The sequence below is a fragment of the Mustela lutreola genome, chromosome 3, assembly GCF_030435805.1.
Source record: "Mustela lutreola isolate mMusLut2 chromosome 3, mMusLut2.pri, whole genome shotgun sequence".
NCBI classification, from domain to species: domain Eukaryota; kingdom Metazoa; phylum Chordata; class Mammalia; order Carnivora; family Mustelidae; genus Mustela; species Mustela lutreola.
In genome coordinates this window covers 129,025,038-129,146,933 of record NC_081292.1, presented here as the reverse complement: position 1 = coordinate 129,146,933, position 121,896 = coordinate 129,025,038, and the positions used below count along the sequence as shown (strand labels likewise).

General features: G+C 36.5%; 1 protein-coding gene and 1 non-coding gene across 5 annotated transcripts; one reads left to right on the top strand and one right to left on the bottom strand.

Annotated features, from left to right (window-relative positions):
* Positions 1–278: 278 nt before the first annotated feature.
* Positions 279–113,972, bottom strand: EPC2 (enhancer of polycomb homolog 2). Of its 4 annotated transcripts, none has more exons than XM_059166808.1 (14): positions 113,546–113,972; positions 68,486–68,645; positions 36,480–36,625; positions 30,366–30,572; positions 24,516–24,664; positions 23,435–23,567; positions 21,079–21,270; positions 17,694–17,783; positions 16,015–16,160; positions 15,565–15,908; positions 6,643–6,779; positions 4,671–4,830; positions 3,400–3,733; positions 279–2,189 (listed from the first exon to the last, which is right to left on the bottom strand). In XM_059166808.1, the coding sequence occupies exons 1-14, from the start codon at positions 113,696–113,698 to the stop codon at positions 2,117–2,119; spliced, it is 2,424 nt and encodes an 807-aa protein (XP_059022791.1). In that variant the 5' UTR covers positions 113,699–113,972; the 3' UTR covers positions 279–2,116. The 4 variants fall into 4 exon arrangements, with proteins under 4 accessions (XP_059022791.1, XP_059022794.1, XP_059022792.1 ...); XM_059166811.1 differs by lacking the exon at positions 113,546–113,972 and adding an exon at positions 52,979–53,116 and having other exon boundaries at positions 68,486–68,622; XM_059166809.1 differs by lacking the exon at positions 21,079–21,270.
* Positions 88,003–88,109, top strand: LOC131828306 (U6 spliceosomal RNA). The gene has a single exon (XR_009352331.1). It is a non-coding gene; the product is annotated as a U6 spliceosomal RNA (small nuclear RNA).
* Positions 113,973–121,896: the final 7,924 nt, after the last annotated feature.

The following is a 121,896-nucleotide window of genomic DNA, read 5'->3' as shown; positions in this document are numbered from 1 at the left end:
TTTTTCTATTTTACTTCAAAAGGAACAAATAAATTGGTCACCAGTCTTTGATAAGTTCTGGATTTGCCACATTTCCAGAAACTGTACAAATGGATAGTTCTTTTGCTTTACTTCAATTATTTATAACATGTATATCACATAAGGCAAATTCACTTCATGCTTTACTTAGTAAAATGGAAAAAAAAGCTTTCTCCAAAATTGGCACTAAAGTTGTTAAGTTCTTAATAGCAAGGAGATACATCCAACTAAAAGCAGAATGAACACAGTCATAATACAAATCAAATCAAAATTATTTCCTTTATAGCATCAGCAATGAGTAACTCCAGAGGTAGTATGGCAGAAACGAGCATGGATCCTATCAGGTCACAACCAATGAAGAAATTAAATTTATTTTTTTCTGTGGTTTTGACCATAAATTGCTTTACACATTTAGGACCTGAATAAAAACCACTCTCAGCAGAAATCTTGGCCCATTAATTCAACTGACATATCAATTTACAACTTTCAGGACTGCAGATATAAAAAATGTAAAGTATAAAATTATGTAAGTTTGAAATGGTTTTAATCATATTCATTAAAAATATTTACATTTCCCAGTACTTACTTGACAAAACCCCCTTGCAATATAATTCTACTCTAAACTTTTATTTATAAAATGAGGCTCATTTATGAGAGTTCAATGAATGTTATACTGCAAATTGCTTACATTCCGTAAAATATTTTAAGAACTTTTCATATCAAAGGTAGTTTATATTGGATTATCTGAAACCCAATAGTGCCCACAGATGAGCTTCTTATAATTCTTTTCATTAATGCTTGGAAAGCACTGTGAAAATGAAAAGTGCTGTTAAGTGCTATCATCTCCCTTAAGTTTTCACTTATATTGTGTGCACATTGTGAAATAAACACATATGCAGCATGTCCATGTTTTGATATGTATTTTTATTTCCCTGCAGTTTTCACTTATCAAGAACAAGTAACAGGGAAAGTTGTCTGAACTAGTGCATAAACAAACATTCTGAAACACCACTACACGTATCTAATTTACAAGAACCGTATAAAAAAAGTCACTAAAACACTACACTATGAAGGTGTCCAACGCTTACAGTCAGACTTTTTCCAACCCGTTACTTGCCTTGTAGCCACAGGAAAACTCTCCAAAATTGAAAAGACAATCTTGCCACAACCCTCCCCCCCTCCCAACACCTGGGATGGCTCGATATCTAGACTTCCAATAATTATTGCAATGATATGATGCAATACATACCTGGTAAAATATCCTTTATGTGGTGTGTTACAGTTTTTAAGCCAGTTAAAATACGCAGTCTTCAGATAAAATGTAATCCTTGAAAAATTTTCTTATCTGCACAGTTTAAATGTGCTAGATGCATAATTTTTCCTAGTCCATTTTTCCTGTGTAATTATTTTTTATAAACTGGTATTATAAATAGAAATATACATTCAAAATATATGGAAAAGTGAGTTACTACATTAAATTTGCATGTATCGATCCATCCCTTTCCCCTGCACAGTAATAGAAAATACTATTTTGCCTTGAACTTCATATTTGACAGTGAAATGCCACTAGTATTTACCAAAAAGTCCATCTAGTCAAATTGTGAAACAAAATGAACCAAGTGAAAACTTTACAGTTCCTTTAGAAAAAAATTACAAGAATTTCATTTCCTAGCTATGAATCTTTAACTTTTTAGACACAAAGTTGGATTTATTTTTACAAGATACAAAATGTAAACATGGCAAAATAAATAGTTAAAACAAGTGATGCAGGATCCCATTTCATGCTCATGATCCCATTAAAGAATTATTTTTTAAAATCCATTCAGTTGCAAATTCAAGTGCAAAAGCATGATGATGAATATCTACTATTCAAGTAACAGAAATAATATTGATGATACAAATAAACTATTTTACAAGGTAGTGATTTTCCCAATTTTACAAAATATACATCATATATCGATTTAATATCCGATATACTGTAGTCCATTTAGGTCCATTGTTACACTCTGTGATCCACAGAGTGTGTCGCCTTTTGCATTCAGCTGGAATATGAATGACTGCACACCATCAGCACAGGTCAAAAGCCACATGTTTTAGGTTATGTCACTTCCATAGCTACTGTTGTCTCTGCTATTCCATTTAAGCCCAATCTCTCAGGTTCATGGTTCTCTCTAAAAAAAGGCCAAGAGTAAAATAAACATTAGTGCTCTCTAGAATACATTAGCAGTATTTACAGACACTTTTTATGTAACTACAACTAAACACATACTTCACAAGAGTATTTCCCATTTTTATCATTTCTATACAGGAATGAGGGCAAGTTTTTTTTCAGCTAAGAAATCCTATTAATTTGTAATTACTTGGTTTTAACTGTTTACTTAGGAAACACAGTAATTTAACATAGTATTTTAGTTGAAGCCAATGACAAACTACTCATGAAATGTAACACAGGACCATCCAAGTTTTTTACAATAGATGAAGCATATAATGCTCAAAAAGAATAATCATTAGAAGCACAGTATTACTTACTTTACATTATACTTTAATTTTATAGGTTTAAGGTCATGTAGTTATTAATTCATGCACCTCAACTGTTTCGATGCACTGCTCTCATGTATTAGTATCAGAGAGAAATATAAAAACATACCCTGAAATATATTATCACAGATTTAGCTAATCTCAGAATATTCTCAATTTTTTTTTTTTTTTTTAAGATTTTATCTATTTATTTGTCATAGAGAGAGAAGCGAGAGCAAGCACAGGCAGACAGAGTGGCAGGCAGAGGCAGAGGGAGAAGCAGGCTCCCCGCCACGCAAGGAGCCCAGTGTGGGACTGGATCCCAGAACGCTGGGGTCATGACCTGAGCCGAAGGCAGCCGCTTAACCAACTGAGCCACCCAGGCATCCCGAATATTCTCAATTTTATTACAGAGAGAAAATAACTTACTTTCCCTTTATGTGTAATACTGAAGGGAACACAAATCTTGATTTGAAAATAAAAGCTCTTACATGGAAGTAATAACACCTCCTCTAACCTTCCCAACTGTCTATGCTACCAAAAAGTAACAGAAGACTGAAGCTTCTAAAATATTTTTTGATGTATTTCTTGGGGGTTTATTGTTTTTAATTTGATGTGTTTTTCCCCCTTGTTTTTAATACTTTTATATGACTGTCATTTAAGCATCTTCCTAGTGACCTCAAACAAAAGAATCTAAGTCAAAGAACTCAACACTAAGCTGATCTCAGTATCTGTTTAAAAAGCAAGTCAATCAATAAACAACTATTGCTTAGGCAGTTAAAAAAAAAAAAAAAAGTCTTTTTCTTCCTACAGGATAGCCAGCAGAGGATAGATAGTACTGGAAACACACACAAACACACACACCTTGCTATGCTGCTAATGGCACTGCTAGGAGTAACCTTTGGCACTCTGTCCATACTGGCAGCAACTGTGGCAAGTTTTAAGGCTGTTGGCGATGGTGCTGAAGTCCGTGTATTGATATGCACATTGACTGGAGAAACAACACTGACATTATTGAGGTGCACTGCATTTGTCAGGCAGGAATTGTTCATGGGAAGTGTTTGAGGACTGCTTGTGCACAATGCTGGGATTAAGTGGTTTGTAGTGGTGTGGCCAACTGTCCTTACAAGCTGTACAGCGGAAATCCCTGGGCTGGATGATAAAGCCATATTGGTGGAGTATAATGTTTTAGAGGTTCCTGAAGGAGGAAAAGAAAATCATTCAATTTGTATCATGAGACATTAAACTCTCAAAAAATCAGGAGTTTAATAAAAAATACAAACATCATATTAATTAAATACCATATTAATTTTCCACATAATAACCTCTTCAAAGCGAGCTCCCAATCACAACATATTTACCTGTTACAACCCCAAAGGCAGATCTTTCTACTGGCCTGCATAAAAGGGTTTTACAAAGTATTCTGTTGCATCCCTATTTGGAAAGTAGGAAACACTGGGCCAGAGAAGTCCTCTCTGGAGGTTGAAAGCATGTGGAAATGATAGTTTTGAACTGCATCAGAATTTACACATGCAAGAAGAAATCAGTAAGAAAGGGGCAATCAGGATCATGGGTATATCTAAAAGCAAGTGGAAAAGCCTAGGGTCTGAGTGGTAGTTGAAAGCTGATAAGAACAGCAAGTCTTTGAGGACTCAAGGGGTAGTAAGAAGCAGACAAGGATCCAGGGTATTACTGTATTTCAAGAAGAGGAGACAGAGAAAGCAGTTTGATGGGCTGGTAGGATAGTAAACCAATTTTCAAGTTTACTGAGAAATCAACGTGGATTATATTTTGCCTTTTTTCACTGCATCGATTAATTCCATGGTGATGGTCAGCAATTAGCTCAATATGTTTCCTTGCATATGAAGGAACTGATAGTACATGGATAAAACTAGGGAGGGTGGAAAAGTTATACAGAAGTTATCTAGTGGATGCAGGAGGAAACAGGGAGCAGGTGCTATGTCAATTCTAGAAAACATTCAGCTATTCCACCACACATATCCAAAGAAATTCTGAAGAGTCCTGACTGACTTCTTGTACAATGCTTTCACTTTGCATTTAAATAATAACCATATTTCAAATCAGTGAGTTACAACTTTGACCTAATAAGTCACTACATGAAACCAGAGGCTTACCTGAAGGTTGGACAACACCGTTTATGTTGTTGTGGCCAGTGTTCTGCTCCTTGGCTACCTCACCACGACTTGGAACAGGTGCACTGACCACTGCGGATGCAGCAAAGTGGGCGCTGGCTGAGTCAAGTGTTTTAGACATACAGTCAGAGGTGCTTGAGCCCTGTAAGAGCAACAAAATTACACTTTCAATTTTTCAGATGTGATTAAGAAATGGGCGAATCAAAAGACAGCTGCCTTTTTCATCTTGAACAGTGAGAAGTGTTTAGATTAAGAGATCTAGGACTCCACAGACTATTTTTGGCATATGAAGCAGGGAAATGACTAAAAACTGAGAAGCAACTATTCTGGAGACAGAACTAGGGAATTAAAAACCTCAAACCTTTAATACTCTATTAATTTTTCCAGTGTTAACAAATTCCTTTAAAAATACTCGATAGGGGCACCTGGGTGGCTCAGTGGGTTAAGCCTCTGCCTTTGGCTCGGGTCATGATTTGGGGTCCTGGGATCGAGCCCCGCATCGGGCTCTCTGCTCAGCAGGGAGCCTGCTTCCTCCTCTCTCTCTGCCTGCCTCTCTGCCGACTTGTGATCTCTGTCAAATAAATAAAAATCTAAAAAAAAAAAAAAAAATTAAAGATATTAAAAAAATTAAAAAAAATACTCGATAATCTAGATACTATGGACAAAAGGAAATCATAGGAACTTTTATCACTTTTATCACAATGTAAAAACATGTCTGGTCTAACCCTGCAGGAGGTTAGTTACCCAAGAGAAAAGCAAACAAAGTTTAATGGCTATTACTCTTGTTTCTGTATGAAACTGGTTGGCTGTTAGTAACAGTCAACAGCTCTAGAATGGTGGCCAGTCCCAAATCCAACTGGATGCTAGAAGAATGCTGAGGGGTCCTGATGTCACTGATATTTTCATGTTGTTGGATTCAGGATTTGCAAGGTTAGCATATCTAGTGATCCCGAGGCTGAACTGAACTTCCATCAGCAGATGCTGACCTGAGAGCTCACAGAATACAACGAAGACTAAGCTCATCTCAGTTATTCCTTCAGAATTACTTGTGGAATTATGAAGCAACAGAATTAAGACCTAAAATGCTAGATGTCTTTCTTTCAGATGGCTCAAATTTGAAACAACTTTTCAATTACAGCTTTATTTTTAGTGGCTTAAACAACAGAATCTTATTCTCATACAGTTCTGGAGGCCACGAATTCAAAATAAGTCTTACAGAGCTTTTTTCAAGGTGCTTGCAGGGCGAGTTTCTTCTGGCAATTACAATTTCATAAGTTATTTTTATTCTTATCTCTAGCGTATTCATTTAATCATGCCTACGGAAAACAACTTCACCTGACGGCAATTTTTTTCTTCAGGGGAATGTGGTTCAAAGAGACAAGGGGCTATGTTGTTTAGATTTACTGTATAATTCAAGAGAATTATCTCTCAGCACATTGGGCACATCCAAATGGCACTTAAACACACAGTTTAGGAAAGGGGTAGAAAAGTTATATTCTTGGGGAAAAAAGAAATAGGGCGCTTAGGTGGCTCAGTTGGGTTAAGTGTCTGCTTTCGGCTCAGGTCGTGAACCTAGGGTCCTGGGATCAAGTCCTGCATTGTGCTCCTTGCTCAGCAGGGGGTCTGCTTTTCCCTCTCCCTCTGCCCCTCCACCAAATTCATGCTCTCTAATATATAAAAAAAGAAAAAAGAAAAAAAAAGTTTTGGGGGCTGTAGGGGTGGTGATGATAGTTCTAACGGTATATAATTTCTTCTACAAATTCTCAATAACGCTTTAAAACAAAGTAGCTTCTTTCCTGAATTACAAATACCATATTTGATTGAAGTACTTCCCTCATTAAATAGAAAACTATCAAGATTATCCTCTGTGAACTGACTAAAATTGAACAAAATTATGTAATTATGAAAGGGGAGGAAAAAAAAAAATACAACCATGACTGAAAGACAAGTTTACCTGTGCTTTTGGATGTGTCTGTTGTGAGGAATGCTGAGATTGCTGTTTCTGCTGAAGCTGAGCAAGCTGCTGCCTTTGCATTTGAACTAATTGCTGTTGATGTGTCTGAAACTGCTCTTCTGTGATACCCCCTGTTACTGGTAAAGGACATTCATTTCAGAAATAAGTATGTTTTAAAGTACTTTCTTAACAACACAAGCAGAATACAATATAAAATGATTGTGCAAGATGAAAAGCAACTGTAAATCATACATCTGCAAAAACCCAATAAAAAGCAAAACTGGTTTATGCTTACATCCACAATCTTCTAATGTCACATGCTAAAAAAGTTCCTATATGTATTTACTGTGTAACATAGTTCTAACATGAAGATTCTAACCATTTATTCAGACTTCGTGTCTTTGAGATCACGCTTAGTTCACTATATCTTGGTAACTATATAATGAGAAAAACTTTCATTTATTAATGCAAACAATTATAATGACTAAGTGATGGCCTTAGTAAGAAAGCAGGACCATCTGCAAGACTGTAAACAATCCTTATTGCTGGTTTCCATTTAGGGCATTTTCTCTGATTACAAATCAGAGTAGAGGACAAAGATGTTCACCTAGTATAATCATTCGTTTTAAGCCAATATAGATCTTTTGCTAAAGTAAGTCTTAAGTTAAACCTAAAATATAAAAATAAAAATCTTAAGATAAACCCAAATATAAATATGGGCTAGAAATCAGAGAATTATTCAGAAAATTAAAGGTAGAATGCATCCTCCGATATAATGTCATACAGTGTTAATGAAAGTTAGATTTCAAGTAAAAATAAGACATCTAAGGGGTGCCTGGGTAGCTCAGTGTGTTAAAGCCTCTGCCTTCGGCTCAGGTCATGATCCCAGGGTCCTGGGATCGATCCCCACATCAGGATCTCTGCTCAGCGGGGAGCCCGTCCCCCCCCTCCCCCGTCTCTGCCTGCCTCTCTGCCTATTTGCGATCTCCGTCTGTCAAATAAATAAATAAAATCTTAAAAAAAAAAAAAAGACATCTAAAACTTTCATTTAAGATTAGCTAAGAAAAAGTTGTAACAGGCAACATTTTTCTACATTTTCATTCACTGGTTTTCAAGTAGATCACTGATGAACTGAGTTGAGGACCCAAAGCTATTTCCAGAGAAGTTAGTACATTATCAAAACCAAGAAATTCTAAGTCCCATCAGAATACATCTACTACTAGATAATTTTCCTCTATTTTTCATTGCTTTCTTTCCTCTCTCCCAACTATTTCTTTGAATCAGCAAGTATTTACTATCCATGATGATGCAGACTGCTACATTAAGAGTTAAGTGAATATAGGGCAAAATAAACTATAAATGTTCTGGTGATAAAGTCCTGTGGTGGTGTTGGAAAGAAAAAATACATCAAAAATACCAACTAATGAGTCAACCTTTAAATGCAATTGAGCAATCAAATCAACAGGACCTAAAGGGGTTTAGCTAGAAGACTACACCCTCAACCGAAGTTACTTAACTACCCCCCTACCCCCAAGTTTTCCATTTGGTACAATTACAAATGAGAAACTTTAAAAAATGTGATGGTATAATATATGTTATGAATAATAGTCTATTTTCTATGAAATGGGAGTTAGGTCCCAGAGATGGACAAAGCATTAGACAGGATTTCATTTCTGTTCTGCAATATTATCATTAAAATTTGTATTGGACTATGAAGGAAAAATAGTTCTTAGATAGCAATTTTATTTTTAGGAGATTAAAAGACCTGGGGCTGTGAAAGTGCTCACTCCAAAATTTTAATATTACCTGTGTTTTTGAAGTACACATTAGTTATCTTACTGAATTACCAACAAAATCAAATGTTTTCTTTGTCTGCACATGTTAAATTCACTGCAAGTGTTCTATTTTTAAATGAAAAAAGTATTTTTAATTCTAAATTTACAATCTTCAAAATCAAATGAAAATGTGAAGTATTCATGAATTTCCAGCTGTTTGAAAACCTTGGGAAAGAGATGAAAAATAGTTTATTAGATAAAAGGCAGAAAGGAAAAATCTTAAGTTAAACCCAAATAAATCTGTTTAAGTCTTAGGTGTACAGTGTGCCAATTCAAATGAAATGGACTTGGAATCTGGTGTTAGCACCGTCTACTCCCTCAGCATTATGTTCACCTAGAGCTGAGTTTTTTTGTTGTGGTGAAAGATGGGAGGTTACAGTGATAATGTGAGGAACAAACCAAATTAAGTGAATATACGTTTAAGGCTATTTCAAAACACAGAGAGAGAACACTGAGAATCTTCTTCTTCAAAATCTTTTAATTCAGAAAATCATGACACAGAAATCTCACTAATTCAGAGTAACTATGAACCTAAACTAGTACAAAGAACAAAAAGCACTTTTTAGTTAAAAAATATATATATATTACTTGGTAGTCTATGACTAGCAAAGTACTGCCAACTATAGGTGCCTGTGCCAGTAGTCTATGACTAGCAAAGTACTGCCAACTATAGGTGTTCTACTTGGTTTTTATGAATGGATGATCATTTACATATATATTAAAAAGGCTGTCTCTTTTGGGGAAGAGAGGATATGTCTACTTATTGCCCTTTTCTGTTGAGACCATAAATCTGCTCAGGAACCCCATCCTTTTCCTCATAGAAAACTCATTAAAATTTCAAAAAGACTCAATTCAAATTATTCAAATTCATGATCAGTGTTTCCTAACCTTTATAAACCTAGGCTAACTCTAATGCCAAAAATTTCATCCCTGATCCCATTACTGGTTGAGAATCACTGATATAAACTCAATTTAATTCTAAGATTATACTTGAAAAAAATGACATTTTTTTTTCTCCTTAAGCTTAGCATGTTACATTCATTTTTTACATCTAATTCTTTACTATCAAGTTTTGGGCTTGAAAACAAGCTGATGTTCCTCATTCAGAATCTTCTGGAACATTGTTCAGTATTATTTCAACTCTTTAGACAAAAAGAGCAATTAATAACTGTGGCACAGAATTAGAACACATACAAAAAATCCTTTCATTTTGTTAGGGTGGATGGAAAGTGGTAAGAAATATACGATTTTAATGGCACAGGCACCATACTGAATTTTCATTGTTACGGCTGCCTTAATGGTAGGTAGACTTGGTGGGTGGTTTGACTGAAAGCACCATCTCTACTGATTATTCTTCCTTTCATAAATTACTCAGATACTTTCACAAGAAATTTATTTTGTACACTGACTTGCAGTCATCAAAAGGCGAACATTAAAACATGCTGGGAAAGGTCGCAGTTACAGTGTGAAGAAATCTGTTTAGCGATGAGATAGACAATAAGGGAGACTAGCCTTGGGCGGGGGGAGGGGGTTATAGCGGAAAAAACAGAACTGGGAATGAAGAACAACAAAAAACCTATTTGCTTCTATTGCTTAGGGCCAAGCCAAGTTCTTTCCACTAATTGCTCGTAAATTACTAGATTAAAACTGAAATTTATGCTGGTCATAAATCTAAGCTACTCCATCCCTACAAGTCCTGCCAGTTTAAAAGTAACCACAAATCTGTTTTGTGAAGGGAGCAGTATTTCATTAATCTAGAAAGATGGGAAGTGTCCTTTTATTGGAGTAGGAAGTTTTCCAAATCTCTATGGTTAATACATGCTGAAAGATAGTTATACATATTATATAACTTTCCTCCTTATATATGCAAATATATCATTCTATACACATCAGTGGTGTACTTGCATTTCTAAATATTTTGTGTATATAACCAATAGTCTGTTTTTCACTAAAGCCCCTAAGCTTTCTGTTTTTTTTTTTTTTTTTTTTAAATTTTTGGTATCTGGCTCATTACTCATCTTAGATTTATCATTTGCTTTGCTCACTAGATGAATCTATGTATTTTTTCTTAGAATATCTGTCACCATCCTTGGAATGTTGATTTTGTTTTCAAAAGTCCTAGGCATTCTCATTTCATCTTTCACTTTTCAGGTATGTGGTTTCTGTATGGTGATCTGCTAGGCTGACCCCTTATTAGCTTTCCCTCCAATATTCTGACAGTGATCCATCAAAAATATACTCAAGGTATCTCCACTATATTTTACACTGGTTTAATAATTCTAAAGTCCAAGATCACTGTTTCTTAAACTTGGGCCCACAGAAGTATTCTTATGTGAGAAGTCTTCCTGAGTATTTGCTAGCAGAAGAAAAATCTAAAGGAAACACATTCTGGATCTTCTGGATGATCATCTCACAACAGAACATGAACATATGATTTTTGTGTTTGTGTGCCTTTTAAAAATTATTTTTAATGCAGTGTTTCTCTAAGTGGGCTAATAAAGTGTGTATTCTTGGGAAGATGCGGATTTTTTTAAACACTAGCCTAGATCATGTTTTCATAGTTTAATGAAGAACATCTAATATGGCAGTAAAGGTTATCTAAAAGTCAAAATGAATATACTATTATGCAGTATTTCTTCATCTACAGGGTAGGTCTTTGTTACAAAAGTCTTAATATATGCTTTATTGAAGCAATGTTGACTATATGTACTTTTGTTTTAAAAGAGAGATCTGGGGCTGACGGGGGTGAGGAAGAGAGACCTATTTTAAACCTTGTAGTTCTAGCGAAAGTGAAAGTTCACATAAACCATCAGAGCTACTGTGAGGATAAATCTTTCAATCCTTCAAAGTTGACATTATTTGTCTAGGACTACACACATCTTTATAATGTAACTCTCACAGTTAAAGGCAAACTAATGAACAGACTGCAAAACTGTGAGGGTACAATGAAGGAAGATGGGAGGTACGGTCAGGGGTGAGGGGATGAAGAATGAGGAACAAATCAAATGTAAGAATAAAGAAAATAAAGACCCATTTAAGGGGCATCTGATTGGCTCAGTTGGTAGAGTGTGTGATTCCTGATCTGAGGGTTATAGGTTTGAGTCCCACATTGGGTGTAGAGATTGCTTAAAAAATAAAATAAAATCTTTAAAGACCCATTTTAACTTCTGATACCCAACCTAAATAGTTACAACTGAAATTTTAGTATTATTTCCTTGAGCAGTGTAACTAAAATCTTTTAATTCCTGAAATCTGAACCTATTTCTCATGCCTTTGGAAGCAACCATAAGTTAAAAACGAAACCTTGTGAAGTACCTTGGCTAGTTGTGAAAATGTAGTTTTACCTATTCAAAGACTTTTACACTTGCAAACATTTCGTAACAATTTAAGAATGAAAAAGAACCGGACAAAAATTTTAAAATCAAGAATTTCTCCTGGAAAACTGTCCATAGTACTGATGTTCTTACAAATTGGTAATGTTAAAATATTTGCAGCTGGTCAAAAGGGTACTAATATCTATTCAATATATGAAGACAAATGGGAGGGAAAAAATGCTCACTGCATCCATGTGTTAGTCAAAACCAAGGTTAAATGTAAGTTAATCCAGCTCTTCAAGTCTGAAACAATAAAGATTCTTTCATTCATTCAAAAGTAGTCTCTACACCCAACATTGGGCTTGAACTCACAACCCTGAGATCAAGAGTCACATTTTATACCAACTGAAACTGCCAGGTGCCCCAGGCAAAACTACTTTAAGATATGCAGTCCATTTTCTTAGTTTTGGATTTAAGAACAATCTCTCAAATGAATAGTTAAATACTGCAGTTTCAAATGACTAAAAACTTTATCATCTATTATATAAAGAATGTAATACTTGCCATGTGCTGTAAGCTCCTTTAAAGGATTATTGTCTTGTAAAACTACAACTCTCAAACACTTAACATAGTGCTTTGTATATTAATAATTTCAAATAATTATGTGTGAAATTAGTTTTCCTTGGTTACTCACTTGCCATGTTCAGCACAATCTATCTTTCCTTTCTGTCCTGCTATTGAGAAGACTTTTTCAGCTAAGAAAACAGATCTTTATTAATAGTAAGACATTTGTCTTTGCTTTAAAATGGAGTCTTCAGTTTTAGTTCTTTTAATACCTAGGACATACATTTCAATTTGTTTTAAGTCCTTTATGATATCACAAATAACAAATAACAATCAGAATATATTTAGGAAATATTAACTGGGTTATTAACTGGGTTATTAACAAAATAAAATTCTTTGCCACTAACCTTCAAGTTTTTTTAAGAACTAAAAAACCTGTGATATAAATATTACTGATAAGGGTATGAGATTTCTATTTCTTTTTTTTTTTTTTTTTTTCAAAGATTTTATTTATTTATTTGAGAGACAGTGAGAGAGAGCATGAGCGAGGAGAAGGTCAGAGAGAAGCAGACTCCCCATGGAGCTGGGAGCCCGATGTGGGACGCGATCCCGGGACTCCAGGATCATGACCTGAGCCGAAGGCAGTCGTCCAACCAACTGAGCCACCCAGGCGTCCCGAGATTTCTATTTCTGATTAAACACTTTATTTGTTGCGATTTCCCACCTGTGAAACAGAAAATTCAGTTCTTGTAATCTGTCTAGCTCAGTGATACACTCTGTAAGGTAAATATATGGTCCTGTGTTAGTCTTTTTACTCTTAAAGACCAACACTCTCTCATGACCAAGTCCACCAAGAATATGCAGAGGGCAACAGTATTAATAAAGGCCTAAAGATGAAAAGAATTAAAAGAAATAAAAAACAGACGAGTGTTCAATTCTTTCGTCTATGTCCATCAAACATAAAATTACCAACTTTCTAAAAACTCCTACATCCTTCTCTTTAAGTTGATGAAGGAATTCTATCAGTATTTACTGAACTGTAGTGGAATCCACTTAAATCACCTAACCAGAACTGAAAGGACTATGTAATGAACAGAACTGGTACAAATGGGTACTTAAAACTGTTATGGCTTCTCAATTGTTTAGAAAATGCTGTGCCATCATGCATTTATGTACCTGTGTCTAGTGTTTCAAAACAAATGCATATATATATATAAACTTGTGGCCTCAATAACTACTAGAGGATCACAGCTAAGAAGGAAAACTTCAAACAAACTTCCTTTACTCTAGCAACAGAACTAAATATATACCTGAAAATTTCTATTTAAAAACTAATTCTAGGGGTGCCTGAGTGGCTCAGTAGGTTAGGCGACCTTCGGCTCAGGTCATGATCCCGGAGTCCTGGGATTGAGTACTACATTGGGCTCCTCGTTCAGCAGGGAGCCTGCTTCCCTCTTTGCCTGCACTCCCACATTGTGCTCTCTGTCAAATAAGTAAATAAAATCTTTAAAACAAAACAAAGCAAAAAAACAGACACTGATTCTAATGCAGCTTAGTTTTTGCATAAGTCTTGAAATTTGTCAAGAAGGAAATGGTACTGTGTTGAGAATACTAAAAAATTAAGACAGAAAATATTATACAGACCAAAAAGACTATTTTTTTTTAATGGTAGGGGAAAGGCAAAAATTAAAAAAATTTACTATGAAGTTAACATCACATATTTGTCACTTAAGTTACCTGAAAGGTGCATGCGTACCTAAGGTACTTTTAATGCTTATATTATGCTGATGTATTATGACAGTGTCATAAAATTCTAGAGCCAATTATTATGGAATTATTTAAGTTTCAGTAAGTTATATTCTGAATCTATACAGATAGAGTAATGATGATACAATAACATACACAACCTATACATATTTTCTGAGGAAGAGTCAAGTCAAATCCTTCTGGAGTTTACTGGGAATGTACAATAGAAAGCTGCAAATATCTGGTCATACTCATGTTGAGATGAAAAGTAAAATCGTTTTTTGGTATGGTACACACTGTTAGAGAAGAAACTCAATCTACTATCAAATCTAATTATAAATGCCTGTATTGAGATATTTTTAAACTCCCTTTTTGGCAAAAATTATTTTGAGTAATTTTTGGTACAGGAATTCTGGTTCAGTTAAATAATTTGAACACTGTCATGGGGCTGGCAGAAAAAAATAATCTGACCTAATATTCGTCAACTTCCTATTACCTTTAGATTTCTAAGAAGCTTACCACCACAAATCATATTTGGTATTTATCTATTTCAGCTTCAAAACCTCATTAAACTTCACAGATCAATGAAACTTTATATAACGGGATACCATTTTCCTTGCCTAAGTTTGCTTAGAGAAAAGTAACTAATTTGGAGGAACAACATGTAAACCTCTAATCACTCAACAAATTCAATTTTCTATTATAATCTTTAAACAGATAAATGTCTAGGTCAAGTTTAAAAATAAGCAGTCCAGTAACAGAAAAAGACTGAACATGACTGAGACCAAATTTAAAAACTAAAACGCGGGTGCCTGGGTGGCTCAGTGGGTTAAGGCCTCTGCCTTCAGTTCAGGTCATGATCCCAGGGTCATGGAATCAAGCCCCACGTCAGGCTCTCTGCTCAGTGGGGAGCCTGCTTCCTCCTCTCTCTCTCTGCCTGCCTCTGCCTACTTGTGATTTCTCTCTGATCAGAGGTAAGCTATCAAATAAAATTATAACTATTCATGGGGAGCTTCTTAAAAAAATCATTTTTCAGAAACAAAGAATTCAGTGGTACTCCTAGGAGCAATGCCTACATTTGAGCAAAGCTAGTATACAAAAAAGGGAAACTTTCTTTAACAAGTGCACACTATGGCTACGAAAATCTGGCAGCAGCTTATAACCCTTTTGCCTATAGGGAACTTCTATGCATTCTGCCTACACATTTACCATACCAGGCACACATGCTCAAAATATAAGTCAGGGTTTTACGACATTGTTTAAAATGTGAAGCACAGTAATAGAGTTTAGCTTCTTAGGCTGGGAAAAAAAACTGTAGTAGGTTAAGATAAAAAATTCCTTTCTTCAGTGGGATTATGAAAATAAACCTTCAAAATTTATCCTGAGCACTTGGCACTTTAGTGGATAATGAAAATTAAGGAGAAAAAAAGAGCAGGATATATTTTAACAAAATGAGAGCTTACCTGATATGCCATTCTTGCTGGTGTTCAATAAAGCTACAGATGCTGCAGAAACTCTTTTATTGTTCACAGTCTGCCCTGATTTTCTTGAGGTACATTCTTCACTATCACTGTCCTGTAAATTTAGTAGCCTTGGCTGGAAACACTGTAGTCGACATGATCTGATATTGCTTAGTATTTCAGAAAGGGACAGTCTATTTTCACAATGTTTACTGGAAGCATTGGTCCGAGTGAGATTAGAAGAAAAGTCTATAGTTTGGGAAGAGCTTGAAAAACCATTCAGCATTTCAGGGTCTATCTGTTTCAGGACTGGGTCATGTTCTGTGGATATTCGGTCCATAATGACCCTGAAAAACAATATAAAACCAAATATTATCTGGAAGAATTTAACATTTTCTCTGTATCTTCCCTTCCAGCTTACAAAAAAAAACCAGGCCAAAACAAATAGTTTACCTTCCACCTCTGCCAATTCGCCTCCTTGCAAATCCTATACATCTTCTTGGGACTGTGAGTGTTGTAAGGCAATGCCTGTATCTCAACTTATCCAAATCTGCCAATTCTGAATTTTCAAATGAGTGGTTAGCTTGGTCTAAACGAGGCTGAAAAGGAAAAAAAAATTAAAACTCACGAAGTAACTCTGAAATGAAGAGAAGTCAAATCATGCTAAAAATAAAGTACAGCATTAGCAGATCAATTAAAATTTAGTTATGAAACTGTAAAATTAGGGTTTAAGTGACATTAACAAGATAAAATTTTATAAAACTGAATGAAAAGTTCACTCACCAAAATCACTCAAAATGAATTTAATATTTTAGGGTAGAATATTTTTTAGAAGAAATATGTCTTTAAAGAAAAATATGCATTTAATATCTATGTAGAAAAGTAGAGATATGGGGTGGCTCAGAGGGTTAAGACTCTGCCTTCCACTCAGGTCATGATCTCAGAGTCCCCACAGGGGGCTCTCTGCTCAGCAGGGAGCCTGCCCCCCCCAACCTCTCTCTCTCTGCCTGCCTCTCTGCCTACTTGGGATCTCTGTCCGTCAAATAAATAAAATTAAAAAAAAAAAAAAAAAAAAGTAGAGATAGTAAAGTTTGTAATTCATAGGTTTCCTATTGAGAGAAGTCAGAAGGAAATTTTTTTTTAACCAAAATTGTACTTTAAGCATGTATGGGTCAGGCTGATACTTCTTTATTTTTCTGGGCCTTAACATTTCTCTACCTTTTAATAATAATTTTCTCACTCTCTCATTAGTGTAACTTGCAAATAACTTTCTACCTCTTCTACACTAAACACACATATGCACACACTCTGAAAGACTGGAAGTGTAGATGTTAACATAAATAAACCAAGACAAATGGTCTCTGCAAGTCATATCTGAAAGCTATCTGTGTAACTCTATAATTAGCTATACCTTATCTGAAAACCTGAGCATTTGGGAGTGAGGGTCATTCCTGACATAATGCTGTACCAAAACTTGACTTACTAGCAATTTCTAAGTGTGTCAACATGTTTGAATAGAATTATTATATAAGATATTGCTATGAGGAAAGTCTAAAAATGATTCTTTTATGTTTAATCCTTACTTGGTATATATGCACAAGATGGACTTGCCTAAAATAAATTTTAATAAGCAGCAACAATCAAAATTTGGGGGCATCTGCGTGGCTCAGTTGGTTAAGTGGCCAACTCTTGATTTTGGCTCAGGTCATGATCTTAGGGTCATGGGATCAAGGCCCTCATCGGGCTCCCTGCTGAGTAGCAGGGAGTCTGCTTCAGGATTCTTTCTCCCTTTGCCCCTCCCTGACTGCCCAGAGGGGCACACATACACTTTCTCTTTCCAATAAATAAATAAATCTTTTAAATGAAGCTACAATTAAAGCCTAAAGTAAAACTAAATCTCTAAAATTTGGAATTTTAAATTATTAATTTCCAAGTAAAGAATTCTGATATTTTCAACATCTTCTGAAAGGACTCAGTACCTCTGAGCATCTTTTACTGGTATGTGTATAGGGGACAGTAAAAAAAAAAAATGCTGATGGACTTCCCGTTTTCACATTAAGACTAAAATTACCTTGACAAGAGTTACCTATTAATTCCAGTCCACAAAAACACTATAAAAACAAAGTTCTTACAGCGTAATACTGGCATCCTGCTCGCCTCCTGAAAGCACAGGGACCATCGGGATCATTTTCTTCTTCAGGTTCTGATACAGGGGATGGTACCTAGAAAAAAGAGGCATGATACATTCCATTTAGGAATTCAAAAGCCAACAACAGATCAATCTTTGTAATGGTCTAAAATCAGAATCTGACCACAAACAGTGAATCACTCCTATAGTTTATATAGCAGGCAGTAAATTCTCCCAAATAAAGACTAGCACAGATTTTCTATGGTTAAACATGATTACTTGGGATGGATTAGCTCTTGCAGGAAAGTCAACATGGTATTATGTAATTGCTTCTGAACATGTAAGTACCTAAGAATTAGTAGTTTTAACATATTCCATTTATATTTTGTAAATAATATGCGGCCATACATACTTTATTTTTGACAGTTATGCTTCACCCACAGGTAGATGTATTTTTATGCAGTAACTTTCTCTCTCTGTAATAAAGCCAAAAACTAGGAAGCAAAAAATGGCTTATGAATAGTGCTCCCCTCAAAGACATTAGAGGTCACATATTTTTTCTCAAAGAGAATTCCTTATTTCCCTACTCATTTAAAAAAAAAAATCACTTTTTAAAATAGTTTTTATTTGAATTCCAGTTAGTTAACATAAAGTGTAATATTAGTTTCAAGCACACAGTTTAGTAAAATCACTTTTTAAACATGGCAGATCAGAAGCAGAAAATTAGAAGAGGAAAGGAGACTTCCCTCTTGCAGACTAGCTGCAGAGAGAAGTGATAAGCCCACAACCTGACAGCAAAAGAAAAAATAAAAACTTCCAAAAAGCTATCATATAATTAAAAGGTATTCTGCCTAGAACCTTGTGATCTTAGATTAAATATCCCTATATAATGTGAGTGGACCCCTGGGCAACACTGATCCATTAGAACAAACTCTATAAATGTCATAAAAATGGATTAAATGATATACAAATATACTCTGATACAGCAGAGAAATAATATGGTTTAGATAAACTTCTACCCATGACGGTTAAAATAAAAAAAAAAAGTTTTGGTACTTAAGTTTCAGCAGTCTCGTAATTTCACTTTGGAGTACATCTCTTTTTCTGACAACGCTGGCTCAACCATATTTACTTGCAAATTTTGAACCTCACAAATCCCTCTCTTCCTATTTTGAGAGGAAAAATGTGTCTCCACATTATTTCCAAACTGTGGTAATTACCACTGAGCAGGGTCATCCATGGGAGAAAGGCATTTGTTTGAGGTTCCAATATACCTCCACCAACCCTAAGGGGGAGACATAGAAACAGTAAGCTGGGGCTGATTCTTCTTCCCAGGTTAAAAAGCCCCAAACCTGAAATTTGAAAGGAAATCTTAAATGTGAATTTTATATTTTGATTCCTTTGCATATTGTCTACCTCTTCTAAACTACACACAGGGAAGGGTTACAAAGTCTTAAAATTTTTTTGCATAGAACATACCACCCCTTTGTCCCGACCACCATTCCCCAGGACTGCATTCCAGAATTTGGTCTGAGACATAGGAAAACAGAGTTGATATTCGGAGAATCAGAAGTGTGACTAAGAAAAGATAGGATTTTTAATTCTGCTCTGCTGCAAATCAGTTGGGTAAGTCTTAAGCTAAAATGTTTGTTCTCTTAAGGCTTCCTATTCTTTTCTTCCTTGTTTACTGGGCAAAGAAGAAAACATGATTATTTTAATGATCTTTTTAGAAATAAAATCCTGATTTTATAAAAGCTACATCCTAAAATAGCTGCTCACTGAATGATGTCCAATTATGTAGGTAAATACTTTTTAGTAACAAGAGGATATCATTATAAAATTAATGAGGGTTTTTAAAAAGATCTAGTAAAAGGACAGAGAGGAACCTAAAATTTCAAAATATAATCAAAATTTTGAAATTTTCATGTGGGTCTGATGGCTGGGTCTGATGTGAATAAACACAAGAATTCAGAACAGAAACAAAGGTCCCTTAAATGCATGAGGAATGAACGATTAGCATGTGAGTGTGCCCTACCATTAACGTGATGGACTTATTACAGCTAGAAAGGAAAAGTTTCTAGAGGTCATAATATCACATGTGTCATTCTTAAAGGGCTGGGTGTCTAAAGCAAAACTATGTAAGCTCTTCTGAGTACTACCAATATAAGGCTATTACTGATATATAATAAACCATGTCATATTCTTATTTAAAATTCTTTAATGTCCCAGTATATTTAATGTAGAAGCCATTTGCCACCCGACTACTATTCCAAGCATCATTCTGTTCCAACTCTCTTCTCCTTTGTGTATGCAGCAATGTTTTCACTCATATGCTATTCCCCCTACCTAGAGCCCCTCCCTATTATTTTTCTTTTTTTTTTTTTTTAAGATTTTATTTATTTATTTGACAGAGAGAAATCACAAGTAGATGGAGAGGCAGGCAGAGAGAGAGAGAGAGGGAAGCAGGCTCTCAGCAGAGAGCCCGATGTGGGACTCGATCCCAGGACCCTGAGATCATGACCTGAGCCGAAGGCAGCGGCTTAACCCACTGAGCCACCCAGGCGCCCCTAAAATTAAATGGTTATCACCAAACAAAGCAGCAAAATTTACATTCAAAGTTATAAAATAAAATGCTGGTGGAATATAGTTTTTAAAAAAAGGGAATTATTGGGGCGCCTGGGTGGCTCAGTGGGTTGAAGCCTCTGCCTTCGGCTCGGGTCATGGTCCCAGGGTCCTGGGATCGAGCCCCATGTCGGGCTCTCTGCTCAGCGGGGAGCCTGCTTCCCCTCTCTCGCTCTGCCTGCCTCTCTGCCTATTTATGATCTCTGTCAAATAAATAAATAAAATCTTAAAAAAAAAAAATTTAAAAAATTTAAAAAGGGAATTATTATTGATGAATATTTACAATTAGGTATTAACTATCTTAAAATATTGATAATCCATTTCTAATAGTTTTTTTTTTTTAAGATTTTGTTTATTTTTTTGACAGAGAGAGACACAGTGAGAGAGGGAACACAACAGAGGGAGTGGGACTCAGGGATCATGAACTTGAGCTGAAGTCAGACGCTTAATGACTGAGCCACCCAGGCGCCCCTCTAATAGTCTACTTTAAAATAGGGGGAAAGAATAGTAATGTTCACTTTTACAGAAGATAAAATTGAAAACCACCTAAATGCTCCACAGAGAATAAATTCTACCCAACTGATAGAAAATAATGGAAAGTAAATATCATTTCTGTGGGCACATAAATAATGTGGAAAATGTATATATGCTATATAACATTAGGTGAAGAAAATAAGAATCAAAACTAAGAGGTCAATCATGTTTTAAAATATAGCAATATAAAAGACTAAAAGGAAATGTCTTTAAAATAGTTTTAAAACAAGCACCTGTGGAAATTCATCTTCATCTGAGCTGTGAAAGTCATATTGCTTAATATCACTCTTATTGATCACAGGCAATGTCTCAGGAGTGGGTTGCTGAGATGTTATCAAAGCCTCTGCTTTAGGCTTCTTTGGGTACTTCTTCTTTTGACGAACCACATCAGAAGCCTCTTCTTTCAAAGACAAATGATGAGGGTGCTGTTTACATGACGATTTTTCCCCCAAAAGGAAGAAATGAAAATCATTTTAGCAATCATGAAAAACTATACTGCTCTTTGAAAAACATACATTTTACCCAGGAGGTGATTTTATTTACTGTTTTTAGTATGCAAAAATTACGTGATCATAAATTGAAAAATGTTTTACTTTTTGCAAGTTGTGATTAAAAATCGTAATGGTACTTAATTTTTTATATTGTTATTTATACTTAAACTAAGATGTTAGTGATTTTTAGTAATTGCTTTATTATTATGCAAGCATTTAAAAGTACTTAAATTCAATTTTATTTAAATCCACTGTATTAAAATGAACTTTATTTTTCAAATAACTTGAATTAGATTATAAATTCATTAATTTATTTCTACACTTATTTCCAATCTGCAGCTAGTAATTTTTTTGAGGAAAAATAAGTTTATTAACTAGAAAAAAAAGTTTACGTTTTTAGAATGCATAATTGCTGCCTTCACAGAACAATAATCAAACTGTTCTCAAGTACCCCAGAATTCTGTGACAGCACTTGAGAGGCCATCTGGCAAGAAAATGACTGATGGGGTAGGTTTCTAACCCCCCTTGCTCTCCACTCCTCAGTGGAGAAGTTCTATTTCTATGCATTTTAACATAACAGTATTCCATTTAATAAGTAGGGATTCACTACTTAAAAAGTTTGAAAATGATTATTCTAAGCACCAAAGTACAAGTAATATGAAAGTGAAAAAATATTTAGGAAGTTCTACATTTTCCATGTAGTCCACATTTTTGTTAAAACTACTGCAGGGTCAAAAATGGTATACACAATGAAAGTGCTGCTTAAATAGTAAATTATTTAGTGATATAGCTAAGTCTCATACAATGGATATAGCTATGACATCCAAAAGAAAAGTCCTAACTCTTAGAAACTGCCTATATTTTAAGGTAGGATGTGCGACCAAGCAAATACAGTTATCTCCGATAATGAGGTAGAGCAACAATGGATGCAACCATATCTCTAACACTAGTAAACAGGGGGAGTGTTTATTCTTACAGATAATCTAAAATAGGAATCAATACATAATAAAAGCTGATTCTGTCAGTAATTTCAGGTTGAGATTTCAAATTCTATGCCTATCATATACCTGAAAAAAGCATTAGTTTATATAAAATGGATTAAAAAAAATAACTTAGAAAATTACATTAATTGCACTGGTAAATTTTTGGCTATAGAGGCAAGTGTGATTGAAAAAGAATCAGGTAGGTGGGCTAGATGCCTGTGATGAATAAGAAAGAACTTTGGTGTTTAAATTGACATCAGTTGAATAAAAGGAGGAGTCTTCCTGCTCCACATTCTTCTTTGACCTTTAAGAATGAACCCATGAAAAGTAAGAATTGTGTACATTTTTTAAAAGATGAATTTTCCACAAACACCCTATGTTGCTTTTTAAATCCTGCTACACAGAAAGCTCTATCTAAATACTCAAGTCAATATTTTTTTCTTATTTAAAACTAAACTCCTTAAAGTTTTATTAATTTTTATTATTTCTCAATTGAATAATTAATGTACCACATGAATCCTGAATAAATAAAATTCCTCAAAGTCTGAGAGACTAAAATAATCACGGAGTCTAGATCTTTCTATTAGGAAGAAAACAGGATTTGAATGTTATAGGACTTCTTCAAATCACTCCAACTAGATAGCAGTTGATAAATGCTGGTTCTGGAAGTGATGATGAAAGTAAGAGTAACTTTCAATAGTCTCAATGAAGAAAGCTTTAATCTTAAGATTTTGATGCCTGCCACTCCAACACAGGATTTGTTAAGGCTAGTGATAAAAAGTAGACTTTAATTTACCCATATTCTGTAGGGAAGCAGATGGCATAGTGAAAAGCACACGGTTTTTTTGTTATGAGACCTGGACCTAAACCTTGAATCAGCCCCTTATCAGCTATACGATCTAGAAGTCATACCAGGGTAAAATCTGTGTCAAAGGGCTGCTGTAAGGATTAATGAGTTAATTTGTACGTAAAAATCCGAGAAAGTGCTTGGCAAATACTAAAAACAACACATGTTAATTATGTTTTCCTTAACCAAAGTATTCTAAGACAACTGATGAAACCAGTAATTCTCTGATCAATATTACCATATGGGCTTCTCCCCAGAGGATATTCACCTTAGTTTTACATTCTTGGACTTTGTGATGATTTCCATTATGAAGAGTTGCTGGAGTGGCATATAACTCTTTGTCTGATCTATTGATTTTCACTTCATTAAGGATTTCACCACCATAGTCTCCCAAATGATATCTTGGAAAGGTAACAAAATATAAGAAATGTTTTATAGTTTAAAAATAAAAACAATGATCTTGCAATGAACTGGAACACAACTAATCAAATAGAATTAAATTAATCAGATTATTCTTAAAAGAGAAAACTTACAGGAATAAAGCAGCTCATATTTGGGATTTAGCAAAAACCAACCAACCAAAAAACCTAAGGAATCTCTGAAGGGACACAAAAGACAAATTTCTCACATATTTAATATTTTAAAACACTGGAAAATGATGTTTAGAATGCTTACCTCAGGAATAACATAAAACTGTTAGGTTTGATATAGTTTATTTAACTATATAGGAAAATGACTATCATATTAGAGACACATTTTTTTTTTTTTAAAGATTTATCCATTCTAAAGATAGAGTGCACACAGGAAGGGGGAGCACAGAGGCAAAAGCAGAGAGAGAATCTCCAGCAGACTCCCTGTTGAACATGGAGTCCTCTGCTGAGGGGGGCTTGATCTCAGGATCCTGAGATTATGACCTGAGCTGAAATTAAGAGCTGGATGCCTGAGCCACCCAGGTGCTCCATGGAGAACACACTGTTAAAATGCACTGAAACAAAATAAAATAATCTAAACATTCATTTCCCTCAAATTTTAAAGGAAACTTAAATAAAAAGAATGGTCAAAATGACCCCCAGGTTCTTTTCTAAGTAAAATTCAAGGATTCTGGGAAAAAAAAAATTAAGTGTCTTAGAGGAGCTATATGTATTACACACAAATTTGAAATCCAAACTGATAATCTAGTATTTTTTAAAAAATAGTAACACATGAATTCTTCAAAAAATGTAGAATTTGAGCATCTATTCCAATTGTTTTAAAGCTAGACAAAAAACAAAACAAAACATATGGTTTGGTTATATTTTACCCAACATCTGGCTAAAGCTTTGATTAGTATATAACAGTAGCAATGTTACCTTTTCTCCACAACTTCTAAGGTTAAGTGCAATAGTTCTCGTTTTGTTTTCTCTCTTCTCTTAATCATTTCCAAAATTGTTATGGCTCTACTAAACTCTCGTCTCAACTTCAACATCTTTTCATAAGAGGCTTCATCATTCTTACGATTCTATTGAAAATAAATTTTAGAAGAATAAACAATCCAATTATCCACATTTCCATTTTCATTCAACAAAATCTTATGAGATCCAAATATGTTCCATAAAAGCAAAATGTTAAAAATGTTAAATGTAAAAAATAATCTTAAACAGCAACTACATAAGAGAACCTATCTATTTAACTCTGAAAATAGAAGTATAAGCAAATAGCTCTCAAATATTTAAAAAAAAAAAAGTTGCCCATTGTTGAAAAGACGGAATAACAGAAGGGATCATTCCAATGTAAACAAAATCTTAAGTCTGCCTGAAACAAAACCTAGTGTACCAGAAAATGTAGTCCATTCAAATTGATGCAATATATTTTCTAGTGACAGAGAGAAACAGTTCTGTCAACTCAAGGTTACCTAAAAATAGCCAAAATGGGTCTCTATCCATCTATCCAGTTCTGTAATTGTGGGCTGGAAGGTTCAATATACCACAATATAAACACTTGCCTTGACAAGCAAAACCACTCAGAAACTCAAGATATAAAACTGTAAGTCGGATATAAAGCATCTCAAGGAATGTAATTATTATGTTTCAAAGTAATTAACACCTCTCATTGCAGGGCAAAAACCAAGTGAAAACTCTGAATTTTAGAGTATTGTTAAGAAGTTCCTTCTTCTTAAGAAGATTTAATTAACAACTCAGAGTGAAAGTCCTGCTTAGTAATTAGACAAGGCTCAGTTGTAATTAGCAGCATCTATCTGCCTATGAAAGTTACGGTTAATATATTTTGTTTAATCAAATAACCACAGAATATTTATATTAGGCATGGAACTATTTGCTTAAAAACAGACCTTATTCTATGTATCTTATTATTCTATGTATCCAGACAGACTGCATTTACACAATCTTTCCACCCTTGAGTTAATAACTCAATATGACATTATGACCCAGCAACTGTACTAGGTATTTACCCAAGGGATACAAAAATAGTGATCTGAAGGGGAACATGTACCTCAATGTAAGAGCACTATCCACAATAGCCAAAATATGGAAAAAGCCCACATGTCTGTAGACTGATGAATGAATAATGGATGTGTGTGTGTGCCTATCTCTTTTTCTATATATACATATATAAAATGAAATATTACTCAGCCATAAAAAAGAATGCAATCTTGCCACTTGCAATGGCATGGATGGAAGTAGAGTGTATTATGCTAAGTGAAATTATTCAGTAAGAGAAAGATAAATACCCTATGATTTCACTCATATGTCAAACTAAAGAAACAAAATAGATGAACATGGGGGAAGGGAAGGAAAAATAAAAATAACAGAGAAAGAGTCAAACCATTAGAGACTCTTAACTTCAGAGAACAAACTGAGAGTTCCTGGAGGGAAGGTGGGTGGGATATGGGATAACTGGGTGATGGGGATTAAGAAGAGGACTTGATATAATGACCACTGGGTGTTATATATAAACGATGAATCACTAAATTCTACCCCATATACACACACACACACACACACACACACACACACACACAAGTAAGTAAAATTAGTAGTCATATTTTAAAAAATTTTTGAGACTAGATGAATATACACTGCCCCTTCATCCCTAAGCACTTTATTTTTTTATTTTTTAAAGATTTTATTTATTTATTTGCCAGAGACAGAGGGAGAGAGAGCGAGCACAGGCAGACAAAGAGGCAGGAAGAGGCAGAGGGAGAAGCAGGCTCCCTGCCGAGCAAGGAGCCCGATGTGGGACTCGATCCCAGGACTCTGGGATCATGACCTGAGCCGAAGGCAGCTGCTTAACCAACTGAGCCACCCAGGCGTCCCCCTAAGCACTTTAATATGGACTTTACAGAAACAGTGATACTCTCTTATATAACCAATACTAGTTTCAAAATCAGGAAATTAACATTGACTTTATTCATATTTCACTAATTATCCCACTAATGTCCTTTTTGACAACAAATATAATTCTAAATACATTTTTAATATGTCTACATAATTGTTGCTATGATGGACATTAGCGGGACAATTTTTATTATTAAATTCACTCATAACATCAAATTTTTTCTTGGTCTAGGATCTGATTCAGGATTACAAATGTACTTAGTTGTCATGTCACTTTAATTTCCTATGATTTGGAATAGTTCCTTTGTCTTTCTACAGTGATCATGACCTTGACATTTTTAAAAAAGATTTATTTATTTATGTGGGGGGGAGGAGTCTTAAGCAGACTCCACACTGAGTGCAGAGCCTGACGCAAGGCTCCATCCCACGACCCTAAGATCACAATCTGAGCTGAAGCCTAGAGGTGGCTGCTTAACTGCCCATGCCATCCAGGCATCCCAAGATCTTGACATTTTTAAAAAATAGTAACCACTCATTTTTGTAGGGCTGTTCCTCAATTTGGGTTTCTTTGATGTTTTTTCATAATTTAATTCAGGTTATATTTTCTTAATAGGATTATCACATAAGTGGTATTGTATCCCTCTCCTATGTCAGGAGTTAAATGATACTTATTTGTCTCCTTACTGTTGATGGTAACTTTGTTTACTTAAGATGATGTCTGTCAGCTTTCTTCAAATAACTGTTTTTTCCTTTTTAAATTAAAAGATTATGTACCTTGTTTCTCATCAAATTTCCTCCCAATACTTTATGATTATTATTACTATCATGGTTGCCAAATGGCGATTTTCAAACTTCCTCATTCCACTGACACTCAAAGGTAAAATTCTACTGTTAAGGGAAAGTGTTCCCTTCTATCAATCCATCCATTTACCAATCATCCATCCATCCATTCGTCCATCCGTCCATCCATCTATTTATATCAGTATGGACTCATGGATTACTTATACTCTATGGGTTATTCATTACTGTATTTATACTGACACTTAGAACTGTCCCACATCTGGTTAGTAGAGTTCCCCTTCAAGCTGGCTCTTCAGGCCGTCCAACATTCAGATCGGTCTAACATTCCTTAATTTTCAATCAACAGTCTTACTTTCTGGCATAGCAGAATGCCAGATAAGCTTATCCTTATACTTTCCTAGCCCTCGACCAGGAAACACTATTTTCCTAAGAAAATGGAAATGATCTACATAGTAGGCATGCTCACTGTTACTCAGCATCATTGCTTCTAGACCCTCTCAGCAAACAGAACTTAAGAAATAACACCTGTAATATGTATAGGTACATATACATGCACAGATCCACATCTATTTCTGACTCTTTCTCTATAAAAACAGTGAGTTCATACTGACATTTTCTCCATGCTTTTCAGATGGCCCTAATCCTGTTTTTAAATCCACTCATTTTCTTTATCTGTCGTCACAACAGTCCCTGCTCTGGACCAACTCTTCTCTCCTTGTTCCCAGTTACATATTATAGTTCTGACCTACTGCCAAATCTCTAGGAAGTGGTTCTCAAACTGCTGCACTTTTTCACTTTTAAATTGTTGCACTTTAGAATTAACTACAGATATTTTTATAACCAAGGGTAATTCACAGGAGACTGTCATGCAGCCAGACTGAGAACAACTACTCTTGAGTTTCCTCTCCTATCTATCTTGTTTATTCTGGGCCACACAGAAGGAGGAGAGAAAGTGCAGTTGTTAACAGTTGTATCTATGGGATTAAACATATTAAACACACATGCTGATTCAAGACTTTCCAATCAGTGCTTTCAGACATGCTGGTGCCTTAAGACTTTCTCATTTAAGAATGTCCTTAAGTACTTAAGCACTCGCATATTAAATATTAGTTTAGTGAATTAAAATTAAATTCTAGACTGCCAAGAAAATATTTCAGAAGTCCTTTATTTAAGAACCTTTATATCTAGCTATATACACGTTTTCAATTTTGTGGAAACGAAAGTAGAGAACCATTGTTAGCTGTATTCATTTTTGTATATCCCATTGCCCACCTCTGAATACCTAGGGGTATCTACTATTGACTGCTTTCCCAACGTTCTCATTTTGAAACACATAAATATTTCTAAGCTGTATTAGTGTGCATGAAGGGTCCCACAACTGAAAACAGAGAGGAATAAAAAGACTACCAGAAAAGAAAATGGACCACTCTACAGAGGAAGGTCAAAATAACAGATAAAAGAAAGGGTAGAAATTAGTGTCAGGAAAAAGTGGTAGTAGTTATTCACAATGGTGAAGCACCTAAACATATGAACCCAGTCTAGCAATTCTCAATATACACTAGTTAGAAAACAGTGATTTAATCTATTTAAGAATTAAACGAATTTAAATATTTAGAATATTCTTTACATGTCAATAAATACTGCTAATTTTAAGTACCCACTCATTAAAAGAAGTCCAATGATACTCTTCCTTCAAAACACATTGCTAAAAGTCTATGTTTTACAATACAGCTGAATCAATTACATTGCTTTTAAAGATCCTACTTATTTATCTGAGAGAAAAAGCATGAGCAGGAGTGGTGACAGGGGCAGAGGGAGAAGCAGACTCCCTGCTGAGCAGGGAGATATAGGGGTTGATCCCAAGACCTGAGGATCATGACCTGAGCTGAGGGCAGATGCTTAACCGACTCAGTCATCCAGGTGCCCCAATTACATTTTTTTAAAAAAGCAGATGGTAGTTCAGATTTTTTAATGGTTCAGATAGACCTCTCCTTCCTCATGTTCAATTGTCTATATTTATAAACTTACCTCATGTTAGTCTTTTCTAAGCAAGATGTTAGATCTCCATAAAGTATCTTAGATTTCCTTAGCTAAGAACTGAAATGCCAAATTGAAAACTTAGCCTGGGTTAGGGTATGTCATCTACACTTGGGAAATCCAAGAAAGACTTAACAGAAAGTGGTTGTTAACCAGTAAGAGAATTTCTCCTAAAATACACTATTCCTAGCAGCTGTTACGCTTCACAGCTGTTATATTAACAACTGACAATGACAAGCTTTTAATATTAGGAGAAACTGGAATCCACAGAAAATGCTTTGCCTCCAAATCACAATTACTCATGGCTTTTACATTTATATGTTCCAATTTTTTGTGGGTTAGAGAATGTATTACTATGTATGGTGTTTACTGTTAATTATGAGAAATGGAAGACAGTGAATACCCCCTCTGAAGTTAACAGGTTCCTCTATACCATAACATTCCGTAACATGAGACCTTTTTCTCTCAAAATTCCAGCTCATACTGCTTCTGAAAGGCAGATGGGGACAAGTTCATCAATTTGAAATTTGCCACAATGGACAACTCAGAAAAGAAGAAAAACATTCCACTCTTACTTTTGACTATTGTCAGAACAGGCTTGAAAATGAACTTTCCCTACATCTCATGACCCCATAGTAGGTAGAGGCAGTAAAGTCCATTTTTATTTGCAAGAATTAGAATGTGGTTTCAAAGGAGATATTAAGTTCTTAAGCTATCTAAGAGGGTATGTATAGAATTTACCGAAGAACTCAAATTTCTGAGGTACATAAAGATATATAATTCCTTTTACTACTTCAATTTCAAGTCTGAAACGGTATAAATAGACCTATAAAGGGCATGGGTATTATACCAACAGAAGCTGACCGATGAAGCTACTGAAGAGAGCAGGATTTCTAACGTTAAGTTTAACAATGTTATTAGCTCCCCTGTATGTTCAAGGTATTCAAAATTATTGAAGTTATTAGCAGAAAAAAAACTGGTCTTAAGTACTATTAAGGCACACTCAATTAAATCTAATTTGCACATTACCTTTCGAGTTTGCATTTTCTCTGTTCTCCTCCGAAAGGCAACATAAGGGTCATTGTTGGTAGAGCCGTCTCTTTTCTCTTGTTTTATCTGAGGAATGAGGGATGGCCCCCTGCAGTTTTTACGTTTTCTTACCCAGTAGTCATACACAGCTTTAATAAGGTAATCATCTTCATTTAGCAGCAGTTTTGCTTCCTGAAGTGTTACAAGCTAAATGAAAAATACAAATTGTCGTCATCCATAAGGTTTGAAAAAGAGAAATCAAAGTTAAGCTATATATACCTATAGAAAAAAATGTCATCAGTCTAACAATTATGATCAGACATCATAATGGCAGAAAACACAATTCAATTTTGAAATTTTATGAAGGATTTATTGGTAAAAAGATTTATCTAAAAAACTGTATTTTGCTCTGAGAGATACTAAGTACCAGAACTTATAATATTTAAGAAGTCTAAATGAACAACAGTTGAGAAGATTTATGCCTCAGTTAAGTCTGTTGTTATGTCTGGAATAGTGATCCTAGGATGGTTCCTCTAGGAACTGTCACACTGGTATTTTAGGGATCCACTTCTTTATCAATGCATATATATATAAAGCTGACGTATCTCAAACTAAGGGTTTGGAAAAATTTGCTTGGTCATATCTATTTCCTTACTGCTGGTGAAGATACAATAGATTGATCAGCTTTAGCAGAATGAATTATGGGTTAATCACATCCATCTACAGTGAACTCTAAATAAAGATAATGGGAGCTTTAAGTCTCCAGTTGTAAGACTGGAAAACCTCAGTGAAGGGCATGCCAATCTTTTCACTTTTATCATTTTGGAGATGAAGATTCATTTTTAAAACAAATTGAGGTATCTCCTAAGAAATGTTTTGCTAAAACATTTCCCCTTGGAAATGAAGGGGAAAATTTTCTTTCTGAAACTGTAAGATCAATATAGGAATTGATCTGATGGTTGTTATGAAGTCAACTAAAGATAGCATGACCCAACAAATAAATCTGATTTCTCATACTGGTGTAATTTCACAGAATAAATGCAATGGTCATTGGACTTCCAGTCCTATGATGGTGATTATCAGGGCTAATGAGTTTTTTTTTTTTTTTTTAAAGATTTATTTATTTATTTATTTATTTGGCAGAGATCACAAGTAGGCAGAGAGGCAGGCAGAGAGAGAGAGGAGGAAGCAGGCTCCCTGCCGAGCATAGAGCCCGATGCGGGGCTCTCCATCCCAGGTCCCTGGGATCATGACCTGAGCAGAAGGCAGAGGCTTTAACCCACTGAGCCATCCAGGCGCCCTTAATTAGTTGGTTTCTTATTATAAGTTGACTGCCAAGACAGGCCACAGGAAGAGAATATACTGACAATGACAACTCAAGTATTCTAGTTCATGTAATGATTACATTTAGTGCAATAAAATTTTATGTGCCCACAGTTTGGCTTAATCAATGTCTCAGTGAAGTCATATTAATTTCATCTGAATGGCTGAGTAACTTGGGTCTTTAAAGTGGTGGGCCAGAGCCTGGAACAAGATATCAAACTGAAAGAACTAATACTTCAAACATCAACTTTAAACGGGCACCTTTGTTATCTGAAGTTCTCTGGAATAGTTCAAGGTCTATATGGTGCCAGTGGTAGAGTAAGAACCAAGCTTTCTGGATCTAATAAAATTCAACCTCATGCTTACAGGATCGTAACATTACTGGGAGCTTTTGTGTGCTCTGGGAACCAAGGGAAACAATGCTGTGATATGCTACACATCTTCAACTGTTTGGTCATTCTGCTTCTGATAAAAAAACCTTCACTAATGATATCAAGAACATACTTTAACTTTAGAGTGGGGAGGAGGATAGGTTTCTTCCTATCAAGCCATAGAGCAGTAGTGAGATTCTTACATAATACTATCAGGATAACACTGCTTCCTATTCTCCCTGCAGGAGAAGTAAGGGGATTAAAACTCTGCCTCAGATTTCCTTCTCTGGTGCTTTTTGCTCCTTCTACAAAGGTCCTCTGCCTGGTTGATAAGTACCCTCTTCATATCTTAGATAATAAGAATTCAATACACTGTTTACAATTAAACATCCTGATATTTCTTTCCAATGTTAACCTTATTTTTCAGTTTGTTGATGTTTTTATGTTGCTATACAGTAAATTTTTATTTTACTGAGTAACTGAGTTTTAATCATTCTGTTAAAATTATCTTTAGTTATTCTAAGGCAATTAGTATCACTTGTATCATTATTATCATCATGCTGGTAGCATCAATTTGAGTGAGTAAGAACTAGTTGTAGATTAGATAAAGTAGTCCCAAATTATTAGGACACAATTAAAAATCCACAAAATCAGAATCCTATTATTACTTTTCTATCTTAAGAAAAAAGTTCTGCCATTTAGCACTTTCTCTACTAGAAAGCAGTGAAAACTAGTATTTACTTGACAAAAAGGTCAGTGATAAAACTTATTATTTCCAAGATACCTCTGAGTTATTTGATTTACTTACTTTGGGGGCTTGGAGATGAGATAAAAATTATTCCACTAGCTGGACTTTTCTTCTAGATTGCCACTAGCTTCATGAGGACAAGGATCACTTAGTTTGTTTACATACAGATTCATGGTTCAGCAATTTCAAGAAATATATTTATAACACATAAATGAATAAACTATGTATTAAAAAGCAGTATTTTAAAAATATAGTCAGTAAAGCAATAAACAATAATCAACTACTATCAGTCTATCATTGTGTTACATAGGTTGTGGGGAAATTAGGGGAAAAAATTTCAAGATAAAACTACTACCAACAGAAACTCAGAATATGACAATCAAGGCAAGACAAATACAATTTAAACAATGAGAGAAGAATGTCAGAACTTTAGAATTCAGTATTAGTGCATTAAGATACAGGACAGAACCACAAAATACTCTACCTGGGAGTGCTTGAATTGGTAGCTTAAGAGACAAGTATAATTTCTGAGGACAGATATTGAAGAAAAGAGCTAACAAGAGGTAGAAGAGGAGGAGATGAAGAAAGAAGAAGAAAAGATTCGAGAAATGTGGAGGTCAACAGCATCCACTACTATGGGGATATTTAGTAGGATACAGGCTGAAATGAATGGATGATAATGAGAAGGCCATTGGTGACCTAGGTGCAATCAGTCTACTGAAATATACCGGAGTAGAGAAAAACGTTAAACAGCACATCTAACCTTTTTAAAATGTAACTGACGGGGGGGGGGGGGAGACAAAGGGTGGTAATTTATAGATAAAGATGGGGTCAAATGAAAGGGTTCTCTTGGAAAAAGGGACCCTTGGCATATTTTTGGGCAAAGAGAGAATGAAGAAATGAGAGAAGAGATAATTAAAGATGAAATATGCAAGGAATATACTGGTACATGAGGAAGAGTTAAAATTAAAATTTAGGGACTGAAGGAAAAGAGATAAAAAACACATCATTGCGAATTTTGGGAGTCACTGTAGTTAACTCTCTTAACTACACATGATCCTGTATCATGTAGAAAAAAAAAAAAGAAACATAAACTTGAGAGGTCTGTGGACCACCTAGACGGAGATGCCAACAGGAAGCACAAAAAGAGAAAAATGTCCTGGAGTTTGAGAAGGAGGTCAAGTATAAGGATATACGTATTATTACCCTCACAAAAATCCTTGCTAAGGGGATATTAACCCCAATCACACAGTAAGACGACCAAGGACAGAATTTCAACAAACTCTGATGTTTGCAGATATTAATGAGAGGATTCAGTAAAAGACAATTACGAGGAATGATCACAGAAAATAATTTTAAAAATCAGAAAAGAATAAAGCATATTCAAAACACCAAAGGTGATTAGTTCAAAGAAATGAGGAGAGCTCAATTAAAATAAATGAGTGGGGGGACGCCTGGGTGGCTCAGTGGGTTAAGCCACTGTCTTTAGCTCAGGTCATGATCCCAGGGTCCTGGGATCGAGCCCCAAATCGGGCTCTCTGCTCAGCAGGGAGCCTGCTTCCTCCTCTGTCTCTGCCTGCCTCTCTGCCTGCTTGTCATCTCTCTCTGTCAAATAAATAAATAAAATCTTTAAAATAAATGAATGGGGACTATATAATGACAGCATTTGGCTGTGATCAGTCTGTTTTTATGTCTTCTCTATCAACCTAATAAATACTGCTTTAACCACAAACTTGATTTCTTGCTTTGAGATCTGCTACTATGTCAGTAAAGAAACCCAGGAATCCATAGTTCAGGCACTCAGAATGACAATAGTCTTTGATATCTTTAATCTGTAGTCCTAATAACAGGACCATTATCTTGTCCCTAAAATGAACCTCCACCTTTGTCTACACTGCTGAAAGCAGGTGCTCTCACGCTGAGCCTACCAGGCTTTAGGGTTTAAAGCCTATCACTGAGCGAAGAGAAGTAAAACAGGTATTTTACTGATTATACATAGATCATTAATTGTATTGTTCACAAATGCTTTTTGTTTATCCTGTCCCCACTTAGATAATAAGCTCCCCAAGGGCAGAACTTCTGTCATCTCTCTTGTTCACCCAAGTACTAAATAATTATTTCTTACAGAAATGAAATAAAGCAAATTACAGAACAGAGAGCTGAAGGCTATACTCCCAGTAATTTGAGCAATCATGGAAAATAACAGAAATACCAAAGTAAAGACCAAACTTAGGACTGCTAGAAAAGTTTGCATATTAAGAAGAAAAATGAAATCATACCTAATGCCTGTGATCAAAATCTCAGGAAAACTGCACTAGTAAGAATATTTTTGATACTCAATCTGATAATTAAAACAAATTTGCAATAAAAAAAGACAATCTCTCAAAAACCAAGTTGAATTTTATAAAATTCAGTTTTCAATGTACTTCTTTTGATTGCACATCAAATATTACTTTCCATCCAAATGGGGGGAAAATATTAGTAGAAAGGCTAAATATGCAGCAAAGTCCTCTCACAATAGAAAAGTTTTTAAAAATGTTTTGAATAGCTGGTAATACTTCAAGGATTTAAAGGACTTAACCTGGGAGGTAAAGGAAAATAACGAATTTGTAATGGGTAAACTAGTGAAAAGTGTTTAACAGTCTACTGTAAAACATTTATTTATTTCTGTAACTTACTAATTAATAACAATATATTAATACACCACACAAGTACACCAAGAAGTTATTTTAAAAAGTAGTTTATTTTTTAAATCCAATTACAATATCTATACATGTACAGAACAGTAAATTAGCAAAAGAACATAAAAATCACCAATAATTCTATCACCTAAATAGAATCATTACTGGTATTTTGTTGGGCTTTCTTCATCTTTTATTCAATGCACACATATAAATGTAAATGATTTAAATGAATCTCAGAGATTTGTACTTAAACAATTCTGTATCCTTTTTTTGAACTCTAACATTATATAATGAGCAATTTCCACTGATATTCAAAATGGTTTTTAATGGCTGTGTGATATTCTACCCTACAAACAACTTAAGTTATTGTGAACATCCTTGTTCAAAAATCTTTGACATTTTCACTAATTTTTTTGAGAATGATTCCTAGAGGCAGGATTACTAAACCAAAAAGTACAAACATTTTAAGGTTCCTGACATATATTGTCTAATTGCTTTCCAAAAAGACTACACCATTTTCAGTTCTCTATATCATATTTAGATAGTCCACTAAAGAAAATCATCTCCTTGTGAAAATTTTTTTCTTCACTTAAAAATTATAAATATGTAAGTAAAATTAAAAATACATCTAAAATGATAATAAGTACCTTAATAAATGTGAGCAACTAAGAAGGCTTTGGTATGAGTTGTCTGCCTCAGAGATACAACCAAGCAAATTTAGCCTTTGAAAAGGATCAAGATGTTGTATAGCATTGCAGCTAGTATTATTTTTATATCCAAACAAGAAAAAAGGTCAGAATAGTACTCTTCATACTTCTATTCAAAGAAATTCGGTTAAGTATTCAGTTCAAGGAATATTATATATAGAAATTCTAGGAAAATTCAGTAGGCAGTATAATACAAAACACTCAGGTCTAAAGAAAATGCAAAATAAAGTTGCTAACTGGATTAATTTTAAGACAGGAGACATTTTTACAAGGTACAGTACCTGATTAGAACTGGCTTTTTCAAGTCTGTCAATCATAATTTCAAATTGCAAAGGCTTAATTTCCATCTTTCTGTTAAGTCTATTTAATAAGGTCTCATCTTCTGAATCCATATCATAATCTGGTTGCTCGTTGTCTAGATTAAAGGCTAGAAAAGAAAAGAAAAATTCTTCAAACTGAGGAGAAATTATGGAGTTATATAGTGTTTATATTTGACCACAGAATACTTCCAAATTACAATGCACTGACCAAAGAGTTGCTCATGAGCTGACATCTAAAAACTGGTTCCTGAGTACACGGGAAACTAATGTAACATACATTCTGCACCAGCTATAGTGTAAAATAATAATAATAATAATAAAAATTTTAAATTGGTTTCAGAGACTAAAAGCACAGTGGAAGAAAAAAAATCTTAATTCATATATGACTTGAAGTATAATAGAATAGTAAAAGCAATAACTAAGATTAATTTATTTTAAAAATAAAGGATCACAACAACTTCTAAATGGGAAAAAATATTTGCAAATGACATATCTGATAAAGGGTTAGTATTCAAAAGATATAAATAATTTATACAACTCAACACCAAAAAAACAAATAATCCAACTAAAATGGGGCACCTGGGTGGCTCAATGGGTTAAAGCCTCTGCCTTTGGCTCAGATCATGATCCCAGGGTCCTGGGATGGAGTCCCAAATCAGGCTCTAGGCTCAGCAGGGAGACTGCTTCTCAGTCTTTCTCTGCCTACTTCTCTGCCTACTTGTGATCTCTGTCTCTCAAATAAAAAAATAAAATCTTAAAAAAAAAAAAAACAGGCAGAAGATATGAATAGACATTTTTCAAAAGGCATACAGACAGCAGAAAGACACATGAAAAGATGCTCAACATCACTCATCACCTCGCAAATGCAAGTCAAAACTATAAATATATTACTTCACACCTGTCAGAATGGCTAAAATAAAAAAACTCATCCGTAAGTGTTGGCGAGGAAGTGGAAAAAAAGGAACCATCTTGCACTTGGTGGGAATGCAAACTGCTGCAGCTACTGTGGAGTATGAAGGTTTCTTAAAAAGTTAAAAACAGAACCACCCTATAACCACCCTATACCACCCTATACCACTACTGGGTATCTATCCAAAAAATAAAAAACACTAATTCATAGGGATATATGCACACCTATGTTATTGCAGCATTATTTAAAACAGCCAAACTATGGCAGCAGCCCAAGTATCCATCAATAGATGAATGGATAAAGAAAATATGGTACACATACAATGGAATATTATTCAGTCATAAAAAGAAATCTTGTCATTTGTAATGACATACAGGGAGCTAGAGAGTAAAATGCTAAGTGCAATAAACCAGTCAAAGAAAGACAAATACCATATGACCTTATGCATACATAGAATTTAAGAAAGAAAACAAATGAAAAAAGGAAAAAAGAAAAGAGAAAGACAAACCAGAAACCAGGCTCTTAACTATAGAGAACAGATTACTAGAGGGGCAGTGGGGGAAGGAAGGGAAGAGGTGTAATAGGTGAAGGGGATTAACTGTACACTTACTCTGAGGAAAAGTGAGCAATATACCCAATAGCTGAATCACTGTATTATGCACCTGAAACTAATATAATGCTATATATTAACTAAACTGGAATTAAAACAAAAAACAATTAGAAATACTTTTCACCAATAGAAAAAAATAAAGCATCACAAATTATATGCCCAAACAGTAGCAATTATTTAAAAAAAAAAAAAAAAAAAAAGATGGTATGGATTTGTCAACATGGTAGTTTGGTAACACAGTGAGAAGCTACAGAAGAAAATGAAGAATCTAGAAATAAGGGCACCTGGCTGGTTCAGACAGAAAAGTAGGAGACTCTTGATCTTGGGGTCATGAGTTCCAGCCCCATGCTCATGTAGAGATTACTCAAACCAAATCTTTAAAAAAAAAAAAAAAAAGAGAGAGAAAAGAAAAGAAACGAAAGAAAGAAAGAAAAAAAGAAAAAAGAGTCTAGAAATAAACTCAAGTACAAAGAATGGAATGGCATTTCAAAACACTGAGGATAAAGTAGATAATTAAAAAAGGATCCTACTTATTAGTTATCTTTAAAAAACTTAACCTGGAGGGGCGCCTGGGTGGCTCAGTGGGTTAAGCTGCTGCCTTCGGCTCAGGTCATGATCTCAGGGTCCTGGGATCGAGTCCCACGTCGGGCTCTCTGCTCAGCAGGGAGCTTGCTTCCCTTCCTCTCTCTCTGCCTGCCTCTCTGTCTATTTGTGATCTCTCTCTATCAAATAAATAAATAAAATCTTTAAAAAAAAAAAAAATAAAAAAAAATAAAAAACTTAACCTGGAATTCTACCTTATTCCTAATACCAATAAATGATATATTTAACAAAATTTCATAATAAAAAATAAAACAAAAAAATGCTAGAAGAAAATGCAAGGGGAAAATGTATGGGAGGGTACAAGCTCAGAAGCCATAAAAGTGATTAAATACATGGAAACACAAAAATAAGATATATTTCACTTATCAAAAGACTAAAATCTAAAACTTGGTGATATACTATTTTGGAGTGAATGGGGGACTGAAGAGGAAATTAAAGCTGTTTTTTTGTTCAATTAAAAACACAAACTCTTGGACTTGTCAATTCTATTTCTAGGAATTTATTCTCTACACACACATAGAGAAAAAGATAAAATATACAAGAGTGTAAGATGTGATACTGTAAGAAGTAAAAAATATAAAACAAGCAATGTATGTGGGAACAGAAAAACATATGATGATTTGTACATACATGCAGTAGATGGAAGCCCTAAAAATGAATGACAACAATGTATGTATACTAATATGGAAAGAAACCAATCTTAACAGGCAAGAAAAGCTAAGGTATAGAATAGTGTACATGTGCATTTACACATATTTTAAAATATAGAGTATGTACATATACACAGATACATATTCTTATAAATGCACAGTGTTTTTTTTAAGGATTTATAAATTTACTTGAGAGAGAGAACAAGCATGAATGGCAGAGGCAGAGAGGAAGAGAGAATCTCAGGAGATTCCATGCCGAGTGCAGAGTTTGAAGCAGTGCTTGATCTCACAATCCTGGAGGTCAGAACCCCAGCGGGAAGCAAGAATCTGATGCTCAACCAACTGGACAACCCATATGTGCCCAGAATATATTTGTTTAAAAAATATTATTTATTTATTGACAGACAGAGAGAGAAAGCACAAGCAGGGGAGAGGGGCAAAGGGAGAAAGAGAAGCAGGCTCCCCACAGAGCAGGGAGCCTGATGTGCAGCTTGATCCCAGGACCCTGTGATTACAACCTGAGCCGAAGGCAGATGCTTAACCAACTTAGCCACACAGGTGCTCCAGAATATGTTTTTTATATAGTAAACAAAGATATGTTTTTAAAAGGGTAAGGAGAACACACACATACACACATATGCTCTCTTATAATCACAGAGTATTTTTGGAAGGATACACAAGCAAGTGGTAATAGCTTTCCACTTCTGGGAGGGAGACTGTATAGGTTGAGAAGTGAGTGTAACCTGCTGTTTGAATATACAAGGCATTTACAAGGTGACTGGTTATAGCTTACAGAGGTGGTCTAAAATTAGCTGATAAAGCACATACTACTTCTCGCTAAAGGTACCTTTCAAAGTCCCTTATATTACCTTTTACTTGGATATATTCATATTCAAGTATCCAACAGGCATAGCTATGCAGTGGAATGAAAATATAAAGAACCCCAAAGAAGAAATAATGCAAGAAAACTTCCCAGAGCCAAAAAATGACAAGTTTTCAGATTAAAAGGGTTTACTGCTTATGGCAGCGTTATCAACAAAAGCCAAACTATGGAAAGAGCCCAAATGCCCACTGACTGATGAATGGATAAAGATGATGTATACGTAACACATACATGTGTGTATATATATACACACATATATGTGCACAATGAAATACTACTCAGCCATCAAAAAGAATATCTTGCCATTTGTAATGACATGGGAAGAGCTAGAGTGTATTACACCAAGCAAAATAAGTCAATCAGAAAAAGAAAAATACCATATGATTTCACTCATGTGGAATCTAAAAAACAAAACTGATGAACATATGGGAGAGTGAAAAAAAGAGAGAGAGAGAGAGAAACATCATGAGAGCCTCATAACTATAAGAACAAACTGAAGGAGCACCTGGGTGGCTCAGTTGTTTAAGTGACTGCCTTTGATCCCAGAGTCCTGGGACTGAGTCCTGCATGGGGCTCTCTGCTCAGTGGTGAGTCTGCTTCCCTCTGACCAAGCCCCCTTGCTTTCTCTCTCTCATAAACAGAATCTTTAAAAAAAAAAAAAAAAAAAAGGAACAAATTGAGGGCTGATGGAGGGAGGTGAGTGGAGGATGGGATAGATGGGTGATGGGTATTAAGGAGGGCACTTATTACGATAAACACTGGGTATTATATGTAAACGATGAACCAAATTTTCTACTCCTGAAACCAATACTAAACTGTAGGTCAACTAACTAGAATATAAGCTTAAAAAAAAGGGTGGTGGTGGTGGGGGGCGCCTGGATGGCTCAGCGGGTTAAACCTCTGCCTTTTGTTCCAATCATGATCTCAGGGTTCTGGGATGGAGCCCCATGTCGGGCTCGCTGCTCAACGTGGAGCCTGCTTCCCCCTCTCTTTCTGCCTGCCTCTCTACCTGATTGTGATCTCTCTCTGTCAAAAAATAGAAATCTAAAAAGAAAAATTGGTTTACCGATCATGGTTCAAAATGAGTGGTATGCAATTAAATGTGGGCTAGTTACTGCCCACTACTTATTATGAATATGAGTATTATTACTACATAATATTATGCCTATTATATACTATGTGTTAAGGGGAAATATAGGATCCCCACATTTCCACTCAAATCTTCAGTAAGGAAAATCAGCTTCTCTCCATCCCTTCACTCTCCTCAGCTAAGAAAGGAGTGACTTAAACTGAATGGTGAACTTTGGATGCATAGTATCTTACGGTTTTTCCTTTTTTTGAAGATGTGCATTCTAATCAGCCCTCTACTACATGGTAAGCATGGAGGCTGATTCTGCCCTTGTTTGGGGAGAACTGCTTTGTCCCAAACCAGTGCCCAGCCAGTGGTGGGGTAAGCTTGCCTAATTCAGGAGTTAAGTATGAGAAACTCCACTGGGGTCATATATCTGTGTCTTGTCTTCCCACAAAACTGAATTTTTATGTGTCTATGTCTGTTTCTCAATTAGTTCCAAAACAGAAAAGAAAAAAGGATGTTACGTTTTGCTCTCCTAAGCAAAATTTGCAGGCTACAGTCAACATTGTAGGCCATACTCAATAATTTATTTTACAAGTGGTTACGCTTTTTTTGACTTCAGAACAATCTACCTTCTATACTTTAGTCTCCATCATATGGTACCTAAGATTATACATACTCTATGCTCAGAATTTATTCTACTCACCCTATTCTCACTGGTTATTTACATAAGTAGTATGCACTAGCACATGTGGCGTAAGCCCTCTCTAACACAATGAATGTAAGCCAAATGAAAGGGTTTTAAATTCCAGGCTTTGTAAAAACAAAGTAAAACAAACATGGATCATTTCCCTACCTTAATTCTGTGAATTCAGAACTCTTCATATAAACCTATCATTAATATTATAGATGTTAATCAGTGTATCTACCTGTGAACCCTCTTATACCATGTTTGATACCATGTAATATTCCATTCCACAGGCAACCATAACATAGATGAGTAACTAACCCTTGAACACCTAACCATAGGTGATCAGTGACCTATGAAATAGAATAGGGTTTAAAGCATACCTGGGTCAGATTCTCTCTAACTGAAGTGTGAACATGAAGACTGCTTCTGGTTAAATAGGGCAGAATGAACACATAAATATGTGTCTTGAAATTCCAAAATAAAAGCAGAGTAATTTTTTTTTTTTTTCAAATGGCATTTACAGAGGTGATGAGAATGAGCAGGTAACAATTATCAAATTTTCAGACTTAAAAAGTACAAGTTTAGCAGACAGGAGAACACTGACACATAAAACAGTCTAGCTGGGGAAGGGCAGGGGTGGGGAAGGGAGGTGGAGGGAACACAGCTAGTAGCAGGAAAACTCCCCCTATCCATCTAAAGACTTATGGAGAGCTGAAATCAACCATTACTCTCCCAAAGAGCAGGTCGGACCCTTCTGAAAATAGGAAGATCAGTTAAAAATCTTTATATGGGTAATTAGATCTTTTCCTCATCCAGTGTAGCTAAGTAGCTACTTTTCCTCCCAAATGGCAGAGACTAATGGCTTAATCTGCAAAGGCTGATTCAGAGAGTCTGTGGATTCTGGAGCATCAGGCATATTGAGGGAAAGTACAAGGCTCCATACCAAAGAAGAAATATTAAGCAAAAGTCTACATGTTGAATAGTAAATTCTCCTAGCACTCCTATTCACTGCTATCTCACCCTGCCATCCCTACCCCCCAACTCAGCTATAAAAACAAAAACAGTGTTAGCCACCCAAGAAAAAGCCTTAAGAATTCTTTTATGGAAAAGCTGATTACTCCCCTAAAAAACAGCATCCGATAAATGATCTCACTCAAATATAAATGGACAGTCAAGTAATGCAGAAATTTGAGCAGGAAAATTAAAAAAAAAAAAAAAGGAACCCAGGAAACAAAGACAATGCAAGAGAAAGAAGAAGAAAAAAAGAATCCTCACAGAGATATTATGGCATCCATGAAACAAGAACAGAAACAGGATACTATATAAAAGCAACACTTAGAGAACACAAAATTTAAAGCTATAATAGCAAAAAAAATAAATAACATCAGATTTCTCAACACTGGATGTTAGAAGACCACACCAGTGTTCAAAATTCCTAAGGTTGATCGTTTCCAACCCAATCTAAAACCCTCTCTACCCAGCCAAACTATCAATCAAGTATGAGGCTACAATAAACATATCAGACATGCAAGAACCCCCCCAAAATGCACCTTTCCACACATCCTGTCTTAGAAAGCCACTGGAAGGTGTACTCCATTAGGATGGAGTAAATCTAAAAGTAAAGTATGAAATCCAGGAAAGAGGGAAGTGAACCTGAGAGAAGCAAAGAAATTGCCAAGACGACGGATGATAGATAACCATGTGGCAAGCCTGAGAGCAATCAGTCCAGAATAAAACAGCAAAATTAAAAATTTTTAAATTTTTAATTAAAATTAGACATTTTAATTTTTAAAATTCCTGGAAAAATGTCTAGGTTCCTGGAAAAAATGTCCATGGAAGGAATAAAACTGACAGATTATTCAACTGTTTGAACATTTTAAGAGTCACACTTCCATAAGAGAATGTGCATTGAATTAATGAAAGGCACAAAGAAAAAAAAAAAAAAGGAACAAAGATAACTTGTCTCCTTTGAAAATAAAAACCTGACCAAGAAAGGAAATGTAATCATTAAGTACTTGTTTCAGCTGTTAATATTTGCAGAATAATACTGTATATACTGAATACTGATTTAACAATGTAACTGCAGCCAAAAAATGGGACAGGGAAAGTGTGATAAGTACAGAAGTGAGAGAATTTTAAATAGAAGAGAGAATGTACTAAAAAAACTTTTAAAGATAGTTACATAAGCCCACTATTTAGAAATATAAAGGTAAAATACCAAAAGAAACAAGTAAAGGATCAGAATGGAGAAAAGACTGCCCTTATAAGGGGAAAAAATTTTCAACTAATTCTAATGATATGTGTATTAATCTGACAAAAGTATGTGATTAAAAAAACTTAAAAACCCAAGCCCCCCAAAACCAAACAAACACAGTAAAGTGTTACGGATGGGAGTAAAGAGGTGAAAAGGTACCATTTACAATATGGGCCACAGAAGACCAAAGCTGTGAGGAAAAAGGAATGGGAAGAAAATGAGTAAAAGAACTCTAGTTCTAGTTTACAAGCATTAAGAATCCTTACTCTAATTCCCCCTTTTTTGCTTCAGTTGTATGAATAATCATAACCAACCTTATAGTCAAAAGTGCCTATATAATACACTTTAACCCTTTGTAAAAAAATGTTTCCATGAGGGTTAATACACAGTTTATTTCAAGGTTTTAAGTTTTAAGCAGAACTTTAGTTTTCCTTTGTGTACAGCCCTAAACATTTCCAGTTAGTTTTCAGTAGTTTAACAAAACCCTAATTCAGCTGTTGCTTTTAAGTACTGTGAATTACAATTACACATAACAATGATTACCACTGACAGAATTCCTATTACCTCTAAATGAAGGCTTCCAATAGATTTTCTCTAATGTTCACAAAGCTGGGAAAGGTATGGTATTTGTATCTTCACTGCAAAATGAAATTAAGATTTCAGAGGTGTTTTAATTAGTTTGTACCTTGCCACACAGAATTTGAACCAAAGTGTGTTGAATTCATGTGCATGCTGTTTCCCCTTTACTACAATCTGCCTAAAAGGAGTGCATTTATATATTCTCCTAATCCGTGGGTTGTTCTTATGTTTTGTTGTATAGAAATCTTAAATTTTAGGGGCGCCTGGGTGGCTCAGTGAGTTGAGCATCTGCCTTTGGCTCAGGTGGTGATCCTGGGGTCCTAGGATTGAGCCCCATGTCTCTGGGCTCCCCGCTAAGCGGGGAGCCTACTTCTCCCTTGCTCCCTCCCCCCATCTCAAATAAACAAAAAACAAAAAAAGAAATTTAAAATTTTAATACACTACAATTTATCCATTTCCTTTTATGGTTTCTGTGTTTTGTGTTAAGAATCCTGTATCTTTAGGTCATAAAGTTATCCTCACTTTTTTCCCCCCCTAAAAATGCTAACATTTTGTTTTCCATATTTATTCCTTATTTCTATTTTTTTATATGGATAACCATTGTCCCAGCACTACTTATCAAATATTTTCATCCTTTATCCACTGATTTGTAATGCCTCTTAGATCATAAATCAAATTTCCATATATGTGTGGGTGGGTATGTTTCTTAACCTTTTTACCTTCCATGGGTCTAGTTATTAGTCATTGAGTAAAAGATTAATATTCCAAATAACTACATTTTTTTTTTTTTTAAAGATTTTATTTATTTATCAGAGAGAGAGAGGGGGAGAGAGTGAGCACAGGCAGACAGAATGGCAGGCAGAGGCAGAGGGAGAAGCAGGCTCCCCGCTGAGCAAGGAGCCCGATGTGGGACTCGATCCCAGGACGCTGGGATCATGACCTGAGCCGAAGGCAGCTGCTTAACCAACTGAGCCACCCAGGCGTCCCCAAATAACTACATTTTAAGAAAGCATTAACTATCAGGAGTAAGGAAAGAATCAAATTGGGACAGGGGAAGCAGATGTGGGATAGTAGCAACTAAACTTCTTTGAAAATCGTTTTATAGATAAGACTTTTAGAACCGATTTTACATTGTATGAAACAAAATAAAATCTTGGAACAAAATCCTTAAGAATAAAATTAAATGGAACAAATAAAGCCAACTGTTGTTTGGGTTCTATTACAAGTATCTTTAAATAAAGTAAAGTTACATTTCTAGTGGGAAATAACCCTTAAGACCAAAAGCAAAAATGAAGCAACCAACAAACCAAAAAACTTCAAACTATTTTCGATAATTATATTGTTGGTGTACACACTGGCATTACTATTCTGAGACTACTGTGGTGTAAAGTGGGCTAAGACACGGTAATTATGCAGACATCCTTAGATGTGAAAGAAAGCTGTTTAAGTGTGTAAAATTAAAGTGTGTAAGACTATGCCTGTAGTCTTGAATTAAAAGAAATACTAGTATAAACTCATAATGTATTTTATGTTTCAAATTTAAAATACCTATTTCCTTGTGAGGATCACTGAAATGTTTGAAAGGACAATGGCCAACCCGGCCAACCCAGTAGCAATGAGCACCCCTAGGGCCTAGATTTCCCACTAAAAAGAACACAGTCTTTCTGGAGATAGGGATTCTTCCAGATCTGAGCCAGGAAATACAAAGGTGAGCCTATCACATCTTAGTTTTCTTTCCTTCTGGTACGGTACAGCCATGTCTAAAGGATTTAAAAAGCTAACCTGAATGTTTTTTCTACTGGCCAAAATTGATGAATATGAGTATCAATAAAGATAATGCAATGAGTTAAATCATAATAAAAATATATTTAAGTCCATGATACATGATGATTCTAAAAAAATAAATATCCTCACTGTCACTTCTGGAATAAACCAAGCTGCATCAGGAAGTAAGATTTTTTAGTTCTCTCACTCCTTTCGTCTTTTTCTGAGGATCTAGAGACTCTCCCACCCCAGCTCCCAGCACATGCATAGAGTTGTCCATGCAGTGGAGGCACATAAACTGGAGGCTCAGTGATGGATTAAGGGTGGTGAGTGGTGCCCCGTAAGTCCCTGGACTTTGGTGTGAAGTGACTCCTTCCCAGGGTGGGGCAAGGAGATGGCAATACAGAAGGAACAATGTGGGGAGGAGACCTGAAATGTGATTTTTTCTTCATTGTTTTAGCCTCTCGGTGACAAGCAAAGGCTGGCCACTGGTGTGACTCAGGCCTTTCCTCATACCTTCAAGTGATATGGACAAGTTGTTCTGCTGTGGAAGCCCACGCCAGGCCAGGGAATTGCTTCATTCCAGAATATTTATGAGCACAGGGCCTATGCCAGAGACTTTTCCTTAAGTGACTCCGACTGTGAGGGAGATGCTCATTTTGGTGCCTCTGCAGACCACGTAGAATATAATCTATTTTTGTTTTTCTTTTTTTTCCCCCAAATCATATGATTTTATTTATGTGAAAGGTTCAAAAAAGACAGAGAGAAAGACCAGTGTTTGGATAGGGCTGGGGGTGGGAAAAGAAAGTGACCGTAAATGGGCATGAGGTTTCCTTTTAGGGTGATGGAAATTAAATTACAACAGGAGGCAGGAGTGAAGGGGAACCCAGGAAATCAGGATGTGATGAGTCAGGTTAGCAAGAGGGTAAAGAACTTTGGTCTGGGTTCTAAGGGAGAGGATGAAGAGAGGATACAGTTTTCAGTTTGACCAAACACAGTAGAATATAGCATCATCAGAAAAGTTCTCACAAGTGAGTGTGCTCTGCTCTTTCTACACTAAACCTAGACACTCGGTTTCACTGCATTTATATGCTTTGTCATTTTGTGAGCTCAAATCAATTCACAAAAGACCTGTGCCCACTTAAAAGGGGAGCATCTATTAGAGATCTGGGCCAGTGAGTTTTTGTGTTTATGTTTCTTTTTTTTTCTTTTAATACCTTTGTCAGGATATCATCTATATATCATAAAATTCACATCTTTAAGTGACAGTTCAACATATTTATAAAGGATTTAGTATATTATATCACCATCATATATCAGCCTGATTGTAATGTCTCTCGCTCTGTGATGTTGTCACCCACTAATGATCATTGCCTTGATCCATCAATTCCTTGGGAGCTGGAAAATGGTGATATGCTATCATTCCTTCTTGTTTTACATTAGCTGGAATACTTCCACAAAGAGAAACATCCCCTCTTCAACTACTTAAGAGATCCTGAGACACGGTTCATAGAAAAAGGTGAGATAAATGCCCAAGTCTCAATTATATTAAGAAAATGTTGTGGGGTTGTTTTTTTTTGTTAAAAGATTTTATTTATTTGTCAGAGAGATAGAATACAGGCAGCCAGAGTGGCAGGCAAGGCAGAGGGAGAAGCAGGCTCCCTGCAGATCAAGAAGCCCCATATGGGACTCGATCCCAGGACGCTGGGATCATTACCTGAGCCAAAGGCAGCCGCTTAACCGACTGGGCAACCCAGGCATCCCAAGAAAATGCTATTTTTAAGGAGTGGTAGGAGAAAGATGTTGTGCTGCTTATGTTTAGAAATTCCCAGATGAGGGGTGCCTGGGTGGTTCAGGTGATTAAGCAACTGCCTTCAGATGAGGTCATGATCCCAGGGTTCTTCTCCCTCTCCCTCTGCTGCACCCCCTGCTTGTGCTCTGTGTCAAATAAGTACATAAAATCTTAAAAAAAAAAAAAAAGAAAAAAGAAAAGTAAAACTTGAAGACTTCAAGGTCATTTAAAAAAAATTCCCAGATGACATGACATTGCATTAGCTATATAAAATCATGGGGTGGGGGGAAATGGTATAGAGGAACAACATTACAATGTAGACTGATGAGTTCATGGCAGTTCATTGTACTACTCTTTTCTACTTTTGAGTATGCTGAAAACTTCTTCATAATAAAAGCTTTTTAAAAGATAAGTATCTAAAATATATAAACAATCTCTAAAAAATTCAGTAAATGACCCAGAGAAAAATGGACCCAAAGACACGAAGAGGTAATTCATGTACTAAAGGCTTAACATCACTGTAACTGGGGAAAGGTAAATTTAAATCAATAAATACCATTTCATATCCAACAGATTGCGAGAAATCAGAGTTTAGCAATAATAAGTGTTGGTAAAAATATGAAAAAACAAGAATTCATGTATTACTGATGAAAATATAAAATAGTATAACCAGTTTGGAGGGCAATTCTGCAATTGCTAACAAAGTCACACATGCACATTCTTTAAGACCCAGAAATTCCACTTTGTAGGTCTATAACCACAGATGTACCATAAATATGGACAAGACATGTGTAAGGCCATTCATTGCTGTATTTCTTAAGAGCAAAAAAAATTAGAAAAAAACTAAATGTCTACCAACAGAACAGATAAACTGATATATTGACACAAAATTATATTTATAAAATGAAAACTTATGGTGACATGAAACATTCATAAGTAACTTTATTCAAAATAGCCAAAAACTGGAAACAACCCAAATGACATTGAATAGAAGGGTTACACAAACTGTGGAACATCCACACCATGGAATTACAATTAGCAAAAAAGAGGATCAAACTAATGAGACATGCAACAACTTGGGATAAATCTCAAGGAAATTATGCTGAGTGAAAAAAAGTTAAGTAGTATAGATTCCATTTATATAATGTTCTTGAAATGAAAAAATTATAGAGACGGAAAACAGATTACTGGTAGTAAAGCAAGGCCAAGAAACGTACCTATTTCATGAGATTCTTGGTTAGGACTAGATGAAGTAATTTGTGCATATCATAGAGCCCAGTACAAAAGAATAGTGTTCCATAGTGGTAGGCTGCTATTATTACTCAATTCCACTCCATCTGTAGATAGATCAAGACTATCCAATAATCTAGCAAAATGGAATTAAAGTACAACTTTATGGGTAGGTCTTTTTAGTGCCCTTAATAATCAGGATAAACAGAAATCATGGGTTTTAAATACTTTAAAGAAGTCTCAACTACGAATAACTGAAAACTGTAATAGTCTATTGCTAAAAAGTACTTTTTTCCATTTCTCTGAAGGCTAAGCCTCCCGTTTAATAGTCACTACTTCTATTTCTCTGGGTTATTTTGTTATGACTACAATTTGTAACCAATGTGCTTTTGATTTATAAAACTTAAAGTCACAAATGCTTTGACAGAATCTGAAGAAACTTTTCAAATTAACTCATAATTTAATCATGTAACCAGTCATGATTACACTTGGGACTTTTAAAATTCTGTGAATACAACACATGCGAAATTCTAACTTAAAGCAAAGAAGAAATAATAAATTACCCAGGGGTGGGGGCTACTTAAATGACTGACAGTGATGTCACAAATGATTTCTTCTCCTATCAATTTAACCTTTGTGGGGGTGGGGGGTGGGGTGGTTTTACGCAAGTTACCAGTAGATTATAATTAGTACTTTAGTTAAGGCAGTCTAAATCAAGGAATGGCAACTATGACCTATGACTTATATCTGGCCAGCAGCTTGTTTTTGTTAAGGTTGTGAATGTGTGAAAAGATTCTCACCTTTCTGGGTGGGGAGGGGGCTTGTGGGCAGCAAATCAAAGTTTACTGAGCGATAGGAAAGTTTACTGAATGGAATACGAAGCTCCCAAACAGGGAGGGGACCCAAGAGGGTTATTCAATTCTTACATTTTTATAAAGAAATTAAAAAAAAATTTTAAAGAGAAGAAGGAAGAAGTAAAATACATGGTAGAGACATATGTGACACCCAAACCCCAAAAACATTTACTTACTATCCAGCCCTTTAAAAAACAAAAAACAAAAAACAACAACAAAAAAAACTTGCTTATCAAGGTCTAGATTAGTAAAGAAAAATGTATTGTTTCTGAAACACTGGAGTATACACATAACATAACATACACATAAAATACACATAACACAAAGATAAGCAAAGATTTATTAGGGAAGTAGTTTTCAAAATTTTACTCTTTCAAGTAGTTTCTTCTCTCCTGGGTATCTCTCGGGCTTATCACCCATTAACAAAGAGAACAATCAATATGATAAGTTACCAGGAGAAACGCTCTGAAATGGTCTTAGGAATGTGAACAGCAAAAAAAGCTGTCATTTAAAAAATGAAATCATCCTTAAGGATGTCTGAGTCCTGAAAAGTTGAGGTTTGAATTTGGCCAGAAACTTCTTCCTGGGGCTGTGAAGTCACCTGCTCCTTTTTATGAACTTAGGAAAGTCAGCAAGAGCTATTCACTAATATTCAGAATAGGCCACTATAATTTGATTTATTAACATCATGAAAAGTATAGGCATTTCTGTTAAAACACGTAATTCCTTTAAAAATCCCTTATATGTAAAATTATACACTAAAAATGACAGGCTTCCAAAAAATCTATGTAACTTAATCAGAGACCATACAGACTGTAATACAGACTGTAACTGTTCCATTAGACAGTATACATAACATTCAGAGTGGCTGGCTACTATCTCTAAGGGATACTAAAAATGTATAAAAGTAACAAAATGGAATTGCCGGCTCATGGGTGTTGAGAAAACACAGATTGTAATGGACTTCTGTACTGGGGATACAGAAGGAAATGCAACCTGCGACTAGCTAAGAGCTATGCAAGGCTGGGATGTACCTCTCTTGGAAAAATGAAGCCTAGGTAGAGGCACTCATTTTTAATTTTCTTAATATGGAGTTGCATGCATGTGAAATGTGAAGCTAAAGCCTTTGTGCCTCCCTATTAAAGGTTTTTAAAATTCTTTTCTCACTATCCCAGTCCTCTTTGGCAAGAAAAAATTAAAAAAGAATTAAATTAAAAAAGACTTAAATTAAAAAAGAATCCGGACAACTTCCATGTAGTACTGACCTCATTCCAGGCAAGAGCAATCATTGCCGAGCTAACTGGTATTAGAGAAACATGCGCAGCATAAGAGACTGTACATTACTGGGGACAGAAGAAATAATTTTATCTAGATTACCTGTCCTGATTTTTCTTGTAAGATTCTGATACAGATTCTCCATGCCATAGCTCTTTTTGTAAATAAATTTTATGAATCTTACCAATCAATAAATGAAGAGAGAAATGTACATGAAAGCCTTCCACAAGCACTCATCTACATAATTTAGATATCTGTGTTACTATTCATGTCCAATTTGCACCCAAAGGGGATTTTTTTTTTGAGGTGAGGGTTGTAAAACAAAGTTTGAATTTATTTTTTAATATGGTAAAAATACACATAACATAAATGTACATTATATTGGCTCAACAAAGCCATCTGGATTAAAGGAACATGGTATCCTACCATATTTGGGAATGTTTGTTAAGAAAATATCACTAATACAAAAAGTTTGCCAAGGAAGTTCTACACATAGGTCACCTACGTATGTATCCTCACTTTTAAAACTTTTAGAGGGACAGGATAGCAATTTACAAGCAGTGGGGCTTTGCATTTCTTCTTTCTACCCGGCATACAGTAATGAGCATCTTTTAAAACAACGGGCAAACTAAGGTTATCTGGGCAGTCTACATTTAGTAATGAAATGGTGTGCACCAAGACCCAAGTGCTCATCACCAGCACATAACACCGAGCAATGGCATAACCCTCACTTGCACTGTCACTGAACCATAACCTAACGTTGCTTATCTTCTGGAGAGTAATCAAAGAAAATAAATTCAAGAGACTATAAATATTAAAGGCAGTGAGGATGGAGGCAATATTTACTACTATTCTTTCAGAGTCCTTTCCTTACAAGCTGATTTTTCTCTGAATTGAATATGCATTTTTGAGGGTCAATAATCTCCTAGGTACTAACAACAGAAAAGAAGAATATGGATGCCCAGATTAAGTGCTTCATGAGTCTTATTTTTTTTTAATCTGTGTGAAACCTGTCAAGTCATAAACTAGAATAAACAGAGATATGCTGGGAGATCCGGACTCCAATTACCTTTACCCAAGTTATATAGTAGTTATTATTTTCTAGTAAACAGAGAAGTATAAGTCTTAAAAATTAACAGTTCCTAGGGGGTAGTCCACAGACCAGAACCCAGCTGTTCAATTAATCACATAATTCCTTTTCTTCATTTTGGTGGAAAAACACCAGCTGTGGGGGAAAATTATATAACTAAATATGGCTACTCAAGCAATATTTTAATAAAGGAAACATCTCACCGTTATAAAGTAAAATCTGGATAGTTTTCATCTTTAGAAAGTTTTTTCTTATTCGTGAAATCTATTTTGAATTTTCTCCCTCTTTCAACTCTTCCTTTCTCCTCTTCCCTGTCACCATTCTCTCTTTCTAATACATTACTGCTGGAGCCATATTAAAAAACAATACAAAACAAAAAAGTAAGTTGAAGATCAGACATAGCAGTTATTTACATGTTAATATAAATTTTTTTAAAAAGTTTCATAATTTAAAGCTGAAAACACCTTATCTTACAGATCAGAACACTGTGAGAGGTTAAGAACCTTGCTGAGTTGAGCACAGATTTCAGGGTTTTGATACATAGAGCTCAAAATTTACCCCACTACACCACACAGACACTCTTAAGCCCTTTTAATACTAACAGCAGTAATGAAAAAAAAAAATCAAAAGACTGTTTTCCACTTTGGACTTATATGTTTAAGTTTATAAATTACATTTAATGAGCAAAGGCAATGCACACACACACAAAAAAACCCAAGATATTGTGAACCAAACGTTTTAGGAACTCAAAGATTTCTAAAAAAAAAAACAAAGTTAAAAATTAAAAAGAACTCTAATAGTGTTTTTAACTTAAAGGTATTTCAAGATGAGAACATTTCCAACATTTACCTATGAACTATCAATGGTAATTTTTTTTCTTAATGTAAGCAGCAGCAAACATCATCTGTATAAACGAAGATCTTAGTATCATGAACTTTAAGTTTCCTAACTGTTTAACTTCTGGAAACTATTTGCCAATATCCAATTCCTTTAATTTAATAAGACTGAGGGAAAAAGTAAAAGGATCTTCTTTCAAAGTGTTAACAACAGGATTTTCTAAGAACGCCATTTACTTACAAACTCACTGGTGTTATCTCTTCTTCCAACTCTGCATTTTCTTTCTTGTGCAACTTTCCAAAATTATGTTTATTAATCCAATGAATCCAAAAACAACCAATATTGACTGTACCTCAAATACACATGTATGGAATAGATACTATTAGAATAGATATCAATATAATACATATCTTCTAAATAATAATAGATATGAATGCCATACGGCATACATAAAGTAGATGTGAGGGCATCCCAGACAGAGAGAGGAGCAAGAGTATAGACACGAAGAGTGTTTAACTCTAAGAAATATAAATTATCAATAATGAGTCTGGATAGACTTTAACTAGCAGTAAGGATTCAGAACTATAAATCCCTGGAAGTTGTATGCACATATATAAAGTGTGTATTATTATTATTATTATTTTAAAACAGACTCAAATAGTTTTACAAGTCTTACATCAGCAGTGCTATTGTGTATCTAAGGGACCTAGTATACATTAAAGTGGACTCTGACTAGTAGACCTATGAACTAGGAAGTAATTCAAATAAAACATCTTCCTAGAAACCCATATATACTTCCTAATCCTAAGGAAGTCCACGGATCTGTCAAGGGCTCAGAAGTCTCCTTTACATAAATATCATCAAAGCGTTTAAACCAGTGTTTCTCAAACTTTTGCATACACCAGAATCTTCTGGATGGCTTCTTAAAACACAGAATACTAAGCCTGACCACCAGTTTTTGACCCAACAGATCTAGAGAAGGGCTTGCTAATTTGCATTTTTAACAAGTTCAATGATGAACACTATTTTGAAAACCTCTAATCTAAACCTAAATCTTTGCTCTTAAATATCATAAACTTTACTTATGCCTAACTTGAAATATGCTAAGTTTTTCCAATTTATAAATTTTTAGGGTCCTCAGGCTTCAAAAAAATTTCCAAGGGAGCCGAAGACCACTTCATCATCTAAAGCATCTCTGCCTCTGCTTGGAGCTCTCCAAGGTTCTGAGAGCCTCCAAGCCTAGCAGTTCTCAAATGTACACCTAGAGATCACAGATGCAGATATAACTAGGACTCTCTTTTTTCTTATTTTTACTTTTTAAAGATTTTATTTATTTATTTATTTGACACAGAGAGAAAGAGATCATAAGTAGGCAGAGAGGCAGAGAGAGAGGAGGAAGCAGGCTCCCCACTGAGCAGGGAGCCCGATGTGGGGCTCAATCCCAGGACCCTGAGATAATGACCTGAGCCAAAGGCAGAGGCTTAACCCACTGAGCCACCCAGGCGTCCATCCCTTCCTCTCTTTTAAAGATTTGTTTTACATAGAGAGAGAGAAGAGAGCACGTGCACAAGATGGGGGGGGGGGGGAGACAGACAAAATGAGAAGAAGAGAAAGAGAAGCAGACTTCCTGCTAAGCACAGAGCCCAATGCAGTGGCTCAAACTTAGGACCTGGAGATCATGACCTGAGCTGAAATCAAGAGTCGGAAACCCAACAGACTGAGCCACCCAGGTACTCTGGGTGGACTCTTGCCTTCCATATGCCAAGATTTCCTATAATTATAAAGCTTGGCCAGACCTTACTTATATCCCCTACCCAATATACAAAAAAAAGTGAAGTGCAGAAGAGTCCAGGACCACTTCTACAAAATCACATACTGATCCAAGTCTCTCTACTAAAACAAACAAACAAAGAAAAAACAAAACCCTCCAGGTTTATACTGTAATAAGGATTATTAAACAAAACAAAACAAAACAAAAAAGGATTATTTTTAGTCTTTTGGCTAACTAGCCAACTAACTACATCCCTCTTCCACTTGGAAGAATTCACATTTTATGTAAATGACAAGTATTACTGGCCAAAATTAGTAGCAAAGATGACAACTATGGGAACCTCAAAAACATGAGAATGGGTAAGTGGATTCTTTGAATTCTTCAGGGAAAGATTTGTATCATTAGGGAGGGGCTATCGCCTAACAATATTAGACAGGACCTAAAGGATGTAACAGTGATGTTTAAAAAAAAAAAAATCAAGTGGGGCGCCTGGGTGGCTCAGTGGGTTGAGCCGCTGCCTTCGGCTCAGGTCATGATCTCAGGGTCCTGGGATCGAGTCCCGCATCGGGCTCTCTGCTCAGCGGGAAGCCTGCTTCCCCCTCTCTCTCTCTGCCTGCCTCTCCATCTACTTGTAATTTCTCTCTGTCAAATAAATATATAAAATCTTTAAAAAAAAAAATCAAGTGTATAAAGATAATCATCCTTTTATTCAACCTCTAATTATGTTTTTTCTTAGTCTTCTCTCTTCTCCTCCAATGGACTCTTTTTCTCCCTTGTTTTCTTTTTTTTTTTTTTTAAAGAATTTATTTATTTATTTGACAGAGAGAGATCACAAGTAGGCAGAGAGGCAGGCAGAGAGAGAGAGGAGGAAGCAGGCTCCCCGCTGAGCAGAGAGATTGATGTGGTACTCGATCCCAGGATCCTGGGATCATGACCTGAGCCGAAGACAGACGGGTTTACCCACTGAGCCACCCAGGCGCCCTCTCCCTTGTTTTCTAACAGTAACTGGGCAAAGGATGGTAACAATTCAGGAGATAAAAATGTTAATGGCTCCTAAATGAGTAAAAAAATGACTTAACCTCATTCATAATAAGAATTCCAATTTAAAAACTATACTAAGAGAAATTAAAGTCTGGGTTTTGCTAAATAATGATGTGCCAATATTGGTTTCTTAGGTTTGACACAGTGAAGTGTAATGTAATTATTAGAGAAAACTGAAACCTGACAAGAGGTATAAAGGAATACTCCACTATCTTTCCAACTTTTCTATAAATCTAAAATTTTTCCAAAATGAAAGTTTTATTTAAAAAGAATAATATGATGAGGTCCATTATCTCTCACCTACCAGACTGGAAAAATTTAAAAATTCAGAAGTAGTTTTTCATCAGGCTGTGAGGAACTAAGCATTATCATACATTGTTAGTGTAAGTGCAAAATGGTGCAGCTCCTATAGACAGCATTTTGGCAATTTCTGTAAGAAACACAGTTTTACCTTTATGAAATTCTGTATATTCACAGTTATTCACTTAAACCCTATCTGTAATAAGAAAGGACTGGAAACAATCCAAGTTCCCTTCTACAGGAAACTGGTTAACAATCTGGCACATCCAAACACGAAGGACTAATATGTACCAGTAAAAAAGAAATGAGAACACATTTTACATGCTAATACAGAATAATTTCCAGACTATACTCCTACCCCCCCCAAATGGCAAAGTGCCAGAAAGTACATATAGTATACTAACTTCTGTATAAAGGGGGCGTATAAAAAATATAAATTCCTATGTGTCTGAATTCGCACAACAAAACCCTAAAAGAACACATACCCTAATAAAGGTTTCTTTAAGAAGAGGGTGACTGAAGGCTTATTTTTCATATACTTTTTTATTCTGAAATCATCTGAATGCATTACCTACTAGAAATAAAATTATATTAATTTGTAAAAAGAATTTTGTGTCTTAAAAAAATTCTGGGTCAGTGATCTTTATATACTACCTGAGATTCTTCTCTATTGTCTGTTTAGACTGCATATCTTTCTCATTTACTTTTAATTAATCATTCAATAAATACAGAATGAGGGCAAAAGTCTCACTTAGACATCTGGGTACAGGCAGTATTTGAGTTTAACCAGTACAGACTAATTCTACAATTTCATATTACATGTACAAAAATATGTTATTAGTATCTCATAGTATAAAATAATTAATAAGTAAGTCACAAAATGGGATGGCTGGGTGGCTCAGTTGGTTAAGCATCTGATTTGGACTCAGGTCATGATCTCAGGGTCCTGAGATCAAGCCCTGCATCAGGCTCCCTGCAGGGAGTTTGCTTGCCCCTCTCCCTCTGGACCTCCCCTGACCCCTGCTCATGTGCATGTTCTCCTTCTCAAATAAATAAATAAATAAATAAAATCTTTGAAAAGACTATATCTCCACAGCCCACTAAATAGTCAGAAGCACGAGAAATTAAATAGCAGTATTTTTACAATAATTCGTTTTAATATTAGCAAAGCACTAAATGCACTAGGAAATAAATTCAGTACAGTTATCAGAAAGTTCTGAAATAGGGATTTTACTAGTTCTAAAAAATTCCAAACATATAAAACATAAATTGGAGGGCAACAAATAATTTCCTTTACTAGAAAGACTCTTTCCTGAAGACTTCACCAAATGTTCTTTTCAAAAACCAACCCTACTAGAGATAGATTTCACTTAAAAACATACACTTCAGATTTCAAAACATATTAAAAACTATAATAATCTAATGTATGCTTACAGGCATAAAGATAGATATACAGACCAAAGGGAGCAGAGAGACATAAAATAAACCCTATGTAGATGATCAAAAAGGGTGCCATGAGAAAGGATAGTCTCTTCAACAAATAGTGCTGGGAAAACGAGAAATTCATATGCAAAAAAAAAATTAAGATGAAACATTTTCTTACATTATATACAAATATTAACTAAAAATGAATTAAAGATCTAAACATAAGACCTGTTACCTATAAAACTACTAGAAAAAAACAATAGGAAAGCCTTCATGATGCTAGGTTTAGCTACGATTTCTTGCAGATGATACCAAAAGCAGGGGCAACAAAAGCAAAAATAGATAAATGGGACTGCATCAAACTTAAAAACTTCTGTACAGCAAAAGAAACAATCAACAGTGAAAATGCAACCAATGGAATGGGAGAAAATACTTGTAAACCATATATCTGATAAGGAGTTAAAACCCAGAATACATCAAGAACTCCTAAACTCAAGAACAAAAACCCAATTAAAAAAAAAATTGCAAAGGACCTGAAGAGACCTTTTTCTGAAGAAGATATATAAATAGCCAACATGCATATGAAAAGATGTTCAACATCACTAGTCACCAAAGAATTACAAATCAAAACCACAATGAGATACCACCTCACCATGGCCGCTCAACTGCCCACCCCCATCACACTTATTGGTGTGAATGTGGAAAAACTAGAACCTTATACATTGCTGGTAAGATAACAAAACAGTGCAGCTGCTGTGTAAAATGGGGGGGGGGGGGTGTCTTCAAAAATTAAAAATACAACTACTAAGCGATCCAGCAATCACTCTTCCAGGTATATAGCCAAAAAAGGGGAAAACAGCATCTCAAAGTGGTATGTGAAGACCCATGTTCACTGCAATATTATTTACAACAGCCAAGAGGCAGAAGCAACCTAAATGTCCATCAACAGATGAATGGATAAGCAAAGGGTGATACATACATACAATGGAATGTTACTCAGTTTTAAAAAAGAATGAAATCTTGTCATATGATGCAACACTGATGAACCCGAAGGACATTAAGTCAGGTGAAATAAGCCAGTCACAAAAAGACAAATGCACACAAGTCCACTTAGATGAGGTTACTAAAGTAGTCAAAGTCACAGAAACAAAAATAGTGTTGCTAGGGGTTGAGAGGAGGGTGTATCAGGGAGTTGTTCAATGGGTATACTCTCAGTAAGGCAAAATGAAAAGCTTCTAGAGATTTGTTGTACAACGATGTGCATAGAGTTAACAATATTGCCATACAGACTTACAAATTAAGAGAAAATATTTGTTATTTTTTTTTATCACAATAAAAGAACAACAATAACAACACCCCATTTTAATTTGAATTGAACCATAAGAAAACAGGTAAACCCAAACTGAGAAACATTCTACAAAATAACCGGCCTGTATTCAAAAATGTCAGTGGTATGAGCACAAAAAGCCTTAGAAATAGCTTGAAGAAACAGGACAACTGAATGCAGTGCACCATCTGAAGTAAATTAAGTTTTATGTAAAAAACCACTAGCTTTTGAAAAAATTAATAAACTACTTCTCTTTATAAAGCCTAAAATCCTTTCTCCTTGAAGTGCAAATTATATTTTACTAATGAATTTACTAATTTCCTAATATTTAAAAACATAAATTAGTATTTTTCTAATAACAAAGCCACAAATAATCTGGGTCTAAAACTCCTTGCTAATCAAAGTGTAAACAGGGGTGCTTGGGTGGCTCAGCTGGGTAAGAGGTTAAGCATCTGCCTTCGGTTCGGGTCACAAAATGGGGTTTCTGGGATCCTCCATGGGGAGACTGCTTTCCCTCTCCCTCTGTCTCCTCCCCCTTGCTCATGCTCTGTTTGTCCTGCTCTCTCAAATAAATAAAATCTTAAAAAAATATAAAATGTAAACAAAAAACTTCAGTACTGGCTTGCTTCCTTAAGGGTTCCTGCTGACTACTGAAGAACACAAAACAAATTTCTTGTAATATTAAACAGCTTTGAAAATTACTGAAGCTAGATAATGACTTGGAAAAATGCTTATTAATAGTAAGTAAAAAAGCAAAGCCACAAACACATACATATATACAGATACACACATAATAAAACACAAATTTGGAAAAAAGGGAAGAAGAATTTGTCTCCGTTGCTTATATCTGCAACATGGGATTCTTTGTCTTCTTTTTTTTAAAAATGATCTCCACACTCATCATGGGGCTCAAAGTCACTTACCCCGAGATCAAGAGTCACACGCTCTATTGACTGAGCCAGCCAGGTATCCTGGGATTATTATTCTTTTCTGCAATTAACATTTTATTTTTTATTATAGAAAGTAAACCTCAACTTACCAAACCCTCATTCTATTTCCTTAGTTTCTATCAGAGAAACAAAGGAGATTCTTCCTAAAAAAAAAAAAAAAAGAAAGAAAAGAAAAGAAAAGAAAGAAAAAGAAAGATTTATTTCAAGAGAGGGGTGGGTGCCTTGGTGGCTCAGTAGGTTCAGCATCTATCTGCCTTTGGCTAGAGTCATGAACTTGGGGTCCTAGAATCAAGCCCTGTGTGAGGCTCCCTGCTTAGTGGGGAGTCTGCTTCTCCTTCACCCTCTGTCCCTCTCTCCGCTCATGCTCTCTCTCACTCACACTCTCTCTCAAATAAATAAAATCTTAAAGGAAAAAAAAAAAATTCTTTCAGACAGAGGATGCAAGCATGAGCGGGGGTAGGGCAGAGGGCAAAGAAGAGAATCCCAAGCAGACTCCCTGCTGAGTGGTGAGGCCAAATGTGCGGCTTAATCCCATGACCTGAACCTAAACCAAGAATGGATGCTTAACCTACTAGTCACCCAGGTGCCCCAAAAAGAGATTCTTAAGCCAGGGATGAGAAGCAAGTACTTTTAAACAAGGTCCAATTTAGGGTGAAAAGGGAGGCTTTATTTAACCTCCATGAAGGAGGGGGGGATGGGATTCTTATATTCCTACAACTCTAATTATTTTATTAACTAGTGAAGAATGTGGGAAAAAATTATTTTAACCACTAAAATATTATCTTGGATTATTTAAAAAGTAACATCACCATGGAGGCTGTTTTTATTCTTTCATCTTTTATGTTACTTCTATTTTCCATTTTAGCCTCTTCTGAACAACCCATTGAACAACTCCCTGAAAAGGAGAAGTAGTACTTCTCTACTGAGAAGTACTAGTAACTCCAATTTTTTTTTTAAACAGATAGGGAAAAAAAAAAGCCTGCATGACCCAGGTCCTATGAAGTTTAATTCATTCCACCTAAAGCAAACTTCATTGTTTGCCCACTATAGTGTTTAGTTGGAGATTAAAATCAGGAACTGCCACATAGCCCTTTCCCAACTTGGACCTCCCTCCATGAAAATTGCAGGACTGTCTTCAGAGCTCCTCACTACCCAAAGCAAAACTGTAAAATGTGCTTTTATTATTTGTTTATAATACTCTCACGGTTCCCTTTTCTTCAAGCTTTTCTGTCTTCCTGGCATCTCCTTCATCCCCATTCTCAGTGTTCTTCCATTCATCAATCAACCCTGCCAGGCCAAACCAGAGAAGTGTCATACAGGTGTTTGCATTTGCCCTTTCACATTCAGGATTTCCTTTTCTATCAGCAGACAACCTAGCTTCTATCCTGCAATTTAACCACCATACACACACACAAAACAAATGAAAAAAGTAATCCTTTACTCCCACTGTTTATTCTATCATCAACCATATTTGAATTGATATATTTGTTTAATATGTATCAGTATTTGCATTTTAGAATGATGAGCCATGGCTGAAAAACAGTGTACCTGAGTTAACCAGGTATACTCTAGAGCCAGAGGGCCTGGCTCAAATTCTGACTCTTTTACTTGCTAGCTGCACTACTTTGAGCTCTTTATGCAGTATTTCTTTAAAAGGGGGGTAAAAACACTAGCTGCGTTATAAGGTTCCTTTAAGGCATAACTGACTTAATATATGTAAAACACTAACAGGACCTGGGCATGGCAATCAGTAAATGCTATTTTACTATGCCCTTTAACCATAACTGTGGAAAGAAAGGTTTAGTCTTCTATTAAAATCATCAGGAAAAAAGCACATTAAGAAAATATTCTTACAGTTAGGCAGCCCATTAAGTTGTATTATGAGGGTAAGATGGGGAGAAAATTTATTTTATTTTATTTTTTCAAAGATTTTACTTATTTATTTGACAGAGAGAGACACATAGAGAGAGGGAACACAGCAGAGTGAGTGGCAGAGGGAGAAGCAAGCTCCCCACAGAGCAGGGAGCCCAATGCAGGGCTAGATCCTAGTACCCTGGGATCATGACCTGAGCCAAAGGCAGATGCTTAACGACTGAGCCATCCAGGGCCCCAGAAATTTAGTCTTTTATGGTAGATAGGGAGACCAAAAAAAAAAAAAAAAAGCTAAAGGTGCCATCACTCAGGGCAGTGTGGTGTCACTGAAGAATCTTCCATGGAGATGCTAGTTGCTAGGTGAATATTCTGAAAGCCTATTTCTGGTAACTCCTATTAACAAAATCAGGTGTGCTGGGTTACATCACAGTATCTTCTTTGTGTGGCCCTGCAGGAGAGTTCTAAACACTTCAGTGCTGGGAAACATGCACTGAAATATGCAACTTAAAACCAATCTTCACTTTTTTGCTTTTCTCTATTAATTACATCATGCCAAAAATATGCACTATTATGCCTCAGACTTACCTCTTACTGTAGTGTTTGTTTTCTCCTGAATTTCTTTAGCTATGGTCTTTAATTTGTGATGCTGTATTTTACTCAGTGACCCCAATTTTTAAATTTTTTAATAGTGTGCATAAATAAATGCATAAAGACCCCAAAGGGACTCTCTTTGTACTATTGATTTCTTTTTCACCTCCTTAGCCAGACCATGAAATGATTATTTTGCTTTCTCCCAAAACACCTGGCATTACTTTAATACTTTCTGAATTTTAGGTTTCCTCCTTTCTGTATTAGTAGCCACCCAGGTACTGCTCTACCATTTTAGCCTTTACACCCACATTCACAGATTTACCTGAGAATAGGAGGCTCAGGATAATCCTGAGAACAGAGATCCTTAGAGCCAGTTGATATGAATGTGGGTTGCCCTTAGGGTCTATCTAGCCTGGCTCACTATCCCTGTTACCATGCCTCCAAGTCACCCCAAAAGAGATTTTCTAGTTTGACCTGGAATGTGTTCTCCAAGATTCTGATACACTTTGACTCTGTACTCATAGCACTTTTTCTAATAATTTAAATGTGTGATTCATTTCATGAGATCTGTGCTCAATTTAACTGCTTAATACACACTTCCTAACATTTTTACAAAAAGTGATGTTCCTAGAATGCACCCTTTTCACCAAGGAGTTTTACCGTATAAACAAAGCAATACTCTTCATTTGGGATCTTTTCCCACTCTTACCAATCAAAACATGTTTGTCCCACCATTTTTGTTAATGAGAATAGCAAAGGATATTGCAAGGATAATGAGACTGAAGTTAGATGTTAGGCCAACATCCATCTATCTCCTGCTGAAAACCTAGTGGGACAAACAGGTCCACTTTACATTGAATAAGTGGAATTTTTCTTTTCCTAATGTTGACTTGACAAAGGTTAGTTTTATCTGACTGAGAAGCCATGTGAACTAAGTGCATAGTAATGTAACACAAAGACTGGTGCTTTCCCAGGGCTTTATTATCTTTGCTGCAGATACATAGAGCAGAAGTCAATCTCCTTTCAGTAAGTTCCTCTCCCTGCCTGGCAGATAACAAGAAGGTGCCACTTCCCACCTGTCCGTCCTCCTGAACTCTCCTTTTTTTCAGCTAAGAAGCAGGTGAGACGGTAGACTGATCTGTATTTGTAGGTATAATGCAGTGAGAAAAGGAAGAGACTCTTCCTTTCAAAACAAGATAACAAGTCCTATTTTCAAGAACCATTTAGCTGAATTCAAAACTAGAGACAAATTAGCTTCAGAACACTAGGAAACAATACCGACACAGTATCTCAAGTCCCTTCATGTTCTAAAATTCTGAGATACTTAATGTTAACTGTAAAATTTTACCATATTAAATAAAAGGGATAATGAAGGTCAAAATAAAGAACTTATTACAATGTAAACAAAGTCATCTCCTCAAGGAGGAAAGTTTGGGTTCTGAATTTGATGAAGTTCTTAAGTTCCAAAAAGAATGAAGGAATTTTAACATCTAGCGTAAAGCACCTAAAGTAAATTTAAGTAAAATGGAGACAGTGTCTTATGGATGTGCCATCCAACTGACCAGTATGCAGAATTAGCCAAATGAGGAACGGTTTGAGTATCGTAGGTCATCAGACTATATTGCTTTAAAATGCTTCCAACCTGGAAAGAATACCCCAGTGTATTCTGATTAAAGAAGTTCCTCAGACTACCAATACAAGTGACTATGGAGACCTAGTACTGAAAGAGAGAAGAAGGAACAATGTTCTCCCATCCATACCAAGACTGGAATCATTCCACTCCCAGCTCCTTCCTGGTAACCATGTGTTCTGTCCTAAAATGCCCTAAAATGGCACTGTTGTAAATAACAGAGCTCACTTAAAAAAAAAATCTTTTTTAAATAAACATATAATATATTTTTATCCAGAGCTCACTTTTTGGATCTAAGCAGGTCCTCGATTTCACTGTATATACCAGTAATTTCATTGTTGTATTTGGTTCTGTGTACAATTTTGAGCCCTACAAGATCCATGTCTCAAAAATGCCATGGTATATATAATCTTTAATCATCTATTTGGTCACTCATTTATTTATTCAGCAAATATTAAATTGCATACCTAACCACATGGTAGGTACTACTGAGCAGTGAAATTAAAAGGAAAAAAGTGTCCCTGTTCTCAATGACTTTTATAGCCTAGTGAAACAATACAGGGCAAACAAGCACAACTGAAGATGGTTAATCCCAAGATGAGGGTGTGTTGCACATGACATAGAAGAGCTTGAGGTAAAAAGTTTACTTAGAGAAGGCTGCTAAATATAATCCTGGAGAGGAGACACAGAGAACAAGTTCTACTGTACCAAGTGGAGGACAGAAGTAAAGGGGTATGTGAAGGCAGGGAGGTACGAGAAAATATGGTGTAAGTCAGAGTGTTGTAGGGAGCACGTTATTTTGCAGCTGAAAGTGCAAAGGGTTAGAGGAATTGGAAAGAACATTGCATTGAGGCTGCATTCTGGGACTGTATGGTGAATGAGGCGAAATTCTGCTTTTGAGAAGCTTACCATCTAGAGAAAGAAAAAGACGTTTATTTTCAACAGCTCATTTCAGTAAGGCTGGTGTCCTAGTGGAAGAACCCACAGGGAACTGTGGCTGGAAAGGCACAAAGAAAAGCCTTAAAATACAACACTAAAATTTTATCTGATAGACAACAGATTCTCTAAATGGATAAGAATCACATTAGTGGCAATGTGGACCAATAAAGAAGCTTCTGCCAAAGCCCAGGCAAACAATGTGATGGACCTGAAGTAGGCCATCCTACTGTGGCAATTATACAATGTCTTCTTCTAGCCAGGCAAATGGGGATACTTTCAAATCTATCATGTCAAAAACAGAATGAAAAGGCCAGAGCAGTATTTTCTGGAATTCCTTATACTTCCTTATACTTCAGAAAGAAGTTATGTCAAAAAATGTTTAAAAGCCCTTCCTTGTGGGGTGCCTGGCTGGCTCAGCTGGAAGAGCACGTGACTTTATCACAGGTTTGTGAGTTCAAGCTTCACACTGGGTACAGAGATTATGAAAAATAAATAAATGAACTTTAGGGAAAAAAGGCCTTCTTTGAAAAAAAAATCTCAATGATAACATGAATTTAAATTTTAGTTCAGACAAGTTTAAGGCCAGTAATAGGCATAGAGGTAAGCAAACTGTGGAATACCAATTTGATAGAATTAACAGGCACTGAAAATGACAATCACAAACTACACTAAAAATCGAAGAAATTTAAAATATACAAACAAAAAACAATAAAAATCTGTATGTGCAGGAGGCTACTGTATTATAGTATGTGAATACATATGTTGACAGATTAACAGAAAAAAATGAAAGTTAAAATAATGTTCTATTATTTTTTTCCATCTTCTACAGTAACAGAAAGAAATGAAATTTAAAAGTCAACCCAAGATTATTATTTACTATATCTAATGGGCCTAGCCTAGGTGGGCTACACCCAATTTCTTTGTTCTTGGTTTTCTAGGATGGTTTTTACATACAGCCTTAATGTCCAGCTACACTATTACTAAATACAAAACAACAAACACATACTTTGGCTTGAAAAATCCTTAAAATTCCTATTATGAACAGCTATCTCCCTTCCAATACAAAGGAAAAGGCAAATTCAAATAAACTAAAGGGGTCAAAGAATACAGAGGAAACAAATCACATAAATAATTTCTGCATATGTCCCTTGAATGCTTCAGAGTCAGGTCTCTGGAAAATGGTTCTGATACCTAAAAGCCTTTTTAAAAGGCATTTTTTAAAAATTTGGTCAACAAACATACTATTTATTGTGTATCCATAAACCATGCACTTTACTCTAAATATACAAAGAGAAAATAAAACACTGTCCCTGCCCCCAGGAGCTCATGGTTTAAAAGGAAAGAATGGTTACAAATAATTGCAATTAAGTCCTCTAACAAAGGTATGTACAAAGATACTGAAATGAGTAAAAAGCAGAGGTCAATGAGAAAAGTCAGGGTAAGCTTCTTAGGGGAGTTAGGTACTAAATGAGTTACAGGAGGGGAAAGATGACTTGAATAGCATGTGCAAGGAAGTGTGAAATATGAAACAATCAGGGAAATGTGGGTAATTTTATGTTAGTTCCTATGGTAAAGGGAGGGAGGGAAAGAACAACAGGAAATGAAGTTAATGGAGTAGACAGGGGGGAAGAAAATCACAAAGGTTCTTGTATTCAAAGTAGAGGATTTGGCCATTACTCAATTCTGTCAAATATAAACTGCCATAAGTTAAAAGGTGAACCATGAATTTATGTACTATAAGAAAGGAAAAAAAAAAAAAAAAAAGCTTTCTGCTGGTGTCTCTTAAGTTTTATAGAATACTCCTGCACAAAGACAGACTAACAAGTGATAACAACTTCAGCTTAAGGTAAAGAAATAAACCAGCTATGCAGAAAGGAACAGCAAGGAACTTCATTTCTCAACTTGCCCTTAGGTGAAAGGAGGAGGGAAAACTCTCTTCACCGAGAACTGATCTCTAGGCATGTCTGTAGCCTGAACTAAAGCTACTACAAGTATGGTCTAAAAACAAACAAAATAAACAGCAAAAACTTTAACGTGGTCTCCTGTTGACGTGTCCCTAAATGCTTGGCAGAAACAAATACAGATTTTCTTTGGATAAACTAGACCTGAATCCAGAACAACAGCAATATAATATGCAATCTCATTTCAAAACTGATCAATAAAAAATGTGCATCTTAGAACTGATAGAAAACAGTAGATCTTATAGTCTTAAATCTGGAGAGTTTCATAATTACCTGAGGAACTTTTTAAAAATACTTATTACCAGGCCACATACCTCAAACAGGTAGGCCTAAAGCAGAGCCCTGGAATCTCTATTTTAACAAACTACCCAGGGCTTTTTCTTACACAATCAGACAAGACATCAAAACATTAGAACCATCCCCTGAAAACTCCTACTGCAGACAATAAAGAATAATATGATTTTAAGCCAGAGAATAATTAGATCAGAGGAACACTTTAAAGAAGGCCACTGTGGTGCCAGTAGACTTTGTGGAGAAGATAACAATAGAAGAGGGTAAGGAAAGGCGATGGAGGAGTAGTAAATAAATAATAAAATTTAGTGAAATAGTTTTAAAGCAAGAGTTTGTGATTAAATATAACAATGGGGAGAAAAATAAGAGAGTATCAAGGAGGCAGAATAGAATTTTACAAAAATCAGATGAAGGCAGAGGAGGGGTATAATTTAATTCTAAAAACTTTCTGAGGAAATGCCCCTAATCAGCATTATAGCCACTAGGCCTTTATAATAAATCTGAGTATACTAATCCAACTTATAGATGTAAAGTAATAAGGTGTAAGAGCTACACAGAATTCTGTACTAAATATCAAATGTTCCAAATGCAACTAACACTCAAAATGATTTCCAAGTTCAGATGTAAGCACAGAGAGATTTTATCCTTAATGTTTTACACTTCTATGAATTAATGTATACACACTGAAAAACTAAAATCTCTTTGGGCATAAAAGAATTTTCACTGGCTGATAAATTTAAATTACAAACAGAAAACAATGAATCAACAAACTTACGCTGAATATGAATGAACTGTTTTGGCTGTTTAAACTCTCCTTTGTACAAGCGATTGTAATAGTTGACGTTGCTCTCTGCCTCAGGAACTGGAATGACCATGCTCTCTTTTTTTTCTCTAAACACTTGCTGTGCTGAAATAGCTCGCTGTAAGTGATGTTCCTGGAAAATGTAAAGTAGGCAACATAAGTCGTTTTAATAATGTTAATTCAATGCATAATTCTACTTAAAATTTTTTTGCTTAATAACTTCAAGGTGACTTAAGAATTAATTATAAACAGTTTCTTTGCCATTGATAACACTTGTGCTCATCCTAGTATCACCTTAGATGTTTGTAATTTTATTAAGCAGTATTTTCTTTAAAGATTATACACATATTCACAAACTAAAATTAACATCTCAATTAAAAGAAAATTGATTCCTTGTTTGATAAATTAACAGAGGTGTTTGTCACCAATACCAGCATATGGGAAAATATGCAAATGACAATGTCACAGGTTTTCATTATCTTCTGCAAGTACACACCTGAAACTTCAAAAGTACAAAATATGAATAACTCAAAAAAAGAAAAAAATTACTTTCAACAGACATATTACTATCACAGCAAGAAATATATATATATGTTTTTTAAAGATTTCACTTATTTATTTGACAGAGAGAGACACAGTGAGAGAAGGAACACAGGTCAGACAGTAGGAAAGGGAGGGAGAAGCAGGCTTCCTGCTGAGCAGGGAGCCTGATGTGGGGCTTGATCCCAGGACCTGGAGATCATGACTTGAGCCCAAGGGAGATAAGCTTAACAACTGAGCCACCCAGGCGCCCCAGCAAGAAATATTTTTGAACTAAGGTTAAACAAAAGTTCCTATAAAATACATCCTGATTCTAGTAACTTTCCATTCTCTTCACCACTTAATACCTACTTTCTCCCTTGGCCCACAAGGGACCATGCTCAACAAAGTAGTTTTCCTTTGTAGAAGGCAAATTAGGTCACATCACTCCACAATAGATCCCCTTCATACTCAGATTAAAGATTAAAATTATCACGGACTAATATAAGCCTTATTTCTCTCTGACCTTATCTTCTACCTCTCCCTACCCGTCCTTTATTGTAGCCACAGTGCCTTTCCTCCAGGTTCTTAAACATCCAAAAGGATTGCTTTTGAAATTCCTTCAAGTCTCATCTTATCAGAGAGAGGCCTTCTGTGGTTTCTTTATCTAGAAGAGTACTGGCTAAGAATTTATCAGATCATTCTTTCAATACATTTCAGAACATCCAGTAGACACCAGATAATAAGAGTAAATGACAGACTCTGCTATTAAGGAACTTAGCTAGTAGAAGAGAGATACCTAAGTATACACTCAGGTTTAGGCTTGACAGACTTGTCTCTTCTCAATTAGTCAAACCACAGTCTAAGGAGGATAGAGAAAGATACCCAAAAAAAAAGTAAAATCTAAACTAAAACTTTCAGCATCAGGGCACCTGGGTAGCTCAGCGGGTAGAGCGTCCTGATCTCAGGGTACTGGGACCTAGCCCCACATCAGGCTCTCTGTTCAGCAGCAAGTCTGCTTCTCCCTTTCCTTCTGTGACCCCTCTCCTTCTATGATCACTTTTGCTTTCTCTCAAATAAATAAAAAAAATCTTTAAAACTTTCAGGATTGATAGATTTATTTAGTAAGGCAAAGACCAAAAAAGAAAAAAAGAATCCAGGCAGAGAAAACAAAATGTCCAAAACAGACACAAGCTCAGAGACATTCAAAAAAAGCAAGCAACTGAGATAAAAGACAGGTGGGTGGGTGCTAGCTTATATTTGAGTTTTTCTATTTTCAATACCAGAAGAAATGTTTTTCTTCATAGGACAGGACCCCAAGTTGGAGCACTAAATACACTTCCTCATATAAATATTACTATCATTAGTAAGAGTCTTCAGTAAAAAACTTTTGAGTTAACTAAAAAATTGTGAGAGGATTAAACACACCCACAACAGCATCAAGAAATTAGGAAAGCCAGGCTCTGAAAGAGTAATTTCTAGCATTATTTAAGCTTATACTTTCCTATTACCTTGCTGACATTTCACTACTCATTGTCAAATAAAGTGAAGCAATATGAAAAGCCACCTTGTATTTTTATATTGTTTTACAATTCTTTTTTTTTAATCATTATTTTTTTTTAAATTTTATTTATTTATTTGACAGAGATCACAAGTAGGCAGAGAGGCAGGCAGAGAGAGAGAGAGAGGGAAGCAGGCTCCCCCCTGAGCAGAGAGCCCGATGCGGGACTCGATCCCAGGACTCTGAGATCATGACCTGAGCCGAAGGCAGCGGCTTAACCCACTGAGCCACCCAGGTGCCCCATATTGTTTTACAATTCTTAAAGTACAACCACAACCGCAAACTTATTAACTCCTCAAAATTTGGGGACAAGTATAGGTATTACATTACATCATACATGAGACTCAAGAAACAAATGATTTGCTCTAAGTTATGGTATATATACATGAGAAGGTCAAATTTCAGGACTCTGATTTGAGTTTTTTTTTACTATTCCATCTTTACTAGAATGGGCTGTTAAAAACAAACAAAAAAAGAAACCCGGGGGCCCCTTTATAGCTCAGTCAGTTAAGCATCTGCTTTCAGCCCAGGTTATAAACCTGGGGTCCTGGGACCCAGCCCCACATCAGACTCCCTGCTCAGCAGGGAGCCTGTCTTCCTTCTTCCTCTGCCCCCTCCTTCCACTTGTGCTCTCTCTCTCAAATTAAAAAAAAAAAAATCTTTAAAAAATAAAATAAAAATAAATAAAAAACCATGTTCTTGTAATGCTAACAATCTAGAAACATGGGTGGCAAGAGGAAACTGAGCTAACTGGTAGTACATTTTTGATGTGAAGAGATTCTTTTGCTGTATAATGGACTTTCTCCTAAGTACAAAACATTTTTAGGTATTAACCAATTACTGAAATACATCTTTAATAGATGAAGATTTAATATTATTTTAATTTTACATGTGAGGAAATTTAAAAATAGATCATAGATGACTCTCTTCTTGTTAACACAGCTGGCAGATGACAGAGCTGTAGCCAGAAATTAAGGAGACAGATCATGACACACTCCCCCATTTTAATTTACAGACCAAATTTAACTCTAAAAATAAATCCTCAGCTATCACTTCCTTTCCCATATTATCAGACAGTCTCTCAACCTAAAAACTCAGAAAAAACCAACAATGATACAGCTTCTAGAGGCCTGAGCTTTATACAATAACCACAGCCAGGAACAAACATGCAAATATGGAAGCAGGTACCAGAGTTTTCACTTGTCTTTATTGGGGCAAAGAGTGGCAGGAATGATGGTGATTCCTTGTTACATGCTGCATTGTATGCTGGTAAGGTTACTTGGTTATTAAAAATGATACTTGCTTTCTTTTCCATTAAGAAGGTATTCTTTTAGACTCTTAATATCACAAAACAAACTAGGGGAGGAGGTGGGGGAGTAGGGACAGGGTGGTTGGGTTATGGACATGGGGAGGGTATGTGCTATGGTGAGTGCTGTGAAATGTGTAAGCCTGATGATTCACAGACCTGTACCCCTGGTGCAAAAAAAAAAAAAGCATTATATGGTAATAAAAATAATTTTTAAAAAACAGGTATTCTTTTGACCTACCAACTCCACTTAGGAAATTCAACAAAGGCAACATACGATTAAATAAAATGCTTATCAGGCATTGTTTATAACAACAAAAAAAGACTAAATGGCATAAAGTCTAAATGGGAACAGGAATTAGTTATATAAAATTATGTTATATACATAAAACGGAACTCTTAGGTAGTAGTAAAAACCAACATAATGCAGACCTTTACTAACCTGAAAAGATGTTAGGATACTTTTTTGAGGTAAGAGACAGGTGGGTGAGTGCCAGTTTAGATGTACTAATATAACTTGCATAAATATAATGTGTATTATAACATGCTATAATATAAATAACATGTACAAATATTAATGAGTATGTGTGTAAAAAAAATAGACTAAAAGAATACAGAACAGAATACACTACAAAATACTTTTTAGGTGGGCCTTATATTCTTCTGTGCATCTGCTCTCTCATATTTTCCAAATATTCTGTAATAAATCTGTATTACTTTCCTGAGTTTAAAAAGTGGTATAACTTTTGAATCTTAAATGAAGGGACTCACCACCAATATACATGAAGTCACTTCTTATGACTTAAACTTCTGAAATATCCTTTTGAACCTTACTGTATTATACCTAAACATTTTTGTGTTTTCCTAGATAATTACATTCTCTGTGCCTTCTGTTTTTCCTAGTAGTATATGATAAACTGTTAAAAGCATACTAAAAGGAACTAAATAACTCATCACTTGTAGTCATATATAATAGGTACCAATCACTATCCTATAAAATGTAGGGTAGGGACGCCTGGGTGGCTCAGTGGGTTAAAGCCTCTGCCTTTGGCTCAGGTCATGATCCCAGGGTCCTGGGATCGAGCCCCACATTGGGCTCTCTGCTCAGCAGGAAGCCTGCTTCCTCCCCTCTCTCTGCCTGCCTCTCTGCCTACTTGTGATCTCTGTCTGTCAAATAAATAAATAAATCTTTAAAAAACAAAAACATAAAAAAATGTAGGGCAGAATTTTGGGGGGGACTGGGGGAAGGTGTAAATTAAGGCACTATGGCCACATTGGTAGAAATCAGCAGTGTTGAAACCTGAATCCTTGTTTATATGTCTCTTTTTCATCTTGCTAACCTCATGCCCCAACTTTGGGTATCAGAATCCATTAATTCAGTGAGGCTGCATAAAGGGGGGGGGGGGGATCAAAGATTCTTCACTGGTATTTTAAAAATTCACATGCAAAATCCCCAATTAAAAACAGCAGGCTAAATACCTATATTTATATAGGCATATATAGGCATACTTCACCAATTACAATAGTAAATTTACCAATAAAGGACCAAGTAACTTAGAAAGCCACAATAACAAAAAGAATGAGAGATGAGCCATTAGCCCTAAACAGAGTGTAGCAAAAATCTGGGAGATCAAAATCAAAAGATGGTTTTGAATCCCTGCAGAGGGAAAAGATAAAAACTGAACCCATCTGTCCTACAGAAAACAAGATAATGGGGATTTTGAAACACTAGTTAGAAACAGCTAAAATGAGACAAGCACTTCTTTGTCTGTTCCTCAAAGTAGATCATTCTACACAGACAGAAGAGGGCACCATGGAATAAGTAATACTGTGAACCACCCTTAACCTGTGGGAGTAAAGAAAACCTAAAAGTCTACTGTTATTATTAAAATTTTTAAAAAGATCCAACCTGTAATGATATATTCTCTCCACTCTGGAGAGAGGAACAGAAAAAACACTTCAAGAAAAATGCACCGAACAAACTTAATTAAATATGCCCCAAAGAAGCATTTATAGATATGAAAAATATCTTTGAATCAAACTCAAAAGCTAAGATCAGAGGAGGATGAAAGAAATGAAAAAAATGAAAACAGCTGACTAACTCAGGGAAAAAAAGAAAAAAAAATTATCTCAGAGATGAAGACTGAAGTTACTAGTAGCCAAGTGCAAAATGCACTCTAACAAGAAAGTGTTACATAAAGGTTGTCAAATGACCAAAAGAAGGAGATAAAGTAAAACAGTAAGATGTAAAACAAAGAAGGAATGACACTGATATAATTGGAGTCTATGAAGAAGAAAAACAATGCAAAAGAATATTCAAAATAACAATCCCCTGAAATGTCTGTAAAACAGATCGGAATCTACATGTCAAAAAAAGCTCACAGGGGAACAGGATGACATACAAGAGCCCTCACCACCACAGGCACAATCTGACAATGCTTGGTACAGTCAGGAGAAGACACTCTGCTCATAGATTCTCTCTTGAGAAGAAAAGAGAAAAGTAGAATGCACATCCAACATTCCGGCTTTTTGGGAAACTGCCCAAGGGACTAATTTCTGTCTCAGCTAACTCAAGAACATGGACTGAAAGAGCCAGCATTCTTTGGATTCCTGGGAACTGCAGAGAACAAGAGAGCACTCAGAGTACTGCTGATGCACCAAAGAAATTATAGTACTGCACAGAGACACCAGAGGGAGCAAAAGGTAACAAACTCCTGAAAAACTAGCAATACTCTGTAACCAGGAAATTATGTGCACATGCCCAAAGAAGATGCATCTCCTGAAAAGGTTTGAGGGGCTTCCAGATTCTTTGCCTGGGCTGACTGGAAAAGGTCTTCCCAGTATGAAGCCAATTTGTAAAAGACTGGGAGAGCTGACTGTTTTTGAAAAATGCATAAATTAGGGGCACCTAACTGGCTCAGTTGGAAGAGTGACTCTTGATCTTGGGAGTCGTAGGTTCGAATCTCATCCTGGATACAGAGATTACTTAAAAAAAAAAAAAAAAAAGAAAAAGAAAAGAAAGAAAGGAAAAGGAAAAGGAAAAAGAAAAAAGGTAAACAAACTTAAAAAATTTTTTTTAAAGATTTTATTTATTTATTTGACAGACAGAGATCACAACTAGGCAGAGAGGCAGGAAGAGAGGAGGAAGCAGGCTCCCTGTTCAGCAGAGAGCCTGATTCAAGGCTGGATCCCAGGACCCTGGGAACATGATCTGAGCTGAAGGCAGAGGCTTTAACCCACTGAGCCACCCAGGTGCCACTTAAAAAAAATTTTAAATAAAAAAACAAAATGCACAGGCTTGATGGCTCAGTTGATTAAGTGTCTCCTTTTGGCTCAGGTCATGATTCCGATGTCCTGGGATCTCCTCCCACTGGGTTCCCTGCTCAGGAGGGAGCCTGCTTTTCTCCCTCTGCTTTTCTCCATCGCTCATGCTCACTTCCTCTCACTTTCCTCTCTCTTAAAATAAATAAAATCTTAAAAAGAAAAATTTAAAAAAATGCACAAATTACAGTAAAAAAATAACAAGGTGCACCAAGAAATAGGAAATACACTCAAAGAAACAAAATAAACCTACCAAAAAGACCCTAAAAAAATGGAGATGTGTGGATTATTTGACAACAAAGTTTAAAATAATTATCTTAATAAAGCTCAACATGCTACAAAAACCCCCACAAATAGGCAGTTATATGAAACCAGGGGAACTGATGCATGAACAAAATGAGACTAGCAATGAAGACATAAGAAATATCAAAAAGAACCAAACAAATTCTGGAGCTGAAGATTACAGTAACCAAATTGAAAAACCCACTAGAGGGATTCAACAGCATACTTCATTAAGCAGAGGAAATAATTAGTGAACTCAAAAAGAAATCATTTGAAATTATTTAGTCAGAGGAACAAAAAGGGGTAAAGAAATGAAGAAAGCCTAAGAGATTTATATGACACTGCTGACAGACCAATATAAACATTATGGAAGCCCCAAAAGGAGAAAAGAGAAAGGAACAGAGAACTTGTTTGAAAAAACAATGGCTGAAAATCAAATCAGAGGAAAGAAATCCAAATAAAAAATGCTCAAATAACATCAGCAAAGATGAACTCAAAGTCCACACTAAGACACATTGTAATCAAACCACCAAAAGTCAAAGACAAAGGCAGAATCTTGAAAGCAAGGGAAAAGCAAATCATCATGTACAAAGGAATACCCATAAAATTATCAACAATTTCTCATCAGAAATATTACATGCCAGAAAGGAATGGGCTCATAGTCAAAGCACTGGAAGAAAAAACTGCCAATCAAGATATTACATCTGGAAAAACTGTCGTTCAAAAATGACAAAGGACAAACAAGGACCTATCCATATAAACAAAAAATGAGGGAATTTATATCTACTAGCCCTGTCTATAAGAATTGCTAAAGGGAGTCATTTCAAGTTGAAACAAAAAGACACTTAACAACACAAAAACATTCAAAAACATAAAACTCTGGTAAAGGTATATATATAGACAAATACAGAATTTTGAATACTATAATGGTGGTGCATAAGTCATTTTTGATTCTGGTATAGAACTTAAACGATAAAAGCATAAGAGTAAGAATTAAGGGTGCCTGGGGGCTGAGACGCTGGCTGAGACGCTGGCTGAGACGCTGGCTGCCTTTGACTTAGGTCATGATCCTGGAGTCCCAGGATGGAGTCCCGCATCAGGCTCCCTACTCAGTGGGGAGTCTGCTTCTCTCTCTGACCCTCCCCCCTTTCATGCTCTCTCTCTCTCTCACTCTTTCTCAAATAAAATCTTAAAAAAAAAAGTGTTAAATAAAATAATGTTAAGGACACAAAATGTAGAAAGACTGAATTTATGACATTAATAACATAAAACAAGAGATATAAACAATTTGAACTTTTCTACACAAATGAGTTCATCAGTTTAAAAAAAAAAAAAACTGTTTTCATTTGTCTCAGTATTTTCCAAATTCCTCTGTGACTTCTTTCTTGATCCACTGATTTGTTCAGAAGTGTGTTGTTCAGTTTCCACATATTTGTGACTTTCAGTTTTCCTTTGCTGTTATTTCTAGTTTTATTCCATTGTGGTTGGGAAATATACTTGGTATGATTTCATACTTCTTAAATTTGATAGAAGTTGTTTTGTGGCCTAATGTGATCTATCCTGGAGAATGTTCTGTTGTATAATTGAGAAAAATAGGTATTCTGCTGTTATTGTGTGGAGTGTTCTGTGTATGTCAAGCTCTTACCAAATAACTGAGAAGGAAAAACTTCCAAATTCATTTAACGAGACCAGTACTACCCTGATAGCAGGATCAGACAAATACTACAAGAGGGAGGAGGGGGGAATGGGTGAAAATAGTCAAAAGGTACAAACTTCCGGTTATAATTTTAAGAAGTTGTGGGGATGTAATGTACAGCATGGTGGCTATAGTTTAAAATACTATACTGTATACTTCCAAAAATGTTCACGGACTGTAACAGTAACAGAAATACCACAGGATCTGGCAATCCCACTTTTATGTGTATATCCAAAAGAACTGAAAACAGGATTTAGAAGAGGTATTTGCATATCCATGTTCATTGCAGTGTTATTCATAATAGCCTGTGGTGGAAGGAATCCAAATGTTTACTGACAGATGAAGGGCTAAACAAAATGTGGTATATACATATAATTGAGTATTAACCTTAAAAGGAAGGCAATTCTGATACATGCTATCACATGGATGAACCCTGAGAACATTATGCTAAGTGAAATAAGTTAGTCCTGGTCACAAAAAGACAAATCCTGTATGATTTCACTTATATGTTACATAAAGTAGTCAAATTCTTTCTTTCTTTTTTTTTCCCCCAAGATTTTGCTTGTAAGTAATCTCTACACCCAACGTGGGGCTTAAACTCAGAACGCTGAGATCAAGAGTCACCTGTTCTACCAACTGAGCCAACCAGGCATAACTAAAGTGGTCAAATTCTTAAAAATCATAAGTATAATGGTGGTTGCTAGGGACTAGGAGAAGAGGAAAAAAGAAGCTGTTTGCTCAATGGGTATAGATGCAATTTTCCAAGATGAAAAAGTGCTACATATCTGGTAACACTGCATATAGTTAACACTATTGTATTGCAAATTTAAAAACTTCAGGTGGCAAATTTTAGGTTTTTAGTTCTTTACTACAACAATTAACAAAAAGCTTATTAAGTACTTGGCAAAAGTAATCCAAAACAACAACCAATTTTGACAAATTTCTGAATAAAACTATTTCAAAAATAATGACAAAATTTTCAAAGACTCCAAACAATAATAGTAAAATAACAGTAATAATTATTATAAACTAATATATTATTAAAGTAAAAAAAAAAAATAAAAACAGACTAAAATCAGACTTCAAAAACAACATAGTGCAAAATATTAATGAAGCAACATTCTGAGAAACCTCAATGAATGAAAAGTATGAAGGATTTTAAATTCAGCTAAGCTGTTCTTCAAGTAGCAAGGCTCCAGAAGGAACTCAGGGAATTTTGTAAGGGACTTTTGACAAATCTACTAGAATAGCACTGTTCAACAGAAATATAATGCAAGCCACACATGTCAGCCATATATTTAAATTTTCTAGCAGCCTCACTTAAAAAAGAAGAGGTGAAATTAGTTTTAATAATACATTTTATTTAAGCCAATGTACATATCTATCTACAATGTTATCATTTCAACACACAATCAATTAAAAAATCTATGGAGAGGGCGCCTGGGTGGCTCAGAGGATTAAGCCTCTGCCTTCGGCTCAGGTCATGATCTCAGGGTCCTGGGATCGAGTCCCACATCGGGCTCTCTGCTCAGCAGGGAGCCTGCTTCCTCCTCTCTCTCTCTCTGCCTGCCTCTCTACCTGCTTGTGATCTCTGTCTGTCAAATAAATAAATAAAATCTTTAAAAAAAAAAAAAAAAATCTATGGAGATACTATGCATTTTTTTCTCCCATAACAAGTCTACAAAAACTGGTGTGTATTTTTACCTGAATGGAACAACTAAATTTGGACTAGCCATATTTCAAGCGCTCAAAAGCCACAAGTGACAACTGGCTATATATTGAGAGTAGAGGCCATCTTCACCTTGGTTTCATCCAACCAAGCGATAACGTATAAACTCTAGTAAAATTTTACGTACAAAACAAAACAAAAAAAAACAAAAATATTTTACGTACACACATGGACACTCTTCATCCACCCAAGAGATAATTGGTAAACTTGTAGTAAAATTTTACTTATACACATATACAAATCTTCCAAAGATGGGAAAAGGTCTAAAGGCTAATACGCAAACATCTACATGCAAAGTGAAAATAAAGCATCTAAAAATGGGAGAAGAAAAAAATACAAACTTTCTCAAATACAAAATACAATCTTTTTAAATAAAAGCAAATAGACAGGGCACCTGGATGCCTCAGTCGTTTAAGCGGCCAACTCTTAATTTCAGCTCAGGCCATGATCTCGTGGTCCTGGGACTGAACTCTGTTTGGGCTCTACACTCAGCAAGAAGTTTGCTTGAGGATTCTCTCCGTTTCCCTCTGCTCCTTACCCCATTTGCATGCTCTCTCTAAAATAAATAAATCTTTTTTAAAAAGAGCAAAAAAAATTATTTTAAAAAGAGCAAAAAAAAATTATAAATACTATAAAAGAGTTGAGACTAAATATATTCAATCATATCAATAAATAGCAGTGGACTTAACTATAAAAATGAAAAAATTTTCAACCTGTCTCATATAACCCAAGACTCAGCTATATGCCATGTACAATAAACACAGACACACACACACAAATGTGGTTCATAAAAAGAAAATTAAAGGAATGGGTGAAGTTTATCAGGTAATGGAAGATGGTAAAAAAGATGAGCAGATCCTATCAGACAAGTAAAGTTCAAGTCAAAAAGCATTAAGCATGCCCCAATAAACAACATTCACAATAAAGGCTTTTACTATCTGCAGATCATTCATGAATGTCTGTATCTTTAAGTTTTGGTTATCCTATACATATTTAAGAATATCTAACAAAAAACACAGCAACCTTTTTATAAAGCAAAAGCTACAGTATATGGAAGGACTGATAAAGACACACTAATACTATTAACTGACTTTAACACACCACTCTCACTCAGCGTAAGGTTAAGTAGACAAAGAACAAGCAAGGACGTACTCACGGACCTAATTTAGTAAAGCAGACCTTATAGCGATATATAAAACTTTATACCCAATACTCCTTCTTCTCAAATACACAAGCAACTTTGAAAAACATGATCATTTATTACAAAGAATATGGTATTATGAATAGCACAGAATGAAGAAAGAGACAATTCTCTGAGCATCATCTCTTTTGATGGTTCTGAATTTTAAAACCAAGTTAATGTTTAACATGCTCTAAAAGTAATTAAAATCAACAAGGATGTGGGGAGAAACCAAAATAGTACACAAGGAGAAACAATAAATAAACACCTCACTTACTAGAAATGAATATTCATATAGCCACAATGAAGAGAACAGAAAACAAAGAAATTTTAAGTTCCTTTGGAAAATAATGATTTGAAGTTCATGTGTAAAACTTAAATAAGGTATCTTTCAAAGAACTGTGATGATACAGTAGTTCATGGCACACTCTAAGAGATAAAAGTTTGTTTTTATTAAAACAAGAGACACAATATTCAAAATAGTGTAATTTTAAGAACGGGATAAAAAATATTTAGGAATTTTGACAATCAAAACCCTTTCTTCAACACCCATTCATAACACAAAATTCCCTGAAAGAAATTTCCCCAAGCCGATAAAGAGCAGGCACCCATAGAAAACCTATACCTAACTATATACTTAGGGTCAAAGACTGAATACTTTCCTCCTGAGATGAAATTCAAGCCAAAGAAGTCTGTTACCACTTCTAGCCCACCTTTCACTTAAGATTATAGTCGGTAGAATGAGGGAAGAAAAACAAAAACAGGCTGCCTGCAGACTGAGAAAGAAGACATAAAATTAATTTGTACATGGTAATTTGTACATGATATCTCATGTAGGGAAAAAATCCTAGGGAATTTCATCAGAGTTCCTAGAACTTAAGTGAACTTAACAAAGTCACAAGTCAGTATTAAACACTCAATTGTATTTCCATATATTGGCAACTAAAAAATGAAAATAAAAAGCAGTATCATTTATAGCAGCATCAAAACTATTAAATATTTAAGAGACAGGCTTAACAAATCATGTGTGAAACTAACACAGCAATGTAAATGGAAATATAACACCTTAATGGATTGGAAGGTTCAATACTTTTCCAAAAAAATTTACTTGGATAAATTTCCCTCCAAATTTTCTAAATTTCTAATAAATTCCAATCAAAACCCCAAGCGTTTTTTTTTTAAACAAAAATGGACAAGTTAATTCAAAAATTCATATAGAAAGATAAAAGAAAAATAGCCAAAATAACCTTGAAAAAGTAAATCTGAAGTACATATACAATCTGATTACAAATTAAATCATAAATCATAAAGCTAAATTATTCAACAGTGTCACTAGCATAAGATCATGTAAAACAACAGAAAACAACCACACAAAAGTCTAAAATAGGCCCACATACATAAAGATAATGAATTTTAAGAGCCAATTAATGAGAGAATTGAATGAGGGCAAGGACAGTCTTTCCCACAAATGGTCTGAACAGAGTGTGGAAAAAAATAAACCTATGCTCTTACCTCATACTTTACATAAAAACTAACTCAAAACAGACCACAGGCCTAAATATAAAGCCTACACTTTAAAAAGTCCATAAGAAAATATAGGAGAAAAATTTTAGTGACCCTGAGTTTGGTAAAGATTTCTGAGGACACAAAATGCACAGATTATAAATTAAAGAAATGATAAACTGGGCTTCCTGAAAATTAAAAAAGTATGCTATTCAAAACACATACTTTAGAAAATGAAAAGACATGCCAGACTGAAAAAATAGTCACAATACATTATGTGAGGGCCCTTCTATGCAGAATAAAGAACTCCTATATCGCAATAATAATAAACCAACCCAATTTTTAAAAACAAAATGAATAAAAGATTTAAAAAGACACTTCACAAAAGAAAAAAGAGTAATGACCAACAAGCACTTGAAAAGATGCTCAACAACTTTTTATGAGGAAAAATGCAAAATGAATCCACAGAAGTTTTGACTACACACTCACAAAATGACTAAATTAAGAAACTGACACCACCAACTGCTGGTGGGAGTGTCCAATGATAACACCCCTCTGCAAAACTATTGGGCAGTTTCTTAAAAAATAAATACATGGCTATTATGGGGCACCTGGGTGGCTCAGTCAGTTTGGTTAAGCATCCAACTCTTGATTTTGGCTCAGGTCATGATCTCAGGATCTTAAGATGGAGCCCCAAGTTAGGTTCCCTGCTCAGCAGGGAGTCGGCTTGAGATTCTCTCTTCCTATGCCCCTCCCCCATGCATGCTCTCTGGCAAGCACTTAAAAGAAATACATGCGTATCACATGACCCAGCAATCCTACTAAACATGTACCCCAGAAGTGAAATGCATGTTGACAGACAACCTGCACATGGATGCTAACTGTTATTTTACTTACAATAGCCAAGAACTGGAAACCATACAAATATACCATCAACAAGTAAACAGACAAAGTGGAAGGTTCATTCACTGGAATACTACAGAGTTAAAAAAAAAAAATTAAGAGGGGTCAAACTGATGATATGCACAACAATAATATACCTCAGAACTATACTGAGGAGAAAGGGGAACCCTCTACACTGCTTGTGGAAATGCAAGCTGGTACAACCACTCCAAAATCAGAAATGTTTAAAAATAGAGCCCCCCCCCCGCAACTGCACTACAAGGGATTTAACTAAAAAATACACACATAGTGATCCGAAAGGGTACCTGCAAACCAATGTTTATAGCAGAAATGTCCACAATAGCCAAATTATGCAAAGAGCCCTTATGTCCATCAACAGATGAATGGATAGAGAAGATGTGGTGTATATTTATACACACACACAGGAATATTACTTAGCCATCAAAAAAATGAAAACTTACCATTTGCAACAAAATGTGGATGGAACTAGAAGATATTACGCTAATTGAATTAAGTCAGAAAGACAATTATATGATTTCACTCATATGTGGAATTTGGGAAGTAAAACAGAAGAAATGGGGGAAAAGAGGGGAAAGTAGAATGAGACAAAATCAGAGAGGGAGATAAATCTCAAGAGACTCTTAACTGTAGGACACAAACTGAGGGTTGCTGGAGGGGAGTGAGGTGGGGGGATGCAGTAACTGGGTGATGGGCATTAAGGAGGGCATGAGGTGTGATGAGCACTAGGTGTTGTGTGCAACTGATGAATCACTTAACTCTACCTCTGAATCTAGAAATATACTATATTAATTAACTGAATTTAAATAAAATAAAAAGTTTATTCCACTTTAGGGGAAGGGGCTGGAGGATGAGCAAACTAGGTGAAGGGGATTCCAGTTATAAAATAAGTCAAAGAAATGAAAAGTACAGTATGAAGAATATGATAATATTGTAATAACAATGTTCGGTGACTACACTTACCATGATGCACACTGAGTAATGTATGGGACTGTGGAATCACTATGTTGTACACCTGAGACTAATGTAACACTGTGTGTCAAAGCTACTTCAGTAATAAAAATGATTTTTGAAGTCCCCCCAAAAAATGTACTGAGAAATAACCAGACCCCAAGTGACTATGAACTGTCATGGTTCCCTTTATATGACATGTGAGAACAGAGAAAACTAATACATAGTGATTGAAATCAGATCATTAGTTGACTGAAACAGGGGTGGAGGATATGACTGCAAAAGGGTTAAAGGGGATTTTTGTGGGGAATGAAAATGTTTTTATTGTTTGGAATGGTGGTCACACAGGTACACTTGTTTATTAAAACACAGAACCACACACGAAATAAATGATTTATATTGTATATAAATTACACTTCCACAGAGATGATTTTTAAAATGAAGAAAAGGGGCAACTGGCTGCCTTAGTTGGTAGAACATACCACCCTTGCTCTCCGGGTCATGAGTTCAAGCCCCACACTGGGCACAAAGCCCACTTAAAATTTTAAAAAAAGAAGAAAAAAATAACAAGATGAAACAAAACATTAATGTAAACAATACATGCTGGCAAGACAATATTTACAATGCTCGTGAAATTGTGATGAGTATAACAGACACTTTTCAAGAATGAGTGCTAGTGAATGTGTTAAAGTATAAATTGGTATAATCTGGAAAACAGTTTGGTAAGAGGGTCTTTTTTTTAAAGGTAAGTTTTATTTAAAAAAATTTTTTAAAGGTTTTATTCATTTATTTGACAGAGAGAGAAAGAGACACAGAGAGAGGAAACACAAGCAGGGGGAGTAGGAGAGGGAGAAGCAGGTGTCCCCCCAAGCAGGGACCCCAACACAGGGCTCGATCCCAGGACCCTGGGATCATGACCTGAGCCGAAGGCAGACACCCAATGACTGAGCCACCGAGGCACCCTGGTAAGATGTTTCTAAGCTTTAAATCCATTGCCAAGTAAGACTTCTTGAAAAATAATGACATCTGAAAATATTTACGTATTAAGTAGAAAAACAGGAAACAAAATCACTTAGTGAAGATAATCTCAAATATAGAAAGGCAAACAGAATGTGAAGATGACAGCATGAATAAATGTAGAGTTAAAAAAAAAAAAAGCCGGTAAGAAATGTGCCAAAGTATTAACTAGTGAAATTATAAGTGGTGTCTATTTTCCCCTCTACATTTTCTACAATTTACTCGAATAGTACATATTACAAAAAGCAACCAGCCAATCTTTAAAATCACTAATCTGGTATCTTTCCATAACCAAAAAAAAAAAGAGAGAGAGAGACAGAGAGGAAGACAAAATAAAAAAGACTCTAGATAAGTCCTTGTCCTATCCTAATTAAACCTGCCTCTCTTCTAGTACTAACTTTCTAAATCTAATTCTCAGCCCTGGCAGCATATTAAAATCACCTGGAGAGACCAAGTATGGACTATATGGGTGAGAAAATAGTTAAAAGGATGCAGCAGCTGACTTCCACTCCAACACAGATGACATACATACAGTGAAATATTATTTAGCCATAAAAAGAACAAAGTACTACAACATGCATGAACCTTTCAAACAATATAAAGTGGAAGTCATCAGATACAAAAGGCCACATGTTGTATGACTCCATTAACAGGAAATGTCCAGATATGGGCAAACCCACAGAGAAAGAGGTGCACCTGGGTGGCTCAGTCATTAAGCATCTGCCTTTAGCTCAGGTCGTGGGCCCAGAGTCCTGGGACTGAACCCCATGTCAGGCTACCAGCTCAGTGGGAAGCCTGATTCTCCTTCTCCCACTCCCAGCCCTGCTTGTGTTTCCTCTCTTGCTGTCTCTCTGTCAAATAAATAAACAAAATCTTAAAAAAAAAAAAAAAAATCCATAGAGAAAGAAAGTGTATTAGTGGTTGTTGGGGAGTGGAAAGGGTCATGAGATGGAATGTGACTAATAGGTATAGGATTTCTTTTTAGGATAATGGAAGTGTCCTGGTACAAGACAGTTATGATGTACACCACTGATTATAGTAAAAACCACTGCACACTTTAATATGGTGAATTGCATTACATGAATTTTATTACCAAAAAACTGCAGGGGCACCTAGGTGGCTCAGCTGGGTTAAGTGTCTGGCCTTTTGCTCAGGTCTTGATCCCAGGGTCCTGGGATCGAGCCCTGCATCGAGCTCCCTGCTCAGCGAGGAGCCTACTTCTCCCTCTCCCTCTGCTACTCCCTCAATTGTGCACACGTACACACTCTCTCAAATAAATAAGAAAACTCATTTTAAAAAATTCCAAAGAAGAAAAGGTGAAGTAACAGGAAATGAATTCATCCTTCTACCAAAAGCAACAACAACAAAAAAATCTAATGAGAGGTGAAACAATGCTTTTCCAGACACTGGACACCAGGCAATGAAGGACAATGATAATTAAGAGAAGTAAAACAAAACAAACAGTCCTACAATTGCCTCAGCTTACTACCCTGGAAAAGCTATGCCATGAAGCAGGAAAGTGAACTAAGACAAAGCCAAAAGACTTCATGAGTTGGAGACAGAAACAATAGTCTAAGAAGACAAAGGCACCTAAGGCTCATAAACAAGAGTACCAAAAAGGCAGGCACTGTAGAGAGAGTCCAGGAGATCTGCAGAGAGTTCTCTGCAGTATTCAGCATAGTACTCATCAGCACAGATTTGTGAATAAACTATAAGGCATTGGAGAAAGAACTATCCCAAAGGACTAGAAGGAAAAGTCCCTGTCAGGGCCAAGAAGAGCACCTGTTCCCACAAACTAGGCTGGGGGAAAAAAAAAAGACATGCTACACCAAGGAACAAAGGATGACATTGAATTTCATCAGCAAGTGGGAGTGCCTGGGTGGCTCAACCTGTTAAGCATCTGCCTTTGGCTCACATCATGACCTTGGGAACCAGAATGGCACACCATGTTGGTCTTGAGTCTGCTTCTCCCTCTTCCTCCTTGTGTCACTCTCCCTCTCAAATAAATAAATAAAATCTTAGGGGGGGGGGACAAAAAAACAGTGCAACTGAGAAGACTGGAGCACCATTGTTTAAATACTGGAAGAAAAAACTGTCAAGCTAGAATTCTGTATCCAGGAAAAATAATTTCAAAAAACAAAGGTGACATTAGAGATCTGTTATACAAATGCCCATACAGTTAATAATACTATAAATTACATTTATAAATTATTAAAAGGATGTTTGTTATGTGCCTTACCACACACAAAAATGGGGAAATAACATTTTTAGACTTGCAAAAGCTGAACTATTCGTTATCAGCAAACCCACAGTACAAAAAATGTTAACAATAATCCTTTGGGAAAAAGGAAAATGATACCTGATGGAAGTCTGGATATGAAATAAACTGATGGGAAGGAGTAATAATAATTATGAAGACAAATACCTACCTCCTTCTCTTATCATTTAAAAGTACTTGAAAAATAACTGGCTATTTAAATAAAAATAAAGTGTTACAGGGTTTACTACAAGTGTAAAATGTTTGGAAACAATAGCATAAGGTTCAGAGAAATGGAAATACATAAGGTTCTTAAACTATAGGTAAGTGGTATCACTTAAAGACAGACAGTGATAAGCTAAAGATACACAGCTAGTCCACGAGTTATGACAATCCAAGTTGCAATTTTTTTTCACTTTACGATGGTTTGAAAATGATATGCACTCAGTAGAAACCATACTTCAAAATTTGAATCATTATCCTCTCCTGGGTTAGCAATATGTGGTACAATGCCCTCTTGTGATGCTGAGCAGTAGCAGTAAGTTGCAGCTCCTAGTCCACCACACAATCATGAGGGTAAACAACCCATACATTTACAACTATTCTGTAACTGTACAACAATTCTGTTGTTCATTTTCAGTACAGTATTCAATAAATTACATGAAATATTCAAAACTTTATTATAAAAGACTTTCTGCTAGATGACTCTGCCTAATTTTAGGTAATATAAGTGTTCTGAGGACACTTAAAGTAGGTTAGGATAAGCCATGATGTTCAGTAGGTTAGGTGCATTAAATACACTTTGACTTATATTCAACTTGCAATGAGTTTAGGGGGATATAACCTCATTTTAAGTCAAGAATGATCTGTACACTAAACCCCTAAATAGAATTTCTCAACCTTGGAACTACTGACATTCTGGGCAAGGCAAGCCTTTTTGTGGGAGGTCTTGTGTACTGGAAGATGCTTAGTAGCATCCCTGACTTCTACCCATGGGATGATGGTAACACCCCCACCCCGACAGCATGAAAATCAAAAATGTTTCCAGGCGTTATCAAGTGTCCTCTGGGAAATAAGTCAGACCTCTCTGATGACCATTTCCCATATATCAATCACTTAAAGTAAAGCAACAAGAAAAAAAAAAGTTATAGCAAGTAAGACAAAAACAAATAAAGTGGAATCATAAAAAAATAATCCAAAAGAAGGCAGAGTAGGAGAGAAAGAAAACAAACAAGAAACAGAAAATAGTGCTTGCTGCAGCAGCACACATACTAAAATTGGAATAATACAGAGATGAGTAGCATGGCGCCTGCACAAGGATGACACACAAACCCATGAAGTTTTCGATATTTTTTAGGGGGACCTGGCTTCCTCAGTCGAGACAGCATGCAACTCTTGATCCAGGGATTGTAGTTAAAGCTGCACACTGGGCATAGAACCTACTAAAAAAGACAGGAGGGAAAGAAGTAGGGAGGAAGGGGAAATGGTAAAATAACAGGATGAAACCTAACCGGATCAAACATCATATTAAATCTCAGTGAACTAGGAACTGAGGGGAACTTCCTCAATTTGACAAAGACTGTCTACAAAACTTCTATAGCTAACATCATAGTTAATGGTGGGAAACCTGAAGCTTTCCCACTAAGTTACAAAGCAAGAATGTCCCCTCATCACTTTGTTTCAACACAATACTGAAAAGTTCTGGCTAGTGAAATAAGAAAAGGAAATAAAAGGCATACAGATAGGGAAAGAAGAAATAAAACTGTCTTTACAGATATTATGATCATCTATGTAGAAAATCTGAAGGAAATGACAAAAAGTAGTTTATTTCATTATGCTTAAACAGATCAATCGGTCAAAAGGACTTAACCCTACTCATTTATGTACCCAATAACAAAACTTCCAAGATACATGAAACAAAAATCAGTGTAACTTCAAGGATAAAGAGACAATCCCACAATTACAGAGGTTTTAATACCATATTCTCAATGAGGGAGACAAACCATAAGAGACTCTTAATCTCAGGAAACAAACTGAGGGCTGCTGTGAGGCATACGGATAGGGTGGCTGGGTTATGGACAATGGGGAGGGTATGTGCTATGGTGAGTGCTGTGAACTGATGATTCACAGATCTGTACCCATGAAGTAAATAATACATTATATGTTAATAAATAAGTAAGTCTTTAAAAAAAACCACACACACAACTAGACAGAAAATCAAGAGACACTGCATACAGTAACACTACCAGGTAACTTAACCTGACTTTTACAAAATGCTCCACCCAACAAAGGTAGCATATACCTTCTTTCCATGTTCACAGGAATCATTTACAAAGAAAGAACATATTCTGAAAAGCATATTAAGAATTCAAACCAAGGGACACCTGGGTGGCTCAGTGGGTTAAAGCCTCTGCCTTCAGCTCAGGTCATGATCCCAGGGTCCTGGGATCAAGCCCTGCATCGGGCTCTCTGCTCAGCAGGAGCCCGCTTCCCCTTCTCTCTGCCTGCCCCTCTGCATGCCTCTCTGCCTACTTGTGATCTCTGTCAAGTAAATTAAAAAAAAAAAAAAAAAAAGAAGAATTCAAACCAAATGTTCTCAGACCACAATAATGAAGTTAGAAATTTAGAATAGGGGGGATAAAAAGAAAAAGAAATTCATAACAGAAAGATCCCTGTGAAACCACTGAATACTTGGAAACTAAATAACGCATTTCTAAATAACCCCAGGGTCAAAGAAAAAATCAAATAGAAACTAGAAAGTATCTTAAAGAGAATAAAAATTTAAACAAAAAGTCAAAAAATACTGCTAAAACAGCACTTATGATGAAATGTATTGCACTCAATACCTCTATTAAAATAAAGGTCTCAAATCAATGACCTTAGCTTCCACCCTCAGAAACTAGCAAAAGAGCAATTTAAATCCAAGTAAGCAGAAGAAAGGAAATGATCAAGATCAAAGTAAAAATCAATGAAACTGAAACAAAATCAACAAATCAACAAAAAATATCAGTGAAACCAAACATTAATTCTTTAACAAAATCAATAGAACTGATAAGTTTCTAGCCAGACTGATGAGGAAAAAAGTGGGAAGACAAAAATGACCAATGTCAGGCACAAGAGAGGAGACATCACCTTCAAGTATTACAAACTTATCAGTAAACCTGTCATTTAAGTGAAAAGGACAAATTCCTTGAAAGAAACAAATTTCACCAAAGTTCACTCAGCAAGAAATACGTAACCTGAATGACCCTAATACAGTAACTGAACTATAGTAAAAAACCCTTCAAACAAAGAAAATTCCAGGAACAGATGGCTTTATTAGTGAATTCTACAAAATATGTGAGGAGGAAATAATACAAACTCTAAACAAATTTTTCCATAATACTGAAGTGGAAGGAATACTTCCCAGCTCATTCTATGAAGCCAGTATTAACCTGATATTAAAACCAGAAAAAGACATTATAGGAGAAGAAAACTACAAAAATATTCCTTGTGAACAGATATAATCTTCCTAAATAAAAATTTAGCAAAGAGAATTCAACAACACATTAAAAGAATAAAACATAACCAAATGGGGTTTATCCCAGGAATGCAACCTTGGTTTCAAAATCGATATAATTCGTTGCATTAATTTTTTTAAATGCCATGATCATTTCTATACCAGAAAAATCACTTACAAAATCCAACACCCTTTCTAAAAATCCTCAGAAAACTAAAAATAAACTAAAACTATAGAAGGGAATTTCTTCAATTTGATAAAGGGGATTTATCCAAAACAAAAATCGCATCATACTTAAGTGAAATACTGAATGCTTCTCTTAAAATTAGGAAGATAGGGATATCTGCTCTCAACATGCTACCCATCCATTCCTCTACTATTCTAAATACTGCTTTTGTAAGTAAAGTTATATGTATTTTCATTAATTCTGCCCTCCAAAGAAATACATTAGCTTTAGCTAAAAAAGCAAAAAACAAAAAACAAACAAACAACCCCCCACACACACACACACAATGAAGTCACATTACGAACGTTCTGCCTTTTTCTATAAAACTGAACTTAAAGACATTTATCAACTAAACGGGTAAGTGCCCATATGCAATAAATTCCTTTTAGAATTTAATAACATGGTAAAGATTCTTCTCTTCTGAAAAACAGTTGTGTTAAATTTTCAATGAATAAGAACTGAATCACCCACAGCTTCTCTATCTTAATTGCCAGTAGAGATATGAAGAAAAAAGGGGATGAGAGGACTTTAATGACTCGAGTAACTAATATCTTAAGGCAAAATGTAAAAGTGAAAGCAATCTTATTGTATAGAAACATTTTATCATACCCATTATAATTCTAAAATACCTGACTTACAAATCAACTTTTGGAAAACAACTCAATTAGAAGTTATATAACACTAATTAGTTCCACTTCATAAAGTAACAAATGTTTAATCCTTTGTTATCTAATTGTCCGTTTTCTGAAAACTTGTTTTAAATTGAGAATTTCCTAATGTTGATTAAGTCCATGACCTTCAACATCAACACTAATTTAGGAAGGTGACAGTAACATCAGTAGCTGGCTTGCTCTTAAATATCCAAAAGATATTTAAGCAACAACAGAAATTAGTAGAGAAGATTCAAAAGAGTAAGCAAAATAAATGACACACAGCTTTAAAAAACATTATTTGATATCCAGTTAATTTATCTGTTGACTAACAAAGTCATCTCTGACATTATTTTGCATTTCTTAAATACTAAGAGAGATAACTCTTACGTAAAATTTCAAGACACCTATATGTGAAAACCAAGAATCACTGGCTATACAAAGTAAAAACAAGAACATTAAAAAAAAAAAAAAAAAAAAACTAGCAAATGGAATCACTCATCCAAGAAATTACACAAAAAGAAAAGGAGTCTCTCTCACCCAGAAAAAAAAAAAAAAAAACACAACCCTGTGCCAGGCTACAGAGCTCTATACTTAAAAAATGCTTGGGAAGCAGTTCCTCTGGAAACTACCAAATTTGAAATGGGCAACAGATGAACACTTTACCGCCATAAGTAAAAATCAGTATAATGAAAGCAATCACTGGGGTGGGGGTGGGGCACAGAATACTCTGCATTTATCAATATCATCTATTAGACTTTTAAAATCATCCAGCATCTCCCAGATCCATTTGAGAAGTTCACAGAAACGTATCAAAACTCTTAGGTAGGGACGCCTGGGTGGCTCAGTTGGTTAAGCAGCTGCCTTCGGCTCAGGTCATGATCCCAGCGTGTCGGGATGGAGTCCCGCATCAGGCTCCTTGCTCAGCGGGGAGCCTGCTTCTCCCTCTGCCTCTGCCTGTCATTCTGTCTGCCTGTGCTCGCTCTCTCTGCCCCCTCTCTCTCTGATAAATAAATAAAATCTTAAAAAAAAAAAAAACCTCTTAGGTATTACAGAAAGGAGGAAAAAGAAATGTTGAGTACCACTGCTCTAAACCAGGGCTTCTCAAATTCTAAGGTGCATCTAACCACCTAGCACTCTTTCTAAAATGCACATTCTTGATTCAAGAGGTGTAGGATAGGACTTGAAATTCAGGAATTTTATTGAACTCCCAAATAATGCTATATTCACAAACTGAACTTTGAGTAACAAGGTTCTCAACTACGCATTTCACAAAAGGTACCTTTATGCCATAATTACTCTGGAAAATAGTTTAACAGCTTTTTAGAAAAGTTAAACAGTTTTAATATGCCCACCATACTATCATGCCATTTCATCCCCAGGTATTTACCCAAAACAAATGAAAACAGATGTACAAAAATGCTCATAGCAGCTTTATTTGTAATAGCCAAAAACCAATCAACAGATGAGTGAATAAACTGGTATGTCTGTAAAATGGACTACTCTTGCAATATAAAGACATGCATTATTGATACATGGTACAGAATGTATTAAACTCAAACAATTATGCTGTGTGAAAGAAACCAAAGAAGAATAATATGCTTTATGACCCCATTTATATAAAAAGTGTAGAAGATGCAAACCACTGATCTACAGTGACAGCAGATCAGTGACTGCCTGCAAAAGGATAGGGGGCTTATAAAGGAGCATGAGGAAACAACTTTTGGAGGTGACAGATATGTTCATTAACCGTGACTGTAGTAATAACGTTTTTACAGGTGTATACATACAAACATCAACAAACTGTACATGCTAAGTACATGCAGTTTATTCATCAATATACCTCAATAAATCTATTTTGTTTTTTAAAAGATTTTATTTAGTCACTTAAGAGAGAGAGCACGCACACACTGGCACAGAGAAGGAGAAGCAGCCACCCCCACCGAAAAGAGAGCCTGATGCCCCGGGCTTGATCCCAGGACCCCAAGATCATGATCTGAGCTGAAGGCAGATACTCAACCAACTGAGCCATCCAGGCACCCCAATAAATCTATTTTAGAAGCTATCTTTCAAATAAAAACATCTGGCTAAACAAAGTAATGTCACTATAGATAACTATATAAATTCTAACTTTTGAAACTCCATGTAATACTATGATAACAAGAAATATATATTCAGTCTTTGCCCCCATCCCTGGCACAGAGCTCCTAAAACTCTTGGAATTCCCTAAGTGGTAAGTGTGTCTTGATATTCCTAACAAATCCCTTTCAAACACATCTGAGTTTATGTTATGAGGTCACTTTTGGAAAGCACCTAAGGATGGAGGTGGCTGCCAGGAGAACCAATCGTGTGATTTAGAGGGTTGGAACTTTCAGTCCCACCCCCTAATCTCTGGGGAAAGAAGGACTACAGATTGCAGATCAATCACCAATGGCTAATGATCTATCAATCATGCGTATGTAATGAAGACTCCATAAAAAATCCCAAAGGACTGGATTCAGAGAGCTTACAGGCTGATGGATACATGGAGGTGCTTGGAGAGGGGCATGCTTCAAGAGGATATAGACACTCCGTGCCTATTTCTCTTACCCTACCCAATGCATTTCCTTCTACCTGACTGTTCCTGCTTTTTATCCTTTTATAGTAAACCAGTAACGATCAAGTAAAATGTGTCTGAGTTCTGTGAGCAGTTTAGCAAATTAACTGAACCCAAAGAGGTGGTAATTTGATACTTCCAATCTATAACCAGTTGGTCAGATGCACATGTGACAATCTGGACTTGTGACTGGCATCTGAAGGTGGGGGAAGGGAGCAGTCTTAAAGAACTGAGCTCTTGTGGGATCTGATGCTATCTCCAGATTCATCTGAATTGGATATATGCAACTGTATGCCTATACTAAAAAGAAGAGTTTCCCCCTTGGGGTGGGGTGGGCAGTGGCAGTGGCAGTGAAAGGTAACTCAGAGAGCCCTTCAGGATCTTTCTTAACTCCAAATAACCACTGAAAACGTGTCCTATAGAGTAGGTAAGAAAGCCAGTGGTGATCCAGTAATAGAATACAATGTAAAAAATCTTACTCTGTTCAGTAAAACCTGGAATTTTGCTAAACTATAAATGTGGTATTGGCAAAATACAAAATTACAATTAGACACTTTTTGAGCAATCAATCTCACTCCCACCAGTGTCCACTCTCTCAACTACCATTCTCTCCCCAGGAGTGTATTGCCATCCACCAAACTGGTAAATGTTATCACCTTCTCCCAAAGACAGTCAACTGAATCACGCTAGATACCTTATCTGAATTAGCCCAATCATATTCCATCTCCAGGAAAGTTAGAAATGAGAGTGAATCACTATTCTCAGCCAGAGCTGGTTGCTTAAACAGATATAAATTTATAAGTTATGGAGTGGCCACCTTGGGCCAACAAGAAGCCAAAGCCTGATAAATTCTTTTACGGAGAAAAATGTAGTAAGACTAAAAATATTTTTAAGAAAATTAAAATTTCATTATAAATGGGGTTCATTCCACAAATGATGGTTTGATTCAATATTATAATTCATCAATAATGAAAAGATCTGAAGGGAAAATTACCATAAATTCCAAGAAGGCACTTAAAAATATTCAAGACTCATTCATGACAGAAATACTGGAGATTTTAGATGTATTTTTATTAATCACATATATTATTATATTCCATTATAAATGCCTACTGTGCTTTTTTTTTTTTAAGATTTTATTTATTTATTTGACAGAGAGAGAGAGACAGCCAGAGAGGGAACACAAACAGGGGCAGTGGGAGAGGGAGAAGCAGGCTTCCCGCTGAGCAAGGAGCCTGATGTGGGGCTCAATCCCAGGACCCTGGGTTCATGACCTGCACCAAAGGCAGACACTTAACAACTTAGCCACTCAAGCGCCCCTGTGTTTTCCTTCTTTAATTTTTATTTATTTATTTTGAGAGAGAGAGAGAGACCGAGGGAAAAAGCAAAGGAGTGGGGAGGAAGGACTGTGTGCAGAGGGAGAGACAGAATCTTAAGCAGACTCCACGTCCAGCACCAAGCCCAACACAGGTCAGAGATCATGACTGAAATGAGAGCTGAAACCAAGAGTCAGATGCTCATCCAACTGAGCCAATCAGGTGCCTCTATATTTTGTTTTCTCCATCTGTAAATCAGTTTAGGAGAATCTACATCTTATTTAATGGAGAAACATTATAGGCAGTCACACTGAAGTAAGAAACAAAACAAAGATGCACATTATTTTCACTATTCAATGTGGAATGGAAATTTTAAATAAGGGAAGGCAATTAGAAGCAAACTACTTGAAAAAGCAGAGGTAAATTACCTCTGAAAGCAAACAATATGGCATCTGTATAATAACTCAAGAGAATCAATGCAAAAACAAGAAAAATCAGGTAACTTAAAGTAGGATATACAGTTAACAGATAAAAAGTTTTTTGAAATACAAATAATAACAAGCTATAAAGTATAATGGGGGAAAAAGGTGACATTTACAATAGAAACCAAGTGATAAAATTATCCTAGAAATAAGCTTAACCAAAAACAAGCTTAACCAAAAGCAAAGCAAATGTAAGAAAATGCACCTGAAAAATATTCAACAAATGAAGAGACAAACTATGTTCTTGAATAAGAAGTCAACATCACAAAGATGTCAATTTTCTATAAGTTAATTTATAAATGTACGATAAATGCCAATAAAAACTCCAATATTTTCTTCCTCGAGCTAGACAAAATATATAAAGTTCATATGGAAAAATAAACAAGCAACAATAGTAAGGAAAACTCTGAAAAAGGAGAACAGTAAGAATGGGAGAAGAAACTAACCTCATCATAAACTTTTAAAATTTATAAATATATAATGATAAAACAATGAAAGTATTAGAACAGTAAATCTTCAAAAAATTTTAAAAATAAAACAGTAAATCTCCAATGAAACAAAACAGAAAATTAAAAAATAAATCCAAATGCCTAAGGAATTTCAAAGATGATGAAAGTGGCATCTCAAACCAGGAAGAAAATATATGTATTTTTTAAATGCTGTTTGGACAACTGGACATCCATTTAAGATGAGGGGGAAAAAAAATGGAACTGTATACAGAGCCATGTGAACCAGAACAAACTATACAAGTTCTACAAGAAAACAAGGTAATAACCTGAGAGAGGAGGCAAAACACCTCAATTTCAATTAAAAAATCGAAGCATTTTTTAAAATTAAGAACTAAAAACTCTGGCTACATAACAACCAATATTCATCAAAAGGGAACTGATTAATTACCATAAAGAGATACAATGAAACACAACCTAGATATAGTATCAATAAATTAAAATCAATGCCTATCTCACCAGCATTTAAAAAAAAAAAGGATTTATTTATTTATTTGACAGGCAGAGATCACAAGTAGGCAGAGAGGCAAGCAGAGAGAGAGAGAGAGAGAGAGAGAGAGAGAGGTGGAAGCAGGCTCCCTGCTGAGCAGAGAGCCCGACTCGGGGCTCAATCCCAGGACCCTGGGATCATGACCTGAGCTGAAGGCAGAGCCACTGAGCCACCCAGGCGCCCCTCACCAGCATTTTTTAAACAACTGTATTTACGCTTTAAATTCCCTTGTTTTGGGGAATCACTATTCCTTCCTTCCCAACTCTCTTTACACTAATGATTAAAATGCAAACTGCAATTCTCATATACCATCCAACTCTCAGCCTACACTGTCTAGAACTAATCCAGTAATGGCCAAGATGATTCAGGCTGGGCCAGTCTTTCCACAGGTTTTTCAATCTGAAAGGAACAGATTAAAAACCAAATGTTTCTCTCTTTCTCTCTCATATACATACACACACACTCCTATATATATATATATATATATGTATATATATACACATATATAAAATATAAATAAAATATATATTATATATATATATATATTTATATATATAAAATATATAAATATCCAAGTACAGAAGAGGAACAGGAAGAAAGTACATCCACCTAAGAGTCAACCATGGATATCTGAGAAAGGCAGAATTAGAAGGAATCTGTATCTCCCTCTTTATAAATTTTTGGTATATTCTGAATTTTTTTACAAATCAGCATATAAAGGACCATTATAATGAAAAGGTCTGTATTTTCAAAAACATAAAACAAGGTGGATGTTTTGGGGTTTTACTCTTCTAATCTACAGAGACACTAGCTACCTTAAGATATGTTCAAATGGCTAAGCACATCTCCAATAATCCTTCTGTACTGCTTTACCACTCCACAGAATGAATACCATCCTGTGCCACTGTTCTAAATACAAACCGACAGTAATAAAGGCAAACAATATCTAAATTCTGTGTTTAAAATAATTCTTCTTATATTCAATATACTTATTTCTCAGTGACATGCTCCCATGTAAAAATTCTACATTTCACAACAATGTAAATTCAGTATAAAGCTTTTTAAATGCCTTAGAATTCTCAGAAAATTTAAAACTTTGTGATTCAAGTGCAATGAGGATTAATAATGGGAGAAATAATCTGTATTATCTCCTAAAACGTAATTCTTAACCTCCTTCAGGTCATTTACTTCATTAATAATCTGATGATGAGAAGAATAATCAGGAGACATATATATATATAACTGTGGTTAAAAAAGAAAAAAAATCAGTAAGTTCACAGACCCCATTAAATCTATCTCAGTACCAGAGACTTCAATTAAGAATCCCTGATATAAAATTAAGACTTAATTGAAATCCCCTAATCCACAAGGCATCCAAATTGTCTTGTCACAAATCTGCTGAAAATACATAACTAGAAATCCTATTTCCAGTTGCACTGGCTTTATAACTAGCCTAGTCTCCACTCTGCTGCCTTTGCTGCAGCTGCTCCTGATGCTGCCACCACCAACTTCTGCACCCATGTGATGCCCTCCACAATCCATCCATCAGTGAGATTTTACAAATACAAACCCAATGATGTATCCAAAACCACAGCTCCCTATTATCAAGATTAAACCTATATTCTCTTAATGAGGGAAATTACATATATATAGTTTAATATCACTTGTTACCTATCACTGCATAACTAGTAAATAATATATAACATGTTGCTGAATCAGCACACTGTTTTTCACACTGTGTTTCGAATTTCTAGTGAATCATAAAATCAGTAAGTAGCTCGTTGAACAAAACAGAAATGGGAAGGAGGAAATATATGTATAGCCAATCCTCATTAGTCTCAAATTCTGTATTTGCAAATTCACCTCACAAAAACCTGTGACCCCCAAATCACTATGTGCAGTACTTTCCACAGTCATTCAAAGAATGTACAGAGCTGTATTTGAGTGGCCCCAGTCATCTGTTCCCAGCTGGAGGTCAAACAAGGTGACACTCTTTGTTTCAGCTCTCACACTGTAAACAAGTGTACTTCTAATGTCCTTTTTAGTGCCACTTTTTCACATTTTTGTGGTTTTTTTGTTGATGTCATTGTTTATAGGTTCCCCAAGTGTAGTGCTGAAGTGCTGTCTAGTGTTCCTAAGCACAAGAAGGCTGTGATGCACCTTACAGAGAAAATATTTGTGTGTGTGGTTTTTTAAAAAATTTATTTATTTGACAGAGATCACGAGTAGGCAGAGAGGCAGGCAGAGAGAGAGGGGGAAGCAGGCTCCCTGCCAAGCAGAGAGCCCAATGCCGGGCTCGATCCCAGGACCCTGGGATCGTGACCTGAGCTGAAGGCAGAGGCTTTAACCCATCGAGCCACGCAGGCGCCCCAAGAAAATACGTGTGTTAAGACAAGCTTCATTCAGGCACAAGTTAGAGTGCTGCTGGCTGCTGAGTTCAATGCCTAGAATCAACAATATATTTAAAATGGAAACATATATAAAACAAGATTATGCATTGATTTGGTTGATAAAAATATTGTGACCAGAGGTTCACAGGATTCCAGCCCTGCATCTCCTTTAGGAGAAATGGTTTAGTATTCCATAATTCACTGTTCATGGCAACTTTACAGAACGTAACTATGGGGGAAAAGGTCAACTGTTCATTTGCATGGGTGTGCGTTGTCAAGCTGAACTTTATTTCTGTTATATACATACACAATGAATCAATTTTAAAAAGTTTAAAAGCTCAAGAATTAGTTACAGCATAGAGAAATACCTCTGACAGGAGTGGTAAAATGGCAAGGTAGATAGGCCGGGGACATGGGCACACATACTAACCCCTTTTTCTGCCTAGAATCAAAATCACCCATCAATTGTGATTCCGTTGCTAACTCTGGGGTAAGGTCTACACATCTACTTTACAAAAGCATCCCAGATTATTCTATGTGGTCAAGATGAGAACTGCTATTCTCCCTCCTAAATTGGTAGTTTTCAAATTGGTCACTGGACAGGCATCATGAGGAACATGCTAAAAAATACAGATTCCCGGGCCCCATTCCAAACCCACTACAAGCTACAATTATCAGAATGGAGCCCAGTGATCAGTGTTTTTAACAAGCCCTCCAGGTGATTCTGATACATGACAAAGTTTGAGAATCACTGACCTAAATCTTTTGTTACTTCTTTAGGAGGTATTTTGAAAGCCCTGATGAACTAACTCTTTAAGTTGGCTGAGCTGATACATCAAACAAAGCTGAAAAAGAACTACTACTGACTGAAGCACCGATAATGTATAGAAAATCATCTAAGTACTTTACGGAAAGTGTCTTCTGTGCTTTAAACCAAAATAAGTAAAATCTGCACATTTCTTGTATAATAATGAAGCAGCACTATTTCTTTAGGTCATCCTCCATATCACAAAGTTTCTTTTCCCAGAGCTCTTCAAACAGGAATTGCTTTTTTTTTTTTTTAAGGAGAGTGAGGATAGGGAAGAGGAGATGGAAAGAAAGACTCTTGAGCATCAGCATGGAGCCTGTTGGGGCACTCCATCTCACAACCTTGAGGTCATGACCTTAGCCAAAACCAGGAGTCAGATGCTTAACCAAATGAGCCACCCAGGCACAGCTCTTTACACAAGTTTGCCTACCCTAAAAGGTAACTCTACACTAGATCACAATTCCTCAACCCTCTAACAACTCTGTGGGGCATCACACGCTGTCTGTAATCTGAAGTACACAGCAGGTGTTGTTTATTCCACCAGCAAATATTCACTGAATAACTACCGTATGTCATTCACTGTACCAGATGATAGATACAAAAGTACAGACATGGCCCATGTATTCATGGATATATATGCTGGATGAATAAGCACGCACTTCAATGAAAGTTTTAGAGAGTACAATCTGTATGAAAGATCCAGCTTACCAACATGATAAGCAGAAATAAACCGCTTCCTTCAAAACAGTAGACTACTGTTGCTCTTCTGACCAAAACTTCTATTTAAGGCCATAAACAACTCAGAGAGAAAATACACTGACAAGCCACTTAATCAATCATTAATCTGACTTTAAAATATTTACCTTGTATATAAGAAAATAAACAGAAGTCCTATGTATAACGCAAGGCTTACAGACAGCCAAACTGCCACATGGGGATAAAAGATTAAGGATTCATATCCAAACTTTAAAATGATTCAACCAGAAAGCTACAATCTGCCAATTCCCAATTCTTCAGAGATTTTAAAGGAAAAAAATTTAAAATCAAAATTATTTGACTTTATGATGCTAGATTAAGAAACTAACTCTAAGATCACATATTATAAAATACAGGAAATATTTGCCTTCATGTTGTAAGAAGCATTTGTTCACAAGTTTTTTAGGATAAACATACATGATACTAACAATAGATGCCTCTGTAGAGTGTCTGGGAATTGTAGGGAAGGAAGGACAACTTACTTTTCATGTATCAATTTGTGCTATTCAGTTTTTATATTTAAATCATGTGGGTCTATTATTTTTCAATGTAAAAAAACCTAGCAAATGCCTTAAACATGAAGGTAACATATTGTTTATAGTAGCATCTCCAATATAATAATGGAAATAAAATCTTTAGCCTAACTTTATATATTTGGGACAAAGATGACACAGGAATAGGATTGCCACTTGGGCCAAAGAAAATCTTGAGGTGTTCTGAACCTCAAGTCACAGACCCCCCCCAAAACTTGGGTGAGAAAATAGTCATTTCTCTAATTCCACTAACTTCTACCAAATTTAACATTTCCTTCAATTACTAATGTCAGCAAAAGGCAAAATAGTAGTACTGGTTAACATTAGGACTAGCAACACAACAGAAATCACAGATCATTTCATTGTCATATTAACAGTGGTTGCACTTGTTGAAATACTTATACTTATCACTACTTCAACTTAGACTCAACTCTAGATCTGTCAGTATGCTGATAAGGCATGTAAATCACAAATTGTTTTAATATTTTGATAACCTGCAATACAACTGGTTTTATATGATTTTATTTTATGCATTTAAAACATCATTCTGATTCAGGCCCTCTGCCTATTATTTTAATTCTTTCTGGAACTGAGCTGTATAAGTTCTTTATATATTTTGGATACTAACCCTCTACTGGATATGTCATTTGGACATATCTTCTCCCATTCAGTACACTGTCTTGCCATTTTGCTGATCATCTCTTGAGCTGTACAAAAGCTTTCAATTTGGTGTAGTCTCGATAGTTTATTTTTGCTTTTGTTTCCCTTGCCTCAGGAGACATATGTAGAAAACTTTCTATCACCCATGTCAGGGACACTATTACTGCTTATGTTTTCTTCCGGGAGTTTTAAGTCTCACATTTAGGTCTTCAATCTATTCTGAGTTTATTTTTTTATATGGTATAAGGAAATGCTCCAGTTTTCCCACTATATATTCTTGCCTCCTTTGTCGTAGATTAGTTCACCACACAAGCACAGGTTTACTTCTGGGGTTTCTATTCTATTCCATTGATCTATGTGTCTATTTTTATATCTGTACCATACTGTTTCAACTACAACAGTTTTGTAGTATTATATCTTGAAGGCTGGGATTATGATGCCTCCACCTTTGTTCTTCTCAAGACTTCTTTAGCTATTCAAGGTTTTTCTGGTTCCATACAAATGTTAGCATTATTTGTTCTAATTCTGTGAAAAATGCTATTGGTATTTTGATAGAGACTGCTTTAAATCTGCACATGGCTTTGGGTAGTGTTAACTTTTTTTTTTTTAAGTTGGCTCCACTTCTGCTGTGGAGCCCAACGCAGGGCTTGAACTCATGACCCTGAGATCAAGACCTGAATGAGCTGAAATCAAGAGTCAGATAGTTAACCAACTGAGCCACCCAGATACCTCAGTCGTACAAAACATTTTAACAACATTAGTTCTTCCAACCCATCAGCATAGAATATCTTTTCCTTGTTTGTGTCACCTTTAATTTCTCTCATTATTGTTTTATAGTTCTCCAAGTACAGGTCTTTCACTTCCTTGGTTAAGGTTATTCCTAGGTATCTTATTCTTTTTGGCACAACAGACATTTTTCCAAATACATCCAAAAAGCCAAAGACACACAAAAAGATTTTCAACATCATTATTCATCAGGGAAATGCCAGTCAAAACCACAATGAGATATTACCTTACACCCATCAGAATGGCTACAATCAGAAAGACAAGAAATAACAAGTGAGAGTGGTGAGAGTACAGAGAGAGTACAGAGAGAAAGGAACCCCTATGCACTGTCAGTGGGAATGTAAATTGGGACAGTCACTATGGAAAACAGTAGCAAAAAAAATAAAGTAGAACTACCATATGATTCAGCAGTTCCCCTCCTGGGTATTTACACAAAGAAAACAAAACCACTAATTTAAAAAGATACATGCACCTCTGTGTTTACTGCAGCTTTATTTACAAGCCAATATCCAAGATACGGAAGCAACCCAAGTGTCCATAAGTAGATGAACAGAGCTCGGGCAGGAAGGCTTCCTCCCTCTTCCACTCCTCCTCCTTGTGTACCCTCTCACTGTGTCTCTCTCTGTCAAATGAATAAATAAAATCTTTAAAAAAATAAGGGGGGGGGACTTGCCATTTTTGCAACATCCTGGGTAGACTTACAAAGTATAATGCTAAGTAAAATAAGTCAGACACAGACAAATACTATCTGATTTCACTCATGTGGAATCTGAGAAACAAAACAAACGAACAAAGAAAAAAAGGGACAAACAAAAAACCCAGACTCCTAAATACAGAGAACAAACTGATGGTTGCAGCGGGAGGGCAAAGGTAGAAAGGGAAATAAAGGGGATTAAGAGTACACTTATTTTGATGAGCACAGAAGAATGTATACAATTGCTGAACCACTATACTGTATACCTGAAACTAATGTAACAATGTAGGTCAATTATACTTTAAAAAAAAAAAATCATTTCGAGCAGTTTTACCAGACTGCAAAGTCCAAGTCACAAAAGGTTAAGTAAGGAGCCTTAGAAAATGGTTCTTAAATCAGATGCAACAGTCCCCATTTGGAAATAAAAGGAGAAATTTTGGGGGGTTATGCCAATTGGAATGCTACCAGAAATTAGCAGGCAGGATATCAATAAACTTCCTGCTATGCCTGGGACAGTCTCATACATCCAACAAATTGCCAAAAACGTGTCAGTCAAGAAACACCTCAAAGATCAAACAAATGGCAAGATTACCCTCCTCAGTACCATGCTTGCCAAAGTTTCCAAACTTAAATGTTTATCCCAGAGTGCACTGGTTTATTAGAACATCTCTCTTCATTTAATTCTCTAGTGTATACCACCCACTGAACAGTTTTCTATCACTAAAACGGACTTTCCCCCATGACCAACTAAATAATCCAAGAAAAAAAAATCACTTCTAAAAACAAATACAATATTTATCAATTATTCAGGAGTCAAGTATTACTCTGAGGATTAGAGTAAATTTTCTTTGTTGTTAATTTTCAAAGTCTTTAATTTTTTTTAAATCATTTGGACTGTTAAATGCTCTGTCAGAGATAGAAGGAGAAAAATGTACATATCAATTTGCTAAAGTTTGACAACTATAAAAATATATGTAATTGACTGAAGAAAAAAATATGAAACTATACCTCAAAATAACATATGGAAATATGCTTTTACTTTTCCATATTCCTTCACATTATCCTGTACAACTGAAAACTGTTATTAATAATAAAAAAAAAATAGCAGTTGTCTGCATAAGACACTGACTTAAGTCTACTTAAAAAGTTAATCTTTCAGATTATCTTTTGAGATACTCCTCATTAAACAGATGAAGCAAAGTGGCTCCATGAGATGAAGTAATTTATCCTGCCCAGAGGGAAAGTGGCAGAGGCCATGACTGGAACCTAAGCCACAATTCTAAAGTACTAACTTCATCAAATTAGCACTACAAGTAAGAGCTGCTTGTGGACTCCCCAACCAATAACCTCATATCCTTTGTCTACACTCCTCTCCAAAAAAGGAAGTGAGAAAGCTGGAAGTAAAGATACGAGTTAGAGAGTTAGCAGAGAGCCTGACTCTTCCAATCTGCGTTCTTCTGACTGCACAGTGACACTAGTGGGCAAGAAAAAAGAAACCAAAAAGCATATATAAGGAAGTGGTGCTAAGGAGAATCTGTAAGTGGCATCATCTTCCTCCACTTATTAATCCCACAAAGAACAGTGCTGCATGGTAGACTAGACAAACCCAAAGTTTTGTTTCATTGAAGTGTAGAGAAGGCAAAATATAATCAGGGATCAATTTTAAGATAAAATCAAATAATCATGACAGACCTACTGTTATCTACATTGGTCTCCTTCCTGGCTTATTCCTACCTATCATCCTTTCCTTATGCTACCCCTACACATCCATTACTGTTTTTCTACCTCAACTTTACTTGTAATGAAATGAAGATGTAGAGCTGTATGTTTAATAATACAATCAAATTCAATCCCAGGGTCCCATATATTGTCAATGCCTGTATTATAAACTTTCTATCACCTAAGTGTCTGGATAGGTATCCAGCCTATGGCGAGTAAAATGAAGACAGTATACCTTCCTTAAGGTATCTTGTCTAATTGGGAAAATAAGGGTCTATCTTCTCACTCTCTCATGCATATATCCATATCCATCCATCCACACACAAATGCACACACCGGTCAAGTGAGAGTCATGAGATACCAGAAAATTAAAATAAACTTAAATGGTATGGGCTAAAAAGTATGCCAAAATTCAGAATATTTACAGCAATGAGTAAGATTAGTAAAGAGAGTGAAAGAAAACTTCATGAAAGCAAGGGAACTGATCACACCCAAAACATACAGAGTGGACTTCTCCACTGATCTCTAGGAAAAATAAGTATCAAATAGTAGAAAAATATAACTGAATCTTTAAAAAAAAAAAATACAACCTCTAAACCAAATTAACAGCATTGCAGTAACTTTTTAAAGAGTTAAAGCTTACCTACTAGTAGCTTCCTAACACTTAGTCTCTCACTTGTTAGCTCTTTTCATCTACTTAATATTCTGGACAATATGCCTAGTAGGTAGAAATGTGGATTCACAGATGCAAGTAATTTTTAGACCCAAAGGCACTTTAAAGGTCACTCAATCCAATTCTATTTCCCAAATGAGGAAACTAAGGGCCAGGAAGGTTAAATAGTATCTTTGAGGTCACACAAAATGCATCCCTTACTACTCTGAAAATTAATATGAAAGGTATGCTTTCTTTAAAAAGATTTTGGAGTCTTCTTTTATAGTCCTTAACTTAAATTTCCTTTAAAATTTGCAATACACACCTTACTATTTTATTATAAAATAGGCAAAACATTGTTACCTCATTAAAACACTTTACAAACTTAAGGTTTATAAAAACACCCTAAATGTTCAAATTCAGGAGTCAAACCATGGATTAAAACAATTTAACGATTTAACTCCACAATTTTTGGTAACTCTGTTACATACACACTATTAGTAAGTCTCTTAAGGGCAGCTACCTAGCTAAAGCCTCATTCTCAAGGGTAACCCTTAACAGCACATTAAGTACTAATCACTATCCCTGTCCCCTGTCAGACTGTCACTTACAGGTACATAGATACCTGAAGCAAGCCAAACCAATAATGTCCTTTAACACCAGGATCTGGGATTTGGAAATGAAAAAAATGTAACAGTGATGAGAATAACAGCTAATATTTACTGACTGCTTATTGAATGCCACAAATTCTCCCAAGTGCACCACAATTCATCTTCTCAACAACCCTATGTGATTTTATAGATCAAGTTAACCTGCCAGGGGACTCAAAACCATTTCTGTTCTGGCTCCAGAACATATACACTTAACTACTACCTCTTACCTACTACCTTAACTATACTACCTCTCAAAAGATTGGGAATTGTTAATGTCACTTGCTGCTAAGGGCCCACAGCTTGCCCTGGTTCCAGGCCTTCCCAAGCCTTGACTGTTCAAAAGCCTTCTTTGGAATCTTTGAGACAACATCCAGGAATGAAAGAAACCAGATTTGGTTTTTTGTTTCTGTTACTTGAAACTAACCTAATGATCCCACCTGTTAAATTAATTTTTAGGCCTCATTTTTAGAGAAATGATACTGATGAAACCTAAATTTATACCATAGATAAATCATTCCTTTACATTTTTTTAAAAGAGAAATGTGTTTACAAAAGGCATTCACTTCAAAGCTTCTTTTATATCATTCCCTGAGGCAAAACCTTTTTTTTTTAAATTTATTTATTCCTCAAAGAGAGAGGGAGAGTGGGAGAGAGAGAGAGAGAGAGAGAGCGCGAGCACACCATGTGCACACAAGAAGGGGGAGCAGCAGGGAGAGGGAGAAGCAGGCTCCCTGCTGAGCAAGGAGCCGCAGATCATGACCTAGGGTTGAAGCAGATGTTTAACCAACTGAGCCACCCAAGTGCCCGAGGCAAAAACTTCCAATGACTCTTCCATGTTACAGAATAATAAGTGAGAGATCAGTGGAAATATAATAAACCTTAGGTATCACCTAGTTCTCTTTTTATAAATGAAGCAATAGTAAAGATCAGAGCCCTAGAGTCAATCCCTCATAGGGTTTGAGTTCAAATACTGTTTTGCTATGTTCTAACTCAGGCAGGGGTGACCCTGGGCAAGACACTTAAATCTCCAAAGCCTCAGTTTCTTTTGGAAAAGAGACAATATACTACTACACACCCTGTTGTTATAATGAGTTCTAAACCATCTACTGAATTTAACAAAGTACCTGGCACATACTCAACACACACTCAATAAATGGTAACTGATGGTAGTGATGAATGACCTGATGCTCAGAAAAGGCAGGGAACTTTCCCAGATCATCTGGTTACTAAGAACAGAAACAAAACTAGAAACAGACTTCACACTTGCAAGTCAGTGCTCTTTTTTCTGTACCATCCTATAATTTCCTGGATCTAACGTTCGAAACTATCTCCAATCTGGTATAATTCTACCCTTTTTTCAACCTTGTCATGACCCTAACTTTTATTCATTCATTCACCAAATATTTATTGAGGGTTTTCTTTGTTCTGAACAGTTTCTAGTGTTGAAGATATAGCACAGAACAAAAGAGGGGGAAGAAAAATAAAAGCCACCTGCATAACCAAAAAAATGGGGAGAAAGAGCTAAGAGAATGACCAGCTCAGAAATGACAAAGGGCTCCCCTCCTGAAGTTTCTATCAGCAGGGGATAACGGATTGAAAAGGACAGGTAAAATACACATAACATGGAAGAACCTTCCTTTAGTCTACTTAACATCCCCAGAAATTGTTTTTGTTTGTTTTTTTAAAAACTTATTTATCTGAGAAAGAAAAAGAAAGATGATGTGCATGAGCATGCGGTGGGAAGGGGCAGAGAGAGAAGAGAAGCTTAAGCCAACTCTGCACAGAGCACAGAGTCCCACACAGGACTTGATCTCAAAACCCTGAGATCGCAAACCAAGAGCCTAAACCAAGAGCCTAAATCAAGAGAGAGATGCTTAACCAACTGTGCCACCCCGGCACTCCAACATCCATAGAAATTGCTTTAAACATTCCTTCACTCAAGTATTTTTGTCAACACACACTGTACAACCAAACCTGAAAGCCCAAATTGTTAAATATCTCTCCAACCCCTCTATACATTCTAATAGCAATTTTCTCTCTTAACTACACTGACATTTAGATTTTTCTAATGCTCTTTGTCAGGTGAACTTAACCTGATAGTTTATGCTAACTTTCCAGATACGTTTTTGACTTCAATGACTCATTTAAGTTCTCTGAAGTCAAGATCTGTATTGTATTCTTTTAATTTTAATCCTAATCCTAAAACTCCAGCACACAGTCTTACAAATACTTTTAGACATATTTAACCTCTTTAAAATAGTTCACTAATGTCTGGGACATCTGGGTGGCTCAGCTGGTTAAGCCGCAGCCTTCAGCTAAGGCCATGATCCCAGAGTCCAGGGATATAGAGTCCCACATCAGGCTCCTTGCTCCACAGTGAGCCTTCTCTCCACCTCTGCCTGGTTGTGAACTCTCTCTCGCTCTCTCTCTTTCTCTCTCTCTCTCTCTGACAAATAAATAAATAAATAAAGTCTTTAAAAAAATACTTACAAATATCCTATTTAAGTAACACCCGGCACTCAGATGATACCTGGTAAGTATTTGCTTTTGTTGAAATAAATGTTAAATGTTTTTACAAGATCAATTTACAAAATTCTATTTTATATCCTCTCTAGAACCCTATCATGATCTAGGAAATGTATCAGTGCCAAAAGTAACTTTGAAATGTGAGAAAGACTGAATATATTCCTACTCTATCATTGAAAATGTCCCTTAAAATATTAAGAGAATACCAAAATTAGACAACTAAAACATAAAAGGAGAAAAAGTAATTCAAATCAGTCACGGTCTTCTTCTTTAAAAATAAGCAGAATCACCTGCTTCATGCAGAGTTTGGTTCAAGGTACATGTTACTACAAAAAGATATCATACATAAACCTACATACACCTGTTAAGAATAATTAACACAAGACAAAAATTAATATTGCAGCCATACCTTACGTATAAAAAAATTCTTTATTTAAGAGTCTCTCACTCAAGGGGGGGGGGGGGGGCGGAAAGGCTTGGCATTTATGTATATGTTATACCAAAGTAAGAAACCAAAAAGAATTCCCCTAAGAATAATTTACCAAATTCTGCTAATAAATTTTATACACACACACACAGAGTGTTTCACAAAAACATAGATCTTCGTACAGAAAAAAAAAATTAAAGGCTCATTCAACATTTAACCCACATTTAGCAAGCATATATTATTTGTCATTATTATTTGTTCTGGGGAACAAAATATGCAACCTTACAAAGATTACATTCTATTAGGATAAAATCTAAATAATAAAATAGGATAGTTTCCCACAAACTTCTTATATGCTTAAGATAACATAAACATTCAGATAAACACAATGGTGCCAGGACAGGGAAGCAAAGCTAACAAACTTCTAAGAAAAAAAAGAAACAGAAAATCTGAAAAGCCCAAAGCAAAAATCAGACACAGTTCAGTGACCAAAAACTACACTTAATAATGTAATATTCCAATCAAACTGATGTCATCTTTCAAAGTTCCCTAAATTATAAAAAGTAAAACATTATTTATACTGTAATGAACTTGTAACAGTTCAGAAGCTAATCTGTGGTTCCGTAAGAAGTTAATATGAAGCTTAGTAGTTATAAGAATGGTTTTTGTGATATTAAAGGCAAGGGCATTCACTCACTCTGCCAGTTACTAACAGCGAGACCTGCAGTTTCTTCATCCATAAAATAAAAACAATAATACTCCCCAGGACTGTTACAAGGATTAAATGAAAACCCAAAACAGGAAGCAATTCAAATATCCAGATGGATGGATGAATATATCAATTCACTAGAACACTATTCAGTAAAAAGGAATGGACTGATACATGTAACAAGGATGAATCTTTAATGCAGCATGCTGAGCAAAAGAAGCCTAACAGAAGGGAATACGAAATCCATTTAAATGAAATTCTAGAAAAGATAATACTTATCTACAGGAAGAGAAAGCTAATCAGCAGTTGCTTTGAACTACTAGTGGAGAGGGACTGACTTGCAAAGAAGCAAAAGGGAACTTCTTGGGTGTTTGAAATGTTGTTTTATCTTTTTTTTTTTAAGATTTTATTTATTGGGGGGGGGGGCGAGCACAGGCAGACAGAATGGCAGGCAGAGGCAGAGGGAGAAGCAGGCTCCCTGCCGAGCAAGGACGCTGGGATCATGACCCGAGCAGAAGGCAGCTGCTTAACCAACTGAGCCACCCAGGCGGCCCGAAATGTTGTTTTATCTTGATTGTGGTGTCATTTCCTCAGGTGTACACATCTGTCAAAACTCATCAAACTCTATGCTTTAAATGAACACACTTTACTGTATGTAAATTTTACCTCAAAAAAGTTGGTTTTTAAAAAAGATTAAATGAAATAATAGTACGTAAAGTTCTTAACGTTACCTGAGACACTAGAAATATTCAAAAAATGGTATTATAAAAAAATATCAACTGCCACTATACAACACTCGGGGAGGTGGCAGAATCACCGATCACCTGATCTCTCTGGCTAAGTTCTAAATAAACATATGTTTACAGTATCTGACCTAAACCAAGTGCCATGTGGAGCACGATCAAGATTAGGAGGGCAAACCTTAGGCTAAAGAGAAACTAAGGAAAGGGAAGAGAAGATGGCTGTATGTCCAAAAGAAAATGAAGAGCTAAAAGAATGACAGAGTGGTATCAGTGCCAAACAACACCTAAATTACCTCAACTAAGTATCATCAAAATGTAACTCAAAACTGAGTCAATGACTATATAAACAAAGTCTAATAACAATCTGATAAATATAGTCCTTAATTTTACTGGCAGGGGCAGCGGGGAGCGGGAATAGAAGAGAAGTAAAATCCATGAAGGTGGTTCAAGTGCAGTCAAAGGATTCTGTCAACCAAACAGCAAGGGAGTCATACTGTGGACAGTTTAGCAATGCAAAAAGCAACAATTATAAATCCACAATCCAAAGCTTTTTGTTTTTTTTTTTTTTTAAAGTCTACATGATTAAAAGAAATACTTATAAAAGTAATTAGAACATGCTGATAATGGAAGCTGAAATGAAATACAATTCAACTGAAACACAAAACATTTATGAGATTTATATTTTACTGCTGCTTAGAACTGTTGATCATGGAAGAACATTTTTTTGAAGAACAAGTAATTCTGCTGAATAACAGAAATCCTGTAAATAAGACCAGAAGAACTGAACTGGCTGTCACTCATGAAAGCACAAGTCTTTTGACTTACATGTCAACTTAAAAGATGAAAAGAAAAAAAACTAACACCCCAACTGGACATTCTGGGAAGGGAAAAACTTTAGACTATAAATCTTAACTGTCAGAGTTTGTTTAGTTTTGTTTTGATTTTAAGTACCTCCACTTGGAACACTGAAGAGGTAGAAAGGACAGGACAAAGAGTCAGAAGTCCAGGGTTTCAACTCTAGTTCCACCAGAAGCTGGATTTCTTCTTCCCTAAAATTGGACAGCTGAAGCAGCGTACTGAAAATTGTCCAATATAATCTAATTTCCAATCTCTAGATGGGAAACCACAACTTCCGAAAAAGTTAATAGGGAAAGGGTTAAACATTTGTTTTTTAATACATCCTTAAAAGAGTAACTAAAATGCAGTTTTCTTCCTCAATTCAGATAAAATACCAAAATATATGTGGCAACCTAAGGACCTAAAGCAGTAAATATATTGCTGATCACCGTTCACAAAAAGCAGCTTATCTTCCAGGGCTAACTGTTCATTCTAGAACAAGTTTCCTGATTTCAGTTCTTCCCAAACCAAAATAACGGGATCCAAGGAATTACATTCTATATTGATACTTCAAGACTCATGAGCTACCTCTCCTTTTTTATCAAAACCCACAAAATAATAAATTTAACTTTGTGGAATACAAAGTTGTGTTTTTTAAAGTTTAATTCAATTAATTCTCCTACATACTATAACTTTAATTATCATTCACATAGAAAACTGAGCTAAGGTAGAAATAAACTTTAAGAATAAAAAGAATGTTCTCATATGACTTAGATCTAAATCTACTGCAAATACTGGGTTTTCTTTTGCTTGGGGGAGTCATCTTATTATTTGAAAAGCTGAATATTGAATGTTCACCCTGATACTATTGCTATATTCATTTTCTACTCAAAATGCAAGACTTTCAAGTAACCAAAGACCAAAGAGAAATGTGATTAAATCACAGCAGAAAGTAGTAATAACAGGGTAATATAATGAGGTCAGAACTGGAGCAGCCAATCAAAAGCATAAAAGCATTTCCTGCAATATTAATAGTCAAAAGAGAAAACCAATCACAGCAACCTCGAGCCTTCTTCTGACAGTCACAGAAGCAAGAGAACCAATCCACGCACAACCAGGGTTGACAATAAGGCGGGACCGCAGGTTCATTGAAGAAATTCTTGAGGGTGCAGTTACTATGAACTTCGCACGCAAGTAACACCATTCCAGAGTCATAAACACAGTCAAGCCAGATAAAATTCATCCGTATGCAAAATCCCGTCAGGGAGAAAAGCACAATTTTTGCAGAAAGCAATGTATTATCAAAAAACGTAACTGTCAGTTTAGATGCATTAAATCCTCAACTTCTAAAAGACCCTCCTCTTCGATGACAATTCTCGGGGACACGGCGCGGGGACCGGGCAGCGCCAGCAGCTCCTAGCGGAACATCTCCATTTGCTTTCTAACGCTGCGCGCCGAGCCGGCGCCTTCCTGGACAGGCCGGCAGCGCCGTCCCTCTCGCGGCCGGGGAGCTAGCCGGTCAACGGCTTTCTACCGCTACACCCCACTGGGTAGTCACGGCCCCCGCCCTTCCCCGCCGCAGTGCTGCACCGCCTCATCCCGCCGCACCACCGCCAGCTCGAGAGCGAGGGTTACCTTGCTAGAAGGAAGAGGATTGTTTTGAACGCGTTTTACTTTCCATAGTCATTTTAAAAAGAACCCAATGCAAAACTAAATTTGAAAGTTGGGGGGGGGGGAATCCTTCCTATCCAAAGAATCCCTCGCTCATTAATTAAACCCGCACCGGAGAAAGATTGGGGGGAAGGAAGGAGGTAAACAGAGGCCGTACGCCAAGTGCGGCCAGAACATCCCCTGCGCCATTCCCGGCCGCCGCTTACGGCAAGGCCCCCTTACGGCAGCGTAAGCGGCGCTGCGAGCTAATCACAACACTGGGACGCAACAACATGGCGGCCGCGGGCGGGCGCTGCGCCGGCCGAGAGGGTTTACGCTACTCCGCCGGCGTAGGGTCCCATGCATTGGAGCGGCAGAGGCGCCCTCCAGCGAGCGTAAAGCGCTCTGTGAATGGCGAGGCCCGACTGACAAAGGGGAGGGGGGAGGAGGGAAGGGGGGGTAATAAACACTCGAGTCCCTACCGATTCCTCCTCCTTCTCCATCCCGGTGGGCATCTGGGGCACGGCCCGGTTGATGGAGACGCAGTCGTTGAGATCAGGCATGTCCTTGCCGCGGTAGATAGGCAGCGGTTTGGCGGCGTCCAGCGCCCGCGCTCGGAAGGAGAGTTTACTCATTGTCTCCCCGCCTTACAGGAACAGCCCGGGCGGCGGCGGCGGGGCGGGCGGGGAGGGGGGGAGGACTCCCGCCGCCTCCTCCACCTCCTTCCTCAGTGCAGCGCGGCCGGCCCGCTCCTCCTCCTCCTCCTCACTGCCCCCGGCCACAGCATGGGCGCCCACCCCGCCCGAAAACAGCCCCCCGCCGCCCGCGGCCGCTTCCACACACTAGATCCGCCGCTCGCCCGCCCGATCCGCTCCCTGCGCCATGGCCAACATGGCGGACATTACCACAGCGGCGGCGAGCGATCCCGGCAGCCCGCGCGAGAGCGCGCCCCCGCCGCGGGGACGCGCCTCGCCCTCTCCCTCCCTTCCTCCCTCCTTCCTCTCGGTTCCCCTCCCTAGCCTGCCCACCCACTCTCTCCGCGGCGCGGCCGGCCCGCGGGAGCGTGCTCAGCCTCGGGCAGCTCAGGGGAGAGGGGGCGGCGGCGGCGGCCCTCGGCTTGCCGGCCGCGTCTAGCCCTGTGGCAGGTGCCAGGTGCGCAAGTTAACGCGCCCCTGAGCGTGCGCCTCTGCCTCCGCGGCCCCGACCCGCCGCTCGCTGGGTGCCCCGAAGGAGAGCGCTGGGCAAGACACGGCCGCGCGGAGCAGCGTGTCTGCAGAAGTCCGTGAGCGGGAAAGGAAGATGTCAGCCAGGGCACAACAGCCACCACCGAGCCTGTACTTAGAAAGCGCTATCTCCACGGTGCCCCGAAAGCCGGCTCGTTCGCATCCTCCAATTAGCACATCCCTGGGAGGTGCGAAGGGTCCGTTCCGTCTGCCCACTCAGAGCGGCGCAGATCTGCTGGTCCGCCCGCCCCGAAAACGGCCGTGCAGCCCCGGCCCTCTACCCTGCATGCTCTTCAGTACCTGGCCCAAAGTACTCTTCGCGGTGATGCGTCTTCACTCATCGTCGCCCTCGCCGGGAAGATGCGAATGGCAGCAGTGAGGGTTAATTTTTGAGGCTGCCAGATGCAACAAGTGCCCTTGAACCTGTCACCCAAACTTCTTAGAGTTATTTAATGGGTGGTAGATATTTCTCAGATTTCAAAAACCGAGTTCTTACGAGTTAAACTTATCAAAGTAAACCAAGGCAGCACACATTTCCAAAGTAGCAAGTGTGTGTAAAACATTGGGTATTGTGGAAGAGGCAAAGAGGTTTGAAGTTCCTGCCCTCATAGAGCTTTCATGTTAATGGGATGAGAGGATGGTTGGAAAGATGAGTAACAATAAGAGTCATAAATAGTTGAAGAACCGGGCAACAGGAAAGATAAATGATGGGGGGAGAATTAAAAAGTGTAAATACTCAGGGCACCTGGGTGGCTCAGTCCATTGAGTATGGGACTCTTGATTTATGCTGAGATCATGGTCTGAGGGAGGTGACATCCAACCCCATCTTGGCCTGCCCAACAACCCCCCCCCCCCACCGCTGGAGTCTGTTTCGGATTCTCTTTCTCCCTCTCCCTGTCCCCCACCCTGCTTGCACACACGCACTGTCCTCTCTCTTTAAAAAAAAAAAAAAAAAAAAAAGAGCGTAAATACTTTACACAGTAGATGACACATGGCAGTAGAACATGATTAGTTACAAAATGAGTTGTACTGGCAATAATTGCTGTAAGACAGCAGAGAACAGATACATTACCTTAGCTTGAACTGCTTAGAGAAACTTTTAAAGAAGAGGGGAAATGAAGTAGACTCAAATTTAAAAAGTATCAAGACTATTGTTGACATCAACTTTGATTAGCCAAGAGTTTCTTCTTTAGTCTTTTAAGCATTACAGCTTTTGTACAAAATCTCTAGGAAAAGTGTAACACATATTATCATTTTCTAATAACTGATAAATATTGTTTGGCTCAGAGAAAAGTAGGTGATTGCCTGAATTCCAGAGTGAAAGAATTGGTTTCTACAGTCATTTTTATTTGGCATCAAAACTCTGTCTCTTCCTCTATTACTTCTCCCTCATCTCCTTATTCCCCTCTCCCTTTTTCTACCTCTCTTTTCTCCCCACCTCCCACTTTGAAGGCAATATGGTGGGTATGGACTTCATGACACTGTCTAAACAGTCTTACACATTTGATCCAGCAAGACATCAAGCACTATTTAGCAAGGCTTAAGTGTTTCGCGCCCACTTTGTTGTTGGAAACAACGGAGGTGCTGTGACTCACTTGTAAGGAATACCTCTCTCAAGCTTATGGTCATGTCCTGCTCTGAATACTCCCCTCTGGCGCAGTTCTTGTTCTCTGCAAAGAGCAAGATCTTGTTGGTAGGGGGTCAACACTGTATTCAAGCCTGGAAGGGGGCAGAGGAAGTCATCCAGAGCTTTTCTCTGCATTCTCAAGTTCAGAAAGGGTAACTGTTTTTTCAATATATTTATTGTTACTCTCTTTCAAGAAAGGAAATATTGAGTATCTATAATAGACCACACACTTCAGTAGTACTTTATGTATATTATCTCAGTTAATTGCATTCCACTTAATTCTCATTATAATCCTATGAAGAAATTTTATAGTTTTACTAATAAGGAAACAGGCTCAGACAGCCAATTTGCCGAGTCTCAACACTAATAATTCACAAACTGGTTCTAAATCCAGGTCTAGCCTGACTCGGAAACTCTTGTTTTCTCATCAGTGCCACACTGCTGTCCAAGCTCATTCAACATTCTAAAGTTGCTCTTCCAGATTACTGAGACCCTTTTAACCAGTGGTTAATAGAGTCATAACCCAGAGCCTAAACATGCAGTAGCCTTAAGCAGAGCAGGAACAACATCTGCTCTGTTAATCACTGTATCTCTAGTTCTGTACCTCACATATTGCAGGCCCCTCTCCTATATGTGTTGACTGATTTTCCCTGAAGAAATTTAGTGATAATGACCCCATTCCAGTCCAGCTTGGAATTCACATGCTCTATTGGCCTGTCATCCAACCTAGCCATTGCTGACAAGATTTGCTTTTATTATAGCCTACCCTGATTTTCAGGACCAATAAAAGCAGTTCAAAAAAACTTTTTTGAAACCGGAAATGCTATTACAGTAACAGGTTTTTGCTCTAGTAGTTACTGTTTTATTGTTCTTTTTCCTTGACTATGTAACAGATTTCTTCTACAAATCTCCACCTCTTCTTGCCCTATAGGCAATGATTATAGAGCTGGTAATAAAATAGTTTGAGGCAGATAACACAGTATGCTTTGCAAGTGGGACACAGCCCGTGTATTCTTGGCTTCCAGTTCAGTCCCCAAAACAGAATGCCTCTGTTTCACATTTGGAAAATAGCTTTTATTTGTGTACAAATACTATTTTTCATGAAGTTGGTATCTAATTTATTTGTTAAATACCCATATACTTGTTAGAGCTAGAAACAAAGTATCTTTTCAACTTTTGAGGTAAATCCTATAATAAAATGTTTTTATCTAAACCTGTTTCAAATGGTTGTGTAGCCTAATAGCCTATTTTAATTTCCACATACAATGCACTGAGCACAGTTATCCTAAAATTGGTCTGCTTATATATGCTCTGGGCCAGTTCCAAATAGCATGCATTTAGCTAAGCAAGTATAGTATATAAATACCCAAGAATTAGAAATAGTTTTAAAACTGCTTTCTAAATGTAGTCTAGATTAGAATAAAGGTCAAATAACTGTAAGGATTGGGATTATATTCCAATTTCCATTTCCCTGTACTGCAATCAGGACAGGCAGCTTCCAAATAATGAACAAATTACTTTTTGAAAGAAACCTCAAAACTAGTAAACACAGTTGCTATTCAACTACTTCTGAGTTTTGTAAATGTCACATTCTTTCTAATTGGCTCCCTATTTCAGCAAACCCAATTGAAAGTTAATTGGGTTGGTATGTGAACTGCATCCCTCCCCTCCCCTTCTGTTCCCAGGAATGAGTCCAGTACCAATAAAGCTTCGTTGTTTTCCATATGTAATCTGAATGTGGGGTCTGCATTCATTACAATCAACCAGAATCAACCCCCTGGTCCCAGTGCCCTTTACTGAGGCAACTCTGAATCTTTGAGATGTAAGGACGGAGACTGCAACTCAAAGGTGACGTGCTAAACATCTACTACCATCTTTATATTCGCTATAGTGAAAAAAACAAGATGCTAAATAAAAATTTATGGCTGTGGCTCAGTCTCTTAGCAGCATCGCTCCTCTCAGACCTGGTTGGAATCACAGGGTGCCACCTTGTGTATAAGCTGACGATGTACTTCCCAGTTCCACAAAGGATCCAGATAGACTAAAAAATAATCAGCTCCAAAGCTCTGTCTTTTATTAATCAGGGGAAAATGAAACAAACACAATTAAAGGAAACATTTGAAAACATACAGCTTTAGAGGGTCCATGACCCTCAGTTTTGAATCACGCCACAACCTGTCTCATTTGTTGCCCCACCCTGACCAGTAAACACCCACAGTGTCCCACACGTGGATTAGATTGCTGCTATTCACTCAAGCTCTTTGATGGGGACACCAGGAATGAGTAAAGCTCTTGCGGCAAATCTACCGAATTCAACTAGGACAACTATTTGTGTGTTCAAACAGCAGACAAGCTCCATAGATTTAATGTCAGGACTTTTGGTTTCTAAGAGAAACTAGGCTCCATCGATGTGATGAATGTGATCCTACCTACTTTCATAAACGGCTGAGTTTGATACAGGGAAACACAATTGATGGAGAAAGGCCATGGGGGGTCAAATAGGATCTTTTCCAATTCAGCTAGCTACCTTGCCCTCGAGAAATTGCACTGTTTCAGTACAGCTGCCATTCAGCTGAAGCCACCATGACATTCATGGAACCGACTGGACCTTTCATATAATTTTCAGGAGGGAGTTGGAGAGCCTGGGGCTGCAGAGCTACAGGTATACCACTCATGTCTGTTCAGGTCTCCTGTAACATCTGTCCCTCCCCGTTGCTTCCCTGGCCTTTTTTAGCAGTGTATCATTTTCTCCACAGACATCTCTGAAAGGTACCTTGGAAGGTGGTTTCTCTCTCCCTGTGAAGGCAGTTTAGTCTCACTGGTGTGCTGGCACTTCTCAGACAACTAAAGCAGGCTCGGAGCACTCAGCTAGTTGGGTCCTAAGTGTTAGCTGAGAGAAGTTCATTGTCAAGAACCTTGGGTTACTAATGTACATGTGGTTCCTTTCACCTATTTTTTAATCGCTCCCACTACCAAAGGACTAGTGTTTATAAACACAGATTTGTGAATGGAATATGCATTTGGAATCCTGAATTAAAGAAAATTGGAGAGTTGATTTTGTAAGAGCCACGCCTTATTGATCTGATCTTTGTTGTTCCCAAGAACAAAACGGTCTGTTTCCTAAGGAAAGGTTCTGGTATTAGCATATTGAGAGCCCCTAAACGAAAGCTTCTGGTATTAACATACTGAGAGCCTCCTAAGCTCCAGAGTGACTTGTTAAGAGTCAGGAAAGCAATTTTATGTCTCCCAAGTTAAAAAACAGATCGGCTTGTCTTTCATCTGCTATTAAAAGGTGATTTGGGCAAAGGAAGAAACAGAAACCATTGAAATAAAATATGCTAATTACCTAGATATTTACTGGTCTACCCAAACGGCTCACCTTATTTCAGAAAGGATTTCAGGTGGTTCTGAAAGTAGTACAAGGATAACATTTGGGCTCTCAACTTCCTGGTAACATGAAATTTCCCAATCATGTGAAAATAGGAAACCTCGTTGGCTTCACAGTTCACAATATCCATTAAATAAAATGATTGCTCGGGAGACTTATAATTGTTTCTGGTCCTAATCAGAATATCCAAGAGTTCATAAATAGAACAACTAGGTGGTATGACAGACATCTCAACATTATTCTTACGAAAGACACAAAAGAGGCACCCCAGGACTATTTCATATACTGATTCTCCATATATGTTGATGGCATCATATGTGGTCCAACCCAAACAATTCTGCGGGGGTTAGAATGTCGGATGCCCTGAGCCCCACCCCATGCAGATCTGGGAGTGTGAATGAACTCCATGGCCTTCAAGCAATCCTTGCCAAAGAGCGTTTTTCTCTCATCTCCTGATGAATGGTGTGCCGAAGAGCTCAACATTGTGTTTTGTCACAACTGTCTAAAGTGTGGCTCTTCTAAATGCCCAGTTATGACTAGACCCATATGCCTTAAATGACTGGGTTGTACTGTAGAGAATTCATGTCCTTTTCTGGAAAGGAAGAGGCTTACCAAGGACCAGTGCCTGAATAGAAAGTTGTCCCTCCTGCTCTTGCAGTGAGCCTTCTCCACTGCCCAGGCCAAGTGGTAAACTTGCCTTTGCGTAAACAAGGTGTGCATTGTGATTTCAGGTTAGAGAGTGTGCTGAGGGGAGCCATGGAGAAAGGGTGTTCTTGCACACTAGATCCACAGGAAGGCCGTCCTCTAGTTGGGGGCTAATAGCTACTCTTGGCCAGTTTTGTTTTCTAGCTCTGATTCGGCTTCTAGTTCTTATGTTGTTGTACCTTTACTTATGGAGCAGCCCCAGCTCCGCGGCTCACCACAGGCAGCTTTTGTAGCTCAGTGACAGTGCCAAGTCTGGTTTTGAAGGAACTAGAGCCTCAGACTACCCTCTTAAAGAAGACATCAGCTCCTCAACTCAACGCCGTACAGGGGACACTTTTGTACTAAGTTCCTTATCTTCCATACTTCCCCACTCCAGTGATCCTTCACAGCATTAACACTGGTACACAGGCCCATGCCTACAATGACCCAGACCTGCTGTTTTAGGTTATCTTGGCCCAACTCCATGGACAAAGGGATTCTGGGAGAAGATGTTGGTTTGAAGGCCAATTCTTCCCTAACACTGATGCCTTTCACTAAGCTTGGGGGCAGCTGTAGCTTAGTCTGAAGCTTGCTTAGTCGAAGGCCTTACTGATTTTCTTGGTCCTTTCTCCTACTAATTCTCTATTTCATGGGGATAAAATGGCCTAAGTAGTATGTTTCAACCCATGTATGCAATAGCTCCAGCTATTTAAAATGTGCCAGAGTGGCTAACCAAAGAAAGCAACATGTGAAACCTATTTTAAGCGTAGAGATAATTCTGGAATATTCCACCAAAATATTCCCTCTAGCGAGGGAAATGAGATAGCAGGGAAAGGGGTGGTGGTAAAGAGAAATCCTTACCTCTCACTGTGCAAAGCCCTTCTGTACAGTAAAATAATAATAATTCTACAGAGATAGTTTAAAAAAATCATTAAAAAAATTAGATCAGATAATGGAGCACACTTGGGGAGAGAGATAAAGCTTGTCTCTGTATGTTATGACCCTTACTATTTTGCTTAACCTCTGTGACTTTATTTGTAAAATGGAGAAAATATGCCCGTCTCATAAGCTCCTGATGAGAATAAATTAAATAACATGGTACAAATTGACTAATACAGTGCCTGACAAATAGTAGAGGCCCAATCAGCATTAAAGCTATAGTTTCTTTTCCCTTCACTGTCTTTTTGTTTACATGGCTTGAGATGATTCAAATAGAACTGTAGCACATATTAGATGAAACCTTGAGTTTTGTTTTGTTTTTTTTTTTTTAATTAATTAATTTATTTGACAGACAGAGATCACAAGTAGACAGAGAGGCAGGCAGAGAGAGAGGGGGAAACAGACTCCTCGCTGAGCAGAGCACTGGATGTGGGGCTCAATCCCAAGACCCTGAGATCATGACCCGAGTCGAAGGCAGAGGCTTTAACCCACTGAGCCACCCAGATGCCCGGAGTTTTGTTTTTTTTTTAAGACTTTATTTGACCAATAGAGTTCCCAAGTAGGCAGAGGCAGGCAGAGAGAGAGAGGGAAGCAGCCTCCTCGCCGAGCAGAGAGCCCAATGCAGGGCTCAATCCCAAGGACCCTGAGATCATGACCTTAGCCGAGGGCAGAGGCTCCACCCACTAAGCTACACAGGTGCCCCTAAACCTTGAGTTTCTCCTCTGGTTTACAGTTTATTTTGAACTCTTTAATTTAAAACTAGGGACGCCTGGGTGGTTTAGTGTGTTAAGCCTCTGCCTTCTGTTCGGGTCATGATCTCAGGGTCTGGGAGGCTGCCATTAGGCACTCCGCTCAGCAGGGAGCCTACTTTCCCCTCTCTGCCTGCTTCTCTGCCTACCTGTAATCTCTGTCAAATAAATAAATAAAATCTATAAAAATAAAAACTAAACTAAACAGAACATTGCTCCTACT

What these genes read in the sequence shown, in the direction of transcription:
- EPC2 (XM_059166808.1), bottom strand. Translation starts at nt 113,698, where the DNA reads ATGAGTAAACTCTCCTTCCGAGCGCGGGCGCTGGACGCCGCCAAACCG. An exon ending in AAAAAGCCAGTTCTAATCAG is followed by an intron (nt 30,573 to 36,479) that starts GTACTGTACCTT and finishes TTTTTCATTTAG; the next exon opens with CTTGTAACACTTCAGGAAGC. An exon ending in TCCAAGAATGTAAAACTAAG is followed by an intron (nt 21,271 to 23,434) that starts GTGAATATCCTC and finishes TCATGTAAACAG; the next exon opens with CACCCTCATCATTTGTCTTT.